Source organism: Lontra canadensis, unplaced genomic scaffold (assembly GCF_010015895.1).
Source record: "Lontra canadensis isolate GAN:19392208 unplaced genomic scaffold, GSC_riverotter_1.0 scaffold73, whole genome shotgun sequence".
NCBI classification, from domain to species: domain Eukaryota; kingdom Metazoa; phylum Chordata; class Mammalia; order Carnivora; family Mustelidae; genus Lontra; species Lontra canadensis.
Genome location: NW_022631067.1, coordinates 5,445,176 through 5,589,354, shown reverse-complemented (window position 1 = coordinate 5,589,354; position 144,179 = coordinate 5,445,176). Strand labels below are relative to the sequence as shown.

General features: G+C 43.8%; 2 protein-coding genes across 3 annotated transcripts; both read right to left on the bottom strand.

Annotated features, from left to right (window-relative positions):
• Positions 1-40,440: 40,440 nt before the first annotated feature.
• Positions 40,441-81,657, bottom strand: EFNB2 (ephrin B2). Its single transcript, XM_032881063.1, has 5 exons — positions 81,170-81,657; positions 58,943-59,226; positions 43,808-43,900; positions 42,960-43,073; positions 40,441-41,557 (listed from the first exon to the last, which is right to left on the bottom strand). The coding sequence occupies exons 1-5, from the start codon at positions 81,289-81,291 to the stop codon at positions 41,169-41,171; spliced, it is 1,002 nt and encodes a 333-aa protein (XP_032736954.1). The 5' UTR covers positions 81,292-81,657; the 3' UTR covers positions 40,441-41,168.
• A 7,167-nt stretch (positions 81,658-88,824) lies between these two features.
• ARGLU1 (arginine and glutamate rich 1) lies at positions 88,825-114,601 on the bottom strand. 2 transcript variants are annotated; one of them, XM_032881062.1, is made up of 4 exons: positions 113,999-114,598; positions 105,765-105,990; positions 103,396-103,479; positions 88,825-89,702 (listed from the first exon to the last, which is right to left on the bottom strand). In XM_032881062.1, the coding sequence occupies exons 1-4, from the start codon at positions 114,343-114,345 to the stop codon at positions 89,538-89,540; spliced, it is 822 nt and encodes a 273-aa protein (XP_032736953.1). In that variant the 5' UTR covers positions 114,346-114,598; the 3' UTR covers positions 88,825-89,537. The 2 variants fall into 2 exon arrangements, 1 of the variants encoding a protein (XP_032736953.1); XR_004385386.1 differs by having other exon boundaries at positions 89,637-89,702; positions 103,396-103,963; positions 113,999-114,601.
• Positions 114,602-144,179: the final 29,578 nt, after the last annotated feature.

Here is a 144,179-nt window from a genome sequence, read left to right as displayed (position 1 = left end):
ATTTAATTGAGGTCCAGACTGTCCTAAGTCTGTCTAGGTCTCTAACGCACCTGTCCAACCATTGTCCACACAGCCCCAGTACCTGTCTGCTCTGGGCTTGTGCTCCCCGCAGCACTGCAGAACACGGTCCATCGTTCATGACGCTCCACAGAAGAAATCAAAATGTCACAGAGAAACAAGTCAAACAAGACCTTACGACAGTGGTTCCCTGCCCTCAAGATGAGGTTGGACAGCGCTGATGGTTTTATCATGGCTGAAGAGTACACAAAGTTGTCCATGTTTGAGCCAAACCTCAGACTCACAGTACTGAGCCCATCACATGTGATCCCTTCCGGAGGGAGGGACCATCCTACCCCCTTCCCCTGGTCCAGGCAGTGCCACGAAGCCTGCAGAACGCGCCCCTTGGAAAAACCAGTCGTGTGTGTATCACTGCCAACTTTCTGGAAAGAAGACGGACAATGAATACACAGAAATTTCATTCAAGACACCACACAAAAATCCAAGTGACAGCCACACTGAACATACACGGGAATATGTAGAGTCTCCTGAAAAAACATCGCTGGGAATGAGCTATAAAAAGCGGTTTTTAAAAAATAAGGTTAAGTAGCGAAGAAGGCACTTAGCAAAGAAGCAGAGAGACACCGCCTCCGTCTGATTGCATGGTTCAAAGAGGAAACATGTTTAAATATGTTCTATAATAACAGCTTTTATTTATATTTATTCCAAAGAACACAAAGTACCTTGTGAAATGATTCCATGCCCAAGAGGGAGTAGGAGCTGGGTGTTATTATCCTGGTGTTACATGAGGGAGCTAACCCTTCCCAGTGTCCCGGCCAGGCGCTCTGTCACCAGGCAGATGGGGCGGGGCACCCGGGATAGTGCTGTCTTTGAGGCCCCTGCCATCTGCTAGAGGAGACAAAGCTGTCACATGGAAGAAAAGGTGTTGTCCCAAAGTGCGGCAGGAACACAGACATGATAGTGGTCATTCTTCCTGGGCTCTCAGAAAAGGTGGACAAAAGGAGACGAAATCTACACTAGACCCTGAAGGGTGGGCAGGTGGAAAGGAAGTCAGGGAGAGGGAACAGTATATGCTAAAGCACAGAGGAGGGGAGCCAGGGGCCCCTGGGGGGCACTCACGAGGGACAAGATCCGACACCGGCTTCTCTCCGCTCAGCTCACCACAGCTCACTTCTACTTGTCTCAGGGCAACGTACAAATTGCTGGATTTGCCTTTCATTTGATTATTTACTGTTGTGTCTTTTCGTTTAGTTTTTATGTTTAAAAAACTCTTGCTAGTAGACCTACACATTGAGGTCCCCCAGAATGGCTATCGCATGCAGTCTCTAGGGCATAGAACTTTAATTGTCCTCAGAAAAGACACTTTCCGGGACTGGAATATGTTCCCGTAATGAGACGCGCTCTCTGGCCTTCCCTCCACTACCTTCTTGTAATCCTATCACAATTCCTCCCACAAGGACACGAGAAGAGGGCTCATCAGAGACCATCCCAGGACAGCAAACTCGTTTGTTTTTTTTTAAAGGAGATTATCTAAGGAAAAAGAACAGATCCATCAAATATAAAAATCTAAAAAGAAAAAAAAGATTTAAATATAAAAATCATTTCTCAGCAAAAAGTATCTTTTCCGGGGCGCCTGGGTGGCTCAGTGGGTTAAGCCTCTGCCTTTGGCTCAGGTCATGATCCCAGAGTCCTGGGATCGAGCCCCGCATCGGGCTCTCTGCTCCGCAGGGAGCCTGCTTCCTCCTCTCTCTCTGCCTGCCTCTCTGCCCACTTGTGATCTCTGTCAAATAAATAAATAAAATCTTAAAAAAAAAGTGTCTTTTCCCTGAAAAATAAATACAGGCTGGTTTATCTCCAGACACCCTTCTATTTGGGGTCATTCTGCAATGTAGAACATTGTAAATGATTTCTCCTTTTAAGAAGGATATAATGTAATATAATATTGATTTAATGTAAAAAAAAATCTGAAGGATAAAATTAGATTTAGTGGTGTCCCCAGTTACTGATTCACTACATTACAAAAAAATCAAATAAAGGTCAAAGAACTTAGACAAGATTAAAGATGTTTCTAAAAGAACGTAACGTGACTTATGTACTAACCTGGATAGGTGTGTCTGAATGATTTCCTTAAGAAGGTAAAAATAAATAAATAAATAAATAAATGATTAAAAAAACCCAAAACCCAGTTGAAGGATTCCCTTTTGGTTAAAAAAAAAAAAAATTGTTATAACTTGTATATGTTTAAATTTTTTTTTAATTTATTATTATTTTTTTTAATCTGAGGAAAATTAATCATAGCAGTGGTCATCTCTGGGGAGGAGGTTCTGAAAAAAATCACTTTTTTATATTGCAAATTTCTCTACTTTTTTATTTGTTTTAATAATGAGAATGCATTTTTTAACCGTGAAAAAAATCAGTAGAGAAGACACCATTTACACTGTCTGCCAAACTCCTATGTGGTGTGCGTCCCTTCTAGTCCTTTGGGAACAGGTGAGATCACTCAAGCATCATTTCAAGTTGCGTCTCTGCTGGAAAGGGGCCCTTTGAGGCACGATGTTCCCGAATGTTTCCCTCCTGCTCAGGCGAGAGATTACCCCGGGGCTGACTTTCATGCTGTGAGGGGAGGTGGCTAAGTTCCACCCATCCCGGTGAGCTTTGAAAGGAACAATGCAAAGGGAAACCCAAGCCAGAGGGTCCTTCTAGAGGACGGCCTGGCAGAGACTTTGCGTCCTGAGATCAGCTTGGGAGCATCTCTGCCTGAGCAGAACCTCTCACTCCGGCAGGGAAGGAATCTGGGGCCCCAGGGCCAGATCCCCAGGTTTGGCTGTTGAAATCCAAAACTCTGATGGTCTTTCCCCACCTGGGGAAAAAAAAAATGTGTTTTAAGCTTTTCTCTCACAACAGTTCTTAAACCTCTGGGACCTGCTACCACTTGCCCTTCCTCGGATTTTTTATAAAAATGGTATCTGCTTGAAGACTAAATTATATGTTTGTTTTAAGCTTCATGCATGAATATCTTATGTTGTTTTACAAAATGCAGCAGGATCTCCTGGGGCTTTGCCCCCAGACTGCACTTGGGAATGTCCAAGCCCAAGCCCCCAGCAAGGTGCGGGGTCCCTCCCTCCCTGGCTGCCGTGCTCTGGACACCAGGAATGCAGGAGTTTTGCGTCTGTGCCCCATGTGGTTCCCTCCACCTGGACGGCCCCTTCCCACTTCCCTCCTTTCAGACCCAGATCAACCTTCACCTTCTCTGGGACGCTTTCTCTGTTCTTACCCCCAAAACGCTAAGCCCTTTCCCCACTGAAGTCCCACAACTCCTGGCACATGCCTCTCTTTTGTGGCCTTTCCACACTGCAAACATTTTTCCTCAAGTTTCTTCTCTCTCTGACTAAAGGACAGGTCCCTCACTGATAGACACAGTGTCCAGTCACCTAGCACACCATGCCACAAAGAGTTAAATGTGCTGATCAAAATGCCAATCCGTGAAGTCGTTGCTTAAGAAAATGGGAAAACGTTTAACCCACGGTGTCTCTAACCCTCACTAACCCAAACCCCACTCAACCCTAGTAGTACCTTGCTGGGAACTCAGGAAAAGGGAGACGGGGATGGAAGGAAAATGGGAAAAAATTGTTTCCAATGCATCTTTCTGTGCCTTTTTAAGCCTAGCTATGTGAAATGACCGTAGAGTTTACTTAGTACCTTCTATGATAATGTTCCCCTGCCCCCGTGTATTAGGGTCTCACTTTGCGAATATGTCTGGAACACGCATACCGTGCCAGTCACAGTGCTGAGAGCAAAGACGAAGGGAGGGAGGTGGGTCCTGAGAAGAAAGCAGGGGCCGGTGACTCGGGGCCTGCTGGGCCATTACAAGGGGGTGGGGAAGCCAGAGGGGTTTGGGCACAGGGATGTCACCATCAGATGGCTATTTTGACCATCTCCCACCACTGTGTGAAGAAGCAAAGAAGACAAGATGGGTGCAGGGAGACGGTTTCAGGTGTCCAGCAACAGAGGGTGACAGCTTGGGCCATGGCTGTGGTGACGGGGAGGAAAGAAGGAAACAGGCAAGTGACATTCCTTGAAGCCCAAACCTACAGGGCGTGGGGCTGAGCTGGGTTTGGGGAAGGAGGCGGCGGACAGGCTGACACTTCAGGCTCCCTCCTGAGACAAAGGACCTGGGAGACCCCGAGGTGTTGTAGACATGTGGAATCTGAGGGGTCTTCCAGACACCCGCGTGAGGCTGACGTGTCCCCCACGCTGGCTGAAGGAACACAGAGGAGCCAAATCCCCCGTTCAGGTCTCAGCAAACAGAATCTCAACCCGGGAAGGATTTGGAGGAGATTCGAGGAGAGCAATGTCTTCCTTCACGCCTCCCACCTCAGCTAAAGCCTGCGTTCGCCTTCTTTGTCTTTGGAAAACGTGTCTTTATGGGATGCAGGGCAAAGGGGACCCGCAGCGCCTGCCGAAGCAGGTCACCGTGAAGGTCTGTGATGGTGCGAGCTGCCCAGGTGGGCAAGGCCCTGTGCCGGCTCCCTCAGCCGGCGCGTCACCTGCCTGCGTGCGCCCGCTTCGTCTGGTCTCCACGCTATGTCTCACTGTATTACGCGATTCTGCTTCGTGTGGTTTTTATGCATGTCCTCTTTTCCTTACTTGAATATAAATTTTTAAGAGTCGATTCCTTCTTTTTAACACATCCCTTGCAAGACCTAGAAAAACGCTCTACTTCATAGTCTTTCCGTAAAAATCTGTCAAGGGAGTTGGGATGGGGGCCTGCGTGGTTCAGTCAGTCAAGCGTCTGACTCTTGATTTTGGCTCAGGCCATGGCTGGGATCGAGCCCCGGGTCTGGCTCCCTGCTCATCGCTGAGTCTCCCTCTCCCTCTGCTCCCCCTGCCCCCCACCCCCGCTCACGCTGTCTCTCAAATAAATAAATAAATAGAACGAGAGCTGGAATCCTGATAGCTAAGCGAGTGAAACGTCCAGAAAGAGGCTTTAACGCAGTTTCTTGTGAGTTGTTGGTAGCCGCTCATCAGCAGGTTTGAACGTGGCCTTCACAATTCTGCGGAGGGAAGTGTTCGCACACAGAGCTACTCATCTATTCCCACAGCAAGCATCACACGTCGGCCGTGCATGGCCCAGGGAAGGGGAAGGCAGATGCTTTCTCCCAGGAGCCGTCTGTGACATGGCCAGCAGCCACCTGCCCGGGGTGCCGGCTTGGCCTGGGGAGGCTCTCCCAACTAGACAAAAGCCACCACCTCTGCTCCGCTAGAAGGCTGGGGCGAGGCATTTTCCCCCTTTCAAACTCTAAGTGGCGTTCTGCTTTCCAAAGCCGGAACGGAAGACGGGGCTCACCTGCATTGCTGAATGTTCCTGTGACGGATACTCCAGCTATGCAGAGAGATGGTTCTGGAAGAGAGTCAGCACAACGGCTGACATGGACAGGAAGGTTCTTGTCCAAAACTGCCAGTGAAACCAAGGAGAGGCACGAGCCCCTCCCTATTTCCTGAGGAATTCTGAGATTCTCTCTATGGCCATTCCGTCACCCTTCTGTGACTAACCCTCCATCTGGCAGCACCACGCCCTCACTGCCATCAGGTGTGGTGGGAAGATTCAGAAGAACCCGCCCCCTGTGGGGCAGGAGTGGGGTGGAGGAGTGGGGGCCTCCCACAGCAGCTGCAGAGGGAATGCCTCCCCTGGATAGCTTGGTGGCCTCCTCCGTGTCCACAAGACACCGATCTGCCGTGTACCCCCTCACCACGGACCTCGAGCCCGGGATTGAATTCCCTCCTGCTCCGTCTTCTCAATGGTGCCACAAAAATGGAAGTTTCACCCAATGCCAGAGGGCTGCGAGGAGACAGGATATGAGGCTATAAAACCCTTCCAAGTGCAAGAGTGTTTTGTAGCATCTAATAATTTCCATGGTCATTAGCAGTATTTCAAAGTCGCGTAGGAAGTAGTGGTCTACCCAAATTTCTGAACTTGGGATAATTAAAGAAGAATGAAAGAGTCTTGCCCTGGGCACCGGGGCACCCGTGTTGGATGCACACTGAGCAGGGTTCACCTGATGTGCCGGTTCACTTTGGAAAAAGACCGACTTGTTTTTCAAGGTGTAATGGTTTGTTGCGACAGACTCCGGCCGTGAACTCTACGGTGCTGCCTCCCGCATCAGCTCAATGCTCTGTCTTTTGTGCTGGATGTTTGCTGAGAGGAGAGTCGATGCTGGCCTAGGAATGCTGAATTCTTCTCCTCTGTGTATTGTTATTTTTATACTTTTGATTATTTTCTTAATCTACTTTCCAGGCTTACTTATTTTATCAGCTGAAAAGCTGGAAAATATCCTTATGACTAAATACTTTGCTGTTTATTATTTTACTTATTTTTTTTAGCCAAACCCTATGATAACATTTTAATTTGATAATGTTCCATTAAACACATTAATCGGAGAGGGAAAAACAGAACAATTAAGGAATGCTTTAGCAATTTTTGGTAAAATGCATCCTCTGGCCTAAAAAAATCATATTTAAATGCATTTAAAAATGTATTCTCTAACATAAAAACATAACCATTTTGGGGCTTTAGTAAATCCGTGATAAATGATTTATAGCAACAAGCTGTGAGTACAACTATGCACAGGTTTTGAAAAGTGTAAGTTTCTGTCCAAACTTAACAACTTGTGAGTTCTGGGATGGTATTATGAAATTTGAAAACTTAAATGCCTGCTCTAACACTCTTTGTTATACTCAGCAAATCGTTGATCTTGCCTTCACTTCTTCATAAAATGCATAGTGGAAATAATGTTACCATGTTACAGTGAGGTCATCATGAGGAGCTAAGGAGAGCAAAAGGTACCCCAAAAAAGCTTCCAAATAAGTGCTTGGTTAGATTTTGGGTTTTAAACACATTTTTATGTGCAAATCAAACTAATGGCACATGCCATTTCAGATATAATTTTTAGGATATAGCTAATAATCAGACTGGCTCTCATTAAGTATAAGATATAATAGTTGTTCTTCCAAGAAAGGGAATAATAATGTTAGAATTTAGACTAGCATCTTTTTTGATGGCAAAGATTTCAATAAAGAAAAAAGAGAAATTCAAAATAATTCTTTGCGAGTGATCTTTCCCCGGGTAAGGAGATCTTACTATGAAGATAATCACACTAAGTCCTCTTTAACAAGAATGTTTCTATTTGGACTTTACTAAAGTCAGTGGGATTTCTTTTGTAAATTTGTATTTCCTTCTACACATTCTTCTAGTAGGTAAAACTACTGTGGTACTCAAGTTTTATGTTTAATTTTTACAAAGTAGCTACGGAAGCAATCAACATCTGTGCTAGTATCTGAAAATCAATATTGAGCAGAAACCCGGAAAACAATAAGATTAAGTAATATTTACATAATGGGTCTAAATTAATTGCAAGTACAAATGTCTCGAATTAAAGTGGCAAAAATTTGAGACTAGGTATTTGGATGCCTTAAGAAAGCTTTGCATTTCTTTATCCCAGACATTTTCTTTCTAAATGAGTTTATTTAAAATAATTAGAAAAGGAAACGGATCTTCATTAGCCATACACATAAATACACACACACACATTTTTTAAAATTTAGCCACAATCTCTTTCTCATGTGGTATTGTGAAATCATTATCCTGCGCTATGAAAATTTTTGTGAGCAGAGCTTAAATAAATATTGTTTCATATAATACCAACTGTTACATAAAAGTTTCGCTTTGCTTTGGGGATCGGCATTGCTGGCTTGCTACCTTGTTCAAACTATTAAAACATCTAATACTGACAAAGGCAAAACAATGGAGACAGTAAACAGATTAGGTGGTTGCAGGGGTCAGGGGAGAAGGAGGAATGAATAAGTAGAACACAGGTTTTTAGGAAAATGAAACTATTCTGTCTGACTCCATAGTATTAGAAACCTGTCCCTATACATCTCTCAAACCATGGAGCGCACAACACCGGGGAGCCAATGGTTCAGTCCGTTGAGCGTCTGACTCTTGATTTCGGATCAGATCCTGATCGCAGGGTCATGGAATCCAGCCCCACGGTGGGCCCTTTGCTCAGCGGGGCGTCTGCTGGAAGAGTCTCTTTCTCCCTCTCCCTCGGCCCCTCCCCCTATGCTGTCTCTCTCTCTCTCTCTCTCTCTCTGTCTCTCTAATAAATAAACCATTAAAAAAAAAAAAAAAAAGAGTGCCTGACACCAAAAGTGACCACTCCTGTGAAGTATGGACTCTGGGCAATGACGACCGTCCAAGTCGGTTCATGGACTGTAACAAATGCACCCTTGGAGGGTCAGTCTCCCAGGGCTGCAAAGCACCACACAGGGCTCAGCTTAAAACAGCAGAAATCTATCGTCTCACAGTTCTGGGGGCCAAAGCCAAACATCAAGGTGTCTGCATGGCCACGGTCCTCTAGACGCTGGATTGAATTCCAACCTTCTTTGCCTCTTCCAGCGTCTGAGGTTGCTGCCTGTCCTTGGTGCTCCCAGATGGGCAGCCACCGTGTCCCTTCTCGGCCTGTCCTGTCACGTGGCACTCTCCCCGTGTGACCTTGCTTCACAGGACATTCTGTCTTCTTGTCAGGACACCTGTCGTCTTGGAGGAAGGCCCATCTGACAACCTCTTCTTGATGTGTTTGTACCTACAAACATCCTATTTTTAAATAAGGCCACATGTGCACCAGGGCCAGGGTTAGGACTCTGGGAATATCTTACTGGAGGACACGATTCAAACCGTCACATGGGCCTTCCCCTCCTGGAAGCACCCCGTGCTTCCAACGCTTCCTGAGCAGCTCTGACGGTCATCACTAGGACGGCGGCAGCCACGACCACCAGCAAAATGAGACCAACAGCAGCTCCCGAGGATGACCTCGAGCAGCCTGATGTCGCTTTATTCCAGAGGTGCCCACGCTGAACAAGTTTGTCTCCAAGAGTGGAACCGGGAACAGATCTCCGCATCTTCATTTTATTAAGGTTATTAAAGTTAACAAATATGTCTTATGTAATGCAGCTACTTGCCGCAGAGGAAATAATCTAATATTCATTCAGACAGAAATTTCAGGGAATTGGTGTTTTCATCCAATGATGGGAAACCTTGCGGTAAAAAGCTAGGTTAGGCAGCAGGGGGCTAGACGGGGGTTTCCAGCACCCACCTGGTACTCTTTTTTTTTTTTTTTTATTTTTTTAATAAACATATAATGTATTTTTATCCCCAGGGGTACAGGTCTGTGAATCGCCAGGTTTACACACTTCACAGCAACCCACCTGGTATTCTGCACGTGATGCCAGGAGGGGGTCCACTGTCCAATCTGCCGTGGCTGGTGTCCGCTTTTGCAGTTCTTCCCTCCCAGCGGCTAGCGTCGGAGCAGAGCCAAACTCTGATTCCCCTCTCGCGACACTCACCAGTTCCAGGTTCCCCAGCAAGTTCAGGTGGGGAGGTAAGATGGCTTTAGGTAGGCTCATTCTATGGGCCTGGGGTCCATAGGCTCTCGTGAAGACAGAGGTATTCATTGTTTATGTGTTCGATGGCATTGTTTTTAGAAGTTGAGAACCCAGAAGGAATACGTAAGTGGGTGCTTTGGACCCCACCTCCCTCTCGGCTTCATCTGACAATCACGTAGAACTCTTCCATCCCAGACATATACGACCTTGTCCTGGCTCTCCTGGAGGGTCCTGGACATGGGAACTTTCCACGTTAGCTGGCTTTTCACCCATAATTAACAGGAAAATTCAGGAAGAAAACATTTTCTGTCCCGTTACAAAAATTCTAAACAGAAGTTAGCACTTTTTAAAAAGAGAGAAGAGTCTAAAATACTGAGAGCATTACAGTGATCTGTAAAGACGCAGCCTAGACCTCCTTCTAGGGGGAAAGCAGGGCCTAAGCCAGCCCAGTGAGGGTCAGGAGCAGGAATCCCCTGGCGGTCGCCGCACTGTAACTAACGAGCCAAGTGGGGGATCGTGGCCAGGCTGGCGCTGAGGCTCTGGGGTGGTGAGCTCCTGGGGGGTGCTGAGGTGACAATGAAGCCCGAGAATCATGCGATCTGATGCTGAAGATGCATGCATACGGGATCCATGTATGGCACTGGGGTGCGGGGCGGAGACAGAATATCACCATTTCTAAGTTGAAACAGCTTACTGCTTTTGAAGGTGCGACCACAAGCACCAGTAGGTTTTTAAATTGGGGGGTTATCTTGTTTGGCTTTTACCTGTTTTCTCTGTGCAGGGAGAGTGCAAGCCAATTAATATATGAGAGAATAACGTTTTGTCACCAATTCAATTCATTCATTCACGCGGTTGATGCCCATTTCAGGATGGACTGACAGATGACAGGCTGCCAAGGCTCCAGGCAGAGGAAGGCCACAGGAACAGTGCTGGTGGTGTCTGCCTTCCAGGGGACCTCTCCAAGCCTTCCTCACGTCTCATGACCATGGCCGCATCATGGGACCATCCCCAGATGCATCAGGGCCCGGAGAGAGCCGTGGCTTCTGCTCCTACAGCTGAGGCAGGAAGCAGGCGGCGGGTATCAGTGAATGGGGCACTTCTAAGGGGGAGGTGCCTGAAACGCCCCAGAAGGCAAGAAGAAAGCACCCACGGAAGATGGAGATGAAGAGAGCTCTAGGCAGAGGTCAAAGCAAGGACACAGCCCTGGCCTGGGACTGAGCTTGGCTGGATGGAGAAACACAGGGTGGCCAGACTTAGTGCCGCAGGGAGAGCGGCAGGAGCCGAGGTCCAACAGGTGGTCAGATGACGATCAGGAAGGGCTTTCGGGGTAAGGATTCTTGATTTTGTTTTTCTGAATATAATGGGAGACAGCTGGAAGATTTTAAGGAGGGGGTAAGCTTATCCGCTCTGAGTCTGTGGAGGTCATCTTGGCAAGCTGCTGAGTGGATCGGATTGTCCGGGAGCAAGACAGAGGAAGGGAAAGCAATTAGGAGCCTCTCTTAGGAGCCTGGTGGGAGATGATAATTCCACAGACTAAAGTAGAGAGAAGGTGAGGAGAGGTAGATGGATTTGGGACTTAATTTAGGGGCAAATCACAGAACTTGCTGGTGGAGTAGAGAATGTAATTTATTGTCCAAACAGTAACAATTTTGAGGGTGGAGGACGAGCACACCTAAGTGACTGTCCCAGGCAAACTGGGACAGGGCAGAGGTGGGGGGAGGGTAGATAAAGAACAGCTCCTGCTGGGGGAGGGGCAATGGCACTGGACACAGGGCAGGGGGTGAGCCAGGCTGTGAGGGTCTGAGCTAGGCCGACTCTGAGGTAGCCTTTTGTCGGTCAGGATTCTCCACAGAACAGAATAGAAGGAGCTAGATGGCTACATGAATGAATGGAGAGATACATAGACAGGTACATTTCTTTCAAGGATTTCAATCCATAGGGCAGGTTGGCGGGCTAAAAATTCAGGTAGAATTTCTATGATACTATCTTGAGCAGAATTCCTGCTCTCCTGGAATCCTTAGTGTCTTTTCTTCTGGACCTCAACTGAATAGACAAGGCCCACCCACAATATCGGCTTTACTTAAAGTCAACTGATTTTAACACGACATCGACAAAATCCTTTACAGTGATGCCTATATAAATATTTGGTTAAATAACTAGATACTATAGTCCAGCCACATTCACGTGCAAGACTGTCCCTTGAGTAGAGAGGTCAGATAGAGGGCTGGATGTGCCAGGAGCTAGCTCACAGGCAGAGCTTCAGTGAAGATATCTAACCTCTCTTAAAGCAAAAGAAGAGCATTAGACCTTCTAGAGACAGGGAGTGCAAATAGGGAAAAGGATGTAAGATGAGCCCTCCCACATTCGATGTTGGAGGCAAGAATTGTGAACCAGGGGATGGGATCAAACTAAAATGGAAACAGAAAGAAAAGCAAGAAAATGGGATTTTGTGAAAATTGAAGTAGAAAGTGTTTTGAGAAGAAGGGGGTTGGGCCACCTTGTTAAATGGTGCTAAGAATGTCACCTAAAATGGGAAATGGCACTAACCATTGGATTAGCGCTATGGAGGACTCAGAATGGGGATTTGTTTGGAAGGAAACAAGGAAGGAGCAGATTATGGGAAGGAGAAGCCCAGAGAGATTTTCATGACACATTCATGATCACACACCTTAACGCTTGGACAGTGGGGACCTGGGGAAGAATGCTGACTGTGGACAGGTTGGGGTTTTCACTGACTTGCTAGGGTGACCAGGGAAGTGGGGACCATGGGCGGCGGGCTGGGGGTGAGGCAGCCGAGCCTGCTTCCAAAGCAGGCAGAGATGCGCCGCATTGGCCTGAAGGACACAGGGATGGAAACCCTATTTTGGAGCTAAAACGATCGCGTGTGGTTAGACGAAGATGGTTTTACAGCTGGATATCGAACCCTGAGATTCTGGGGGGACATCTCAGCTCAAGTCACGTGCCTGAACAGGACCCATGGTACCACGGGGTCGATGATGCAATCCTGAGTGGTAAGGACACAGCCCTGGCTACTTCGAGAGCCCCGGACGCTCGTGGGGAGTTTCTGATTCTCCTACGCAGACAGGGCTGCGTGAGATCTGGCTGATGCAAGCAGCTTTGCCGGTTGATGGGAAAGGAACCCATAGAGGAAAATTATTCCGCATCAGCCAACAGCTCGCATTTCTAACTCTTTGTCCCCCAGAGCTAACCAATATGTGAAGGAAGCATCTTTATTAGGCTCCTCTTTATTTCTGGCCTCCTTGCTGCTAGTCTTAAGTGACTAGTAACCTGCCGCAGTTTCGATAGTGACCTCGAAGCCAAGAGGGTTAGCGGCCAACTTTAATGGGTGGGGCGTTCCTAAAATTCACCTACTAGCTAGGGAAAGTGGGTCATCCGTTGACATGCTCATTTTGTGTTGCCAAACTAAGAGCAGCCAAGAGTTGAAAGAAAAACCCAGAGATTTATCAGACGGCGTGATGTTCCCTAACCTCAACCAAGGGGAAAAAAAGAAGATTTTGATTAAAGTGGCGAGTTGCTCTTAAGCCTTTGTTCTTAGCCTGCTGCATCCCTGTGGCTGCCTGGGAAAGCTTACTGAGAATGCGCCAGTGTCTAAAGCAAGGGGGTGCTCTCGTGGCATGTATCCCAGAATCTTCCTGCACAGTGTGCTTGGTGGGGAGGTTGGGAATGTGGCTTAATTTACACGGTTGGAAGAGTGATGGGTAGAACAGGAATGAAATCATTTCTTCACTTGGGCCCTGGATAAATATAGCTAACAACTCTTGACGTCTTTCACTCCAGTCTCTAAAAAGTGGCTGTGGATTTGGGGGTAAACACCGTGTAATTTAGGAATAAAGTATGGGTAACTCTGAGGGTCAAGGTGAGGGAATGTTGAGCATTGGCCGGCCCTGACCGTGGGCTGGCCCTGACCATGGGCTGAAGTCCTAAGGTTTCCAGCAATGGGAAAAAGGCAAGCCATAGGTTCCAGTGAACCGATATGAGCAAACTCTCTGATGACAGCAGGATGAAAGCTGAAATTTGGGAAGAAAACCTAACTGTCTACTTTGAAAGAACTTCAGGTGGAAGAGACAACACAAAGGAAAGACACTATTACAAAAACGTGGAATTTCTGCAACTATACTAACTTGTCTTTTACATTAAAAAAAAAAAAAAAAACCTCAGGAAGGTACACAAAAGAACAAAGCAAACACCGGTACCATCACTACCGAAATTCAATAAAAGCCAACATTTGCTGGTTTTAGTTTTTTTTAGAGAACATAATAAAACATTTGGATAATGAGAACTGTCCCTTCCCTTCTGCATCCCGAGTGCCATTCACAACGCCCTCAAAGGTGGTCGCTATGGGGATCTGATGTGTGTACTTCCCACAAATGTTATACACACTCACATGCACACACAAGCACCTGCACACACACATGCAAGCACAAATTAGACGGTGTTGCTTTCCAAGTGTACATATATATAATATCGCACTGTGCTGTAGAATTCTACACCTTGCTGACCGGGGTTCAGAGGTAGGTGTTTGAGATCCATGCACGGAAATACACAGCCATCTTATTCATTTCAACAACTGTTTACCCATTTCAATCTCATTGCACGAATGGACCAAATCGAGTTCTGTCATTTCAACCATCGCACGTGGCTCTTAATTCCGTGAGACAAATACGTGACAGGTGTGCCGTCCATCCACAGTGCTGTGGGGAGCCCCCTTCTTCCGGTCTCGTTCTGAGCATCAGCCTGAATGAGTCTGGGACAGACTCTTCACAGTCGAATATCAGTACCTGAAACTTAACAGCAGTCACCAATTTCTCTCTGAAAATACTGAGTCATCTAGCTGCCCAACCAAACACATCTGTGGTTTTCGGAACTCTGTACACTCTGGAAATTCAAACACGTATCCGCTAAGCAATAGGTGCTTGCTACACTCCAACTCCGTATTAGTTCCAGTGAGGGCGAAAGGAGACGCAAAGGAAGGTAAACCATGGTGCCTGTCTTCCCGGACCTCAAATACACACGGGCAAAGTGGGTACAAACCGGTACAAAAGCATCTAGTGGCTCTGATAAAAATCAGGGGACAAGTACAAATGGAGAGGATTTCCGGGTGGCCGTGGGAGCCCATCCTTGCACAAGCTCAGAGGGCAAGTGGCAGAGACCAGGGTGGGACCTGTGTTCTGATAGCTCTCCAACACAGCTTGGAATTTCCAGATGCAAACAGGCGGCCTGGGGGCCATCTGCAACCCACAGACACATTTTCAGTGTTTTTCTTCCTTTTTTTATTTCATAAATTTGAGGCAACATGCTATAATAACTCAGAGGGTTTCTATGAAAATTCTTCTATCTGGCGACTCTGAGCATGGCATTCCTGGGGTCCCAGGGCTGGGGGCGGGGGGAGCCAACAGCTGCAGGAGACAGAGTCTGTCCCGCTGCATTCACCAGCCAGACTCACAGATGTGAGGACAGACAGGCAGTCGCTGCATGTCCTCGCTGATGTTCCCTTCAGTGCTGGGGTCCCTTTCTGACTGGCCAGGGCAGGGATCCCACACAGATGCCATCTGCTCCCCGTCTGCATGAAAGAAACACCCAATTGGATGCCTAATGCTATTTAGTTCCCAAACCATCCAGTGTCCCTCTGCCAGCACCTCGATGCTCAGTCCATTTCTCCGACCCTCTCTGCTACTGCTCTCCCTCCTCTCCCTCAGCCTCTAATCTCTGTTTATCCTTCCCTTGTCATTCCCATTTGATTCATGATCCGCCTTCTCCTCTGTGGTGACCTCAGCTCTTCTGTGTCTCTGGCTTTCATCTCTCTCCTCCAACTCTTTGATAAAACAAACAACCTTCCCGTCAACACCCATCCCAGCCTGGCCCCTGGGACCCAGCTCCCATCAACAGGGTCTCACGGGCAGGAGGTCGCACCCACTCTGCTGCCAAAGTTCAATTTGTATTACTTTATGACTACTTCACTGATTTACTTAATGTATTATTTTGGCTCACCGATTTTCAATTATTTTCTGAAACAAATATTCAGAAGAAATGCAGACATGGTAAAACAATCAAAACAAGAAAAATAGAATAAAAATTAACAAATGAAGAGGCTCGGGGATTATTGTATCCAAAAAACTAAGGCTGACCTGTAGTTGTCCGGAAGACACTTTAAATAGTTCTGAGCTTTGTGGAATCCTTGGCAACAACAAAGAACAACCAAAAAAATAGCTACAAATTAATGCAAGTTATATGCCTTAATCATCAAATGAAAGAAACCTATTCGTCCATTTGGAGAAGAGTTTTTCTGCAACTGCTAATAAGTAATGAAAGAAGAAATGAAGAAATTATTTTTTGAAACAATGAACCACTTCTCTGAGCATTAAACAAAGCAGACCCTTCCCTCTAAGGAAAATTTCAACCCACGAGAACAGAGCATTTGGATGAACTAAAAAAGTGAATTCCCCCTTTCAACCTAAAAGTGTTCTCTAGTGTTGTAAATATCAACTACGCTGAAATGTTCTATCCCTGGGAATAGACACTCATCCTGACCCCTTCTGTGGGCTTTGACATGATCTAATTTCACTGAATGCTACTATAACTTGCTAACTTTAATTACCACTTAGCACCTGAAAATTGATACTTTGAAGGCCACTAAGGAGAGCTTCCAAGTCTTCCTCTGAAGCGACACTATTTTTCTTGACAGGTCCATTGTGCGAAATAGACTCATCATTTCATTACTTCTGGACCTCAGATTGCTGGGAGCTTGCGCTCATCCCCCTCTCAGCGTGTCCAGGCCTGACAGCTCCTTCACAATGGTTTTGAAATTCCATTATCACCAGTGACCCCTCTGACCTGCCCTTTGCCGGGCTGGCATCTCCCCTCTGCGGGTGTGGGGGCTACCTTAAACCTTTCCTTTTCGGAGCCTTTCAAATCTGTTCTTTTAGAAGCCAAACAAGCGTTGGGAGCCAACGAGGGATGTACAGAGAACATCTTCTTTTAACTTTCCCTAAATTGTCCAAGTAGACAAACCAGCTTCCTCCGGGAAGGAGTCCGCAGAAAGAGCCAGGTTACCATCCAAGCCTTCCTCCACCCGGGAACCCGTCAAAACTGGAGTACGGGAGAAAAGGCGGATTTTCAGTGGCCTCAGGCACATGCCAACCTCAGATGTGAGCCCCCCTTGCCAACGTGAAGCTGGGGGTTCACATAGCCCCAATTCTCCGATCAGGCCGATATCCTCAGAAGTATCAGCCAACCAGAGAAGGCACCTCCGAGTCCTGGGTGATGCTGTGGGCTTTCAGTTATCACTCTGCTCTGGCCAGCCTGTCAGTTGGCGCCGAGGCCACCCGTCAGCCACCTCCAAGGGGCGACACAGCCAGATCTGTGAAAAGACACAGCAGTTAATATGAGAACGTAGCATACACGAATGAGAGCAGGGGACTGGGGAGCAGGGGCAGAGGGGCTCCGACGAGGCCAGCCATCCCCCAAACTCCTGCCTCCGGGACAGATGGGTTGTGGCAAGAATGGAAGAAGCAAGTTCAGAGCTGACTTTTCTAGGAAAGTTGCAAACCCTTCCTCCTGTGTCCCGATCTTGACCTTAAATGTGGTCTGGCTGTGCTTGCCCTGGCTGTCTGTGGACACCGTGATAGTTTGGGATCCAAGGCCAAATATATTTTAGACTAAAAAACACATATGCATTATCAAAAAGAATAATGATCCTAACAATGCCGACATGATTCTCCTCAATTTTCTTTTTCCATGTTGCCTTGGAGACCTGACGAGATCCACTTAAAGCTCCCCTTCCTTTAGGAAACCGGGAAGGACTTTTGTCACTTTTTATCAATGCACAGCAGAGGTTGAAAGTAATCCTCACTCATCCCATAGAGAAAACACCTTTTCCTTGCAGGTGTGTGGGCAGAATTCACAGGTGCTTCTGGAAATCCAATCTGGGCCCAGGGCGTTCTCGGGGCCCGCACATGAAAGGCACAGGGCCCTTCAGTTAAAGCCACCTGCTGGCAACAGTCCAGCCCTTGGCACCGGCCATGGTTAGGGAAGAGCCAAAACACGAGGCGATTAACCTGAGGAGAGACCACGCTGATGGGGATCATGGATCGGGCAGCAGCACAGAAGCCGGTCCCAGCACAGTATGCGGCGAGACTCGTGTTTCTGACTCGGCACAAACGGGGCTTTTGAAACCCAGCCTTCACCTCTCAAGGAGACCCCTTTTGCGGGCTGCCCCTCAGAGACAGCCCTGAGGGGATCGGAGGGGCTCCCCCCGTGGCGGGGGTGAAGGAGAGGCTGGGATGGACGAGGGCTGCCCTGATCCAAGCTACGCACGAGAACTCAGCTCTTCTTTTGCAGACAGACTGAAGAACGGAAAGGAAAAAGCCGGAAGTTCAAGACTCGTCGTGTTTCTGAAGTTCGCAGCGAGCACTCCACACGTGTGGCTTCAGGTTTTCCCTCCAGATTCTACATCCAAATACGTCCTTTCTTTCTTTTTCTTTTTCTTTTTTTTGGGGTCCTTCTTTTTTTCTTTCAGAAACCCTCAACATGCAGAAAATAAGCCCGGATTGGCTGGCTTTTAGGTTTGTTTTTATTCTTTTGAAGAGGAGAGTGGCCAGAGCGGGGCCGGGGCTCGCTGGGCGGTCAAGCAGAGAAGCGGGACAGGTGCGCGGCAGGGGAGCCCAGACAGAACTGAATGCGGACCAGTGAGGACTGTTGGCCAAGTTTTAGGGCATCAGAGTTCATAGGACATGGGAAATATTGGAACAAAAGGAAAAATCAAAGAAAAATCTTTAAAATTTGTGTTATATAACTTTTCAAACACATTCACAAATAGAACTGTGCCATGAACCCCCCCAACTCATCACAGAAATTTAATAATGATCAAGGTTCTGGCCTTTTCGCCTTCTCTGTACCTTTTTTTCATTTTCTTCTTTGCTCAAGTATTTTATAGGAAACCCAGAAGCACACATCACTGCACTTTGAGTCTGACAAGCACAGTGATGCCTTTACGGGACGACAATGTCGTGAGGACCCCCAGAGTGCACATGCCTCTTGCCCCATCTACCGCCACCTCATCCACAAACAACTTTCGCCAGCTGTCCCAAAAATGTCCTTTTACAGTTGGGGTGTTCAAATCAAGCTCCAAACAAGGTCAAGGCCTTATATTTGGTTGCGGTGACTAGTAAATCACGGGCCATCTGGGGCATCTGCCCTGTTTCTTCATTTGCTTGCTTTCTTCAAATTCTTGACTTATGCGGAATTCCCATTCTTTTGCCTTTAAAAGTCCCATATCTTGGATCTGTGATTGCTTCCCTGTGCTGTTTTTTGGTTACAGTTTTGAGCCTGGATGATTTTGAGAATTTTAAATACACTGCCAGAAATAAACGACATTTCAAGGAGAATATTGTAGGACAAACCGTAACTTCTATTGTATTGTTTGTTCTTTATATAACTGTACTTAGTTTTAAAGATTTTATTTATTTATTTGAGAGAGAGAGAGAGTGCAAGAGTGAGCATGAGCAGGGTAGTGTGGAGAAGGGCAGAGGGAGTGGCAGGGTCTCTGCTGAGCAGGGAGCCTGATGCGGGGCTCGATCACAGGGCTCTGGGATCACAACCTGAGCCAAAGGCAGACGTTTAACTGACTGAGCCACCCATGTGCCCCTAAACTTTATTTTTTATAAAAGTAGTTGTGGCTTCAGAGCAAATTTGAGGGGAAGGTGCAGGGATTCCCCATGTAGTGGATAATGGGCCGGTATGAGATATGCCTTTTGCAAATGTGTTCCCCCAGCCTGTGCCTTGTCTTTTCGTGCTCTTGCCAGTGTCTTGCACAAACCAGAACTTTTTTTTTTAAATGATGTCCAGCTTGTCAATTACTTCTTTTATGAATCATGCCTTTGGTTTTGTATCTAAAACGGCCCCAACAAACCCAAAGCCACCACCTGTTATGTCCGAGCAGTTTATTCTTTTGCCTTTTCCATGATGTCTCTGATCCATTCCAAGTTAATGTTTTAAGAGGCATAAGGCGTGTGTCTAGTTTCCTGTTCTAGTATGAGGATGTCCTGTGCTTCCCACTCTTTAAGGGAAGCCGGTCTTCCCTCTACTGTACTGTCTTTGTGCCATAGAAGTGTGGGTTTGAAAAGAGCTTTTTAGACCCAACCTCCAGAGTTACTAGATGGTGCCTGCAGATCCAAAGAAAATCTTCCTGATTTCAACAGCAAAGACAGCACATGACCGGCTAAGAACCCCACCCTCTGTCCACGCCGCTGGTGAGCTCAGACAACTCAGCCGTGCGGATATCAGAAAGCAAAAAGCTCTGTGGGGCAGGGAGCCTCTCTCTGATTCATTCTCTCTGTTTGTGCCCAACTTTTTAACATTTTATGAATTGTTTTGAGGAAAGTCGAATGGAAACACTTTCGCTTTGAATATGTTAAAGGAAATTGAAGAAGAAATGGTCAGTGCGTTTTCTTTGCAAGCATCCCTTTCCCTATTTCCGGAGGAAATAGGTTCCTTGAAAAATCCAATTCCTCTTCCTTCCAGTTGTGCCAGTGACCCCCGCAGTTTCTCCTCTGCCCTGCTCTGTGGTGCTCTGTCCCCAAATATTTCAGTGCCCTCCCAGGATTTGGGGTCTTGCCGGCCCCTACACCTCTCCGGTAGTTACTGGGGGTCCTTCCCCAGTTTTGGGGCCCAGTCCCTTCCTCAAACGCTCTCTCTCTACTTCCTAAAGGCCACCGACCCTCGCTGACGTCCGCACCGTGAACACTCTAACACAGTTCCGCTAAGGCTACTTCTGCAGAGAAGCCACCTAGGAGTTCCTAAGCGAATTCTAACTCCCTTACCTTCTTGCTCCCTGGAGCCAGGGGCTCAGTTCCCTGAACTGCAGACAAGAAAGGGGTAAGACAGAGGGGGTCCAGAGCAAGTGCTCAGCCACATGCCAGGCACCTCACAGGAGGTCTCGGGCTCTCCTCGGGCTCTCCTCGGAAGCCCCTCGGGGGTCTCTTATGACAGCAGCAGGAATGGAGGCCAGTGCAGGTGGGAGAGTTTCCCTCTCCGGGCACCGAGTGGGTGACTGAGCCGGGATTCCAGCAGCGGGTCCGACGGCAAAGCCCCTCCTTGTACCCAAAACCATCAGTTCAAGCCATTTTTAATATTGCCACGTGGTAACTTCCCTCCTCAAAGTTTTTCATTTGGGAGCTGGGATGTTTGACTCTACGTCAGGGAAGTCTCGCGGGGAGCATCACGCGGCTCTCGGGAAACAGGGAAACTCCCCATCCTCTCTCCACAAGAACGCTCGGCGTAAGTGCTGCTAACGGGAAGGCACTCCTGCTTCTACCTCGACGCTGGTTCTAATATTTTCAGAACCGGATTTCAGGATATTTGGTTTCCTCTGATAACTTAATTTCACTATAATTGGTTTCTTGGGTGTCCTATGTATTTTATTTTATTTTCAAATGCAAGATATTTACTCCCTGTGAATTTTTACAGCATCTGTCATTTGCAGGTGTGCATCCCCTTGACTTGATATTTTGGGGTTCTCTGTATTTTGTCATATAGGCTTTAAAATTCCACTCCTTGTCAGGGCCCTTGGGCGTCACCAGATTGCTAAAGGAGTTCTCGGCTCAAAAATTGGTCAAGAACCCCTCTTTCAGGACGCCTGGGTGGCCCAGTCCGTTCAGCGTCTGCCTTCGGCTGGGGTCCTGATCCTGGGGTCCTGGGATCAAGTGCTTTTTGGGGTTCCCCTGCTCAGTGGGGAGTCTGCTTCTCCCTCCCCCTCTACCCTTCCCTCCAGCTCGTGTTCTCTGTCTCTCTCTCAATCTCTCTCTCTCATATACATAAATAAAATTTTTTTAAAAATAAATAAATTAAAAAAAAAAAAACAACCCCTCTTTCACTGCCTCTCCGGGGCACAGAACTCGTGCCCCCGGCTGTGAGGCAGCCTTCTTGAGAACACGCACCTGGCTTCTCCCTCACAAAGCTGAGTGCCTATCACAGAGGTGAGGTTTGGCTTTGGGCCGTAGGGGTGAGGCCAGCAGTCTGCAATCAGGCGGGTGTCCCCTGGGAGGGCGGCCCCGCCTGGGCTGAGTCACTGAGCCCAGAGCCCTGGGAACTGACCAGGTGGAAACACTTGCTTCTCCTTACAGGTTCCTTGTGCTCTGCTTCAGGTCTCATCCTGACGTCTGGTTTCCCAGACTCCAATGGATTCCTGCCCCTTGTCCCCACTTCTTATCCTCGAGTTTCCTTCTCTGCTTTGACTCATCTTCTGGGGCCTGACTCCTGGCCACCACAGCTCCTGTTCCCTGCTCCCTGACTTAGCCATCTCTCTAGAAATCACCTGCTGACCAAGCTGAGCCAACTTGGTGGTGGATTAGGGTCATCCTGGGAAGCGAGATGTGCAGTCGATGATGAAAATGCTTCTGTTTGGGGGCACCTGGGTGGCTCAGTGGGTTAAGCTTCTGCCTTCGGCTCGGGTCATGATCTCAGGGTCTAGGGATTGAGCCCCGCATTGGGCTCCCTGCTCAGGGGGGAGCCTGCTTCTCCCTCTCCCTCTGCCTGCTGCTCTGCCTACTTGAGCTCTCTCTCACTCTCTCTCTCTCTGACAAATAAACGAAAATCCTTAAAAAAGAAAAAAAAAAAGGAAAGAAAGGAAAAGAAAATGCTTCTGTTCGCACTGGGAGTTATTTTTTGTTTTGTTTTTTGTTTTTTATTGATCCCTTTTCCCCATTTCTCCTGCCCCATCCCTGGCCTCTGGCAACCACCAAGCTATCCTCTATGAGCTTGTTTTGTGTTTATTTTATTTCACATGGAAGAGAGATTAGATGGCATAAAGGTATAGTTTTTGTTTGGTTTTGTTTTCTGTTTAAGTTCACAGATCCCTAAATAATATCTATAAAACCAGCCTGGGTGTCAAACTCCAGCCGTAGGTGACTGGAAAGAGGACTCGTGTTGCTGGGATCGCTCATGGAGGGTGAAAGGGCTCCCAGGTATGCTCGCGACTCAGGGTTTCTCTAACAAGGCTACCTTCCTTTCAAGCTTCTTTAAATACCCCTTAGTGAGTGTAGGAGTTCTCCAGGAGGGTCTGATGTTCACTGAACAAATTCCTCTGGATGACCAGGACACCATCACCATTTTCCTTCTTCTGCTCTGACCAACTGTAAGACACGTTCTCCTGTTGCTAAGTGACCCAGTATCCACCAAGGTCCCCGCCTTGTGACAGCCTTGCCCACATGGGACCACTGTGGCCGCTGCCTGAGAGGGTCCCCAGCATGGAAGGCTCTGCTACTGGTGTCTGGTGGCTGGCCCAGCATTGCCAAAGCTGGGCCTTTGGAGGCAAGCCAGACATGGTACCTGGCTGGTGGTTGGCCTACTTTGATCTTTTCTGAACCGGAGTGAGATCTTGTGCTCTCACCAGACAGCAGAGATGTTGGTAAAATTCTTCTATTTTGTACATTGCTTTGATTGTAGTGTCTTGGCCAGGAAGGACTCTGATGAGATCATGGGAGAGATGGGCCAGGGGGTTCTGGGGCAGTGTTATGTTCTGAATCATGCCTCCCTTGGCATCTTGGCAAGCGGAGCTTGAATCAAACTGGGGAGCCCAGTCTCCTTCTGGTTCTCCAGAGATCCCTTCCCAAGGAACTCCTCAGCTCCTCATAGACACAAGCATTGGGCAGGCCAGTGTCTGGGTCCCTCTGTTTCCCCATCTTCCCATGTTGCCAGCAGATGGTACTGTCTGCTGTCTATCGTGCAGAGGGCCCCTCCTCTCACGAGCTGGTTCCCCTCTCCTCTCCCCCTGTCATGGTCACTCATGAGCAAGACCAACAAAAGACCTTCAGTTGGGGAAAAAAAAATGCACCTAGGATGTAAGCCTGTCTTGGAAGGAGTTCAGGCACTGGCCTAGATCCCACCCCATGTGTGAGCGACAAAGTACAATCTCAGAATTGAGCCTCTAACTGTCCCAACAAAAGTGTTGATTGAGACTTTGGGGGAGATATTCATAACAGACATGGTGGTTTCTCTAAAATAAAGAAAGGCTTGTCAATATTCTTTCCCTGGGCATGTTGTGCTAATAATAGATTATTTGGAAATTGTGTCAATGGTAAGTAATCGGCAAAGATTATTAAGACAAACCCTGTGGGGGCTGCTCATTTTCTCTTATGCCTTATAATTGCTGTTTTTCATGCCTGCCCTAAAACAAGAAGTCAAAGGAAGCAAAAACTTTCATTCTCAGCTATGGTTTTTAAGAAATTAAATAATTATTTTGAATACTGTAGGTTTTGCCATATATGCAAATATAGAGTCATTACCTTACATAGCCAAGACTAATATAATGTTACCTGTCAGTTATGTCCCAATAAAAGTAAATAAATAGAAACTGTTATCTTTCCCTGGTCACTACATCTGCTTTACGTAAACACAACAGCAGCAACAGCAATAGAAGCTAACTGTCTTACTGTAGATGGTATTGTTTGATGTGCGTTATTAGTCCATCTAGCCATCACAGTGACCCTGCAAGACAGGCCCCTTACTTCCCTCATTTACAGATAAGAACACTGAGGCACAGACTGTTAGAAAGCCGCAGTCATCCCGAGGCAAGATTTAAAGAAGGGTAGCCATGCAGATGTAAGAATAGTGCTCACTTCATTAATTCCTTCAAGACCTTAACTTAATGCCCATATTACCCTCAGCTCCCCTGGGGAGTCCTACAACTCCTCTATCAGTGATTTTCAAATTGTGGGCTTTGACCCACAGGAAGTTGGAGGAAATTGTGAAATAATGAAATGAGTTAGATTTTTTTCTTAAGCATACAATAATGATAATTGTTGTTTCATGAAACTTTCGATTCGGTTGTACGGTGTGGGAGTGCCGTGGGGGCGTGCTAGGTGATGGCATAGTGTGGAACTGGGCTACCGTCAAAAGACCTTGACAGCGTCTCCAGGGCCGGCACTCTTGCTGAGTTAACTGGAGCCTGTCTGGAAATGCCCAGCTGCTTCCCGATCCCGGTCTGGGCTAAGGCATCATGTCCCCCTGCCTCTGGAGCACAGCAACAGCCCTCTGTCTGCTTCTTTCATGGTGAGAGCAAAAGGAGCACATTATCTTCATGGCATGAGTTAGACACCGCCCCCAAGAGACGAAGCTGCACACACACTGTGAGTCGCTTCCTATGGCAATCGCGAGGCAGCCGTGGCAACAGGGCATCCTCTCGCCCTCCTCCCTCAGATGGCTGGCTCCTCCTGATCGCACTGTGTCCACCATCACCTTCGATAACCTGGGCGGGGGGAGCGGATGGCAGCAGTGTGGAAGCCTCTGCAGGGGTAACTTCCGGGGGGATGTCACAGGAACAGCAGCCCTCATGGAGGCCTGACTGCACCCTCCCTTGCACACCCAAGGACACCAACCCAGAGGTCTGAAGTCGTGGGATGGGCTGAGCCATCTTCATCCTGTATCCCTCAGGCTTCTGGCTTAGATGTCTGCAGACTTGCGGGTCATTGTGCAATTTGTGGAGCTTGCTTTTGGTGTGCGCAGACATTTTGAGACAGAATTTGAGCAGAACATTTTAAAGATAAAATTAGGAGCATCTGGGTGCCTCAGGTCATGATCGTGGAGACCCAGGATCGAGCCCCATGTGGGACTCCCTGCTCAGCGGAGAGTCTGCTTCTCCCTCTGCCTCATCTCCTCCCCCCTGCCGGCGCTCTCTCTCTCACTCACTCTTTCAAATAAATGAATACAGTCTTTAAAAAATAAAAAATAAAAAAACAAAATTAATAATCGCTGCAAAGACGGGCATACAAAGTGCCTAAGACCTAACTAGCGTGCTTTTAGACTGGGTGCATTCAAAATCAGCAGAGATCTGAGCTAAGAAATCCAAAGCAACCCTGAAGAAGACAAAATTTCTGACTTCGTAAGCCCTATCGTTTCAGGCCGCTGTCGCAATCTGACCCTCACATGCCTTCTGGACTCAGCAGTTCCTCCTGGTGTGCTGGGTGCGGCAGAAGCATGGCCTGTCCCCATCCCCAGCCCTTGGTGGGAACGGCTTTGTGACTGTGTGTTTTTCTTTCCAAGTTATCATAAAAATTGCAAGTATGAATCGTTGGCAGAAAATTTGCAAGGAAATTCCCGGCTCTTATCAGGTTGGGAGATATGGAAATGTGAGGCTTTTGGCCTGGACACCACTTTCCTGCTCACTGTCCTCTCCAGGGATGAGATGCTGCCACCCAGAGAAATTCAGAGTAGGGCAAAGCTTTTTCTGGCTTTGTCGCATACCCCCTCAAACTCTCTGTGTCTTCATTCTTGTCTTTATAATAATACCAGTCTGGATTTACTTAGCCAGCATGTGGTTTCTCCTGCTCTTAGAAAGTGCTGCATCTGTATCGAATCTTTCATGTGAATGGCTCGTTTGATTCCTGGAACGCTTCCCGAGGTAGGAACTACCATCACACCCACCTTACGGTGAGAAAACTCAGGACAGCAGAGATTGCGGGAACAGCCAAGGTCACCAAAAATGAAGGTTTCATCTGCAATGCAGGCCAAGATCATTGAGTTCCAGTCTCTTGTCACTTTGTTTGACTGCCCGTGTCCCCCTGGCACCCATCAACCCAGGACGAAGAAACAGCCCGCTACATCAAAACTTGATTATTGGGGCGCTTGGGTGGCTCTGTCACTTAAGCTTCTGACTCTTGATTTCAGCTCAGGTGGTGATCTCAGGTTCCTGAGATCCTGAGCCCAGTCGGGCTCTGTGCTGAGTGTAGAACCTGCTTAAGATCCTCTCTCTCCCTCTCCCTCTGCCTCTCCTTCCTCCCTCTCTCCCCCCCTCTCTAAAACAAACAATAGGAAAAAAAAAAAGAAACTTTCTTACTCACTGCTTCATACACTTGGACTTCCCTGCATTTTTGTAAGACAATAGAGCCAAAGTTTTCATCTGCCTGGATGACATAATCCCTTCACCAGGGTTAAAGCGTCGTTGTCTAAAAATAGGTCGAATCCTCACTCTGAAACCAATATGAAAATGGGCACATGTTAAAGATCACACTTAACGCGTTAATAAGGGAACTGGTAAGAGGCAACAAACGGCTTACAAGAGAAAACAAAGGACAGACACAATCTTACATCAGGAATATGGAATGAATGAATGTGCCAAGGAAGGCAAAACCAGCCTCTTCCACAGCTGAGGAGGAGAGTCCACAGAACTCCTGCCAGAGTGAACTGATCGTCTCGTCTTTAGACGACGCTGCATTGCCATCAGTTATCTAAGGCTTATAGATTCGGAAACCAGTCAAAGACACAGAAAGGCGTGAATGCGTTAAGCTGGCGGGTGTGCTCTATTCCAGGAGGCTGCAAATGCAGGCTCCCACCTGCTTCTGGAAAGTTTATTGGGACCCGGCCTCTCCCTCTTTGTTCCCTGACTGGTCCACAGCTACCTTCCCACGACGACAGCAGGATCGCGTGGCACAGCGGAAAGCTCACGGCCAGCAAGCCGGAAGGTTTACTATCTGGCTCTTTACAGAAAACATGGGCCAGCCCCTGCCTGAGACCTTGTCTGGTTTTCTACTGAAGCATCTTTCTTCCTCATACCGGTGAAAGTTCACAGCTTTGTATGTTGTAGAAAGCAAGTGACGAGGCGTCCAGGAATTTCTTTCAGACCAACAACTAATTACAGCAGATTTTTGGTGTACTCGCTGGCTGGAGCTGACGTAACGAAATACCAGACACAGGGTGGCTAAGCAAGAGATCCATATTTTCTCACAGCTCCGGAGGCTCAAGTCTGAGGTCAAGGTGTTGGCAGGGTTGGTTCGTTTTCGAGCGCTAGGAGGGAAGGTTCTGTTCCTGGCCTCTGTCCCTGACCTGCAGATGCCCGTCTTCTCCCTGCGTCTTCACATCGTCTTCCCTTTGTGCATGTCTGTGTCCAAATTCCCTCTTGTTAGGAGGACCAGTCCTATCAGCTCAGGCACCCCCCACCCAGTGGCTTCCCTTTAACTCGATCGCCTCTGTAAGGACCCTGTTTCCAAGTACGGTGCACCTGGAGGTGCTGGGGATTAGGACTCAAAATAGGAATTTGGAACAGGACACAGGCCAGCTGACAGCATTTAGTTCCAGCAGAATTTGCACCTCACTACATATGCTGTGAAGATGGCCGGAGCCTCTGGAACCGGGGAGGATTCCACTCCTATGGTTGTGTCCGGAAGCAAACCTACGACAAAGCCACTGATGCCGGAACTCAGTGGCTGTTTGTCAACACTTCCCTCCCCCTTGTGTGCAGAAACGTTCTGTGCTCCGGCCGCAGCCCCCAGTGTGGAATGCTGGTGGAGGAGCTGGAACGTTAGCACTGAGACGCTCGATGCTCGATGTGCACCTTTTTATCGTGATAGTTCGACTCAGGGTACAAACCAAGGAAGACAAGGTCTCACTTCGGGTCTGAATCAGTAGCACTTTAATATAAAGCATATGTTGGCTTAAATAATAGAGGCATAACCATGAGGGGCAAACAGAATTTGTTCTTTTATTATTCTGGAAAAAAAAATGCTAATAGTTTTCTCTTTCGTTGAGACACATCTAAAGATGTTGTATGTGTGCATATGCTGTATAACGTCCATTAAGAGGTATGGGCCGAAAAAAAATCAGCAACAAGGATCACGTGTGGTCAAAGCAAAATCTATCACAAAGCCAAGACTTCAGATCAGCCACGTGAAATACGGAAGCGCTGTGCACAGATCATTACCGAGTGCCTATTATCTTCCAGGACTATTTACGCGTGCTATTTCCACTAATCTTCACAACAGCTCTTCAAGGTGGGTGTTAATAGACCTCTTTTCATTGGTGAAGAAACCGAGGCCTCAGGAGGTTAAGTGGTCTTCTCAAAAACCTTCAGGAAGAAGCGGCAGGAGCGGATTCCCACTGCCGTCCCTTTCCAATGCAAACTCGTGGGGTTCAGCTCTTTTAAAAAAGCCGTGGTGTACAATGAATTTTGGAGCACTGAAAAAAAAAAAAAGATAAATAAAGTTATATTTAAAAAGAAAGAAAGAAAGAAAAGAAAAAAAGCCAGCCATGGTGGGATGGCATGGCATTTTTTTGCAAGACCTTCTTCACATTTCAAACCCTGCACGGTTTGGATCGAGCAGGAGGGCCGCGGCTGGCGGATTTTGCCCAGGAAGTAGCAAAGATGTGATGAGCGACGTTGCTTGGAGCTGCATTCCACCGGATTCTCAGCTCAGGGGGGGACGGCCCCGACCGGGCCAAGCCTGCTCTTCCTTGCAATTTGATCTTTTTCTAATGTGTTTTGATAATGCTCAGTGTAAGCCTCCCGTGGCTCACGTCCTCAGAACACGAGCCCTGGGAGCTATTTCCCTGCCTGTGGAAATTGGCAAAAGAGAAAGGGGAGGAGCCTGAGAGAGAAGAGACAGACTCCATTTTCTCTCTTCTTGGTTCTCACCGTTGGCTACGGATGGTGTGTGTGCTGAACTAATTAACAGCCTCGCCCAGTTCTCAATGCGTATAAGAAAAAAATGGAAGTGTGCAGGGTGTGAAAAAGAGGAACAAAGAATAGAAAAACAGATCCTGCTTGTCTTGTGCTCACTGGTCTGGGGAGCTGAGGCCCAAGCCAGCCTCATCTGGACAGGGAAGGCACAGGTTGAATGTTACAGAGAAGCTGTTATTGCCAAAAAAATAGTTCTCTATTCACTTGCTCCAAGCCGACATTTTATTGGGAAAAACAAGAAAAATGAGCATAGTCTTCAGAAGGCACGAGTTTAAATAAACCATGTGTTTCCTGAGCAAAGCCTTCCAGCCTCTAGAATCTGTTCATCAGAGCGGACAGTTGAAATGTGGCAGAGGGAAGCTGAGATACTAACCAGGTAGACCCCGGTGGGTGTGGTTCAAGCCAAAGCCGATCTGCAGTGTGGTGCTGGAAGAAAGGGGTTCAGCCGGCAGGAATGCAAGCCCAGTTCCTGGGGGAGACCCCAGGGCTCGAGGTCTGGATGGTGGGGAGGGAGGACGAAGCCAAGGGGCATGAAATCCAACCAAAACAACCAAACCCTTCTCCTAAGGGCTCATCCATTTGCTAGCCCCTCTGCATAAAGTCCCTGGTGTGTTGGCTGCGCCTCTGTTTCTGAACCATTCTTCATATGCGCAGACAAGTGAGGCCCGGACGGGCATTGAGGAAGCTGAGAAGCAGGTGTCTAACCGGGGATGCAGACCTTTGAGCCTCACGCAAGAACAGTGGACAACCACACACACAGCCTGATCTAGGGTTCCAGCTCTAAATTGAGTTCTAGCTCTAAAGAGTTTTTAATTATCGTCCAAGAAAAAAATATGCTGCGTGTATATCTCCTCATATCCATTGCTCCTCCGTATCTGGCGGCTGGAATTATGGTAGAGCGTTTACGCCTTCTCACTGAACACATGGAGCCCGCGACAGAGCAAACATCAAGCTGTTATCAGCCGTGTATTCGTCAGCAATCCTGCATGCTTGTTGGGAATAAAAGGATTCTTGGGCTCACTCAACAGTCGTCATGGAATCTGGACCTCTGGCTTGGGGTACAGGAAATGCTGTTTTAAAATGGAAAATCATTGTTTCTGGAACTGCTTTAGTTGAGAGTCGTAATGCTTAGAACAATTCTTTGTTTTCCCCAAATTTTATTTCTCTTAATAAACAAAATTTTTCTAAAAAAGAAGATGCTCCTCTTGAAAACCAAAGTTAAAGTACTAGGCTGCGAATGCTCCTTCAACAGAAGCTTTATCTTTGGTGCTTTCCATTTCTCCTTCGAAGCTTCCAGCATATTTTAGGCAAATGAGGAGTCATTTGAGGGAGTCGCTCAGTATATAACGCCCATATCTTGCAATGTTTCCATAGAACCATTAACACAACCTCTGACTGGTTCTGGATCCCTGTCCACATGCACATAGCAAAAACAAAGAAGTAACAAAGCAATTCATGAGGGAATGACTTGCCTAAATCTTACTAGTTGAAAATTACGTTATGTCCTGGATACTTAGTAATACAAGTTTGCTTTAGAGCAAGGCATCTGCTCTACAGGAAGCGAAATAGAAGCCTGCATCATGATCTCAGCTCAAGACCACAGATCTGTATGCACCGGCACACACTGGGTCCCGCACACAATGGCCCCGTGTTAATTTCAAATACACTAACGAACATTGATGTGTAGACAACACACCCTTCTGCTCTCCATCTTCCTCATCCCAGTTCCCTCGTGCAGGTTTTAAAGGACATCACAGAGTAAAAACGCAAACAAACTGGAGAAAAGAGGCAGTGGAATGGAGTGGAAGTTATAATTTAAACTAGAAAAAAAAAGTTAAGAGAAAATCAAAGGTAATCCAGCAGTATCTATCAGAACTCCAGATGTGCATTCCCTTTTATACGGCGACGCCACTGCTAGGAATTCAGCTTATGGAAGGATACACTTGGGAAAATACCATAAGATGTTAAGCACGTATAAATCACGGTGGGTAGGCACATGCTGTGATAGCAGATCATCCTCCCCAACTTCTGTCTCAACACGGAAATTCGAGCTCTCCCGCAAAGAGCATGGAAAGCAGCGCAGATCAGCAGGGGGCTCTGCTCCACTTCCACTTGGGACCCGGGCGACCAAGCTCCCACCGTCTTTGAGCTGCACCCTCTGGACCCAATTGCAAATGAGGCTGAGATAAATAGGAGAGTATGCAAATTATCTGATGAGTTCTGCTGTCTTTGCCTCGAGATGTATTGTGTGTAGGAGCTTAAAAACCAAATTTTGCTAGCAGGCGATGATTTAAAAGAACTGTGGCATATTATATAGTTGTTAAGAAAAAGAGGGGATCTGAATGTACCAATGAAGGAAGATCTCCAAGACGCATTATTTATTTAAAAAGCGTCATGTAGAATAATGTGTACCTTGTAATCTCTATAGATATTTTTTAAATGTATATTTATTTTTGTATAAATGTATAAATTTTATAAATGTATAAATTTTTTAAAATTTATATGCAAGAATTATCTTTCTGAACGGATAAACTAGAACCTGTTTATGATGGTTATTTTGAGGGATGGAGGAGGGGCTGGGAAAGGAAACATATATATATGTTAAAATATGGAATTATATTTATATATTGATATATTTATGGAAACATATAGAAATATATATATGGAAATATATATGTATATATGCACACACACACATATATATTTTTAAATTTTTACTTTGTTATTTTAAGGAAACATCATTTTTATCAGATGTAGGTACAGTACTATTTTTGTCCAAAATAAGAAAGCTAAAGAGATAAATTTAACAGACTGATTATATCATGAAATTCTTGTTATTTTTTCATCAAACTTGATCATGGTATTATGGTTATAGGAGGGGATTCTTTTTTCTTAGATGCTAAGATGTGACTTAGCATCTAAGTCTGTGACTTAGTGACTTAGTCTGTGACTACTTTCCAATGCTTAGCTAAAGAATTGTGTGTGTGAGGGAGTGTGTATGTGTGTGCCGTGTGTACACAGAGCACGGACATAGGTACAAAAGGCTAACCGTCGCGTTTACATGGTAGACGGATGCCAGCTTGTTGTTCTGGTCTTTGACCTTGCACTCTATCTCTAAATTCCCAGAGTCAAAAGCTAAGGAAAATAAAGCGAAACAAAGTGACAAAAAGCATACCACTTAAGAGCAGAGAGGCTCACAGATCTCCGGTCTTTCCACCCTAGGGTTGCTGTAGATGGAGTCCAGAAGTAGCCGTATTAAAATGTCCGAAATCAGACATCAAAATCTGAAATCAAGACACATCACAGAAAACAGTGGTGACGACGGTCTGCTGTGGAACGAGTTCTCCAAAAGGATTTCTATGCAGGCCCATAAAAAGCCGGGCGACCTTATTAAGCAGAACCAGACTCTTTAAACTGCTTAATGACCGTCATAATCACAGTACCTGCTTGGCTGGTGATGTTGCTTAAAAAATTCTGTTGCCTTATTTGAAGCACTTTTCCAAAATCTGCTGTTAAAGTCAGCAACAACGAGACTCTTAAAAAACAATGCACAGGGGGATGAAAGCCCTCTGACTCGAAGCCCTTCTCTCTTGAGTCCTGGAGGTGGCGGTGACTCAGGGAGGAGGTATGTCCCTGCACGTCGTTCTTCGGGAGGTGAGGTCCGCTGCCGTTCTGGTGAGTGCCCACCACACACAAAGCTTTATGAGCCCTGCTCGCTGCTTTTTGCACAGTCTATGATTGGTTTCCCACACTCAGAATTCCCTGCAACCAAAACCCAGAGCCCTCGGTGCGGCGAGGGAGCGGTAGAGAAGGAACCACCAAGGTGTGCTTGCCACTGTCATTGTCTGCCACAGGGAATCATCGCTTCCTCTTTGGCAATGGGGACCAGTGTTTCGACCTCGTCTGGGAGACATTCCGAACAGACCTACCCATGACTGCAATATACAGGTATGAGCCGCAGACACACATGCTCCTGGAAAATGGTGTGTTCTAGTCTTTTCTTGACCCTTGGCCAGAAGGAGGGGAGGAATAAATTCGGTGACGTTGGAGTGAGATTAACACAGTCATTATTTTTATCTAAAATATTTAAGGGGGTGGGTAGGAGGAGCTTCTTATCTTTCCTCTCCCCTTCATGAGCAGGATACTTGAAAGGCAGACACCCGGGTTTCTGCAGGAGCAACCCCGCGTCTGGTCGTCTGAAGCTCTTACGTTGCACCTAACTTGTGGGTCACTCTGGCAACCAGCCCAGATGGTCAGACTGCATTTTTTTTTCTTTCTGGCTGTTTTTGAGCTCAGTGCTAACTGCTGTTAGCAGACATAAAGCTCTCTGCAATTCTCTCCTCAGAACTGGCTACAAGAAACCTACCAATTATAGCCAAGAAACGGCCTTTCAAATACACATACGCATTGTAATGTGGGCTAGAAACCAATGGGAAATGTTTTGATTTGCCCTTTAAGGCCAGAGGCAGGCACTTAAGGCAAACTCCTAAGATGTTTGGAAGAGCAGTTATACTAAATTTAGCTTCCTAAGCAGCCCGTTGGCATATATGCAAGGAGAGATTTAAAAGGAAAGAAATTTAACCCACAGGAACAGAAGAGGCAGGTGGATGGAAAGAAGTCTACTAACAGACTCCTCTTTTTTAGACAGAATAAAACTTACAGTTTTATTTATACGGAATAAAACATACAGTCGCTAAAATCATTCTTCCTTCCTCTCCTACGCACATGGGAGATGTGTCACTGTTCTCCGTGCAGGAGCAGCACTGCTGACCCGACTCGGAGCCTCCCCATAGGGAGGGATTTTGTCTTCCATGTCACCAAGCCCCATTCTCCGCGCACAGCCCGTCACACACGCGGTGCTAACTACATGCACGTGGGATACATCCGTGTGTGTACTCCCTGGGCAGAAGCTTCGAGGCTTGGAGATAGGCCCGAGTCTGCCCACGTGGGCTCCTGGTTGGAATCATTGGCCCAGTGTGAACGAAGGTCCCCCACTGAGGCTGCTGGACGCCATGGTTTTCCGGCCCCTCTGCTGTCCTCATCCTCTGCTAACCCGTGCGCGCTTCCCGATGAAGAGCCAGATAGTACTTTCCGACTTGTGTTTTTATAAGCTGCACTTCGAAACCAGGCACGTGTCATTGAGTCAAAGCCTAGGAAGTCCCCACATTCCGACGGTTGGCCTTGGTGGAGGGGCAGCGGTGTGGTTGACCTGGGGACCTGCCAGGAGCCAGGAGTCCAGACAGAGGTGTCCCTGCTGCCTTGGGCTGTAGGCTTTCTCCACATCATCAAAGGATACAGAGGAATCCGAACTGCACTACATTACACATGTACAACATAGACCCTAGGAGTAATGGTTAGGGAGACTCTCACGTCACACTCAGCATCTCAAGTGACACGCGGAGTCGCCAGGTGATAAAGAACCAGGTACTTAGGGACCCAACTGACAGATGTAAGAAGCCAGGACCTCCTCCTGTAGCATTTTGTTTTGTTTCACTTCGTTTTAAGTTCTCCACTTGCTGGAGCTTAGAAGTAGACATGAATGCCTACCACTTTTTTGGGTCTTGTTGTAGCTTGTGTTAACGAAGCCACCAAACACAATGCTACACCTGAAGGATGATCTTGCTGGGTCTGGCTTAAGATCTCAGTTGATTTTAAGCAATTTTCTTTGATGACATTTATCTCCCCTACTGTTCTTGGACTTTTTAAGACAGAATCACCATGGCTTTAAAAACAAAACACACACACACACACACACACACACACACATTTCTAGTTATTTTCTTAGGTATGAATGGCACTTGGGGAATAATAGCTCTATTATCAGCTAAAGGACATTTCTCCAGTCATACAATTCCTTGCCCCCGACAACAGAAGCAGAAGTATAAACAATACAGGAGGTACACATAATAAGGATGTGTTCCAGGTACCAGCGTGAAAAGAATCAAATACCAAGCAAGTGAGTCTCAAGCCTGGGAGGAAGATGAAGGGAAGGTGGGCTTCCCTAGCTGGTGCAAGAGACCACCACCCACGCCTTACCCACTGCCTGGTCCGTGGTGGCTTCCCCCAAAGTATTTCAATAGAAGCTAGGCGCCCCTTGCAGTGACCCGAAACTATCTGTAAAGGAAGAAAAAGATCTGCTCGGCGATTATGAATAAAAGGCTGAAACCACAAGAGCACAGATCCCTGTTCCACCAGTATGCATACACTGCTAGTTATTGGAGACGTTTTTGAATTTTCTTTCCATGCTAGGAAGGGGTGGGAGGCAGCAGGGCCCGGAGACCCACGTGTGATCTTGTTGCAGGCCATGAGGAGATGGTCAATTGCAGCCCAAAGGCAGCGGGGTGTGAGTGTGCACCCCCGTAACCCTTCAGAGCTCAGCCCCCAGGGGAATCCGGGATAAAGAGCTTACATCAAGGCACTTCCGTACAGCCTTTCAGCTGGCATCTTCGCTTCAAATCCAGCTGAAGTTAAAAGTGACCTTCAGTGTGTCAGAGTCCCGCCCTCTCCCTCTACAGGTGAGGCTGCACAGAACGTGATGGGATGTGCACAAAGACCACGGAGCCATGGGCAGCACAAAGAGAGCTGTGAGCGAGGTCTCACCTTCCCTGCAATGAACACATTCAGCGGCGTCCGCGACTGGTCATAAGCTGGGTTGGCATGATTTCTCTTGTGCTGTGTCCTTATATATGGGGGAATTTTTTTTTTTTTTTTAATGAGGATGTTGGTTGTTTTTAAAAACATAGTTAACTTCATGTGGAGAACTGGTTGGAAGAGAGTTCGTTAATCATCGTATCACAGCATAAACATCTTGAGATGAATGCCTCTCTAGCTTCTGGGGCAGAGTTTAATAACTAAAAAATTGATTCAACCTGGTATGCTACGTTTTATTACAGATAAATGCATTATTTTAACCTCTCCCCTGTCGCTGATAAATGAAACCAAGAACAGGCAAGACTCTACCTAGAAAACCGAGAATAGGCAAGACTCTTCCATAACAACATGGAAAAGTTGCCTTCAAGCACATTTAGAGTGTAAAGACCGCAAATGTCATACCAGATCGACTGGAAACACAAAAGCAGCAGAACACGCAGGTTGGAGTCTCTTGGACAGTACCCACTGTGTGTCCTTTGAGTCTCCTAAGACCCATTTACTACCCAAGCCAATCACCCTTTTGTACACCCATTAGGGAAGTGACTTTTCCTCCTCTGGGTGGTTTTTGCCTTTGATCCATCCTTCTCTGGGTCGGGTCTCGAGACCGACAGCAAGGTGCATGACAGCCGGTACTGATACGTGTATGTATTTTTTTCTCCTTTCTACTGGGACTCTTTCTCCCAGTGTTTGAAAGGGCAACTCTTTTACCAACAAGGAAAGTGACATTACAGGGGAGTGGACAGCACATGGTGGGGAGAGCACATGACCCAGGCAGCGACTCTCCCTGCAGGAGCAGGCTGACCCTTCAGACAGAGGAAAAAGAAGCATTTGCGTGTGACCTCCTCTGTGAGAAGTTTCTGTGTTTCCTCCTCACCCATTAGAAAAGGGTAATGACTGGGGTGCATTTTATTTCTTCATGGAGTTTAGCCGGCCCAGTTTGGAGAACTTGGTTTCAAACACTAGGTGGGAACAATGACATGGTGTCTTCGGTCATCATTTTGCAATAAAGGCCACAGTGTCAGCTGAAAATGCAACACTTGGCTGTTCTTTTGTTTCAGTCCAGACCGCCCATTAGCGACCTGGGTCTGGAGGGTGGAGCGTCCCGCTTAGTCACTCAGCTGTAAACTGGGCGCAGGAGCTTGGATTTGCAGCGACAGGGAGGTTAGGTGCCGTGGAATGAAAAGATGGAGTAGATAGCATCACCTGAAACTGTGGGCTTTTGGAGACTTTCTTTCTTTTTTTTTTTTTTTGAAGAAAAGCATTTATTCCACCAAGCTTTCTTTAGGACAAGTCTGCCAGGAAGGTGCCGCCCAGATCGATGCTTCCAAAACCAGCCTTTCATGGGAGCCTCCTGGGACTTGGGCGGGGGGGCTTTTGAAACCTACAAATTCTTCACTTGGCTGGGGCTGCGATCTGCAGCAAGTCAGTCTGGCCTGGAGTATCTGGCTCCAGGGATGGGGGCCTTTCTCATCCCCTCCCCCCAAATACCTTTAGTACCCCCCTCCTAAGGTAAGGACTAGCCCAAGGTAATGCAGCCAGAGATCTGAGCACCTTTTAGTAACCAACAGCTGTTTCCACCTGGACTGTGGTTCTACCCTGCAGGCACCTTCGGGTGAGGAAGATCTCCCTTGGGTGGGGAGTCTGAAGATGGTCTCAGCCAGAGCAGGAGGAAGTCCTCACCTGCCCAGGGCACCTTCCCCGAGCAGATAGACCAGCATTGAAAATGTGGTTCCAGTCACCACTCTCTCGCTTGCTTGCACCGAGTTATCACAAAACATTATTTCACCGGTGTTAAAGTTTGACCGAGAACATCTGACTTTCTTTCCTTCCTCCTGGGACTTTTCCAGAAAGAACGAGGCTGTCTATGGCAAACTGCTCTGCTTGAATGGGAACTAGATCAATCTGGAATTAGGCACTGAGATAACAAAGTGCATCTCCATCCCTCCGCTCTCGCCTGAATGAGATCACGGCTCAGTTGCTGTGATCCAGGTGAAACTAGGGACAGTTTCTCATGGGGATGCTTCGGACTTGATGAAAACTTACGATAAAATATTATTTGTGAAATGCGAGTACGAGTTTTATGGGGAAACCAATGGGCTCGTGGCCCTTTGTGAGATTAATAATCGCACTACGTGCATGTTCTGATTTGAAAAATGGGCACACAAATGCCCATGGGCAGAAGGCCAGGGGTAACTGTAATCATAAAGAAAACGGAGTAGAAAAGCAAATTAAAATAACAAGTGAAAAAGAAAGAAAAAAAGAAAAAAGAGGGAAAGGAAAAGACTTTGAAGGCACTTTTTCCATAGGAAAAAAATATTTTATTTTTTTAAGAACAAATTCAGTTTGAAACAGACGTGGAATGTGACCTCACGGGTTTCATTTCTGGGGGCTGACTGCAATGTGGAAGTAAAGCAGACTGAAAACCTAGGACAGGCTAGTAAAATAAAACGAAGAAAGAAAAAAATATTTATAACTCAAGCATAATACTGTGTTACTTACAAATTGGACAACGAAATTTTAAATAAATATCCATGGTACATAATTACGGCACAAATATGCAGCAATTTGGCAACCTTTTATACCATTTTTTCCTCATTACAGTGCAAAGGGGAGAATGACACTGCCGTTTAACAAGCTGTAGCTAAATACATTGCAAAATTCAAATTTTATACAAAACATCTTGCTTAGACTTTATAAAAAACCAACATTGCTCTATGTACACAATCTGGGTAAGAAAAGCCATTTCTGTTTTGTTTTCATGTGTATTTTTATTAAAAAGGTGAATAAGGCTACTGTAACACCCCAAATCCATATACAGCAAAATCTGAACCTATTTACAGCATCTTCACTTAAACATTATGGTGCAAATTCCAAAGTCAGGTGACTAGGGATGATAATACAAGCAAGGCATTTACAGTAACTTTTCCAAAGCTGAACCAACTTCAAATAAAGGGACAGTTGGTAGATTGTCATATTCTGCACCAGACACAAAACAGACGCACAGAACACTTTTCAACTGGTTGCAGGTAACTCTTCATCAATTCTCTGATTTCACAGTTTAGCATATAACCAAAATGTAGCCAACTGATGAGACACACATTTGATTTCATTAAAATCAGACTATTTCCCATTTTTCCCCTTCTTGCCCCTCTCCCCCATCCTCAAGGTTAATTTTTGATGGCTTACAAGAAACTCTTGTATGGATGCACGTAAAGGAGAGGGTAGGGTGATGGAAAGAATCACATATGGACTGTGGCTGGTCGCCATGGCAACCCTGCACAGAACTCTGATAGAGATATATATAATATATATTGTAGATATATATTATACATATATGTACACACGTAAACCACCCACCCACTCAAACATACACACACGCACTTTGGACCAACATCATTTTTAGGTTCAGGAAATAGAGAAGGAATAATTTCTGTGACAACTCGTTTTTGCGGTATTCACTGAAGGTTTGAGAACCTTAAAATGCTGTTGCTACATTTTTTTTTTCTCCCAATTCAGAAAGCAAAGTGTTACCATGGTAACGGGGGACTATGTTAAAGATGTCTATTTTGCATAGCACATAAAAAGTAGGTTTCCTGTTTACTCGTTTTGTTTCCCAGAAGGGAGGGGACCAGGGGACTGGGGAGGAGGGAGGGAGCGGGGGCTGGAGCTGAACTTGCGGCCATAGCCCCTCCACGTGACCCAGTGGGTTTCAGAGAACACTCGAGCTTGAGCCCCAAGGCAAGGGGAAACACAACACAGGGAAGAAATGCCCGGACATCTTGCCACTGTTCAAAATATGGTTCGGTCACGTCCATTTCCTGGTGTTTGGGGCCTGCATTTCCTAGTCTAGGTTCCGTGAGATGCCTTCAGAGGACTGGGTTATTTTTGTATTTACTCTTGTTATTGTTGTTTGGGGAGTGATGCCGTTTCTTCCCAGAAGTAGCTGTCCGATTTTTCTTTTTTAAGCACTGGGCGTTGGGACCACGCAATTGCCACGAGTGAATTTCACATCCTCTGGCGTGATTTGTGTGCAATCTTAAATATATATTAGTAAAAATCTTTCATTTTCTACCCCTTGTGTTCTATATACCTATTATAAATACGTGCTATCTTCCTTCTCCCCCTCGACGTCATCACCGATTTCCCGCTTAAGGACCCCACGGGGTTCCCCCTGTGCTTTGCCCAGACACAGAGCAGCCTGGCTGTGGCCTCGCTCGGTACCCTCCCTTGGCCCACGCTGCAGACAGGACAGCACCGCCAAAAACCAACGTGTGGGGAAGCTCCGCGGCGGAGGGGGTGGGGGAGGGGCACTGGGGGGGAGGGGGCGGGGAATCTGACCTACCTTTTACATAACAGAACTCCTCAATAACATCAATGATGATGGAATTACAGCCTGTTTGACCTTTGGCTTTTCAACGTCTAGGTCAGATTTGGCTCTCTGCTATTCTCCTAAATGCTTTCCCTGTGTTTCATAAAATGTGATCAGGATAGCAGCTGAGTCCGCTCTAGACCTCATCCAAAGCAGACCGACTCTCCTACAGCTTCCAAGCTGTACATCCTACTGCCGGCACCACAACAGTCCTGCGCGAATCCGTCATCAGCGCCCACGGCTCCCTTCCCTCCCGGCCTGTTCCTCCCCCAACAATGCCCCTTTGTTGTCCCCAGCGAAGAGGACTCTGGTTTTCCTGCACGTTGCCATGCGATCAGGGCGGATTCCTTCAAAGACACCCTCCTCCACTGTGAGTGGTGTTGTGTCTCCTACTTGCCTCTTAAAATCTCAGCCAAACCGAAGTGCTGTGCTACTCACGGGGCTCTCCCCCACCGGACTCCGCTTCGGAGGCGGCGGCCTGGAACTGCACCTGCAGAGAGCCCTTTTCCCCGGCCCGCCCCTTCCGCGAACGCCGCGGCCCACAGCCCCGCCTGGGGCGCCTTATTAGCAAACACAATTTCTAGAAGTGTATTACCCATTCCGTGGTAGCCGTGGCTGCAGGTGCGCTGAGCAGGAGACCCCCCAGACGTGAGTGTTCCAGCAGGGATGCAGAGTGCAGAGGGAGAGGGGCTCTCCCGGGAAGCACGGCAGGGCCCCGGAGATCGGGCAGGGGCGCTGGGGGGAAGGGGTGCCGTGGTGAGGACTGGAAGCTGGACCTCTCGGAAGCCTCCCCCAGCCCGAGGTCTGTGTGTCAAGTCCGGACGCTCCGCAGCAGGAGCGCCCGAGGCAGAGGACTGCATGTCCTGGTGCGGCGGCCTGGGACTCCTGCCCTGCCCGGGAGGCTCGGTCTCCCCCGGGTCCCCGCAGGCCTGAGTGCCGGCAGCGCATGGCTTGGAGGTGGAGGGGTGGGAGGCGAGCACCGCAGTCCCAGCGGGGCCCCCTCTGCGCCCCAGGCTCCCCGCGGCCGGCGAGCATCTGTCTCCACCGCGGCCGGGGCGCTCACACTAGAGAAGCTGTCCAACTCAACAGGGCTCTTCCGAGAAACGGCGTTCCCTCTCCCCCGCTGCGCTCCAGTCCAGGCGACGCGCAGGGGGTCATCAAACCCTCCCCGGGCGGCCACGGGCCAGGACGTTTCCTCCGGGAAAGCCAAGGCACCGCCGAGTCTCAGACCTTGTAGTAAATGTTCGCAGGGCTCTGGGGGGGCATCTCCTGGACTATGTACACGGGGTGCCCGTAGTCCCCGCTGACCTTCTCGTAGTGGGGGCAGAACACACTGTCCGCAGTCCGCAGCGGGATGATAATGTCACTGGGCTCCGAGCCGTTGTTGCCACCGCCGCGCTTCGGGGTGGCCAGCGTGCTGAGCGACAGCGTGGCCGTGTGCTGCGGCGAGTGTTTCCGGTGTCTCCGCCGGTACTTGAGCAGGAGGACCACCAGCGTGATGATGATGACGATGAAGATGATGCATCCTGAAGCAATCCCCGCGAATAAGGCCACTTCGGAACCGAGGATATTGTTCCCGGAATGTCCGGCGCTGCTGCCGTCTGTGCTAGAACCTGACCGGCAGGGAGAGAGGGACACGGAGCAGAAGGGTTACTGCCGGGTCGAGCGCGGCCGGCAGGTTGCGAAGCCACACCGGCCGTGCGGGGGACCGCCAGCCCCCCGCCACCTCGACCCCCCAGACCGCGCCCCTCACCGTCGCAGAGCCCCGCCCCAGCGGCCACAGCCACGCGGCTCTGGCATCGGCACGGGCGACCCAGGTCTGGCCTGGCGACCCAGGTCTGGCCTTGCCGGCTGCTCCCAGCCACCGGCGCCAGGGGCGAGCCACGGCGGGGACACGCGCAGGAGGCGGCCCCTTGTCCCGGCAAGTGATTCCTGCCCCCGCGCGCCCTGCTTTTCGCCTTGCTCCCGGGCACCAGCTTCGTGGGAACCTCACGCTGCCCGCATTCTGGAAAGGAGCCCTGCCCACTGGCACCGCGGCCCGGGAGCGCCCAGGGACTGCTGGGGCCTGGGAAGACGTTCAACTCCTAACTCGTTTGTATTATTTGATTTACACCTAAAATATATTTGGAAGGCGGCAGAAACTCTCACAGGGAACAGGCTGCCAACCCAAATGTTAAGCATGAAAAAAATCGCCTGGCATCATTATATGATCCATTTATCAGTTTGTCACAAGAATTTGACACATCTTGTCATTGAAAGTTAGAAATAACAACTTCCCTCCTTGAGGCTTAGAAAGAGGGGGGGACATGGCCGCAGATGCCGGATTCACACAACTACCAACCAGGCACATGCATCCCGGATGCGGGATGGCTGACGTCTGTCCAGCCACCGCTACATACAACTGTCATCAGCGTGCAGACAAACACGTAGCCAGCTGTCCAAGGACTTCGAAGAAAATGAAGTTCAATGACAGCCAACTTTCCCTGGTATTCTAAACTGTGGCCAGGGATCCGTTTGGTATTTTATTTTACACCGAAAACGCGAAAAAAAATTCCAGCCGTATAACTACCTGAAAAACATGGCATTATTCAATATTTTAAGATGCTGCCACCTAAAATGTAGAAGCAGATCAATCGGGCTCTTTGTGGATTGGATATAATTAGATGAGGGATTAGTACATTAATCACATATACATTAACATCGGCTCTAAGCTAGTGTTGCAACCGGCACAATTAAGTGTGACCAATAAAAATAACTTTGGTCGAATGAGTGGCGCTCATAATTGGTCCCTACATCTGATGAATTCTGCTCTTCTGAATGTGAACCTTTCGTGGGAATGAGTTCTTTTGTTCTGACTGCGTAATTAATAACAACTAACCGAGAGCAAAGATTACCGACTCTGGGAACTCCAAGTTCACCCCACTGGTGTCCAAGTGCTCAGACTCTATTCTACCTCTTGGGCCTGGAGGCACCCGGGACACACAGACCTATCCACACCCCCTCATGCTGCTATACCTGGATTTGGTTTGACAAAGGGACTTGTCGTTGAACTTCTTCCATTTGTACCGGCTTCTAGTTCTGGGCGTCGTGTTGGATCATTATGCCTGGTGGACCCAGCGGAACTTGCATCTATATGAGAAAGAACAGATTACTTACAGCCCAGGCGTCTAATGCGATCTAGCTCTAGGAGCTTCTGGATATATATCTCAAGAGGCATAAATAGCAACGAACGTAAGATTCTTTATGCAAAGTGCTGTGACATACAAGAATATAATTTTCCTTTTAAAACAAAACGGTTATACTAGTTATTTCAGAGGTTTTGATTCTGAGGCCATCTGTGCAAACTATAGGGATTCTTGCATTTGGCAGGCAGAGCATTGCAGATGACATTTCAATTTAAACGAGCAAGTTGATTGACTACTATACAAATTTCTAATTAGAAGAATAATTCTGCACCATAGGTTATCTGTATGTGAAAAGGCTCAGGAGCTAAAGTCTTCTGTAGTCAAGAGGCAGAAATGGGCAAAATGGCAGAAACTTAGTTTTCACTCTGGGTATCTTAATTTTTGGATCAAAGAGGTGTCTCACTTTTAAGAAGAAAAAAGAGTGTATATATAAGTATATACATTAGATGGCAATAGACATCATAGCTGGCCGACCTTAACTTTTAGAGGAATCTCCAATAAAAGAAGTGTGTGACATTGACTTGAGGCAATCTGTCAGTGGCTCAAGGTACAGAGAAAGGTTTGCTTTCAAAACTAAGCTACGAGGGAGTGAAGGCGGGCAGTAACGGCACTGGCGCCACACTCGCTGGGGGCCCAAGCAGATTACAGTGGCTTCATGAAGCAGCAGATGGTCTTTACCTTGTCCAACTTTCATGAGGATCTTCATGGCTCTTGTCTGGCACACCCCTCCCTCCTGGTTATCCAGGCCCTCCAAAGACCCATTTGATGTAGCTGATTAAAAATAAAATGGACAAAACAAAAAAATAAAGAAAAAATCAGGAAATCAATAAGCCAAGTTTACATGAACATGAAATGTCTGAAAACAATTTGAAAAATAAGAATTCACTCTTAGTCACAAGTTTTCTGAAAGTATGGAATGCTGAAAGCCAAACATAAAAAAAAAAAAGAAAAGAAAAGAAAGAAAAATGGAGACTGTCAACACTGGGGCACACATGCTATCTGATTTCAAGTTTACTTAAGCGCTTCTTCCTTCCTTCAGAACCAACTGATTTAGTAGTAGTCCATACATAAAAGGGATAGCATCATCCAAAAAGCTACTATTTCAGGGTCAAAATCAAAAGAGCACGAGAGTTAATACAGTCACTTTAAAATGTGGTAATCAGCCCACAACACCTGCTTCCTCGACTACAGATTTCCTGCTTCAAGAACAATTAGCTTGATGCTCCCCGTTTGCCAAGCATCCAAGTTCGGTAAACACTAAAAGAGGAGACTCCCACACCCGCTTTCCTTCTTTCCCAGCCTTATTCGAGATGAAGAAGGAGGCTAAGATTCAGGTCTTTCAAATTCTGAAGTTTCTCTCTATCATTCTGTACTGGATCAGTAATAGCAAGTGTGTTCTTATTACCGAGATGGACCTTGGGGAAACCCTTCAACCCAGCTACTTGCTAGAGGACAACTTGACCGACAGAGGGGACCACACATGTCCTCTGCTCAGTCAGGGCCCTGGGGCAACAACCCTCGGGTGTGTGGGAAGGACGTCCTGCAGCCACTGGCCTCCTGCTGACCAGCTTGATTTGCTTCCTACTTCAAGAGGGAGGAGGAGGAGAAAGGATGGAGCATTTGACCATTTTCAGTACTTTTAAAAAAACAGCCTATGGCCTACTGAAAAACACTGCTGTTCTGTCTTCTTAGGATGGTGGGTCCTCTGATGAGCATTTTAACTAAAGCTGCGAAAAGACAGCCTGCCAGGGACTTTGCTGAGGAAGAGGATTTAAGTCACAGGTCAAGTTCCAGAAGAGAAAAGAAGGTGGAGAGTGCTAGACATTTTCATTCCTCCAAAGTTCAAGGGACAAGGAACAGAAGTGTTTCATATACATTTCTGCACTGTAAGTCATTCTCTACTTGGATTATCAAAGGCTTGTCTACTAACACTGTACTTTTCAAGGCATGGAAACAGGGACGGCATTTCTGGTAAAAATAAATCCAAAGACATTCTTTTAATGGGTTGTTTTCCAAATGGCAAACAAGGGCTACATGCACGCACAGAAATATGCACGCTACAGATAATTGTATTAGCTGCAAAATGAGACCTACTTATTTGTCCTTGTGTTCTTGAGTTACCGACTTTTACTTTCACTGTTTCCCTTAAAAACAATGGCTGCTTCTTGTGTGTATAAATATCTCTTTGCTTATCTGAGTGTTTCCTTAAAGTTTACAGTCTTACAATCATACCTCCCTCGTCTGCTGATGCTGGCACTGAGTTTCTCCTGGGTAAAATGGGCAACACTGCCATCATAATTTGGGGGGTAAAAATAGACAATATCTTCTTGTAGATTGTGAGAAAATACCTGGCAGAAGAGTTAAAACAAGTACCTATAAAGAAACTTTATATGCCTCTGTGAATCTAATAAAATCTTTTTTTCTCCCCATTTCTCCATGGGCTTTCCCTTTCCCCTCCTCTAGGCAGGTTCCTAAATTTTGAAGTGTCTTTGCCTCCTAAAGGCATGAAACAGTGTGGCTATCCATGACCAAGCACCCTTTTGAGGAGTGCTAGAATCTTCACTTAGTTCAAGTTCTCAGTTGATCTTTCTCAAAAATGAGGAAATGTTCTCATGTAGAAAAATGCAGAAAGCTGAGGTCTTTATTTGGCCGATGGCTTCAAAAGTTTAGTTTACTTAATTCAAATGGAATCTCCATGTTTTCTAAGTCATATGCGCATAAATGCGCCCACATGCAAAAGTGCACCCAAATGCAGTGAAATGACTAACTTTTTCCAGCTAACGGCTTAACAAATATGTTAAAAATAAGATCTGAAGGGTCATGCACAGAAAAGGGGGAGGCTACGGAGGTTTGTTTATTTTAACCTTGAAGTAATAAGGTCAGAGATTCAGATATAAAAGGAAAAAATAAATAAATAAAGGAATGAATACCAGAACCAGAAAGGATAAGACAAGGTAAGGAAGCTTCACCTGGGAACAGAATTCAAAAGTGCTGACTGCTTCTCCTTTTGTTAGTTTGGAAGCAAGCACAGAGGAGCGCATCATTGGGTGATTTTTTTTTTCTTTTGATTTTAATTTGTAGTCAACGCCCTTTCTGAATATCAGTTCTTTCATGCGGAGCTCCTTTTGGTTTACCCTAAATGTTGTCCAAATAACCCCCCACATAAAGAACTCAAGTATTCAAATTAAATTGCAATCTATAATTTAGCATCTACAGACTCTAAGACGGGAGGAGAGAAATTGTGCAGCAGGAGAATGAACCTGCTTTGCATCTTTTACAGTTGAAACTTTTTTTATTCTTTGGGGGCAGGGGTGGGGAGGGGGCTGGGAAGAAAGCCTTCTAGCCTGAGTTGCATAGAGGGAAATGGAAGTTTGTGCCTTTGCATGGTTCTTGGGGTTTCAGGACACCAGAGGCCGCTGCTGTTTTGGAGGGGTGGGGCTGAAGGGGGAGGGTGGGCCAGGAGGCAAAACGCTGTGATGTGCATTCCAGACTCTGCTTCATTCCCCTTTGAGTCAACTTGGGAGCAGCAAAGTTTACTGGAAGATACTGAAAAATTCATTACTAACGTTAACATACCATCCCCAATACCTGGTTGTTTAAGAAGGGGATAAACTCTATAATAGAGTGAGATGTTCTGCCATGGAAAGATTTTTGCCCTGCCCTCTGTTAGGAATGACCCGAGTGGTCACGGAAAGCCCGGTGTTCAGATGTCAGCCCCCAACTGAAACTTCAGAAAGCAAACTTCTGAGCATATTTAAAATAACTTAGAGGAACTTGAACTTATTTTATTTTTGATACCATAATGAAAATTAACCTCACTCTTCCTACCATACCACCTCATCAGGGAGTGCAGGGAGTGTGGTTCTCAGTGTTGAGGTCCCCCTGTCGCTGCCTTGACCAAGGACCCTGACAGGTGTCCCATCCTGACTGCACCTCTTTTGGGCAATGAGCTCTGAAATAAAGCCACAATTGATTTCTGATTTCTGCCATAACATCCAGTCACCAGAAGCTTTACAAACAGGCATAGCGGCAGCCTGCTTGAAAAACAAGAAATTGCTCATGCTTGGGGAGAAAAATCTACTTGCATTTCAGGAGACAATGTTGTAATATTTTTACTATTGATTTTAATGTATTAGGAATTTTTAACTTAGAGAAAGAGTAAAAATAAATTGTTACCTCATTATACTTAGTTTTTCTTTGGGTCTCTCTGCCAGTATTAGCTAATGCCACCACAATTACAGTATTACTAAATGGATGAAATTGCATTTAATCATTTAGAGACAGAAAAAAAAAAAAAACCCCACACTGATATACCTAAGCTTTTAGTGCCCAGACAGTTTTTTCCCATGGCCTAGAGAAAAAAAAAAAAAAGAGAGACTTTATAAAATTAAAAATTACTAGAAATTTTCTCCATCCAGTTAGAAAATAGGTTTAATAAAGATACATGGGCATTTTATGGCCTGCTTTTAAAAGCCTTAGCTTTGGGAATCTAATTGCATGCTGTAAGTATACTGAAATCACTAGATTGCTCCCCTGAGGCCTGATTTTCAGTGGGTGGAGATCATTGCTCAGCAAAAAAGTACCCCGAGTTCACACTGCCTGAGACGTTCTTCACATCTGAAAACTGCACCGGCCACCATCTGTGGTTTCCCGTGAATGTGCACATGGACTTCCACTTTGCTGCAGTTCTGACTCACGGGCAATCCTACGCTGGTTATCAGAGTACGGAAAAGAGAACCGGTGAATAAAACGGACTAAAGGGGCAAGAATCTTCCTGGCTGTGTTTTCTAGACTGTGCCCACGGAGAGGAAGTAATAGTGCATTTGAACATGGCTTAGTCTGATTGTTACTGCCCTGCACCCTGGGGGGCTGTTTTCGGTCTATCACATCAGGAACGCTGTGCTAATCAGATGGAGAATTCGCTGCTGGGTTTGTGCGGGTACATGGGCCTCATTCGCAAAGAGGTCAGGAATGAGGGCAGCACAAAAAAATTCTCCAGGATAATATACAGCTTCACTCCGAAGCTATGAAGGAAAATTCTTGGTTATGCTGGAGAGGATGAAAAACACACTCCTACACTCCTACTCTGGAAGGTATTTCAAACTATTTTAAAATGTAGCTTGTTGGGATGGAGCACAGCCGGGGGTGGGGAGGGGCGGGGGCATGGCACAGGTGATGGACAGACACTCAAAGGCAAATATTTTTATCCACTTCATCAAAGCCCTCAACCCAAGAAAGACAGGTAATAAGCATATCGGGTCAGTAAAGCCAGAGTTCAGTTGACTGTTAAGAATAAAAGCCAAAATTATCTAAAGCTACATGGGACATATTTACTCTTTTTTGATTATGAAATAAACGGCATTTTCTGACAACTCTCTATTAGTGTCATTTTCCCTACACTACTCTCTTCTACCACGTCATAATACGCCGGCCCTCCTAATTTTGATTTCTTCGGGCCGGTCTTCCCATGCACATCGGTCTCTCCATCAGCTCAACCCCGACTCAGAAGAACCAGAAGCCTATCACCTGACAAACTGAGAACTGAAAGAAGCAGAATCAAGAGACATGCAAAGGGAAGTCATGAGATTCAAATAAACACAGCACACAAACTAGGTTCCTGCCTTGCACCAGGGCTAGGAACCCAGAATGTCTAAAGGAAGAAAAAAAAGAAAAAAGATGGAATGAGACCTGCAAGTTGGAAAACAGGGAGCCTGATAAAAATGCAATCAGTTACCGTGAACGTATAACCCAGGAAACTTAAGACCTAGGTCCTTAACCCCTGGACACCAACTCATATTCCCAGGGGGACTATGAAAACAGGGACTCGATCTCTAGATCTCAGGGCAGATTTTCATGCCTCGAGTATGAGTATCCTTTCAGATACTGACTGAGGAGAAAGATTCCAAACATGGAGATCATAATGTTCACTGAATGCCAAAAATAAACACCTTTTTCTGTAATTAATAAAAACTTCTGAGACAGAAACTGCTGTATCATGTGCCAAAAGGAGGAAAAATTCACTTCTTCTAACTCCTTTTTTGTGTTTTTCTTTGTGGATTTATAGTGTAAGAGATGAGGAATGTGTCATCATGAGTTTCCAAGGGCTCCGTTATTTTTGTTTGGGAGGATGTTAAAAAAAAAAAATCAGCATTATTTCAAAGCACATGGCATTTCATTCCATAATATCAAATTTGCCTTATCTTTGCTGTAGAAATGCTTTTTAAAATGGCCTCAATTTGGAAAAGAAAAATACAAAGGAAGGTATTTTCAAAGTGAAATACAGATCCACAGAAAGGTTTTTTGTTTTGTTTTAATCTCTCCTCGACAAGATAGCCCTTGCTGGCACTGGATTAACTGATTTTAGTGTGTGGGGAACAGGTCACAGTTTAAACACTGTATAAGGGACTAGTGAGGTAGGATGTGTGGGTTTCTCAGCCAAGGAAACATTGTTCCAGTATGATAAGAAGAATCACTTGAATTAAAACCACATCACTATGGTTGTGTTTTGAAATTTTAAAGTAGTAAATCATGCATTAAGAATTAATAACTGGCTTAGCCCCAGTGACTTCTACACAACACAATTAATTAGTTTCTCTGCTAGACAGAATGATTTGGAAAAATGAATTTAAAAATGGAGTCACAGTTCAGCCCTTCCCTGTTGCATTCTAGCATTAAAACGTGAGTAAAGATACCAGGTATCAAATATAAATGGACGCTCTAGAGGGAGATAGTGTAATTTCATTTCCTCATTTTCAAAGTTTTATCGTGAACAATGATAGGATATTCTGCTGACAGCTTGGAAATAAGAGGAGGAGTAACAACCTGGAAACAGTTTAGTCAATTGTCTTTGTGCGTTTACTAAAAGATTTAATGACATATATTACTTTGCCGCTTTGTATTAATTTTGGGGGAAGGAGGAGAAGACAACGGGCTGCTCTGTGGAACGCCCAGTATATTCACTGTATCTCCTATTTCGTAGATCACGTAAGACTTGGGACATTGAGGGAGGCCAACCTATTGAGAGAATAGTAACAATATAAAGTGACAGTCACCACATCTAGAGCATAAAAAATTCTATCACTCTTTACTCATAAAATCTTTGAACCATCAAGAACTGTATACAAAGATGCAGGTCATGACCATCATTAAAGATGCTCAGAGCCACAGTTACCTTTGATAACATAGTCCTGAAGAGTCACTGATTACGTACAACCAGACTGCAAAGGATGGGGTGAGAAGCAGTGAGTGTGCGCGTGGGTGTGAGTGCGTGAGCACGCGCATGGACACACAGGGGATATGGGTCAACAAAAGACCAAGCTCCAGCAGTGCAGTGACATTTTTCAGAGAAAGATCAAACAGGCCTAGCAATAAGTGACCCGTCCGTCTTTTCTTTCACTAGAGGCATGTGAACCACATGACACTGATTACGGAGTGGTTTACTCTATTTCCCCTGAAAATATTGCTTACAATGCCTTAGAGTCTCAATTTTTAAGGAATTCTGCTGAGGGAAAACATCCCTTTCTAGGATTTTATGGTTAAAAGTGAGGATGATTTATGCAGGTGGAATCTTTCATTAGGTAAAAAAAAAAATTCAATAAGATCTCATTTAAAAAAAAGTTGTCATCTAGTATGCCATAAGGGAATTCATCTTATTGTTACAGCGATTCAGACAAAATTAACATCCTGACTATGTGATGGTCAACAGTGCATGAGAGTAGACCTTAATATGGGCCAAAATCTACTGAAAAGAATTACATTTAAAAAAAAAAAAACAAACAGGTGGCCAGATGACCACTTTGATGGAATGACCAAACTCATGCCAAAAAGAAAGAAAAGAAATTTGGCAAGAACTATGTAAGAGTCCTAAAGATAAACCGTCATCCCCTATTGTCTACATTAGCCTTACTTAAGCATTCCGATTTGTAAAACAGAGACTTCCCGGTCAACAGGCTGTGACAATATGTCACGGAGACATCCTGAATCATGAAGAAGCAAGTGTTTGCATGAATGGTTTTTAGCCCACAATCCACTGCCCACTCCCAGCTTTTTAACCATCTTAATCATGAAAATATCTGTGTGGAGATATGGAAATGTCTAGATAGCAAAGGGGGTCAGAGTAAAAAGTGCCTGGCGGGGAGGGCACCCGACCCGCAACTTCTTGCTCATTCTACTGTCACTAATCGCCTGCAATGATATTAATGGCCCAGTAATTGGGCGTCTGCAGCACTGATGTGGAAAACACCCATCTGAGGCCGGGTTCATCTCTGGGTGGTAAGACTTCACTAGTGACTGAATTAATGTTTGCTGACAGTTCCGAATGTAACACTGCAGAGGAGCAAACGCGCCACTCTCCATGGCATGAGAGTTTAGATGGACGTGACGTTATTGGCTTTGACCATCCAGAGACCAGGGGTAACCCCAATAAATGCCTGGTCTGAACGTGCCCTACACATGAACCCGATCCCATTCAGGGGACACGTTCTCTGCTCTAGGAATCCAGAGCAATTTCCCACATGTTCGCTTCAATAAAGGAATACCTTCATCTCCCGGTTGAACACCAGGAACAATGGAACTGGGCTACTGCACTCGTGCAAAAAGCCCTTCTCGAAGCAGAACGCTCGCTACTAACACACCGCCTGGTTCCCCTGTGACATCATCAAATACGCTCGTGCCCGCCGTGCTGCCCGTCCGTGCATCCGTCCGTCCGTCCACCCACCCATCCCAAACGTCGCACTTGTATTTGACTAAGAAAATCGGAAGTCTCATCACCTGTTTCTGTATGTGAGAAATTGACAATTCTTGCAATTTTGCTATTTAGCAGCGTTCCACTGAGGCGCCTGAAGGACTTGGTAACTTTAAGAACACACAGTAGCAGAGTCTCGTGAAGACGGGCCCCGGCGAAAAGATCTAAAAGCAAAGAGGAAATGTGGAGGACCCGACGCGCTGCCGTTGCAACCCCCTTGCCCCGCGGACGCCCTCTCCCTTCCTCCGGCTCCCGCAGGATCTCCTGCGTTCAGCTCCGGGGACTGCGCCCTAAGTCAGCTCCGGGCCACACGCTACGAAACCGCGCGCAGGCCCGACGCGCCCGCACAAGCACAGCGATCGCGAGGTCTCCGAACCATGGGAGCGTCTTCCTGCTGCTCCGTATGTGGGCGTGTACCCGTGAGCGTCCTGACGTCACTACGCATGTGCGCAAGCGTTACGCGCACTCCCTCTACTGAACCACGCACGGGACGGAACACGTACTACGTGAGCGTTCATGGCACGAGGTACGCATGTGCACACTCCTGCCCCAGGGGCACCGTCACAGGCTGAAGATGCTGGTCTTAGGGTTCCCCCGGCCCTGGCTGCAGCCTTGACCTTTGCATTTCATGGCAGGGTGACCCGTACGCGCCATTTAGGAACTACTCAGACTTTCCACGTTCTTGTTTTCTCAGTGATAAAAATTTCTCTGCCACCTGTTTCTGAGACTGCCAGGGGACACAGAGCATGTGAGGCCATAACACTTCCCTTTTGAAGTCATCAAACACCTAGCCTGGGACCTCAGAATTTTAGGTACAAATGTGTGACTCTTAAGAACTACACAAATAAGTTTTCTCAGAGTGATCTTCTTATGTCTGTCTGTGCCTCTTGGCTGTTTTTTTAAGTGATTCATTTTGCTTTTAGTTTTCATCTTCAAGGTGAATATTAAAGGCTATTAAGAAAGAAACTCTCTCTCGCTCATTCTCTAGTATTATTCCATTATTTATAAGGCTAAGTGAACTGTAAAAAAGCTATAAATACAGGCACCGGAGATATTAGCACGAATCTTATGAAACTGTAGAGGCAGTTTTACTCTGGGCAATTCATAAAGCATTCCTTTTTTCCCAAGTAATCCTCATTTCTCATCTGGTCTTGCTTTGCTCTTGTTTTGCACATAGGGTTTTCAGTCTTTCCCCTCCCGTCTTCTCATGGCTTTACGAAATCAGTCTTCTTTCCTTAGTGACTTTTGGGAATAAGGAAGAGTGTCCGCAAGCCTCTCACTACTGTCCAGGTGACAACATTAGGTGTGAACAGAGTGAGAAGCTTCTCAGTCCAATGTCCAGTTAGGCAGAAACTGAGACTGTAACTTCCGTGGAAAGAATGTAAGCTTTATTCATAGGAAAATCAACCAGGAGACTTACTGTTACACTCGGAAAGAGCCCACAGTACCGTCAGAGGAGGATTTCACATTATGTTAAAAAAAATAATAGAAACAACACTTCTAATTATCAGACCAATGAAATGTTCTTTCCCAGCTAGCCTCAGTGACAAGGCGACCCTGACATACTTTTTTTTTCTCTGGGAAAATACACTACATTAGGAGGCTGCCGAAATTATCAATAAAAATACAGTGTTTCCTTTGTGTGCTGGGAAACTATGAAAAAGCTCTGGCAAGGCTGGTGAAAGGACAAGCGGGGAAATGATTATATGTACAGAACACTCCTCCCGGTCTGTCTCTTTCGGGTCTTACAGAGGATCTGCTAACAAGCTCGGGCAATTCCACCAACAAAAAGATATATAAATGCATGTTTCTTGGTCGAGGAAGCCCAGGGACAAAAGAACTTTTATAACACTCTAAGACAAAGAGCAGAGATCTTATAATTAAGTTATGCAGGCTTACTGAAACTTGTAAACTCTCTGGAGTTTCATTTTATGGATGGTTTGCAAATAAATTACACTTTGTGGGTACATCTTCCCTGCCCGCTAGCTTGCAGGAAGGCATGGCTTTGCCCTTGGTCTTCTGACCTCACACGCTCTGCTCCAAGGGGACCCCGTGGTTGTACTCATTAGGAGCCAACCTTGGAAATGAGCACTTGACATGTAACACCCACTTAATCTTATGTCGATCTGTTGAGGCAGGTCCCCACAGCTTGTCCAGTTTACAGATGAAGAGCTCGAGGCTGAGGCTGGGGAAGTTACTTGTTGAAGGGCACTCAAGAACCGGTCTGTCGGACTCCGGACTCCCACCCACCATGCTTGTCTGTCACCCAAAGTGGTGTGTGTAGACAATGGTCCAGACAGCCAAGAGTCTGATGGACATTCCATTACAAAGAGGACAGTTGTAGGTTAGAAATAGAAAGGTGTTTAAATGCTGGAATTTGGCAATTCTATACAAGGTCTAAAACATAAATCCTCACCCCAAAGTCAGGGACATAAGTAACAGGCTGATACTGTCCTATCATTAAACTTAATGGAAATGAAGCTTTTGCTACATTTATCATATAAATTAACTCATGACAGAAAACCCATAATCATTACACAGGCCACACATTCTTATATATCTGAAGAGAAATCTACATGTGAAAGGTTATTTGAAAGCTCCTACAACTGTCTTGCTGGGGAGAGGTTACAGTACATCCCATATGTTTTCTGTCAGTTGTCAGACCTACTTCCTGAAATAAGCAAATCGGAAACATGAAAGGAAAACAAACCCAAGCAAATGAATATAAATTTAAAAAAATATACATATACACATATATAGTTAACAAAAATCAGGAAATGAAATCTGCTGTTCCTCTGTTTTGATTCTTGAAGAATAGCGTTTTGTTATATTTGTATGCAAGCATTTTAATTTATTTTGCAATTTTGCTCAGAAGTGAACTTTATGCCTAAGAAACAGCAAAGCGAAGCTGACTGTGGAGGCTCCCAATTTCATATGCTCTGATTTTTAGAAAATTGCTTTGGGGAACTAAACCAATGACCTAGGAAATCATAACTCAGTCAAGCTCGTTCAGCCTTCCCAAGGCAAAGAAAGGGGGGGGCAGCTTGGGAAGGCCCACTGTCGGTACGGCAGGGCATACATTAAAGAACAATCTTTAATCCAACAACTGTTAGAAATAGCGTTCAGACTTATTCCACAAGTCCAAGTCTCAACTATGGGTTTGAGGTAAAATACCATAGAACTTACAGATGTCTAAATTGGGAGGGGCCTGGTGCCCGTGGCCGCCTCTGTCACAGAGCTCAGCTGTGGCCACTGTTCATTTAAAAAGTCCTGACACAACGGCACTCATTTTTCATCCATCTCTGACTCACACAATCTCGGTAGAGTGAAGACAACGTCTTTGTTGGTATTTTGCAAGGTTCCATGCTGAGGTCGCACAAGCGACCTACAGAACCTTCATAAGGTTGGATGTCACAAAGGGCGGACAGACCAAAACTGCCGACTCATTTGGCCCAGTGTTATCATCTCTAAAAGAAACTGTAAGCCACGCACAGGAAGTGTCTACCAGAAAAGTCACTGACACAAACACGGACGAAGGCTTAGAACACAGTTAGGAGTGCTCCCCTCCGTGAACTGGAGTGTTTACCGAGCTTCCCTTGAAAACGGGCACTTAAGAACAGATAGTTATTTCATAAACTTTTTGAAATTTTAAAGACAAACATAACTGTAGGTTATATAAATGCTTACTATGCTTTTAAGGCAATTAAGAATGTGAATGTCATAAAGAACGGGGGAGGGGTGCTTTTTCAGACCATATGGCACTAACATCCCTATTTCTGGATCATTTAAGATTAGGAGTTTGATGATGCAAATCAGGCCTAAGGCTAATTACTGAAATAGGTCACTTGAAAAAGTCAATTCTAAATATTAAGAAAACCCACATATATCATTTTGCCACATGTCAAAGCAAATAATCATCTATGAGAAGAGCTAATGAGGAAGCGTATCATTTTGTCATGTCATTTCCTAAGGGAATTTAGTGGATACTTGGTAGGTTTAAAAATATACTTGCAATTAAAAAATTAATATTTACTTCTAAAACTCCAAAGCCTGGTGACTATATTCTAAAAATCTGGTAACACTGTAAATCAAATTAAAGGTCTTTGAATTCACAGCAGATTCCATCCATTTCTACTGGAGAAGAGACACATTAACAAGAGATCCTACACGGGATATATATATATCCAACCATAGAATGGTTTGGAACTACAGGCCTCCATCACTGGCCATAAGAAAAACGACAAAAGAACTTTCTAGAAAAGAAATCAAAATTCAAGAGATAAGGTGACTTTCTCCTTAAGTGCAGGCAAGGGACTCGACCCCAGGTCCCTGGGCTGCTGGCCCATTGCTCCTGGGATCAGTTTCCCTGGGGTGTTATCCAGCACCCGGGCTGACTACTGGCAAAATGGACTGTTCCCCTTGGGGGCTAGCGTGACCCCACACCGTCACTTCTCTGGTTCCTGCCCGCGACAAGGAGCCAGCTCACAGGGCTGGTGATGTTAATACGCATACTTTTAGTCATGAAGGTGCTTAGACAACGAAGATTTGGAGTTGGGATACCAGGTGTATAGCCGCATCTCCCAAACCCACATTATTAATGGTCTCCAAGTGAACTGAGGGCCTGAGCTGTTCGAGATACATTTGTGAGTCTGAGTGCTCTCCATTTGCCGTCTTGAATAGTCCTCTTTTAAGTCGAGCGTGACTCCGGGGTGTATGGTGAGTGATTGTGCGATGTGGAAATCAGAGACTTCTAAAATCTTGGAATTCTCGCAGAAGCAATGGAAAGTCAGACTTAACTTTTTAAGCAATTGTAAAACGTGTTCTGCTCGTCTGCCATCTCCTTTCCAGGGAAAGCTGTCTATCAGTGAGTGAGCTCTGCTGGCCGGGGCCGGGCATGAGAAATGAGCTTCCGGCTTTTCCCCGGTACCTGCAGTGTCCTCCTATGTCTGTGGTGCGGTGGGATCGCTCAAGGGTCTGGGAAGTGTCTCCCCCGGTGGTTGGCCAGTCTTCAGCCCCGGACACTCACCTGGCTGGCAGCCTTCCAACAGCCTCTCACTGTTTCACACTGTATTTTAAGAAAGATTCTCTTATCCCAGGCTACCATGAGGTTTTACCTGGTAAATCGTCCCTCTGAGGCAAGTTCTGGTGGCCAGGGGAGCTCGGCTACGTGCCACTTAAACTCATGATGAGTTTTTACAGAAAGACAAGGAAGAGATGCTGCTACTGTATAGATTAATATTGGAACTGTAAATTAAGTCGTGCCTCTAAGTACACACCTGTCACGTAACGATGCCTCGTAGTTACGCAGTGCTCGCTCTGTCACACACAAAGGTGATGCACCCCACCTCAGAAGCGTCCCAACACCCTGCCTGCACTCAGGGGGATGCATATTGTACGAAGCCATCTTCATGAAGCCATAAATGAAAATAAGAGGACGGAATCTGGGTCTGGGGCTTCTCTGCAGGGAAGAGCTGGCTCGCGCACCTGGGCGGGACACATGGTTCTTGGGATAGATGCTGGGAACCGCAGGCCTCGGGGGTTCTAGAGCACCACCCGCCCCAAGGCACCATGTGAGCTCTCTCCCACCTGCCCAGGGGGGGCACAGCCTTCCTTGGGGATTCATCAGGTCCCTGCACTACACATCAGTGTCCTTGGCAGAGAGTCTTGCTTAAAAGGCCTTTAAAATAAATAAATAAGCAAGCCACTAGGCTTCCGGTATCTTCATGGGTTTTACCCAATAACTATCTTCAATTTTCAAAGATTTCTCTACTATTTTGTACACTTTACCATCCCGCCTCCTTGTTTCATCCCTCAGAATGCTTTTATTTTCATTTTATGATAATTATTCCTTTAAATCTATAATTTCCCACTTTCCCTTTCTCTGTGGCACTGACTCTTGCTAAGCCACTCTCTCTGTGTCAAGTTGGCTCCCATCAGGTTTTCAGGTCCTGGTATTTCAGGTTTGCCACAAGGATGAGATAATTAGACAGCTATGACCATCTTTGTCTTAATAACTCACGTAGTAAAAAACAGGGTATTATTGAGTACAAGTAAGTATCCAGTGAATTCCTGACTTTGCATTCTCAAGAGCGACCAGAAGGCTGAGAAAGCCACTTCCACCGGATCACCAAGAGATGGGATGGGATCCCAGAACACAGCTCTGCACCCCTGATGAACCGAAACCGGGGTTCATCACATGCGCACTCCCGCCCGGTTATGGGCATAGTTTTTTACACCAAAGAAAAAGAAAACCTATTTCATGGCTTGAGTGATAATAATCACGCAGACTGCACTCTCACAAAATCCCGGGCCTGGAACAACCCTCTCTTTGTGCCCACACATCACGTGCTCCTAGCAGGCATGTGCTTGGATGCCTGTACCCTTTGCCCTCAGTGTCATGAAGGGAGCAACAGCTCAGATGGGACCCGAAGGATATCTAGTACCTGTTTCCTGCAACAATGTGTCATATTATTACGAAGATGGAAGGAAAAGGTAATTCACTGAACAAACCCAAGTCTTATACTTCTAAATCTGGTTCTAACATGTCAGTGTGTAATTCTGTTTTGCCTCTAACCCCCATCCTTAGAATCTATGGGCTCCACAAGGAAAGGGCACCATTCCACCACCTTGTTCACTGTTCAATCCCTAGCACTTACACACAGCTTCTGTCATAGAGTAAAAACTAAATTACTAGATGCGTGAGTGAACAGATGGACGGATGGACGGATGGATGGGTGAAGAGAAAAGTCATCGCATAAGATTTACCTATGAGATCTCACCAGTAGTCCTTAAAAATGTTTTGTCAGTAGAGATGCTGAGTATATTCATAAATATCCACTTATTTCAATACTATAAAAAGTCTAGGAGGTTTTCTCCTCTTTGGGTATTTATATTATCGAATAATATTGGTACAGGGTCCTCATTCAATTAAGGTTTCTTAAAAAAAAATGGACAATTTTCAGCAAAGATTCTCACCAAATTATTTGCCACAGAAATAATTTAAAAAACTGACACAGATGTATTTAGCTTATTTTAATTTCTATAAGATAAATGAATACAATTATACTTACATATGATGTAATAATCTCTGTTCTTCTGAAATTCTAGACCCCAGAGGTTAGGGCTGAACTCTTGAAACTTGATCGTGAATTTTACATCTTGGTCAGGTCTCGCACAGTTGAGAAGAGGAGTATTTTCCTTCTTAATAGTGCATCGGTCTGCCTGGTCTTTATCAACCATATAAACTTTATAATATTCATACTGGCCAACAGTTTTAGAGTCCACTTTGGGGCAAATAATATCCAATTTGTCTCCTATCTGTGGATATAGTACCAGTCCTTGTCCAGGTAGAAATCTAAAAAAGCATAAAAAAAGAAAAAGCCATTGAGTTGATAAAATTAACAATTTTAACGATAATTGTAATTTAGCCAATGTCAATAATTCCAAAGTACAATGTTATAAATCCACATTTGTATTTGCCAAAAGTATCTTAGTTCAGATCAGCAGGGGATGAATGTATTTAGGAATTAGGCTCTAAGAAAGAAAGAAAGAAAAAGAAAGAAGGAAAGAAAGAAAGAAAAAAGGAAAGAAAGGGAAGGGAAGGGAAGGGAAGGGAAGAGAAGAGAAGAGAAGAGAAGAAAGAAAAGAAAGGAAAGGAAGAGAAGAGAAGAGAAGAGAAGAGAAGAGAAGAGAAGAGAATAAAGAAAAAAACCCACTCTCTCCTTACTCTATGCAACAGGATCAGTCAACCTCCTGACACTCCTTTCTACCACCCCCTCGCTTGTAATATTTCAGTACTCCTTTGTATAACTTCACAATAACTTTTCCTAGGTGGTGAGTCACACCTTCACACCTGTTTGTTATTTTTCTAGCCCTTGGCAGCTTTGGTTTATTGGACGCGCCATAGAAAGATGGCGTCAATTCCAAAGAAGAGTGGGTGCGCTAACACTTTGTTGTCCTGTTAGTTTCCATTTGCTGTTGATGTTAATTAACAGACAAGTTTCATCAAGAATGTTCAAATTACTTATCGTAATTAGTCAGTCACTGATCAGACAATGGGTTTTTTATTACACCGAACAAAAGAAATGTCTTACAAACCCATAAAAGATAACCAGAAATAACTCCCTGTCCTATTGATTCAGCTGCAAGATGAGAAGTCCTCCCAGGGCAAGGACAGCAACCACTGTCCCTGCTCCACAAACCTTTTTTTCTGCCTTGAGATGTATTTGCTCCAATTAATTCTTAGAAGCAAATCTTTAGAACTAAGATGACGGATACAATATCCCCTTAATGCTTTCAGCTAAAAGCTTCCCTCCTCTCCTTTCTCCTTCTTGCTTGCCATGCTGCTGAAAGATCTTTCCTAATGGGGAGTTTCTCTGTGTAACTGGAACAAGAGCTTTCTAATGAACATCCATCCACAAGTGCGAACACTAACAACACACTCAGAAACCCCATCTAGTCCCTCCCTGGGTAAGCAGCCAAGCCTGCAGGCTCATTAAAATATTAAAGCCCAAGAACAAAGCATCACATCTGAATCCTTCCAATCCAGCCCTTTATTTTACCGGGGAAGCCCACCAGCCATGACAATTAATGGGTCATCATTCACGGAGAATGAGAGAGCAAGGGAGCTCCTGGATGATAGGGCACCTCCAATTTCAAGCCCAGACGGAGGAAACGGGTAATGATTTATGCTAATGAATGGTATTAATTTTCTGAAAAGTGCAGGAGGTTGTTATGAACCATCACAGAACATAACAAATTATAGTATAGATTTATATTAAAAACCAATACTCTTTATGGCAGGAAAAATTCATGCCGCATGGTGGTTTGTCACCTTCTTTGGGAATGTGTCATTTATAATCCCAAAGAAAGTGTGGTCCCCCCCACCTTTTCCCCCAAGCTCCTTTAGCAAGGACATAAGACATTTCATTGACAGAAAGAAGGGAAGGAAAGAAAAGTGAACAAGACATATTTAACAAAGTCTTTCTCAAAATGAACATTTTTAAAATAAGAATGACACATTCCAAACAACCAAGTGTGCACCCTTGAAGTCTATTTCTAAAACTTTTGACAAATGAGGACCACCACTAATGAAAGCCTCTCTGTGACTTTCTTGGCCATTCATACAGTTTTCGGGGGAGATGCTTTGAAAAGTCAACTCCCACCCCCCACCTCCTGAGTGCCCATGTCATCTCCGTAGGCCATTCTGTCTTTCTTGCAGGGAAAACACAACTCTGGGTTCTGGGAGAGGGACTGAAGGGCTGAACCATCATGTTCGTGGATGAAGTTCTGTTGTCTTTACTTCTGCCCCTCACAGTGATTCTACGTGTCCTTTGGGTTAAGAAGTGGGGGCAGGTTGCCCGGAGGAGGGTATGAAGGAAGCGTAGTGACCATTACACGGCTCACCTTCCGAACACAACGTTTTCCTCATGTCTTATTCCTTGACATTGTCAGGAAATCTTTACTGCGTCCAAGAACCAGAGGCCAATCCCTGCCGGAGACCCTCCCCACACCGCACATTTTTGATTCTCAATCTGCTCCTTTGGGAGCCGGCACAGAGCGAGCAACACGCAGTAGACTGTGTTAGAAGTGTCCCCAAACCCCAGCCGAGGTCTGCGGGCCTGTGTCTGCCTCCTCTCAAAGCTCTAGCCTTCACACCCATCCACTTTTACCCTGGGGCCACTTCTCCAGGGGCTTGCCCAGGCTTTAGAGATCAGAATCCTTGGCAGCCAGAAGGACCCATTTTCATGTGCATCCAGTCAGTTTCCTTAAGGAAATGCATCAGACCTCCCAGCCGCTTGCGATGGCTACGCATCTCAGAACTCTCCCACATCACATCCCATGTGTCTGACGTCTGGCTCACCAAGCTCTTTCTTCATTCAGAATGCTCCCTCGAACCTGTTCCCTTCATGAGAGCGTTTTTTTTTTTTCTTTTTTTTCATGCTTAACCAAAGGATCACGGGAGATTTCCAGCCAGCCATGTAAGTAACTGCTTATGGCTGTCTCTTCACTCACCAAATCTGAGTTACAGCTTCTGCTGACGGGGCTGAGGTCCAGAACCTCCGACCCCTGGGCCAGTCTGGCTAGGAGGACCACCATGTTTTAGACTGTATTTTCAGAAGGCACAAATCATGTAAAGAGTGGTAGCTGTCAGTGATGGGGGAATGATGGATGGGGAGGGTAAGTCATCCGAAGGCTTGGCAAAATGAAAGGGGAGAGGAGAAATCTCGAATTTCAATAATAATAATAATAATAATAATAATTTGATATGCTCATAAGAAGTAAATCTCGATGAAACCCACTATTCCAAATGCTCCACAAAGTGTCTGTTTACTTTTCAGAATACATTTTGGCAAAAGAGCAAGGCAAGGGTTTGATCCTTTTCCCTGAAAAAATAATTGTTTCAAGAATTCCTTAAAAAAAGACCCAGCATTTGAGTGCCTTAAAGGTTTACTTAAGCTTATGTATACACAGATACACAAGATACATATATAGAAATGTAGATATGTATATCTACATATAACCTGGTTTACATATGATTTACATAGAACATAATGTATATAAAAATATGCAAACACATATTTAAACTGTTTAGTGCACCAGTCATTCGATTGATGAAATTACAGTTTTCAGTGAAGAGTGTGGCTGAGTTGAGAGTCTGAATCAAGAATTTCTTGCCTACATTACTACTGTGCACAGTCAAGCCCCCAAAACCCCTTTGCTCCCCAGGAACCCTGTTTCTAAGGCAACATGAGAGCAAAAAGAAAGTCAAGCAAGTGTAACGATGAAAGCAATCTGTTTTGTGCTCGACACTCCAAGTGACAGAAGCATAAGGTGCTCGTGGTCAGGAGCATGTAGTCCAGCTCCCTGAGGGCAGGCAGAGCCCATGTGTCTGGTTCAATGTTGAATGTCTAAGGGCTGACATATAGTAAATGCTCATAAATAATGCATTCATTGAAAAAATATGAAATAACAAATGGAAGAGAAGATATACACAAACTTAAGTCAAATTATGCGCCATAGACTTTGCAGATTTAGGCATGGAAGAATTCTGCAGATAGGCCCAGCTAATGTTGGGAGGACAGGGGTGTGCTGAGGGCAGAGATGGAATTTCTAGGATGTCATTCCAGGCATGATGGTTATTTCTGAAGAGCAAGGAGCAGTGCAGACAGAGCCTCTGACCCATTCTCTCTGGAAGGATCTGGGAGTGTGGCAGTCTTCTACAGTCCCTTCCCATCTAAAATGCAGTGCACTTAGCCCCTCCAGAACCACTAATAATGAATACACAGCTGCTTTTGAGAACTTATTCTCAGCTAAGCACCGACAGAGGCCCCTTCCACCATATTATCTTGATTTAATCACTGCACACGTACGTAACATGCAAAACAGATGAAGCCCTGCTGTGCCAAACAGGAGACATGACAGGAAAAGCCCCCTTTCTTTGCACACTTTTCAGTTCTCACTGCATCACATTAGAGCATAAATCTGGTTTTGTGAAATGCAATTTTTTTTCTAAATTGAGCTTTGCATAGATAAGCCATGAAGTTAAGGAAAACGAAGAGAAAGTGAATGGCCATGCAGGCTTGCAATCATTCCATGGAGTCTAACTCCATGCCAAGCATGTGCCTGCTGTGGAGGCTGCTCCAGAAGTAGTCACTTGAGACCACGGCTCACAAAGGCAGCCATCTGGTAACCCAACCTTGCCCCAGGAGGCTGAGAACCCATAGGTGGGGAAGAAACCAGCCAACTATGTAAGATCTGTTTTAATTACAGTGCTACGGATGGTCTTCTCACAACTTAGGAGAATCCAAAATGTAAGTGAAAATGAAACGGGGTGAATTTCTTAATAACACCACTTTCAAGTGGAAAATGATTGTGTCCCATATGTTAAAAGCAAGTCAGTAACCATAGGCTTAAAACATAGACAAAACCCTGTTTCTGAAGCTAGGTCCTTTTTATTGGGATTTTATTACCTCAAGATTGCTGAGAGATCTTAGTAAGTCAGACTACACAGTGTAACTATGCCCTGAATATTTTGTAATCGTTAGTAATTCACTTAATCCTGTTTCGACCTAGGAAGTATTCAAAACAAGATGACACAAAACAACACAGAGGGAGAATTACGGTGGTGAACACTGGCTAATTTCAGATTTCTAACCTGGCTCTCCACGGTGGAGGTCAAATACAGATTTCTTTCTGTGTGATGAAATAACATTTGTCTTCTAACCAAAAGGAGCATAGAATTACAAGCCATGCCACACAGGTGAGGTTGTTTTTGTGAAACTCTACACAAACAAAGAGTAGTGACGGGCATCAGTTCATAAAGTCTGCTGGTGTGGAATCCCAAACAAAGCCCGAAGAAGGCCTGCAGTGCTTCATGTCCTATAGAGGACAGAAAACAGAGCCAGGCCACTTTCCTTTCTGAGCCGGGCTACCAGAGGGCAGAGCAGTCACCCTGCTGCCGTCCTGGGAGAGAAACCATACCCTCCTCTCCATCAGGAGACCTTGGCTGAGGGCTGCTTCCTGGAAGCCGGTGCTGGGTCCGTGCTGCTCGCTGCAGGGCCCCCCAGAATGGCAGTAGAGGGGGCCTGCTGAGTACAAACAGGCAACTCCTATGTTTTCCCCAATGAGTCACTTTCAGGCAGGACAATGGGTGTGAGCACTCTGAATCAGATATAGAGACAATATGGAATAAAACAGTCAACCTGCCTGAAATGAAATGATCTGATACCAGAATGTTTTTATCTTCTGATTACCTATCAAATGTAATCCAAGTTTTTGTTTTTGTTTTTTTTTTTAAGTTATTCACCACACCAGACTCTAACCCTTCCCATGGGGAATGCTCTGAATCAATCTAATAACCTAAATTAGACATTAATATTTAGTAATCTAAATTAGATCTCTAAGAATCTAAATTAGACATTTCAGCTTCATATTCATTATTGTAGAAACTATTTATAATACAGTCCTTATGCGACATGATACTCTGTAATGTTTTAATCCACACTAGGAATCCACACTTTAAAAAACAAAAAAAAAATAAAAATAAAAATAAAAACCCTTACATGACGCATTTAAAGTACAAACCAGCTACTTGGGAGCTCAGGTCACAGCACGCAATTTTCTACGACAGACCAGAGCGTCACGCGTGCGGCCGGAGGTCTGGATTCCTTTGTTGACCAGCACTGTGTTACTGGGTCTTGCGGGTGCTTGTGAGATCAGATGGGGGCAGTGGGTGTCCCGTCTACTTCTCACCTGGGCCAAATGGAGGACGAGGGTCCACGGGAAGCCAGTGGCTGAGATTAGCCTAGGGATCACTGTGCAGGGGGAACTCACAGCTGCACTCCCAACCCCTCCACAAATGGCCCATCTTCTCCCCTACCCGCTCTTGCCTTTGTCCCTGATTGGGACACCTATCCCTCAGGACAAACATTCAATGACTTCTTATGCTTTCCTTCAAAGTTGTCCAAAATGAACCTAGAAGAAAGGTCAACTTGCTGAGGGGCTCCCTTGATGCTGACAGTCTGTAAAAATACATATGAGAAACAGGAGGCCTGGTTCCCCTGAGGGAAGGACTATATGGAGGTAAATGATGGAAAGATATGCCAGACCACCAGCTATACCAGAGCAACTCGGTAAGCAGCACCGAGCGCAAAGTACCAAGCTGACAGAGAATAAAAGAGATGAGAAGAAGACACAGACAGGAATGACCCATGTTTTTGTCTAAACAAACAACCGGAGCAGGTAAACCACCTTTAACCAGACACGATGACACAGTCCCATGTTAAAAAGTGTCAGTTGAGATCCAGAGCCATTTCCATTTACTAGTTCCATAAAATCTCTTTCAGTATCTGGTATTTCTGCCTGCTGATGGCAGGCATCATCTGCCTGAGAACAGGGCCCTGGGGCTCAGTAACAGGACCACCGAAAATCCAGCCGCTATGTAACCTTGGGGGACAGGGGACCCACACAGGATATCTCACTTGTGGAGAACCCTGCCGAGCAAAATAAGATTTGTAAACAACACAGATGCTACTTTTTTCATGGGGATTTTAATTTTTTCCTTTCTTCTCAAAGTTCCATCGGAGTAAATAATTATTGTAAGTACGTGGCTAATTTCAATTGAAAACAAGCACAGAGACACAACGTGTGGTATGATTCTACTTGTTTGGCTGACAACACAGAAAACATACACAGATGATCAAACTTGGGGCCATTACCTGGGACTGCTTTCAGATACTGGATGGTGATAGACCCAGGGCGATTTCTAGCTTTCTGTGTTTTTCAGAATTTGGTACCATAAACATTAAATGCTTTTATGATCACATGGAACATTATTTTCAGTGTACAGTTTCAAACAACGAACGATATCATGTTCTTGAGCCATCTTTCCTAATTCTGATTTTAAAAATCAGCATTTAAAACTTGTAGATATTTTAACTTTTTTGATGCATTTCCTTAGAAAGTAACTAAATAAAGTTATTATGGTTGGAACTGTGGCCTATGTAACAAATCAGCTCTGGAGTCCACCAAACCCTAGTAATTAACGTACGACCAGTTGATCCAAATAAATGAAAACTACGAGATGGATATAGTTTAGGCTTAATCACTGCACTGGAAAATTCTGGAAGGTGGCTAACGTTTCAGGGGATCTGAATGCCAACTTTAGGAGGAGGTTCACCCTAGCAGTTGGTACCAAAAATCATTGTCCTTTCATAGGATAGGTTTCTTTGCAAGCCAGAGCTCTATACTAAGTACACTTGGAATTTACTATATTTTGAAAAACCTGGACTCTTCCCACAAAACGCTTCTATTTCATTTTAATTAGATCTCAAGGGCTGCAGAGAAAAGGAGCAGTCCATTTGTAAATTAGTCCAAAATCCTGAAGGAGGAGCACGTGGCAGCTGATTGGGCTTTCTGGTCACCTCTTGACAAAAGACGCAGGTTGCTCTGGGTAAGCCCAGACCCATGAACCAGAACCACACCGTGCACTGGGGGCCTTCCACGTCTCTACGGGACAAAAAGAGCATTAACACAGAAGCCCCAAGATTCCTTTCAGAAACACCCTGTGCCCCCAAGGAATAGAAATAAGTCCAGAAGCTGGACTTAAGCAGGACTTACGTGAATTTCATAACTAGGCAGGAATCTCCGCTCGTATCGCGTCTGTGGAATGCTACAATGCTGCCACAGCTTAATAAGATCGCCCCTCTCTCAGCAGCCCAAGCAGAAGTCTGTTCCAAAGGGAATAAATAAAAAGCAGGGCCCACAATAGACATACGGCAATATCAACCCTGAGAAATATTTGGAGAAAGTTTCCTTCTTGTGGATAGCACTTTACTGCCCCCTTTTGCACTTTCCCATCAGAACAAGATTCTGCACAAACCTTCTCTGAAACCAGAGAGAGACAATGGGGCAAAGCTACGGGGTGTCAGCTTCATATAGAATTAGGTCACCAGATATCACTGCTTGGAGTAGCAAGGAATTACCTTAGAACTTGAAGCCAGTGTACCACCACCTTCTCAGTGGCTTTAAACCTCCAAGAAATAAGGTAGTAATTGGAGGCTTTAACTGACATTTTCTGCCTTAATTCAAAGGTGTATGTGTGCTGGAACAATCGCTGATTTTCACAGGTGCCCCTTTTTTGCACACTTTCCTCAAATAAATATCATCAGCAACATGAACCTGATTTATTCAAGGAAAAGAAAAGGGGCATAAAAGCAGGCTATACAATCTGGGACCATTAACGTGTTATAAATCTGAGAGCTAGGGGGTGGGTGGGGGCGGTGCATTTCAAGCTTCACGCCAATGACAAGCAAAATCTTTTCCAGAAAGATGAGAAGCACAGAAATGCGAAATGCACTGTAAGCCGATGGGTGCGCAAACCAGTTCAGCAACTTTTCAAGGTGAGGCGCGACCATGTGTGTGACTCTTCGTCTGTGCACACACTTGGAAAACGTCGTAAACTTCAGTCTAGAGGATAGTTTTATTAGTAGAATCCTAATCTGCAGAGCCAGAAGCCTCACTCCGGCCGATGACCTCGCCTTGCATCTGACAGTCTGTGTGTAGCTGGGGAGCACACTCGTATTTAAACTTAATCCATTTCCGTGTTATTCTGCAATTACTGTCCGAGTCAAAATAATATTAAGTTTCACAGCCTATGGTGCTGCACAACAATTGAATGAAGACGGACTCCTTTTGATGTTAATCTTGTGTTTTGTTTGTGACATAATCCTCAAACAGTGGTGGCTAAAGAAAGTTTCATTTTAAAACACTCCGAGGTAATATCCTGTAGTTTAAATTTTCATTGAGGAAAACAACACAAGTTATTTAAGTCTTATCTGTTCCACTGAAATAAAAACTTCCAGTTCACAGGAGAGCCTAGAGCCAAGCTGAGGTTGCAACAAGTGTCTCCATACCCGGGTCCCGATGAGCACAGAGCCTGGTACAGAACCGCTGAGCCGCTACGTTGTACACCCGAAACCAATGACGACACTAAGTTAACTACACTAGAATTAAAATAAAAAAACTTAATTAAAAAAGAGAAGAGATCTGCACATTCCTAAGTCAGAGACTTACGGTGTGCGACACAGACACAGCACCATTTTCTTTGCGTGGGTTCCAAAAGTCTAGTCCATCTCGGCTGTGGAATTAAAAACGAAAAGCAGCCACCTACCTCAAAACAAAACACGGAAGTTTTATTTATGAAACTGATCTAAGCACCCCCTTTCCCCCTCAAAACTTTCCCAAAAAGGGAAGTTTGTAGCCAGATAAGGCTGACCTGGGGAGCTGAAAGCGTAAGGCAGGGGTGCCGGGAGGCCCAGTGGGAAACAAGAGGGAAGTGAGTCACTCCGGCCAGCTCCGTCTGCGGCGCTGGCTCATCCACGCCAGCCCCATTATCGAAACAGGGATTTCATAACCCGCGGAGGCAAGAGACGCTGCAAGCTTCTTTCCCAACTGTGATTTGTTTGCACCTGTACGGTCTTGTCCGAACCGTGCTTTTAGCAAGAGTCTGTAAAGGAAGGTGGAACTCTTGTTATTTACAGGTGAGGCACTGAGAGAAAAGTGGCTTTCATATAGGAAGAAACTGAAGGGGCACTTCCAGCAGGCTGTGCCCTCCCTGTTTCAGGTAGACGCCTGCCGATCCATTTGCTCACGTGCCTGAGTGGGACATCACAGAGCTGAAAGGCGCATGTAACTCACCAAGGGAGGGGGCTGGCTGGAAAGGAATGGAGCGGAGATCTCCACGCACAGCAATGTCACAATTTAGTTTGGGCGTCTCTTCTTCTAGTGACTTCCCATTCCTTTTGTTCCTATCATCACCTTTTTTTTTTTTAATGCTAAAGAATCTCGCCCATTTAGAAAAACAATCCACCCGCATTTTATGGGTGAACAAAACCTCTCCCCTTTGGCGAGGAAAGCAACACCGAGAGAAAGAGGCACACTAAAGGGGTTCAGTTCCCGCTCCTCAAGTGGGACTGGGACCCTGGGACCGAGCCTGCTGTATTCCCTGCTGGACTCCAAGCCCTCCATCCTGTGCCTTGCACAGAACGGGTGCTCCATGGGTGTCGGTGTCATTACAGAATGAACACTTTGATAAGGACGGTTGAAGAAGAGACAGAACTTTTAGTTCTCGTCTTGATGTAAGAACAGACTCTCCCTGCCAACTGAGAACAAGCCTGCCAACCTAAGTTACAAGGCTGTGCAATCATTTTACAACAACCACCTAAATGCCTTCCTCCCGCACACTTCCTTCTTCCCAGGCTTGGGAGCAGGGTCAGGGACAAGTCTGCTCTGGGCCTATAACAAGAAACATTTTCCTGCACCTCTTGTGACTTTGGGACACAGCCCAGGGAGTAGGAGAAAGGTGAGGGAAAGAAAGAAAGTGGGCATGACAACAGTCAGGTCTGCCCTGCTGACATCACAAAGACTCAAGCCTGACTTGCTGGAGACTTCCACACAGATCCCCCAAAGTGTCTAAGAAAAGTGCGTGGGGCGCCCTGTACCTGAGGACAGTTACATATAGTTCCCGCTCGGTCACCACAAGCAGTCTGGATAGAGCCCCACCAGGACACAAACATGCGCAGAAATGAAATACTCCTTAGTTATTCAAACAGGCAGCTACTAAATTAAATGGAAGGAAGACCTGGCTGAGACCTCCAGCTCGCTGCTTGGTCAACAGGGAAGTGGACACTCGGTCCCAGGAAGAGGCAAGCGGAGAGGTGCATTCTGGAGGCCAGAGGACCTCAGGCCTCCCGGCTTCCTCAAACAAACTGCTCCAAACTTGCAGAACATCAAAAGCCAGATGGGATATACTGAATGAATCCACAGGCAAGAAGCCAGAAGCCCAGTTTGCTGTAGAAATAGGCCTGGACTTGATTTGAGTCTTCTCAGCTCTGACAAGCTGGAAGCTGGCACAGATCCCAAAATCCAAAATAAAATGGCATTTAATTGTGACTAGACTCTAAAAAAGATGTCATACTATCTCCTTAGCTTGACACACGCTCAGCACCTAACCAAATGCAACTCTCTTCTAAAATCTGACCTCTCTTTCTCCCAGAGAAACCATCAAATATTTAAACTCTTAAAAGGAAAATGTGAATGGTCAAAGGAATAATACTCACTTAAATGCATGAATATTGTATACTTTTATAACTATCTAGTTCCCATTGGGTAGAACCTTGTTATCAAAGATTCAAAGAACCCATCGAGAATTGCATATCCATCATTGGAAATGTTATAAATAATGACTGACAAGGGACAAATTATACTTCAAAGTTTTTTCTTTTTAACCTACCTTGTATGCATGGTTTTCCGTGAATGTATGTATGCTTAATTTAGTTATTCGACTTCCAGTTACTCTGTGCCATGAGAGAGGCAGAGCATTAAGAGGACGCGTTCCAGAACCACAGTAATCAGGTTCAAATGCAGACCGTACCACTTATTAACTATAGAACTTTGGGCAAGTTAATTAATGTGCCTTGATTTCCCCATTGATATTATAGGAATCATAAAAGCACCTCTCTCAGATGGTTACTATGAAGACCGAATGAGTCAGTATTTCTTGAACTGTTAGAGTAGCATCTGGCATTCAGTAAATGCTCCCTAAGTGTTGTTAAATAAACTGTGTCCAGCAGGTTAGTTTCTAAATAAGAAGTAACATGTAACATTAACACAAGTGATTCTACTCTGCCCATCCCCCACACACTGCGGTCATGTTTCTGTTCAATAACACAATCTCCTCCTGTATCCAGTACTAGGCCACACGAAGTGGATTCAGCCCAGGCTCTCCTCAGTCCATGGGGGATAAGCTGTTTTCTCTGATGTTATAAATGTTACATCACGGGTAGCATCAGGGTAGGGAGCAGAGGGGAGAGCACGGAATTTGCAGTAGAGGGGAAAATAAAAGCAGAGGAGTCTTAAAGAGGAGTAGAAGCGTGGCAGGTGGACAAAGTATAATGCGACAAACTCTAAAAGGTGAACTTGCTATGTTGTAATCTTGATTAACATGTCATTTTTATTTATTCTGCCTTTGTACATGGTAGACAAAATGAACCATAGCCAGGCACACAAATACTCAATTAATTTTATTAACAATAGGTGACATTTATTGCTTCATTGTGTCAAGCACAGAGCCAAGCTCTTTCAATCCTCACCACAATTTTATTACTCTTTTATTCAGCACTATTAGACTACTGCCTCCATTTTAGAGATGGGATAACTGAGACATAGAGGGTACTCCCCCTGGTTACACAGTGAAAAAAAAAAAAAAAACCAGCTACACTGGGATCAGGCTCAAACAGCCAGATTCCAAAGCAGGTACTCTTTGCTAAACTTGGTCGTCTTTGCTAAACCGATTTCTCTGACCTTTCCATTATCATCGTGTGCATCTTAAAAACCCCTTGGTACTGCTAATTCTCATAATCAGAAAAGTAGCTGAGATCACTGGGTTAGCTATCCCACAGGGTCTATCTGCCTCATCTGCGGGTCTTTGTGCTATGCTCAGATGTATGAAACAATGCAGATGCCTACAGATGTACACTCCGTACACACATATTGCTCTTGGCTGAAATGTTACTACTGGCTTATTACTGTGTTTTTCAGGTGACCACACTTCCACCAGGCCTGGGACTTCCCTGTCCCCCCACCCTAGGACTTAAGTCACTTGAGGGTGGAGGCTCATCTTTCTATTATCTGAGCCTAGTAATGGGCCTCACAGTTAACAAATGCTGGATGAACAAATCAATGCTTTATCAGCTCTCAGTGACCCAGACGATCTATTGTGGCCTCCGACAAGGCAAGAACGGGGCAGAACGCAGCAAGCCAAGGACCACAGATTCCTTCATAGATTCCAAAACAGCCTTAGTGGGTGATGAGCTAATGATGAGCTGTTTCCAAGGGGGGGGGAGTTAATTTAGAGCAATGGTTCTCAAGGTGTGGTCTCTGTGTGGCAGAGCATCAGCTGAGAGCTCCTTAGCAATGTCAATTTCAAGTCCCACCCAGACCTCAGGAATCTGGAACTCGGGGGTGGGGCCCAGCAAAACCCTGTTTTAACAAGCCCTCCAGGTGATTCTGTGCCCTCAAATTCTAGAGCCATTGCTCTGGCAAGGGGTGGGGGATCTCTAGTAAGAGGTGACATGTTAATACACCATAGGCAGCCATAAATCCACATCTAGACTGTGTTCACTGCACTGATTCTTACTGTAGGTCATCACTAGCTAGTAGGCAGAGGTTGCCAAAATGCAACAGCTCTTGTCCCTGCCTCTTTGGGACAGGGAGGGCAATGACGCGGATTAAGGCTTGCATATGAATCACGATGGTGCAGCATATAATGTTCTTTCTATACCCTAGGTATTTAACTAAAGTGCTGTGGGATTACAGAGAAAAGATCCAAAGAAATTATGTTTGATCTATGTCATCAAGAAGGCACTCATCTAAGGTAATTTGTAAACTTTATTAGACAGCCCATTATAATGAAGATCCATTTTCCCATAGACAATGGGGGACTCAGGGCTTCCAGGAGCTTATTTGCATCTAAAATGTACCCCGAATTGAGTTCTAGTAGTTACGTGAAAATTGGCCTTTTCTAACTTCTTTGGCAGGCCCATTCTGAGCCAGGCCCTGAACATGACTGGCCTGGCCCCACTCACACGACAGTTGTGGTGCAGGGCACATGTTTTCAGGCCACAGTGAGCCAGGAAGAGCAAGGACCGAGACTCGTGAACATTTTGTCATGCTGGGCCTCCGGTCCTCGGTGGGAACCTGGGAGGCTGAAAAGTTGCTGCAAAGGGAAAGGTGCATTTGAGACCCTCTCATAGGGCAGAGGTTAGGGACCCTTAGAGCGGACAGTAGGTGTTGGACCCGAGACACACACACACGCACCCCCTTCACATGCCCCAAACTAGCCAAAGCCTTAGGAACAACCACAATCCCGTTCCTCCAATGCAAACACATTGACTCTATTGGTTCCAAAGCTGAGAGCAGCACTCATCATTGTCCTGGTGTGATTTGGGAGGAATCAGTACATGAAAAGTACAGGGAATGCCTTGGGGGCCAGAGGGACTTGCCCAGCAAGTACTGGGAGACCCATATACAAGGACTGTAATTAAAGGAGACAGCTGAACTTAAACTGAGAAAACACACTGGATCATGTAATTGTTTTATACAGGAAACATGAAGAATCTATAGGACTGAGGGAAAAAAAGTTTTCAAAGCAACGTTGATCACCAGTCCTTCATTCTGAGCATCTCGCATGTCTGCCCGCCACTGCGTGGTTAGAACCTTCACCTATCCATGCTTTCAGAGGAACAAAACAGCGGACTCTAAATACTTCACTACAGCCCTTTTTTTCTTCTTCATAGTCTGCGAAGGGAATTACTAAAGGCAGAAACAACTTATTTTTCTTTAATGGAGCGTTCTCCTACTATGTTTTGTTTTCAGGTTTTTTGTTTGTTTGTTTTGTTTTGTTTTGAATCAGCAAATATGCTCCCACCAGTCACAAAATGCTTTCAACTAGAATTACACGTTTGAATTTATACAGGAAAAGGGACATTAAGAGCCACTGCTGATTCTCTGCAGGAGCAAGAGAAACAGGTTCACCTGGCATCCAGTGTGCGTGGAAAACACTTCCTCTCCGATCCCCTCCTGTTTCCCCTGGTGCACCCGATCCAACCATCCTTATCTCCCGCACCTCCGCACTCTTTTTCTGCAGGTAGACCGGGAAGCTGAAGGCCGAGGGATGGTCAGTAAACTGGAGGCTGGGCTCCCCTGCGTCTTTCTCTAATCACTTTAACCCTGTTCCTAGGAGAAAGCTGGAGGCCAGGGCAATTCAGCTGCTTCTTTTGTCATTTGCCTGCCATAAATATGCACCAGTCTGCATTTGAAAAGCTGAAGGAGGCCGCAAGCTTGCTGGACATTTATCATGCTCTGTTCCCTGTTAACAAGCAAATACTTTAGCTGAATGGGCCATTAGCAATCATTGTCAAATGTAGAATGCAAGGTGCTTGGATGTGACCAGCTTGTCAATTAAGGGGGTGTCCCTTCTCCTTGGTGAACCTAGACAAGTGCAACGGGTCTTTCCATAGAGATTACTGAATTAGGGGTACAGTCGCAGGCACGGGGTATGGCACGTGTATGGGCAATCATTTTTAAATATTTTGGATCTACGAAAGCTACATAGCAATGACCAGAAAAGTAGGCGACGAAGGTGATAAAGGCCCACCCCAAACAGAGGGTCAAATGATCTGCAAATGAGGAACCAAACCAAAGCAAGGGGTCTGGAAGCGAATACTGGGGATTTGATGAAGATCTCAGACACAGAACTAGTCAGTCAAGAGAGGCCCCATGTTGCCGTTCAGAGAGCAGCCTGGGGAACTCCCGGATCCACTCCATCAAGAAAGACACTGGGGGTGTTTGTAGCTTTCAGTATTGTCTGCGTCTTAAGAGTTTTCAATCTCCCAAAGAAATGCTGAGACTTTTCTAAAACGCCAAATAGGAGGCAGTAAAGCAAATATTTCCTTTCTGCCTTGACCCAATTGCGGATGTCACTCTGCATGGAACCCAATCATGGTTTGAATGGCTCGTTTTGTGTCATGACTAAAAGGGAGAGTGTGGAAGGCAAAAACAAAAGTCCAGTTGATTCACAAGCTTGTTCAAGACAGAAGGCAGTAAGATTCCAAGGCATGGCAATGCTTTTTTTTTGTTTTTTACTTGGAAGCGAGCAGTGCTAACATTTTCTAATCCTGTCTTTACTCGAAGGGCGCCCATCCCATTCAACTCCAAGGTTAAGACTCACATTAAAGAGTAAAATATCATCTCGATAGAGCCCATTGGTTTGGTCATTTTGGATTACTGTTGATGGTAATGAAAACAAAATACCCCTCCCTTTTATTTATTTTATTATATATTCTTTTCCAGGGCAGGAAGGACAAAACTCGGAGAAGGGCTCTCTGGCAGAGGGGGACGGACAATGGATACTGTTTACCTTTGCTTCTCTCCCACCCGGTGTGAGATGGCGCTGGGTCTGAAACAGGGCTGAAGTCCAAAGTTCTCTCTTTCTTTGCGGGGAGCTCCAGCCCTACCTTCCCCTCTGGTCTCTGTTCCTGCCCAGCATGGCCCTGCCTGAAGCCCAAACAGATTAAGGCCAGGAACGCCAAGTGCAGCTAATCCTACAGAATGGTTACCCCTGTCAGGCCAGGAGTTAAAAAGGAAAATCTTGCGGGCCTTAACAACTGCAGTGATCTAAAGTTTTAATCAGCCCCATATCTCAACCTCTAAAAAAGGCAGCCAATGAAATCTACCTTCGCCATATTATCCGCCACCAATGAGCAAGAACTGAGCAGCTTTTCTTTCCTGCTTTCACCATCCCGGGCCACAAGTAGGGCTTTCATACTTTCTAATCCGAGTTTCCAAGTCTGTGTGGTTCTCACATAATAGCCAACAGCCTAGAGCAAGGGCCTTCGCTTCTACACCCTTTTCAGAGACGTGTCATTTCCAACATCAAGCTAATCTATATGTTGCCATGGCTTCCCCCTTTATCTGCCTTTCCATCTTATGAACTGCATGGATTTACCACATTATTTTTATCTGAAAGACAGAAAATGGTGGTTTTATTGCCATACAATCAGATTACTGCTGCTAGTTTCTCTATGCCTTTTTACCGTACTTCAATCAAAAGGGATCAGTTTCTTTATACTCTGCCCTTGATTTACATTACATCTGTAAAGACCTAGTCTGGGTTGTAATCCCCTTATTAACTATGACCAGGGTTGATTTGCCTAAAAATAAAAGCAAATTGTGTCAGACCCTTTCACTTTGTTTTTGATTCGGAACTACAAAATGGATTACTAAAGAAATCTTCAGAGTTCACACGGCTAGCGTAGCACTGAATTTAAAACAAGAATTAAACAAGTTAAACAGGGGGCCATGTCAACGGTTTACATTTTCCATCATAGGAGAAGGGCTGAGTTGCTTATGTCTTTGTATTCTTTGGCTTTACAGAGACAATGAAGCCACAGGAGTTTTTCCAAGCTGTTCGAACACTGTCCCATTTGCCATCCTTCCTTCTTTGCTTTTCTTACATCCCTCTCCCAGCCCCACTCTAATCCCACCCCTTATAAAAAAAAAAAAAAAAAAAGGTGGTGGGGGGGGGAGAGCTCTTCCCTGAAAGACCTAATTCCTGACTAGAAGCTTATAGTTCTATGGGTTCTGCATATTTTAATCAAAATATTTTAAACAGTTGAACACTCCTATTTAAAGCTCTACTCCGCTACACAAAGGCTGAGCTCATAAGCAAATCTATGTAGATGAATGATAAGTGACCTGAAAAACAGGCTCTTTATGTCAGCAGCTAAGGAAAGCAGAGGCTGGGCAGACTGGAGTACCATTTTCATCATTATTTTCCTTACAAGAGTGCTGCTTTTTGTCTACTTTGGGATGGAACAGTTTAAGAATAAAGTTTTCGTAAAATCACCTTTCTAAAAAAAAAAAGAAAGAAAGAAAGAAAAAAATGTCCTTTTTGCTGAGGGTCTAGTGCATATTTCCTTTCCCTGCCACTCCCATTCCTATGACGCATCACTGCAGTCATGCTGGGATCTCAGACCGTCTCCCATTAGGCAAGCGCTCTGGGAAACATCACACTAAGGTAGATGTCACTCTCAACCTCTTGGGAGCTACCCAGAGCACTTCAGAGGAAGGCAAGGTACCACGGGTTTAGTTGCTCCAACTGCAAAGTCCCTCCGAGGATAATTACCACACTGATCCACCAACCAAAGGATTTCCCTTAGGAAATTTACAGACAAGAGGTTTTACAATAAGTAATCCAAATATACTGACTGTGCCGCGGCTCACTCCATCTGGAGAGGCCATTCCAGTCTGCAGTTTTTAGCTGGTCCGGGGTTGATGGTTAATTCACCTGTCCTTCTACTTTGGCCTGGGAGAGTCAGAAACTGTTCAGGAAATTTGCAGTCATTTGCATTTCTTTACATCCGTAGGACAAGTGTCAACAGCTACGCTTTGTGAAAGATTTAGAACCAAGTGCTTAACAAATCATCTTAACCTCCAGCTCCCGTTTCTGAGGCTTGAAGCTATAATTGCCGAGGTTAAAAAGTGCAGTCCCTAGACGCACGATTCCCAAATAAATTCTCTTCTCGCCTGAAAAGAAGGCGACCAAGCATGTTGTGAGCTATCACTTCGGCTCCGTCTTTGTGTTCTCCCTGGCTCGGTTGTCCTGTGGAACGACAGTCCATTACCTCTAGTTTATCATCCTGACAAAATGTGAGGAATGTGGATGGGAAAGGACTAACAATTCCACCCCCCGTGCTTTGTGCTTTTTTCTCTCTATATTAAAACCGACAAGATTAACCCAAACGCAAACTGTGGAGCATAGTTCAAGGGGCTATTCAATCAGTGTTGAATGTGCATTTGTTTACCTACAAAAATAAGAATTTCAGACACAATGGAAGGCAGGCTGGCTTATATATGGTATTGAATGGACTGTTCAAACAGCACTATCCATTGTAGTTTATTTTATCAATCTCTGACAGGTCCATATTTATTCAGAGCCTGACTGTGGTGGGGCCCACGTATTATAGGTTATCTGGATTTTATCCAGCCATTCTTTTGTATCAAGTCAATCAATATCAGGAATTCAGTATTAGGCAGGGAAAAAATGATCTGGGAAAAGAAAAATGCTTTGTTAACTAACTAGTTTATGGTGCAAAGGGAACAGTACCCCAGACAGAAGGAATTACTGCTCGGCTGAAATTTCTGACAAAGTCAGTGTAATTCATTACAGAGTACCATATCAACACAGCCTTGCTCACTCGAAAGTGGGTATTTTTTTAGAAGAGGCAACTATTCATTGTGCCTGGAAAAATCGTTCTACGTCAGTTAATTGGAAATGAAAGCCAGGCTTTGCTATTCTCTGCCGAGTTGAAAGGGGAGAGGGGAAAAAAAGGGGGGGGGGTTCAACAACCTAACGGACCACAACTGAGGACCACAACTGAGGCCACACTGCCGGAGCCCGTGGCTGCAGGGGAGTAATCCACCTGGCAGGGTAGTTGATAACGTTTCAGACACAGAACTTCTTTTGATGGCTGCATAGACTCTCAGGGATGGGAGCATCAGACAGTGTGATTAAAGTAGTTATGGAGACGGAGAATTTACAAAGGATTTTCTGGACCCTGCGTCCAAACAGCTGCTCCTGCTCCCTACCGTCGACCACCTGCTAAAAAAGCTGACCTCGGAATGAAACAAACCTAATTACTCATGGCGGCTTCATCACAGATGAATTGTTCCACAGTTCGGATGAACTGGTGTGAAACCTCAGTTGCTCTGATCACCTTCCTGCCACATCATATTCGTGGATTGAAACTTTTCCCTGGAAATAAATATGCAACTTCCCCCAAGAAAACAAGCCCTTGGCACTAGGGGTTTTTATTCATTCTCCAACTTAGAAAAGGCTCTTTCATATCACTCCTCCAGGAAGAAATCTTCCTGATGTCTCAAGCTAGCCTAGCCTTCAGCTGCATACTTTTTTTAAGTAGACCTTTTCCAGGGGCAAATTATCCCCTCCTCCAGGCACGCCATTATCATGAGAATTTTAAAAGAAATTCTACTCTTGAGGACGGGAGCAATCATGACAACAGAAACCTCATCTGTGCAGGCAGGCTTCTCCAAAATGCAGGCCTCCAGCAGGTCTGTGAGTCTGCGGCGGCAGCAGAGAAAAACCGAGGAACCCTCCTCATCAGGACCGTGAGTAAAACAGCAGTCACCTCCCCCCACCGCAAATACATTAGGAAAAGAGGATATTAATGTCTGTGGCGGGAACAGTTACTGCTGTACCTCTTCTTCCGAGTAGGTGTTTCTAACCTTTCTCCTGATCACACACCAAGTCATAAGCGGTTAGCACTGAGTTGCACATGCTGAGTTGGCCAATGGATGAATTAATGGGAATGTCTTCAAACAAAATGCAAACGTAAATATTAAACCGGGGCGGGGGGGGCGAGGGGGAGGCGGGAATCAGCCTCCCCAAACAATCCGTCGGCGAAAGTGTGAAGTGGAGCGGAGCCGACAGCCCAGGGGGAGAGGTGAGGACTGGCGCCGCGAGCATTGCGCGTGGAAGAGTGACCTCTGTAGGCGCAAAGCGAGCACTGGCTGGCCTTTTCCCGGCCCGCCCAGCCTGGGCTCCCGGCCCGCCTAGCCGGTCCGCCCGCGGCCGCACGCAGGTCCAAGCCCGGCGTTTTCCCGCACCGCCTGGTGCCCCACCATTCCCCACCCACCGTGTAAGGCTGTCACTGCAACTACTTTCTCGGCAAACACAAATCTTACATCGAGGAAAAAGAGTGGTCCATACAAGACCGGGCTGCACGGAAGAAGGCTGCATTAAGTAACTTTTAAAAATGCGAGCCGTGTTGGAAAGTGCCATCCGGCATCATGCAAGAATGTGTTTAATCCGATTTACGGCTGTGATGTTTCTCGCCCTTATCATGAGAAATTCTTGGTAAAACATGTTGGTGAATTTGAAATTTGCCACTTTTAAAAGAATGGATATAATTCTTTAATTAAAATGTGATCTGTAAATCAATTCCCCGCCTCTGTATTCCTAAATCCATGGCCAACTTGCTTGTCTTCAGTTAGGCCACTGGTTTTCCTTCTGATCTCAAACGCTTACTCCTGGAGCCAGCCAAGGTCTCCACACTTTTTCCAAGTTTCTCAAGGCTAAAATTCCATGATTCTGTAAAATATTTTTGGATATGACTAGAAATGTGTTACAAGAAGGAGCTAAGATGCAAAACTGAATGCATAGGTAAGTAATGAGGCGTCATGGCCATACATGCTCAGGGATGAGTCGCCTTTTCTAAATTCTCAGTGCATTCTATTTTGGTAGCTCACGCTGAAAGTTAATCTCCACAAGGCCTGGCTTTCTCCTGGCTACACTGTTTGGTAAAAACAAGTCAGATTCAAGGATCCCATTCCTGCCCAGGCTCCAGGAGCTGTATTGACTGGGCAGGGACTTAATCTTTTGAAGAAAGCGTCCTTAAAATCAAGTCAGCTATCAGGACCGCAGAGTTCGGGGCCACAGGTTTAGAAACGAAAGGGGGAGACGACGTGCAAAGGTCTCTCCGGGAGAAACCTAAGGCCGGTCACCCCGGCTGGGAGGAGAGGGCTCGCCGCCCGAGTTCTCTGGCGAAGCTGGCGAGCTCCCCGCGCACACTCGGGCAGGCGGCGCGGAGGCGCGCGGGCTCTGGGGCGCTGCGAGCGGCCGGAGACCGCAGGCTCCCTTCCCCGGGTGCGCTCCTCTGCCCCGGGCTCACAGCCCCGGCCGGCCCGCAGGGATCGGACCGCGCTCCGGCGCTCCTCGAGAGCGCAGCATCCCTGCCTCCCTCCGCGGCCCGCCAGCGCCTGCGCGCCGGCCAGCCTTGTTTGTGGCCATGTTCTCCGTCCTCGAAAAGAAGTAGGGGTCAGGTATCGCCATCGGACACTTTCCCGAACGTGACACCCGAGCCGCTAGGTTTTTTTTTTGTTTTGTTTTGTTTTTGTTTTTTTAGCGCCCGGGAGCTCATGGGGAAAGGAAAGCGGGGAGAGCGCCCCTTAGAACCGGCGCTCCGGCTGGAAAGCCGAGGGAAGAGTTCCATCAAGTAAAATGTGGCGAGGGTTGGGGACAGGGAACTTGGGGTGAGGGGAACGGGGGTTCCAGAAACAGAATCCGAGGCGCCGCGGCCCAGCCCTTCCTCCCGCCCGGACGGCGCGACGCGGCGGACCCCAGGCGGGGACCGAGAGGGATCGCGGACGCCACTTACTTGGAGTTCGAGGAATTCCAATAGATGGGCTCTAAAACTATCGACCTGGAAATCGCAGTTCTGCATAAAACCATCAAAACTCCCCAGCAGTACTTCCACACGGAGTCCCTCCTGGCGGCCATGGCCAAGCCGCTCCCAGCTCCGCACGCTCCGGACGACGGAGGGACTGGGCGCGGGCCGGAGCCCCAATCCTCCGGGCAGACAAGGGGGAGACCGCAGGCAGCTCCGGGGCGCGCCGAGCGGCTCCAGCCGGCGTCGAAGTCGGGGGCGCTCCACTCGGAGCCCTCAGGGCGCGGGGCGGGAGCGCACGCGCAGGGCGCGGCGGCGCGGCGGGCTCGGGGCTCCGGGGCGCCGCGCCGGACGCAGCTCTGACGGCAGGCTCCCGTGCGGCTCCAGGGTGCCGGGCGCGGGCTGCAGGGAGGGCGCGCGGCCGGGACACAAAGGCAGAAAGACGACTCGCGCGGGCGGCGGACGCTGCGCTCCGAGCGGACCGCCTCGCACTATAGATCCAGGGGGGCGGGCAGCGGCCCGAGCGCGCGGGCGCAGCGTCGGCGCGGTTCCATGTCCCGGGGCGCGGGGAGCGGAGCGGCGAGGGGCGCCTCCAGGCGCGCGGGACCCTCCTCTATCTTCGCAGCTCCCGGCCCGCGGAGCAGGCAGGAGGGGCTCGGTCCCCGCCACGGGCGCCGGACGCGCACGGGCCTTTGTGTGCGGGGAGGGCGCCGGGACCCTCTCTGCGCGCAGCTCCCAGCTCCGGCCGGCGTCGCCGTCCCCGCCGAGGAGAGTCAGCGCGACCGGCCCGCTGTCAGAGCACTATAAACGCGGGGCCCCGCCCCGCACCGCGCAGCCTATTGGCCCGCCGCCCAGCAGCCGCGCTCCGGTTGGGCGGCCGGCCCGTCCGTCATCCGCCCCCGCCCGACATTGGGCGCCGCGAGGCGGGGCGCCGGCTGACAGGTGAGCCCCGCCCCCGGCCCCGGGCGGTGGCGCAAAGGGAGCTCAGCCTGGACAGCCAAAGAGGGGAGGGGGTGGCCAGCGCGTGCACCGGCGCCCCTCCAGCGGCGGGGCGGGGGCACAGGGACGTCCGGGAGGGGAGCGGGAGCAGCGGGGGCCACCTGTCCCCGCGCCCAGCACGCGCCGGCATTGCCCGGCTAGTGTTCTAACTTCGGAGGGACGTCGAGGGCGAAACTTTCCCTGCGGAGCGGAAGGCCGTGGGTTTCCCGCGGGTCTTCCTCCTCTCGGCGGAGCGTCTCCGTTGCAAGCCGGGCTCACACCCCCGCACGCGCATCCCTTCGCTGCCCCTCGTAGGCCTCGGGGCGATGAGTTCCACACCTGATTTCGGTTCCTAACCTCAGCTGGGGCCCGACCAAAGTCAATGGGGCCTTAAGATGCGAGACGACTCCCGGCGACGTGGCTGCCGACAATGGGGCGCAGCCGTCCCGGCCCCGCACCCTCCGCTCCTCGCTCCCCGGGAAGGCGGCACTTCCAGGCATCCCCCGCGAGTGTCGCTGGCACACCCGCGCCCGCCGCGGGACTTTCTCTGGGACACACTCACGCCATCCCAAGGTGACCGGGAGTTGAGGGGTGACGGTGACAAATAGCGCCCAAGTGGAGAGGTGGCAGGAATTCCTCACTCTGGTTCTCGGCAAGTGCTTGCCCAAAAGAACGCCTTGGACGAGCGCCACCGCTTCGACGGCTTCCACGGACCCACAGCGCCCACTAGCGGCCGGCCTGACCTCCCTGCGCGCGAGCGCGCCGAGGCCCGCCCACCCGCAACCAGAAACCCAGGAACACAACCGCACAGAAAGTCCAGAGCAGAAGCTCCCAAACTCACCAGCAGCACGGAGAATTCGGCGGCAGTAAGGCAGAGTACTAATGTACAATTCAGTTTTGCGGGGGGAAAAAAAATAGCGTATACCCACAACATGCTTAAAAAATCCGGTCTACTCCAGGATTTAATGTTTCGAACGCAACGAAGCAGACGGCATTCCTACAAATTGTATTTCTTTAGCTAAATTATCTACTAAGCTAAATTAAAGAATATACATTGTAAAACATCTCATTTAGATACCAGTGTTTCTCTCACTCTTCTTTATAACGTTTCCAGATTTTTACATCTTATTAAGTATTCCTTTTTGGAAATATTAAACATAAGCTAATGTACATTTCAACGGGAGTGTTGACATTTTGTTAGGACTAGTTTGCTAGCACGCTGGAAAATACTAAGGCACGGGAGTACTGAATACATTATTCATATTATTCCAGGTAAACCTTTGAGAAGAAAACAACTTAATTTTCCCGAATTGCTATTTTAAAAAGCCTCCAACGTGAGAAAATTTTTAAGAAAGGCTCAAAGATTGCAAACCGATTTGAAGTCATGGCCAGATTCCCTTGAGGACTAAAACACCAGGAAGGGGCAGGTACTATTATTTATAACTTTCTCACAAGGGTAAAAAAGGAGTGGTTTTTAGTAAGCCTAAACATTTAAGGAATTCGTTTGAAATGTAAGGGTAGCTTAATAATGTCCTACAAGAACTAAAACTGAGTATCTCAGTACTAGGTTTCATAGTTGGTAAACTTATTTTGTGAAGTTTAAGTTGTGACCTCTTAGCTCCTACATCCTCTCTCCAAGTAAACTAGAGGAAATAAAGGAAATTTGCATTGTCTGAAAATAACCCCGGCTTCCATTTTTAGTAAATCAGATATTCACACACCCAAAAAGAATTTTGCCTTGGGGAAAATGTAAATGTACATGTAAAAACGGCCTCTCTTTTAAACAAACTGTGTATCTGATCAAAAAAATAAAACCCCACACCAAGATTCCTACTGTATAACTTGAGCGTGAATATTCACGAATTTACTTTCAGCAAATAAAGATTCATTTATCTATAAAGACTAGGTAAAAAATCAACAGTAACAACTTCAAGATGATAAATGTTCCACTACTGTTGAGATGGTCAAGTTCAGTTCTGTTAACCCATGAATGAGCTAGGGAAAGAGTAAGAACTCCCACCACCCCAGTCAAAATTCCCTGTTTAACTTTGGAATCCCCCAAAACTTAACTAGCCTGTTACAGAACTCTTACCAATAATGCAAAATCAATCAACACATATTTTGTTGTTATATGTATATTCTGTATTCTTAAAGCTCAAGAAAATGTTAAGAAAATCTAAAGCAAATACACTTGCAGCACTGTATTATATTTATTGAAAAAGTAATCTGTGTGTAAATGGAACCACACAGTTCAAACCCAAGTTGTTCAAGGAGCAACTGTAATTAAAAGCATCTCCTCAAGCCATCTGTGTCTACTACTGTACAGAGCCAGGCAAAAACTGTTACATCAGCATGTACAAAACAAAATTGAAATTTTAATGCATGCCAAACCAGAAAGAACCCATTACATTGGCTTAATACATATTTGTATTTGGACTTCATTTTATGACTGAATAGTCAGGAGAAACGTGCTAATTTCTGAAAATCCATAATTTTACCAGCACAGCTTCACGCACACATTAAAAAAAAAAATGAAGTTTTATCTCAGCTACTTAGTTACTTCAACTGTTTCTAAAGTTAAGGAAATTTCTGAAAGCTAGTAAAAATTGGGGGAATTTCATATAGTCAATAAAAGTTGATAAAAATGTTTGAATATATAGTGAAGTAGCAAATGTAAAGCTAGGTAATTTCAGTTGAAAAAATTAAGATGGCAACCAATTTTGCCCTACTAAGTGCACCTTACTAAAGTCATTCCTGTCACCCTTTGAATTCCTACACATGCTTTGGTCTTCATGGTTGTTTCTTGTACAGTAATCCATTAATTCTTAGACGTACTTCAAAAGACATCTTTAACATAATTTCTGTAAAAACGAAGAACAAAAGCCTTATCTAAATGTAACATTACAGAAAAATTACTGAAATTAGATTTCATGTTGAGCAAATGTTGTCCAAGCCATGAACTTTTTATGTAGCTAATGTTTCCTGGCATTGCATGCACTTTATTTCATAAGTCACTGAAATTTTTAGAACTCTTATGCAAACGTACTGCTCGAATTCCTCAAAGGGAAGACCTTTTAACATAAAAGTAAAGTAAATCTTTTCTCAGTAAACTTTGCGGTACACTCTGGCACCACCTACTTCTACAATTTAGCTTACACAAGGACACATCTTAAATTAGCATCTACTTATATTTGTAAGTTTGGTAGGGACAGTGTTAATTACTACATTGAACTCTCGGTCAAAAGAACATTTTTCCCTTTGGGAAGTTCGGTGATAACTGACCTTATCGACTGTAACAATATATTCCTTATGGAACTAAAATACCACCATTTTCCACTACAGTAGTCATTTAAATCTCTACGTCATAATCAATCCTTGCTTTTATATTACTCATGCAAAAACAGCATATGTGTAAAGAGTACAGTTATGGCTCCAACTAACTTGAGCACTTGGCATGAAATCTCATTTCCTTATTTGCAAACTAACAGGTTTTAGAGAACGGGCCAAACTCCTCTCACCCTTCCAAATTGGTCTAGGTAGTTTAGAGATAAACAGGTTAACAGCTGTGCAGTTTTGGTTTTACCATTCATTACTACTAGTACTCTATAACCTCATTCTGTATAAAATTCCCACTTTCTGGACTGACAATATAGACACAGTATTATAAGACGTTAAATTCTCCTTCAAACATATAAGGGATACCGCTGACATAAAAGGGATATCATATAAGGGTATCACTGACAACAATCATAAGATACATACAGTAAGATATTCAACAGCACTTAGAAGAGGCTGCAACTATGTATTCCTCTGTTTAAATTCCTTGCTACTTGTTTTTCACCCCATACGTTTCCATAAGCCTGGAATATGAGGAAGAAAACAATCACCCAAACGTATACAAAATAATAAGCCTATTTTATTCTAATGCCCGTAAGCCAGGCTTAGAAATCACCAGCTGTACGGACACTCTTCAAAACACCACACACACCGTGCGCCCCCCCATTAGGAATTTCCTGAGTGAGAGTGAAACTGCTGGACCATGGAAAAGTTTACTCTTTAACCTACTGGCTTCATAGTAATAGGTCCAAAGATATATGTAAAACACAACTATTCAAACATCCTCTGATCCAACCACTGCATGCTTTAGAAAAGAACAATCTTCTGCTTATCAGTTACTCTAACAACTACAGATAGACAATGTATCATAGATCAGACAATGTGATCCCACCATCTGAAAACCATGGACAAATCTGCTTCCAAATGTACTGTGCAGTGCATTAGCACATGCAAGTCTCCCAGATTACTGAACCAGTAGCAGCTCTGTAATTACAGACAACCTAATGTGTCACAACAAAACAAAACAAACAGAACCAGGAGTAAACAAAAAAGCAGGAATAACAATGACGATAAAGGCATCTAGGCTAAGTGGCCAGTTCAACCAATGAGAAGGCAGACCTCCTGCTTAGGCTTCAACACCATCCGAGACTCTCTGATTGAGGCCCTTCTCCCTTTAGGGCTCCTTTCACCAATTAATAACATTTGAGTGTTCCTAAGACTCCTGGAGAGAATGGTTAAGTCTCAAACATTAAGAGATCCTGTCTTCAGAAATTCTCATGGCTAGTAATCCGAAACAGATGGGATGGTTCTGGGTGTAAAAGAGCAGAAAATTAAGATACCTGAAATCAGAAGCTCTAGTTAACAGTGCCAGCTTTGGAGAAATTTTAGTTAAGTGACAAATGGAGAGTGCTTGATAGAAGATGAGGTATTTGAAATGAAACATGGAGTTCAACAAGCCAGCACTCTATGCTTATTTTACTCTGGAAAATTATAAAGAGGTACAACATCACTGAAAAATTTTTAAAATACTGGTGGCCATACAAAATAGCTGTAGACATATCCTACGCACAACTACAAGACTGGGTAGTTAACTGAAGACAGAGCCTACTTTGCTACATCTTCATAAGGGAAACTGGAGAGTCAATCTTTACCCCTTCCCCTCTTTGCAAGCATTAAAGAGTCCTCACACCAAGCTAATTTAAAGGTTTTGTTTATACAATTGATAATTCTGCAAACTCCACAATAAAAATCCAGTAACTACATATTTTAAATACTGTAATAAAAATAAACAAAAGCCATTAGTTAATTCTATAATGCATTAAGAATAACCTAAAAAGCAATTTGTGAATAAAGCATATTTAATAAATTAGGGAACATCTGAACTGCTAATAAACTGGGAGAGAATTTGAACTTTTATAATATGTACACAAAGGCAGTGGAAACAAATGAAGAAAACAAATTACTACACATTGTTGCAGCACAGAAAAGATTGGGTGTATTTTATTAACAATTACATCCTCTTTCCTGTAGCCTGGCACAGGAACAATTTCATTATCTGATGCGAGTCTCCAACAGCAAAAGCAGATACTGCGATGTCACTACGCAACTTACTGCGATTTCACACCGTATGTGGCAGTAAAGAGATTCTTTAAAAATTAAAAGGCACGCATAAGCTGATTTCAGATATTAAGTCCAGGCTACTCTCTTAGATACAATGTTTATAACACTTGTAGAGCAAAACAATTTTTAAATAAACATTTCCCAAAACTTGAATACACAGCCTAAGAACAATGGATCTGCACCAAAAGAAAAGTTACATTAGAAAAAAAAAAAAATCATGAAATAGAGTTAACCTATATTTAAAGGTTAAAAAAAAGATTCATTAGCAACCTATATTCTTTAGGTAAATAAAGTGATTGTTTTAGAGTAATAGGTATTGTGTTTATAAGGCAGTTCTCACTACAGTTCATGCCTACTTAAAATTCTACCTTTAAAGATATTTAAACTGATAGTATTGTTCCTTACCACAATTAGACTCGCTGAAGAGCTCAAACTAAAGCAATAGCATTTTTCTTAGCATGCACACACAAAATAATCTACCATTAGTCATCTCATTAACTTTTGTTTCACTTGGAAAGAGGGATCAAGTGGTCTTAAAAATACTGGAGAACATTCTACTTTGATGACATGTTTATGCATCTCAGGTATCTCTCTCTCTTCAATAAATGTTTTAATACCAGTAGACTTAAAACAAACATACGTAAAGATAAATGAGGCAGAGTCTAGTGTATAAGAGTCATCCATAAGGTATCACATGCAGAAACAAAACAAAAACTTGTAAGAAGTTTAAATGTGTTTGTCCTGAAAATAAACGTCCAGGCACCCTACAATGAAGAGGATTTGACTACCTTAGCCTTTTGTGAGAGTACAAAGCTAAGTTCTTTCTGATGGCCCACTTGGAAAATAATCTAAGATTCTATAAATTTTTAGAAGCATTTTTCTAGTCTTTTATTAAGTATAATTTGTGGTAGTAATATACTTATATCCTAAAACAGAGGCACAGGATTGAGAATTTAAATCTTCTGGGTGTTTAGTCTTTCTTACAGGTAATACTGATGTCTTAATTGCCATAGCAGCATAAATTAGGTATTTGTAAAAATAGCCATTAAATACTAGTCCAGGAGTATATTTAATGTACATATAAATCCTACGTTAAAAGTATAAATGAGGAAATAGAGCATAGTTCTAGGATTTCTAAACTGTTGACCATCAAAAAGTAAACCACCCTCTTTAAGACTTAACAGAACTTTAAAAAAAATTGCTTCAACATATGAATTTAAGACTTTACTTTATTCAGCAAAATCATTTATTTACACAATGGGGAATGCTGGTTTGATTTTGTCAATGAAATAAAAACAAACTGAACAGAGACAATACTGAACTGTATATATATTTTGTACCAGAGCTGACCAACTGTTTCCTTACCTGTATCAGGAACATCAAGAGCAACAGTATCACAAGGACACTGGTTTAACAATACACCACAGAGGTCCAGTAACACCCTGGGAGCGTCCAATGCAATTTCCAACTTTTTCTTTTTTTATAAATATATAAAAAAACAAAAAGTCAGCAAAACCAGCATTATGATGTAATAGACAGAGTATAACTCTGAAGTCAATGGGTCAGTAAAAACCTTATCAGACCATCCAGTTTACAAAGTGATCTGCTCTTCTTCAGACCACTAATACAGAATCCAAACAGATGAAAAATAGATCACTTTCTAGAAGATAACAATGATCTGATAAGGATCTGACTTAATGGAAGTTAAGGGGGGATAAAAAGGAATGCAGAGCATAGCCCCTATTAGAACAAGCTAACTTTTCCAGATTTTCCAAATTAAAAAAAAAAACAAAAAAAAAACAAAAAACAAAAAACAAAACAAAAAAAACCCAAAAAAACAAAAACAAAACAAAAAAACCACTTCAACATGAAGCTACCATACAAAGTTTTTCCATTTTTCTTTGTAAAAAGTTCAGTTTGCAATTTAATCCTGGGTTTTTAGTGAGAAGGACAGTTTGGGCCTGGACTTCCCCTTGCCCAGGATAATTTTTTGTTCTTCTTTTTGTTGACGTTGTCGTTCTTGTTCTAGTTTCATCCTTTCCTCATGAATCTTTCTTTGTTCTTCAACAATTCTCAACTGCTCTTCAGCCTGAAAGTAAAAAGTAAACATTAGAACCTTCTGTGAATTTGTCTTCTAATAGTAATATTGGGAGACCATGTGACCACTTACAAACAACAGTATATTGAATAAAACCCTACTAAGGTCACACAAAAAGTGATCAAGGAAAAAACAACGAGGAATTAGAAAAGAACTCCTTATTAATTCTGCCAACATTTCCCGATTTTGTTATGAAAAATGGTTTTAAAAATCGGGAAAAAAAGCACTTACCTATACTGAAAATGGCAATTTCAAAATCATGTTTTAAGATCAGCATAGATTTTGTCCTACTAACACTTTCAGTGCATCAGATGAAGAGATTTTCAATTACGAACAAAGGCTCTGATTTACCCAAAGAGCAGGTAGGTTTATCTATCAATTACTACAGACTTATCATTAGCAAGACATAAAAAAGTTTTAAGAGAAAAATCTCTACTGGAGCTACATTACATTATCAATATACAACCAAGAAATACTAAAGATCCCTTTCTCTGGAGAGAAAAAACTTCAAGACCCTTTTCACCTAGGTGACTACAAAATGCTCTTCCCTTTCAAGTGGACACTGGCGTAATTAACTTCTGCAGTCTTCCACAACCAACTCTCTTCCTGTGCTGTATCGTACACATATTTCCCGTCTTCACCAAAAAAAAAAAAAAAAAAAAGTTCAGGCAATCCTCCTTCTCCCTCCTCATCAAGTCCCTCCCTGTTGCCCCCACCAAACCCACACCCACAGCCTTATTTCTCACCCCTTCCATGTCTCAAGGAACATTAGGCAACATGTGCTGGTGATTCTGGCTGTCACAGTGTGGGGGTGTGTGTGAGGGGGGTGGCGGGGCTCCTGGCATCTACTGGGCAGAGGACAGGCATGCTGTTAAATATGTGACAATGCACAAGTCAGCCTCCCCAAGAAGGAATTATCTAACCCTAAATGTTAATAGGCCTAAGGTTGAGAAAATCTGCTCTAATTTGGGGGTTAAAACCTCAGGAAAATCACTCTCTGACCTTCAATTTAAAAACATTCACTGCGTCCTCTGAATGCTTTCCTATTCCCAAAGTCAGATTTGGAAGTCACTGCTTCCATCTCCACTATTCTACTAAAATTATTTTCTAGACGGTCAGAACTACAATGCTTAATGACCTCTTTATTCATTCTTCTGTTCATCTGAACTTAGGTCTTTCAAAAAGGTTCTCCCTCCCACGTTAATACGAAACATTGGTGATTTAAAACATTAAGGCTCTCCACCTGTTCACTCATGTTTGTCTCCACTGATAGGCTTTTTGTTCAGAAATAGCAACATTCAATGTGACTGCATTACAGGCTTTATGGCAGACGACAGGAAAGGTGACGGACTCTGGTATGCAACATAAAATGTTTAAAAAACAAATCAAAAACCTGACTTTTATATACCAACGTAACACAAAGAGGTTTGTTTTACTTTAAGATGGTGGGGATGTAGACAAAAAGGTTGAGAGGCAGTAAGGCAAATTCACTGTAATCAAGTAAAGGTCAAAGATAAAGATCCAAGTTTTAAAAAACTAGGAATGTGGTCAGCAGGCAAGATGGAAAACCCAACAGACAGATGAAATAGATCTTCCATCTCTCAGATCTTGTTCCTAAGCTACAGCTGGCTAAGAGGTGTAGCTACTGGACACACACCACGGAGACCTCTGGGAACCTTCAAAGTTCAACATATCCAAGATTCAGATTCCCCAAACCTAACCATAGAATAAATTAGCCCTTTCTATGACCTTCCCTACCGCCACCCATATTGTGTAGCTTTCTTCTGTCTCCTCCCTCCTCCCTGACACGAGCAAACAGCCAACCAGTGGGTTATTACTTCCTTCATGCTCTCTTTTCCGCTGCGACGTCTCACCTGGAGCTCCAAACGCACGGCCACCGCACCAGCGCGGGGCCCCACCTCCTTCAGAGACTTCACGGGATTTCTTTGTTCCCAGTCTCCTCATCCACCCTACAGAATATGCTACGGGTCTCACCGTTTGGGAACATCTTTTTGTTCCTACATGCCCTCAAGCTTCCAGCGACTTGCACCATGCACAGAATATGGCCTAACTTCCCAAACGAGCCAACTGTTTAAGACTTTCTATAACCTGGCTCTCACTGTATATACACTGTTCTTTCCCAAATTATGCTTGGTTTCTATCTTGCCTCCCCCTCTCCTCTGCTCATGCCGTTCCTCCCACCTACTGAAGCCTTCCCTGTACACCCACTTCAAACCACCCCTCTGGTGCTTAGACTTCCACTGATAATTACAAGAGAAAAGAATCAACTGCCTTTGATCATCTTTAGGAATTCATATGCCAATTCCTTTATCCACTTGTAACAAATCATCAAACATTTGGGTAAGAGTTTGGCAAGTGCAATTAAATCAAGGTAAAGAATTTTAACTGTGTGTCCATGTGCCTGAGAAACCCTTATGAATATTAACACTGAGACTCACTCTTCCCTACTCTTCTAACTCAGCCTTAGAAAAGCAGGTTAGAACCTTGAGAAGGATTTGAACATCACAACCTAACCCTTAAGAGAAATCTAAAATTACACAGTATATTTCACCCTATCATACTGACAAATTCCAAAGATACACAATGCTATCTCATGAAGAGTACTTCGGCACTACTTACCAAAGCTCTATCTTCATAATGCTTTTACCCAGCAAATGAATTTCCCAGAATAGATCCTATAAATAACACTTGCATACATGCAAAATTGAACAACGTTTTTTAAAGCAACGTAGCTTGCAAAAGACTGGAAACACCCAAATACTCCCCAACATGGGACTTTTAAACTATGGAAAAATCTATACAATAGAATACTGTGTAGTTAAACACATAAAAAAATAGGAATCACTACATACTGAAATGGAAAAATCCCCAAGTTACACTGTTAAGAAAAACAAAGTCCCAAACAGTCTATATGTAGTATACTATTTCTCTGCAAAAAAGGGGAGAATAAAAATACATGTATTTATATCTGCTAAAATATGCATTTTAAACTCAAAAAAAAAAGACAAAAAACATAACTGAATATACCCTTTAGACATGATAATGAAAAGTAGGTGGATGTGGGAAAAGGACATAACCACTTATTTTTCTGAAAAATAAATTTGAATGATGTGATCCCATTACCTAAATTAAAAACAAGCAAGATTTTTAAAGCAAAGTCATTTCCTTCATAGGCAGGAAATACTAATTCTACACTGAAATTAACTTTAGGTTGGGTAAAAAAAAAGCAAGTTTCAATTTCATTGAGGTCTACAAATATAGGAGATAAAAGTGTGTGTATGTGTGTGTGTGTGTAAGGGGTGCCACAATTTCTCTGTTTCTCCCTTAGTGTTACACATATAGTGCCTATTCTAAGTACCTAATAATGAAATGATTTTTAAAAATGAAGAGAGCAAGTGAATATCCTGTCTTTATGTATAAAGATTTGTATTTTGTTCCATTATAGCTTTAAACGAAACATAAATGCTATTCAATTACACCACAGCAAAGACAGACTAGCTAAGCAAAACCCAAAGCCTATTTTAATATAGTGCTTCTCAAATGAAGAAAATCCATCTGTGAGGTCTGAACCTACACCTTCTCTGCTAAGTATTCTTCTAAACCCTAGCCTCCCTCTGCAATCGGACATGACATTTCTTTCCTGATGACCCCACCTGTCGAAATATCCACTACTCCTCCTCTAGCCTTCTGTTGTTACAAAAGAAAGCATATTCCAATGGGGTGGGGGGGAGAGTAATGTGTATGTGTATTCATACAGATGAACAATACTAAGCTCTGCTACACGGATTCCATGATGGACATCACGGAGGCCCAAGAAAAAGCTAACATCCACCATACTAGAGCCACGAAATTAGGGTAGGCCTTCCTACGCCATTAAGTCCAGAACCCTCACAAAGGTGGCTTTCAACCTTGCACCTCATTCCGAAGAGTGACTGGTGAGATGAAATACATGAGAGCAAAATATACCATTCTAGTAGAAGGACCTATTTACTCTCCCAGTACCTTTTGCCCCACTCCCCCTTTACCCAGAGGGCCCAGTGCCTTTATTAAAATTACTCATTTCTGGGGCACCTGGGTGTCTCAGTTGGTTAAGTGTCTGTTTGCCTTTGACTCGGGGGTCATGATTCCAGGGTCCTGGCATTAAGCCCTGCATTAGGGTCCCCACTCAGAGAAGAGCCTGCTTCTCCCTTTCCTCCCCACTTGTGCTCTCTCACCATCTGTCTCTCTCAAAAAAATAAATTAAATCTTTAAAAAAATTACTCTTTCCTAAGCCTTCTCCTTCTCACACGTTCTAGAATACTGTGCATCAAGGTGATCCTTAGCAGCAGTTTCTCTCAGTAAATAAGGATGCGGAAATCTACCCTCTATTCAAAATACATATGAAATTTTATAAAGTTTTAAAAATACAAAGAGAGAAGTATTTGTTATCAGAAGTGATTACAAAAACGATAGGAAAGAATGAAAAGTATTACAATTAGAAAATCCTGCCACTACACAGAAACGGTAGTGGATTTCTACATTTTAACCTTCCCAGACACATATCCTATTCCACTCTGCCATTTATAATTCTTTGATTCATCCTCTCCTCTATAACAAGTGTAATGTATACCCCACTTCAGGTAAGCAATCAAAAAATATTAAAAAGAAATTTGATATAATTAATTCTGACCCTTAGCAAACTATGGATCAGTAAAATGTTCTAAAAAGTTATTAATATACAAGGTTAAAAAGATAACACACAAAAGGATTAAAAAAAGCAATCCCTACCCATGGCAACTTGGTTATCCTGACAGTTAACTCTTACAGTGTATACTGTCATTATAAGATATTAGCTACCATCTAAAGAGAATTCCTACCACCAGCCACTCTTCCCAGCCCCTTTCCTTCTCAATTTAGTCGCCCAGTCATTAAATAAATTCACAATCTTAAATATATTTTTGGAACTTCAACCCAGTATAACATCTCCTGAGATTCAGTATCACCTGAAGTGGAGACAACGGCTTCAAGAAGGAACGGACAAGGAAAGGACAATTGAGATTGACATGGGATCCTCGGTACAAGAATCCCTGTCCTCCAGAGGCCTGGAGAGACTGCTCTAGAAAACTGCCAAAAGAGCAATCTCAAACCTTCAGGATTTTATCATTTATGTTCCTAAGATTTCACAAAAAATGATCTCATCCAGATGTGGCTCTTTTAATCTTCTATACCCCCAATTTTCTTTCAAGTTAGTTCTTCCGTTTATCTTGGTCATTCTTTCCCTTTTGTGGAAGTTTCTAAAGTGCCTGCTGACACGTGGCTATCAGCAAGATGACATCTTCTCTGGTTCCTATACCAGATTTTCTCCCCTTCCTTTTTCTTCCACTTCCTCCTTCCTCCTCCTCTCTCTGTATCACTCACCAAGTTCATTCTCTCTTTAGTTCCTACAGCCACCTTACCAATCCAAGCCCCATCTTCTGATGGGTTTTTCAGTGGGTTTCTGGTTGACACTGTCCTTCAAGCCGCCCTATACGATGCCAATACACTAACGTCCAGAAGTTTTAAAAAAATTGCTGCCCAAAATACATTAAGGTAACCTTAAATGAGCTTTTTATCTTATCAACTGGAAACATGCCTCTCACTGACTACACATCCTTCCATAACTTCATTTCATTTCAAATTAAAATATTTTTTAAAAGATTTTATTTATTTGAGGAGAGAAAGAGAGCGAGCGAGCACAGGCACACAAGCAGGGGGAGCAGCCGTGGTAGAGGGAGAAGCAGACTCCCCACTGAGCAGGAAGCCTGACACAGGGTTCCGTTCCATGAACCCAGAATCATGATCTGAGTTAGAGGCAGAAGCTTGACTGACTGAGCCACCACCCTCAAATTAAAATATTTTTCTTTTTTTAAAAAGATTTCATTTATTTATTTGACAGTCAGAGATCACAAGTAGGCAGAGAGGCAGGCAGAGAGAAAGGGGGAAGCAGGCTCCCTGCGGAGTAGAGAGTCCGATGCGGGGCTGGATCCCAGGACCCTGAGATCATGACATGAGTGGAAGGCAGAGGCTTAACCCACTGAGCCACCCAGGCGCCCAAATTATAATATTTGGTTGACATTTACATTTGATGCCATGCCATATTTGCCTGTTTCTTACAATGTGTAAATACATCAATATTAACTATCCTAAATACCGTGCTTTTAACTTCTATATGCTCACTGTAGCAAAGAAGGCCCTTTTCTTTCCGATTATATTAGTTTCCTATAGCCGCTGTAACAAAGCTGCACAAACTGGATACCTTAAGAGAACAGAAATTTATTCCAGAGGCAAATAAGTCCCAACTATTACTGGAACAAATAAGTCCCATTATTACTGGAACAAAATCAGGGTGTTGACAGGGCCACCTTCCTTCTGCAGGTTCTTGGAGGGAATGTGCTCCTTGCCTCTTTGAACTTCCTGATGGCTGCCAGGACTTCCTAGCTTACACATGTTATTGCTCCAATCTTCAAGACCAGCATCTTCACATCTCTCTGTTCTGTGCTCATGTCACTTTTCCTATATGGAAGTCTACTGGGAGTCTTAAGAGTCTTTTCATCATTGTGTCCTCCTCTGTCCTTTTCAGTCCATGTTGGCAGGGTTTCTGCTGATACAGCAACCTTGAAAACACTGTGGGTCTCCCACATCTGGCAGGCCATTAGACAAGAGGCTCCTCAACGGATCTTTCCTGGATAATCTCATTTACTCCTGGCATTTCCTAAAGTGGCTGAGGGAACCTATGAGTCACATGCATAATCTCTTCAGCCCTTGCAAATGGGTGTCCAGTCATAACCTTGGTCTTCTTTCCAGTTTTTCTAACAGTAATAACCAACTTTAGCAGCTTTTGTAATCTAGATAGGCTGAAATTTCCTCCAAACATCAAGTGCTCATTCCTTTTTAGTTATCAGTTTATTTATCTATTTATATTTATCTATTTATCTCCTTGAATTTTACTATAAACTACCAGAGGAAAGCAGGCTGTATGCAACACTTCAGAGTATACTTAGAGTATATATGTAAGTATATATATATTTACTTAGAAATACCTTCAGTTCAATATCCAAGTTCAACCCTTACAAGCTTCACCTTCCACACAGCTGTAGGGCACAGTTCACCTGGGTTTTCTACCACTAGACAATGAGGACCTCCTTTTCCTTCTAGCTTCCAGTAACATCTTCATTTGCTGTCTAAGCCCTTACCAGAAGCGCCTTGCAAGTCCGTATTTCCACCAAGTCTTTTTTTAAAGCAGTCCAGGTATTTTCTATCATATGCCTCAGAACTCTTCCAACCTGTCTAACTTCGAAAACACTTCCAGATTTTTAGGCAACGAATTTCCACAAACTATGTAGCTCAAAACAATATAAAATTATTCTGGAGGCCAGAAATTCAAAATCTGTATCACTGGTCCAAAAACTGAAGTGTCAACAGGGCTATGCTCCCTCAGGGGTGTGAGGGGAAAGTCTATTGCTTGCTTTGCTTCTTCCAGCTCCTGGTTGCTGCCTGGATTCCTTGTCTTCTGACCACATCATTCCAATCCTCAAGGCCAGAATCTTCAAATCTCTCTCTGCTCTGTCTTTAGCCTTCTCCTTTGAATGCACTGTGTGGTAAAAAAATCTCCTCCTGCCTTCTTCTTGTAACGATACATACAATGGCATTGAGAGCATGGTGGATAATGTGGGATTAACTCAAGATCTTTAACTTAATCATAACTGCAAAGACTCTTTTTTGGGGCCACATTAGGTAACATTCACAGATTTCAGGGATCAGGACATATAACACATAGGGTTTTTTTGTTGGTGGGGGGATATTTTCCAGAGAAATTTCTATATTGCAAAGTGAGATCTACCTTAAGTTTGTGGAACACATGTCACATATAATCGACTTCCACACATGGTCCTATTTTTTTCATTTCTCAAAGGAATGAAGAACATGGTAAATCCCCTATTTGGCAAGTGGGTAAGGAGAAAACTATTTTCATTATTAAGGAGCAAAAATACACTGTAGACTTATGATTTGCATATATTTTAAAACTTCGAGGGCATGTGGATGGCTCAGTCAGTTAAGTGTCCAACTCTTGGTTTCAGATCAAGTCATGCTCTCAGGGTCACCAAATCGAGCCCCCATTAGGCTCTGTGCTCAGCATGGAGTCTGCATGGAGTCTCTCCCTCTGTCCCTCCAGCCTGTGCACTCATGCTCTCTCTCTCCCTCAAATAAATAAATCTTAAAAAAAAAAAAAATCAAAAGTTTCCCAGTTAAAATTAATTTTACCGTATCATCATAATGTAATAATTTTTGTAATTGTATTAGAAATTGTCAGTCTCTTATTATAGTTCAAGTATTTACATGCAAATTAACCAGGTTCCATTTTACTACCATCTTCCTTCACCAGTGAATAATCTGAAGGCCATTTTTCTACTGATATAGCCTCCTGAAATGCGTTTAATTCCAAGCAACTCCTATCACTTTTCTTAGTCTGTTTCCCTCTCTGGATAAGAAAGATTCTTACACATTTCAGAATACCTGGGCTTTTCCCAGACACATCACAAAAAATCTGTACAGAAAAGAGAAGCAAAAAAATTTTTAGGTATCATTTTTAACATTTCCTTAAAAAGTTAAAATTCTCCATTGTATTAACAAGAGCCTTTCAAATATATGAAGATAGTTGTGTACTGCCAATACTAAGCCAGAACTAGAAACCAATCTGCCAAAAGGCCAAATCCAGTCAAGCCAAACCACATGTGAATTAATTCTTGTTTGATGTTATGAATAAAACGTGTCTGTTGAGTAATATTCTTTTGCCTCCTACTGAACCAATAAAATCAAGCATCCTGACAAACAATTTGGAATGTACACAAAAACTACCCTTGGTCTGGAGCACCTCATAAAAATTTTACATACGGGGGACACCTGGGTGGCTCAGTAAACGTCAGCCTTCGGCTCAGGTCATGATCCCAGGGTCCTGGGATTCAGTCCTACACTGGGCTCCCTGCTCACAAGGATCCTGCTTCTCTATCTCCTCCCCGCTCATGCTCTTTCTTAAATAAATAAAATTAAAAAAAAAAAAAGAAAAAGAATTTCACATACAAGAGAGCCCACATGGCTAAGCTAATGCAGTCTTCTTTAGAGTCATTACTGCAATCAATGTGAACATTTGTCACAAGGACCTACTTATAAGTCCATCAAAGAGTGGTTTATAATTACTTTCTTTCATAATTATTTTTATGTGGTCATGAAAGCGATGTATGTTAGTTGTATAAAATATAGGAATTGGAGAAAAGTATACAGTTACATATAAGTCTCCCAATTAGAGATAACTATACTTAGCATTTTGGCGTATTTTTCCATCTACTAAACTGTGCAAGTATACTTTTCAAATTAGCAAGATAATGTATACATAAGTTTTGTTTTTAGCTATTTGCCCTGTATTACCAAATACTTTTAGACTACAGAAAAACCACTGTAAGCACAGGTTATACTTCATCTAAAAACCTGCAAAACTTTCACTATTCTAAATAACATGGTGAGAATTTTTTTCTGTATTACCTTATTTGTATCTGATGCAGTTTTCACAAGATAAATTCTCAGAAACAGATTTAAGGTTACTGATATTTACTGATTCAGTGCTATTTTCTAAAATGGTTATGGGCCATTACACACTCCCTCCATCACCATAGAAAAGGTCTCTTTATACCTTATTCTTGCCAACACTTGGTGCTAATGAGGAAAAAAAAAGTCTTTTCTATTGGTATTTACTACTACAGAAAAAGAAAAGGGTGTGTGTGTGTGGTGGGGGGAGTCATGTCTTAGTTTTCCTACAGAAGCTGGGATACGGGGATATATTTTCAAGAATTGATTATAGCACTCTTCATTCTACTTGTATAAATTCTCATGTATATCTTTCACTTTTTCTATTAGGGAGTCAGTCTTCTTTACTGACTTGTAAGAAATTGTTGCATTATTCTTTCATGGTTATGATGTTTAAGAAATCTCCCCCAGGGTACTATCTTTTCCAACCTGTCTCTAATCTGCTTTCAGACAGCATCTACCATTACTTATCCCACCAACTTCTTACTACATAGAAAGCTGGTTTACCACCATAGCTATCACTGCGCCTCGCCCACCATCCTCAGAGAGCCCACACACTCTTGCCTTTAATTCTACAAAATCCCGAAAAGGCCTCTGCCAGGCTTAATTTCTTCACACTCCTGCTCCCACTGTAAATTCAATTCCTCACTGGCCACTGAGGTTGGGCTCATGGGTGTTTTTTCCAGGAAGGTTCCCAGGCCACCCCGGGGCAATTACACCAATTACCACACATCCCACAACTAAATACTTTCCTATTACTTTCAACTTTTCTTGGGATTGTCCCTGTCTCCACCACTAATACATTAAATACTTCAAGAGAACTTAAGTTCTTGTCCATTTTTATTTCCAAATTGCTTTTTAGACATAATAACTTCTCAATATAGATTATGTGAACAGTTAAGCTTGGCTACTGCCTCTTCCTCCCTTGCCCTCTAGAAGTAAGAATGCATCACTTTCTTCTCATCATACAATGAAGCAGTCCCCATTTCTAGCATATTTATGATGTCATAAAGCAAACAGAACTGCTGGTGCAACAAGATAAACGACTACTACTGACATAACCAGGACAAGTCCCATACTATCTACAACACTAGCATACTCTCCTTCCTTTCTTAAATATCTATTCTTCTAATGGGACATTCAATATAGTCCATGTAATATTTCCTAATAAATAGGTAAAAAGATAAAAACGAACTCGCTCGAAATCGAGAGGATAGGGAATGAACAAAAATTAGAGAAATCTCCATATGTGCCCGGCATCTTTATGCAGCAACATTTCCTTGTCTTTTCTAACACAAAGGATGCTCCACTTTCCCTGCAAGCCTATGACTCACTGCCAACAGAACGAAGTAAAAATTAATTTTCTCCAACGTGGACAATAATTTCTTAAACTTCAACTTTACTATATATAGGAAATAAATGAGTTCTGTCTAAATCCTTACCAAATATTCTCAAATTCAAACTTCGTTTCTCCAAGATATCTTTTCACTAAAGTCTACTGATAACATGCAGTCAAAACAATGTCACTATATAACCTATTCTATCAAGCTCAAATGTTCTAAAACACCACTAGTCAGTATGGCTCATGAATCAGCAACAGTCTGCAAACTGTAATGGATCTATAACAAGATATGTAGAAACCAGAAGTAAGTGTTTTAGAAGCTTTTATAGCCACTTGACCTCATTTTTCTAGTAACTCATCTTAATTATATTTTGCAAAGTAGAGGTCTGAGACAAATTAGGATTAAAAGACAAGAACAAAAATTGGCCAATTACTAGCACTTGCAAAGAAGCACTGCTCTAGAGTAAGCTTGCTAATCTTTTCCCAGTAATGACACAAAGAAGTCAGATTTCTAATTTTAAGGTCCATGTCGGTAAACAAAGGAAGCTGTCAAAACGAATATAAAGAGCCCGACCAAGCTCCCCTAGGCACCAGACAGCTAGCCCAGGATCAGAAGGAATCTTGGCAGGCCCTAACAAGTTGAGGAGCTCTGCTCTGTAGGTCACTGGCATTCCAGGAGACCCAAAAACTGAACTCACCTTGCTAACGAAGTTTTTGTCACATCCTAAGAGGAATTCTATTCCACCTGCTTGGCAATTCTGATTCACCATGTTAAATACCAACTATACTGTTCCTCCTTTCTGGAAATATCCGTGCCTTAAAAACCACTCTGTATTTACCTTTCAAAGTTCAACCTTCCAAACTCAAATTAAGGTTCCTACTTTCCATCTCCCTTCCTTCCTACCTACACTGAGATTTTCTTCTCATACAGCATTTAAAAAAGGTATTATCACATACTAACGGATGATCATGTAGTGATAGGTCTTATAATTACTCCTCATCCATTCACAGTGCATCATCATTCACAGGGCTTTTTCTACCCTAAGAGGTTTTAAGGTATTTTCATGCCAGCCTTTCTAACAGCCAGGACAGCAGTATTAGCGAAGAATCCGTAGTGTCATCATGCTAAGTTGCTTTGGGTATTTCCAGGACTGGCTTTTCTCTGGGGTACGCTATCTTTAAAACCTCATGCTTTAGAATTAATTGCCCCGTAGTTTTAAGTTTATGTAAAAAGTTACCGTATCAACTATAGGACACGTTACTTATGGTCCTCCTCCTCCACCCCTACTCTCCTTGGGATTCAGTGTCAATTAATTACTTAGCCCAACTCAGATCTTTTTCTGTGTCTTTATGAACAGTCAATAGAATTTCTTTTTTCTAAATCATTCACCTGGTGCTTACAACTTGCTTCCCCCGCCCGAAGTCAACAGTATGACTTGGCAGCAAATGTCTTCTTACAACTGTATTAGTCTCAACACATTTCTAACTAGACAGAACTTCTGAAGATGCCTAGAACCAAGACTACCTCCTGGGCCATGTCTCTAGTCCTGGGCACTCAACAGCACTCATCCCCTATTCACCCTAAGTAAATTCCTTCCATCTCTGACTTATATTCTTATTGTGAAACAGAATTCCTATATGCTACCGTCAAGGGAAAAAGAAAGTTTTTCCTTCCAAAGCCTATTTTCCTTTTGTTTTTTGGCTTCCTTATAGCCACAGTCCTTTAATTCTAGCTTACTTTATCATACAGAGACTGCTTCAAAGCACATACTCTCAAATGGAAAAACTATGACATCAAAATTCTTGTTCTACTTTTCCATTCCACTTTAAGTGCTAGTCTGTGCTAAAAACAAAGAAACAAACCCAAAACTCAGAAAGCACTAAAAAACAGAACTGAGAGGAAAAAACAGAGTAGTTCTCTTTCTATTTTTTAAAAAACTACCACAATATTCTTGTATTGGCTTCTTTATTAAAATGTTTAAATTGCTCTGAATCACCTTTTATATTCCCAGGTTATAATTACTTCAGTCTCCATATTCCTTGCTAGATTATAACTTGGAATAGGAAGAGAGCTTATGGGGTGCCTGGGTGGCTCAGTGGGTTAAAGCCTCTGCCTTCGGCTCAGGTCATGATCCCAGGGTCCTGGGATCGAGCCTCATGTCGGGCTCTCTGCTCAGCGGGGAGCCTGCTTCCCCCTCTCTCTCGGCCTGTCTCTCTGCCTACTTGTGATCTCTGTCAAATAAATAAAATCTTAAAAAAAAAAAAAAAAAGAAAAAAGAAAAGGAAAAGAGCTTATTAGTCTGGTACGCTTACTACCAAACATATGCTACCTACTTTACCTAGTAAGCAGGGTAACTAATGTGAAGTGAAATGCTGCATTTTAGTTTAAATACTTCCAAAACCTTTGTTGTTATTGTTTAGGCATAAATGTAAAAGAAAAACTTCGGAGTGGGGTTAGTCCAAATCTCCCAGAAAACCGGTCTTGAACCACTGCAAATTTTAGAATTTTCTCCATATATATAGGATTTCTGGATAGCCCCAGTAAGATTCCTCTGGAAGACACCTACTAAAATCTAGTCAACCATTCCTGCTCTTGCCTCAAATCCCTGAAAAGGGCCCTGAAAACTCCAAGAAATATGTCGGTCATAGAGCACAAAATCATCCCATAAAATCTGAAAAAACAAAGCAAATATAAAATACTTTTCACGTATGCTTCATACATACCAGTTTGGCTTGTGCTTCTGCAATTTTTCGATTATTCTCTTCCAGTATTCGCTCTAGTTCCTCACGTTTTGCACGTTCTTCCTCCTAAAGGGGAGGACATGTTAAGATGTTAGAAAAACAAAATGTTTATTTTTACTGGTAAATATTTACTAATCTTCCTCTGAACTTTTTTGATCTGACTTAGAGGGTAGCTACATAGCCACCTTCTGTCTGACAAATGATAAACTGTGCAGCCACTAAAATTTGTTGCCAGCACGAAATTTAAATCACCCTCCCAGTCCAAACAGCAACCGGCTAAACCCTCCCTAATGACAGTTTCCTGGCAATTATTACTAATACTTTAATATCACACAAATCAACAAGGACAACTACAAAACTGGATAGTATTTACCAAATTAAAAAAATAATATATAAAATATAAATAAAGTGAATATTTGTCTCACCAATTATGTATACCTACGTATTCTTTACCTATACTCCTTTAATCAGCATTAAAAGTTGAATATTTACTGTCTTGTCCAGTGTCCTGCAGAGTGTGCTCCTCGGCTGCCATACGCGCCAGCTTCCTCTTTAAAATGATTTGTACTGTTAGCTTGGCAATACCTGCATCAGCAGCTCAACCATTTATAAAGAAACAACATACAAGGAAGGCTGAGCTGAGGAATGCAGATGTTTATGGTAAGAAGGAACAAAAAATGTAATTCATCATTCCTAAGGCAAACAATTAATAAGAAAAATACATTTACTGTTAGTGAAAAATACAAATGGTAATCCATACTTCATGGAACTAAGGGCTCTTCCATGGGGAAAATGGACTTAACATTCAGATGTTGACAATTTCTAAAGGCAGCTTATCTTGTCATCTACAGTCTGAACTGAAATTCAGGAATCCAGGGGGTGCATGGTCCGGAAATAAAATTCTGTAATTTATTTTTTATTGGAGAATTTAATGAGATTTTATAATGCAAACTATATGAAGATTGCTTGATGGTTTGGGCAGTGTTCAGATCACAGCATACATATTCAAATGATTTTAATATTTGGAAAGACTGTCAGAGGGTTGTGTCCGTGTAAAAAAAAAATTGTTAATATGAAACAAAAAGCAAACGAAGAGAAAAAAATCTTCCTATGATTAATAACTCGCTACAAGACAGCACCATTACTCCAAAATTATCTTATCAAAAGCACTGATATAAATAAAATTTCATACATTCAATTGCACAGTCTGTGATAGCTACCAAATACAGACACATGTATCTACTTAGAGACAGCACAAGGGAAAATGCATTTGAAAAGCTAAGCTTACTGGAAAATAAGAGAGATTGAATACGATGCCAACTTGTCCACAATAAGGGCAAGATTAACAATGATATGAGACACATATTTTGAGTCAAACATTTAAGTTCAAGAAAATGTAACTACAGGATTCTCTATGGCATACACCAATGGAGTTCATATTCATTATGCAAACTACGTCAAGGGACACTCAGGGCCGTGAAGTAATTTGCCTTTAAGTGCTTCAGTGACTTTCAACAAGTTTAGGAACCTGGAGTAATCAGTGCAAATAAGCCATAAAGCTTCAGTAGCAAATTACTGTCTCACAGAAAGACATTTTCAACTTCTGCTCCAGCTGCTGATAAAACAAATCATGTGTTTAGCTTGACTCCAGACAAGGACAACCTGTTCCTTCATAACTCTCTAGAGAAAAAAAGGAGTTGTTAGTAGATACTAAAAAAGTGGATGAATAATCTGGACATTTTTCCTAAAAAGATTCTTTGAAACACATTAGGAAAATGGAGGGCCTTATGATCAGAGTGCTAGATTAGTCCACTGTGTTGAAGCAGGATTTGGGGTAGGGGTGAGGGATAAAAGGACAAAAAGAAGAGCAAGGAAACCTATGTGTCACAAGCAGGCGCTGTCACTCAACGTCAGGCCCTGCTCTCCGTAATCTGACTGAAGGCAAACGGCCTCTCACAGTCCAGGCAGTAAGAATGATACACAGAGAAGAAGAATACATATCCACAGGTGGATTTTAACCTTTTCCCTTTCCCACTCCCTGTCTCCCTCCACCCTCCCAAAAAAGAATGTAAGTCCTGCAGCCATGGCAAAAGTTTCAAACACTTCTCAAATATGTAAGCCAGTTTCATTAAATCAAAAAGTATCCTTGAATACGTTTTATGAAAATAACTTTTAAATATCAGTCAGCACTTCTGAATAAGGCTAAAAGATTAACTTTCGCAGCAATGTTAAGTTGAGATGAGAAAGGAATTAGTCTGTATTCCATCTCTTTCTGAACTGAGCAGGAGGCACACCCAACACTGAAAGTTTTGCCATGGACTGTCTCTACTTTCCAAACGACCGAGCGTTACCTCTCTGGCTTTTTGGGCTGCAAGCTCAGCTTGTCTCTGTCGCTCGAGTTCTTCGAGCAACTGCTTTTCCATGATGCGCTTGGCTTCCTCCACCCTTCGCAGAACTTCTCGCTCAATTTCATCCTTCCTTTTCTCTAATTCTTCCTCTACCCTTTTTGCCACTAATTCTTCCACTCTTCGTGCTGTTTCTTCCTCGATGAGTTTTTCTTCTATTTCCTGCTGCCGACTAGCAAACAAAGGAAAAAACAGTGACTTAGATAATGTAAGTAAACCTAACAAAACAAGATATAAATCTGTCAAACACACAGCCTAACTGTAAAATTTCATAATTCATTTTCATGCAACATTCAAGGAAATAGGAGATATCAAAATTAAGGGATACAGAAATTCAAGTAAGTGTGAAGTATTTCTGTTTTCTACCACTTTCTAAGTACAAAATGACTTGTATGTATATAAAAGGAGCTTAATTCATTAGTTTTAATTTAGGAACTTACAGTAAATCTGAAACAAGAAATCTACTTTTTTGGTATTAACTTCATAATGAAAAGGCAAGCTGTTGTTAAGTGTACAGACTTGCTCATTTTGCCACTGCACTCAGTCTAAGGGTTAAGCTAAAGAAATCAAAAGATGTAGCAAGCAATTCAGACAAAGTTCACCCCTTTCCCCCACTCCCACTAGGAAAATAAAAATAAATACAGACTGAAAAAGATTCAGATTGCTAAGGCAATGTAGTGTAACTTTTACTGAAAATACAGACCAACTTAATTCAGGTTCTGAACCTAACACCTTTTACTGTACCTTTTCTTTCTTTGGTTAATTGATTTTCAATTAAAAGCTCTTCAAGAGATGGGAAAGTGGATGAAAATATATTGTCAGTTCTAATAAAAAGTTCAATGAAGCTTGATACTGTTTTAATTATTTTAATCACACTTAGAGATTATAAAAACAACTTAATTACTCAAAACGAAATTCTGCACTGAAAATACTGACATTTACCAAGGCACTATATAGTGTAAACCACGCACATTTTATACCAGATACCCAATATGATAGCTTCTTGGTCACATGTGCCTAGTCTGAACTGAAGATCAGTATGAAGAAAATGTATAAGAAATCTAATAGCTATTTTTATTTGGCTACATGTTAAAATAACAACATCTTAAAAACTGAGAATATATTAAAATTAATTTCACTGGTTTCTTTTTAATGTGGCTACTGGAAATTTTTAAATTACAGAGGTAGCTCACATTGTATTTTCTATTAAACTGCACTAGTTGAGACAATAATGTGTGTTAAATTAATAAATTCAGAGGCTCTGGAAGTATATCTAAATCCCAAGAAGACAATTTGTTATTAGTAATGCTTTCAACTTTCTCACAACCCACAAAATTAAATACAACTGTAACCTTTGTATCTTTTGTTGACTCATAAATATGTATGAGCCCGTCATTCAATTTACGTGTTTAGTAAAGACTTTATAGCGTCTAAGTGACCTCTAAACACCCAAATCCACTTCAACTAAACTCTATTTTGGGGGGTTGATGCCAATTTGACTCAAGTGCTTTCATTCTTCTGTTAACTTATTCTCAGTGATACCGTACTAATACCAGTGTATCTCTAACATTCTGATTCATTTCAGTTCCTGCATTTATAATCTGTTTTTCTGTCAAGGAGATAGTAGCTACTTGAAAGAACACAATTTTAGGTTCTAGATATATGCAATACCCATTCTGAAGACTCTGTTGCTTGTTTCTTAAATATTTCCTCCGAACACTAAATTACTGATTTTATCTAAAAAGATATCTAAAAAGATACGAAAGCCTAATATGTAACTATGCTCCTTTTCCTTTTGAACTTCCAAAAAATTACAGTTTAAGGTAGTTTCAAGGAGCCTTTATCTATAGCAGTGCAATAAAAGAGAAAGCTAGCTACTCCCAACACTAAAATGAATCGCCAGAAATATCTAAAGGAAATTAGGCAGTGATTTCAGAAGAAATTAAACTATATTTCAAATATAAAGATTCTGCTTCTCTACTTCATCCAAAGAGATAAATATGAGCTGAAATAAGTAAACCTGGTAACTGCTGAACAGGAATGATGGGTACATTGGGGTTATAATATTCTCCCTACTTTTGCATGTATCTCTAAGTTTACATAATACAAAGTTTTAGATGTATATAGCACTCCCACAAACATACTTTCTTTTTTCTTTTTCGGTTCTTATGGTATTTGTAAATGTAAAGAAGCCTAAGAAGAAATTTTATTTAAAATGTCGAAAATGGTACAATTCAACTCTTAAGGACAACGTAAAACAGTTTCAACTAAAACTTTCAACATAAGGTAAAAGGAGAGCCAAGAACAGGAGAAGGCTTTAGGTTAGCTTATGATTAGGAAAATTGCCAAACAACTTAGGAATTTGGTAAAGATGGAAGACACTTGATACATATTCAGGGTTTTTTCAATCAGTCCCTAGGTAACAGCAGTAGCACAATGGCTAATGGGGCCACATTTCCAGAGTTGGTCAGTAAGGTAAAAAAAGCCTAAATAAATTAATTCAGTTTATTACTTACTGCAAAAGCCAGATCAGCATGGTGTGAGCTCTCTCTCTGGTCCCACTCATGGACACCAAACCCGAGGGGCCAGATGACCGCAAAAGAGGCACAGGCAGTGGGGAGCTCTGCTGCTAGGGAGTCAATGTAAGGACGGCGCAGTAGTTTTATAGCCTGAGGGGAGGGCAAGTGGAAAGTCCCAACCTCGAATGAAACTGGGAGGATGAGAAATGGCCTAGTGGAGTTTCTCACAAGGCTGCTTATCTCCCTTTGTTCCTAGAGGAACCACAGGACATACCACCATCACTGTAATTAAGCCTTTCTGCTGGGTTCCACGTGGAGACAGGCAAGGTCAGGGCGCCACAGCAGAACTGCCCCCCTGCAAGTTTATCCAGAATGGGGTTTTCTGTTGTTGCTGTTACTCTCAGTACAGTTAAAATTACTATTTCAGTAATCAGAAAAAAAAATTTTACAGGAATTTTTCAGTTTCTGCCCTGAAAAGTATTGCTTCAATTCCTCTCTCCCCTCACGCAAGTAAAAAAACAAAAACAAAAAAACATTGACAACTAAATTAAAAATGAGCCTGTCTTTACTGATGAAAAATTTATTATCATAATCAATGATAAAGTAGCTAGGAGACTAACTCTCGTAAGAGATACTGAAACTTTCTTGGAAAAAAACACTTGGTCATGAGCACTTCATAAAAGAGTATCATTTAATGTCACTGCCTATCCACTCCTGCAAACTTTCCCCACAGGAACTGTCACTTTCTTGATGGTCAGGGTCCCTAATCTTTTCCTCAGACTCCTCTGCTGAATATATTCCCTGACTAAGAATTTGGGCCACTGATGAAGCTTCCGTTTTCAATGGAACTAGTATATAAAACATTAGGCCCCCATTTTCTCCATGCTTTCAGAAATTTAAACACACCAGCCACAATCAATTTAAAATGTCAACTATTAAAACAGCAAGGGCCAGGCAATATAATACGGAGTATGACTTTGTATACAGCAACTGGCCATATTATTATTTTAAATATAATATACATAGAAATATTTTTCAACTCAAACTCAACCCTCAGAGCTTACTTCTAGGAAGTGCTTCAGAACATCAGCAAATGGCAATAATTCGGTATTGACATGGTACCAAATACTGTGCCCACGGCTTTATACACCATGTCATCGATTACATCTCTGATGGTTCCTCAGGCATAGAACAATTTCTTAGCTGGGCTCCAGCTCACAGCATTGTGCTGAGATGACTCCCAACCTAGGCGGACTCTAAAGCTCGTCATCTCAAGCACCACACTACCCTACACTGTTTCTCCAGGACAAAAGTGAAAGGCAAAAGCATACCGGAAGATGTAACTACCAAACTGGTTATTTAAAAAATTCATAAAAAATTTTTATCAACATCAACTAGATCTTACGCCCTAATACTTTGTCTTAAAGCCCTAACTTCCCAGAAACGCACAGTTCCACATACTGAATTTCCACATAAAAGCTGCTCTTTGCTCTCAAGATGAGCTCTTCAAGTATTCTGAGGATCACTCGTATAGATCCCAGTTCAGTTTAGATACTTTAATTTAGAAGGCTCTTAATCTGTCATGCAGTTGAACATTAAGCATAATCAAACATAGATTATCACAGGCTACAGTAAATTATTATACCATTAACATTTACTTATTTGCTTCCCAAGTCATTTACAGCTACCCATGTTTTTCAACATGCACAGTTAATACAACATTCATAAAGCACCTCAAAAGAATACATAAGAAATGGCTGGTACACAGAAGAGAGGTGGAACTTTTGAACTCAATTTTGAAACATGTGAATTAGCTATTCAAAAATGAGGGGAAAAAAAGGTTTAATGCTTAAGGTCTACCTTTCACAGTATTAATGTAACTCGTAAAATAACTTCCTAAATTCACCAGGCTCAATTTGGTTCCATGTACATAAATTATATGACCCAACATTATTTACTGATATCCACTGCACGCCAAGTACGTCTAGATACTGCAAATGCACTATTTTTCCGATCTTCATAATAAGCAAGACCTGTATCTCCGTTTCAGGAAAAAGAAATCAAGTTCACAGATGATTTATTCAAGGCCTCACGACTATAAAGGGCAAAGCAATTTGGTTTCCAGTATTACCACAAACTTTCTAATTGGTTAAGCCCAACAGAGTAATCTAATTTTGCTGTCTCATAGTCTCTCATCTCACACCGCATCGCTTCAAGCACATGGACACTATGCATTCTCCTGACATCCCTTCTCTGCTTCCAGGAAGCACTTGTCTTCCTCCAACAAACATTCCCTAAGGTTCTTTCAGTCCTGTGAACCAGCTGCTCTTTTGCCTCCATGCTCTTCCTGGGTCATTTTATCTCCTCCCCAACATTTCTCGCAGGCCTCAGTCTCCCATATCAACCTGAGATAACCTCACCATATCCAAATGTAAGTGCCCGCAGTGGAAGTGACAAATGGAAGCTCCCCTTGATTTTTCCTTGTCTTCCATCCACCGGGTTTCTGACATTTTAACCGTCTGCCACAGTTACTTAAACATTTGGTAGCTGAGGTGCAACAGCCACAATATAAACATGAGAGCCAAAATTCATGTTTTATTTCCCTTATGTTCCAATCCAGTTTTATTTGCAGTAAATGTTTCTTAAATCTGTCCCTCTTTTCCATTCCAGTAACCACCACCTCATTACACCTATGTGGCTTTACTGCAACTAGTTATCACTCCTACAGCATTTCATGCAGTTTTTGGGGGGAGAAAAAAAAGCCCACTCTTCACCTCCTGAAAACTTTTCAGGTTTCTAGGATGAAATCCAAGCTCCTTAATAAGGCACACAAGACACTCCTTGTAATTCCCAGCCACTACGTACCTCCCCAGTCACTCCATGATTTTAGTACTTACACACCTTGTTGCACTCAACGTTCACTGTCTAACCTCTCTTTAGGGCCATTCCCCTCTCTCCCTTCTTTTACTCTGCCACAAGTGGAGGGGACTCTGCTTTGGTCCATAGGAACCCTCCTGTGCCTCGCCTGACCGTCTCTTATTTTCTCTTTATCTACCACCCACATTGCTTAGAAGGTGCCTCTCTATCCACCATCTTTCTTTTTCTGATCACATGATGATCACTGAATTTACCACACTGTATTATAATGTAGCTACTTCTAAGTCTTGAAAGCTTGTTGGACAGGAATCAATTATCTTTATATTAACAACACCTAGGATAGTATCTGGCACTTATTAAATGCTCAATAAATTATTAGCTGAATTATGAGCTAATCTACAGAGACTTGTAGACCTACAACTACTTATGCCCATTTTCATGGCTCCAAAACCTAGGTCTTTCCATTGTTCCCTGTTATTTCCAAGACATTACACCAAATTAAGGAGTGCCTACTGCATGGCGCAGAGGAACTCAGTGTATAGATGTCTGCTAGCTCTGCCCCCTCCTCCCTTCATAAATGCTAATGGCAGTCCGTTGCTTCTGTCAACTTGGAACTATACAGCTGCCCAATTTTCTCATGTAATCCCTGTATTTTGTCTCTACTATTCATGTGTAGCTTGCTAAACACTTCTAATTATTCTTTGCATACCAGGTTTCTTTCATTTTTTCCCGCAAGTCTTAGCTTTCTAGTGAATGGCAAATCATTTCTCTTTGGACATCTGTTTTCAAATGGAAAAATTAGCTCAGAGATGTCTTCAGTAATCTTTCAAATGTTCATCTGCTGACATTTGAGAGCTGCATTTTTACAGCAAAGCATCTTGTTCCAGACCAAAAAACCTGGATTCTATATAATCAAGGTTGTGAAACAATTACTTGTATTTGGATTTCATATACAGATACATATATCAACAGTTCTACGTAAAGAGAATATAAAGGTATGCAGCAAAATAACTCTCCTGGTACTGCCTGCTCTGTAATACTGTTAGTGTTCCAGTCCTATGCCTCTTAACTTTGCTTCTCAGAAACACTCTGCTGGGGACACCTGGGTGGCTCAGTGGGTTAGGCCGCTGCCTTTGGCTTAGGTCATGATCCCAGGGTCCTGGGATTGAGTCCCGAATCGGGCTCCTTGCTCCGAGGGGAGCCTGCCTCTCTCTCCACCTCTGCCTGCCTCTCTGCCTGCCTGTGTGCTTTCTCTCTCTCCTTCTAACAAATAAATAAATAAAATCTTAAAAAAAAGAAAGAAAGAAAGAAACACTCTGCTGGAAAATTTACGTAATACAAACCCAAACACATAAAAATTTAAAATCCCTAGAGGCACCTGGGTGGCTCAGTGGGTTAAAGCCTCTGCCTTCCACTCAGGTCATGATCCCAGGGTCCTGGGATGGAGCCCCATGATCCCAGGGTCCTGGGATGGAGCCCCGCATCGATCTCTCTGCTAGGCGGGGAGCCTGCTTCTTCCTCTCTTTCTCTGCCTGCCTCTCTGCCTACTTGTGATTCTCTGTCTGTCAAATAAATAAAATCTTAAAAAAAAATTACAAAATTTAAAATGCCTAGACAATTCAGTACACATGTATCTGTCCCAGGAAGATCCTAAATTCAGTTAACTCCTGCTTCATGTGCACTTTCTTCACATGAATTCAAGAACTGAGAAAGAGGGTTGGTTAAAGAGGGAGAGTTTGCAAACTAACTTTGGGAAATGAATACCCAGAGAATCACAGGACCATGGTCTTAAGCCAAAACAAAACCCCACATTTTAAAACCAAAAGATCAGTTTGGAATCATTTGCACCTACTCTTGGATCTAAAAATACCTGAGAGATGACTCTTTCAAAAATGCTCTTACCCAAACAGTATTTCAAGCTGGGAACCTTACCGTGACGCTGATTTTCCCTAAATTAAGTTCTGTATGTGAGCAATGTGAAAGTAAAAGCAAATACTCAAGTGCCTTTTAAACAAAAGTATACTAAAAAGGAAAACGAACATCAGGATTGCACTTAAGTTTGCCACAAAGGATTATAAAGCAACATAAATAAGTATAAAGATGGGAGTGAGTTTTGATTGGGATGGTGGTTAAGCAGGTGCATTCAAGTGTCAAAACTCATCGTCCTCATGTTTCGAGTGTGTGCATTTTGTTTTTACAACTCAAAAAATAACAAAAACCGAGCAGATTCGGAGAAAAAAAAAAAAAAGAAAGAAAGAAACGCAACCGCGACCATCTTTAACAAAAGGAATGCACTACCAGAAAAGGCATCTGGGGGTGTCCTGCGGGACCACCTAGTGTCTTATTCCCGAGGAAGCCCTGTCCCAAACTAAAGCTTCGGCACAAGAATGCTCGGGCAGCGGCGATCTGCTTCCCGAGGGTTCACTCGGGTCGGCTCTCCACCCGCCGGCCCGCAAGCGCCCCGCACGCGCGTCTCAGGCTCGTGCACCCCTCGCCCTGACTGGCCCGAGCCGCCCTCCCACCTCACTCTCAGCTCCACCCCCTACTTCCGGCACTCGGCGCCTCTCGCGCCAAAATCGCGTTCCCCGCTCCAAGCCTTCCCTGCGCAAGCCCCAGTGTGTTCCTCCCCAGCCGACTCGTGGGTCTGAGCCGCCCGCGGCTTTCCACTCGGCCGGGCTGCACCCTCCCGGGCGGGCTCCTGCCACCCCTCCACCCCGCCGGCCCAGCCCGCGCCGCCAGCTCCCACCCCCCGGCCTCCCCGCCCCTCCCCCCGCGGGCGCTCACATTTTTCGCTGCCGCTCGAACTCCGCTTTCTTCTCCTCCTCCTCCCGCTTCTGCTTTTCGTCCAGGCTGCTGCGCTTGCTCACCGTGCGCCCAAAGATGTCGATGCGGTCGGGCGGGGACGAGGCGCGCTCCCGGTCCCGCTCGCGCCGGGACACGGCCGTGTTCGTGGAGCGCGAGCGGGACCGCGACTCCCGCCGCCGGTTTCGTTTGCTCTCCCGGGATTTGGAGCGCTTCCGCACGCGCTCCTTGTCCCGGGACCGCGACCGCGAGCGGCTCCGCTTCTTGTTGTGTTTGCTGCTCTTCGTGTGTTTGGAGCGGGACGAGCTCCGGCTCCGAGACCGGCCCATCCTTCCGGGCGACGCTGTGACTAACCGCTGGCCTCGGGCCCCGCACGCGTCCCACTGCCCTCGCTTCCGCCTCCGGACGCCGGCTGGCCGTGCTGTCGAGACCCGGGGAAGTAAAACTGTCAGCCGGCTCACTTTATATCGCTCGCTTAGGTCGACGGCCGCCACGAAGGCCGCCTCCAACGACAAGGCCGCAACGCCAGGAGTTGCAAAGATGGCAGCCGCGGCAGCACCGGCCGCCCTTCCCACAATGCCCCGCGCGGAACGCGCCGCTACGCGAGCTCCGCCCCCTGACGATGGTCGCCGAGGCCAAGCGAGCGCTTCCGAGCGCACTCGGCTCCTTCCGCCAGCCCTCGCCAGCCTGGCGGTCGGGAGCGGGAGTCCCGCACCTTAGCTTTAGAGCACGTCTGCTTTCCGGTGAGATGCCGACGTCGTGAGAATGAGCCCGTCACGTTTCGGTGGGAATGAAATCGTGCTTCAGCAGGAAATGGCTGACTGCATTATTTTCTAGGAGCCGGATTTGTCTCAGGCAGCCCCAGATTGTGTCACATTGACCCTGAGTGGCTGCCTGGCTTCGGTGCGCTCGGCTTCCTCATGGGCGCCGTGAAGACAAGCGCGCCCCAGGCCGCGGACGCGGGGCTCGCAGAGATGACGTCGGCGCCCATGAGGGGAAGCCGATGCTCGGTCCAGGGCCTGGACTTGCCCTAAAGGCTTGGCGGTTATTGACCGGTGCTTCATTCTCCTTTTAGGGGTGGGACGCTGAGGTCCCGCAGGGGAAGAAGTTAGTGGCCCGCGTCGCGCCATTAGCAGGTGGCCGCGGGGCTGCGTGTCTGTGGTGCAGCGCGGGGCACATCCCCGGGGAGACCGCCCAGTCCTCGCCGGGGACTCCCGGTTCCTGCGTGCTGCACCGGACTGCCAGGCCCTGGAGGAGGAGGAGACCTGGCTAGCCAGAGAGGACAGGAAGCCTAGAAAATCGGTGCCCCCGTTTTAAAGCGTGCAGTGAAAGGCCTAACTCAAGAGGGAAGAAGAAAATTGGAAATTCCCCTTTTGATCAAGTAACGGCCTATTAAAAATGAAATAATAAAAAAGACTTTATCCACGATGGCCACCAAAAATATGAAGTACTTGGAATAAACATTAACAAGTTACAAGCTCCTCGCGGTGAAATCCCTCAACCTTTGCTGAAAGGCAGAAGCAAGACCTGAGTAAATGAAAAATGCGTGCCACGTGTTTGGATGACAAGTCAGTATCAAAATTATGCCCGTTCTCTCCCAGTTAAATCACAGAATTGGCGCAGTTCCCATCAGAGCCCCAAGTTCTCTTAGGGATGGGTTGGAACTAACTAAATGATTTAAAATTCTGTAGAGAAGATCGCATGGTTGTGAGTTATCAGGAAATCCTTTAAAAAAGGGTAGTAAGCATTTGCCTTACAAAAACTGAGCACCAAGATACTGACACAGCAATAGGAAAATAATCAAAAGAATAGGAGGACAGATCTATTAGTTTTCTTCAGGTACATTCAAGTACAAAAAAAAAAAAAAACCTTAATTATGGAGATTGTATAGCACTATCCCCATGACAACGTAAATAATTTTTCTCAGTCTAATATTTATACACACACACACACACCCCCCTATGGGATGCCCATCTAATGTTAAAGATAGTTATTTCTGATTAGTTGATATATTGGTTTCCTAGAGCACCATGAACTGGTGGCATAAAACAAGAAAAACTCACTTATGGGGTCCAGAAGTCCTGAATCCAGATGTTGGCAAGCTTGGGTCTTTTAAGGTCTTTGGGGCTGTGTGGCAGGGGGCGGATCTGTTCATGCTTCTCAACTTATGGTGATTGCCTCCAATCTCTGTCACGTTCATCGCATAGCATCGACTGTATGTCTGTTCTCTTATAAGGACACTAGTTATTGAACTAGGACCCAACCTAATCCAATATGACCTCACCTTAACTTAATTATCTGCAAAGACCCTATTTCCAAATAAGACCACATGTCCATGGACATGAATTTGGGGGGACACTAGTCAACCTACTACAGGTTGGGTTTTTTAAAAAAAACTCTTTACTGTCTTTCTACATGTTATGAATTCTTTATAAATATACAATATTTTAGAAAAAAATGAGGCATGTTTCTTTTGGAAGCTACAGGAATATGAGAAACTCTAATAGAGAATATTCTCTAGTGGAAAAAATGGTTTATTAAATACTGTTGTTATAATTAAAGAGATTAAAAATAAAATGCAGTTAATTTAAAAATTTTGCATCCTGTCAGGAGCAAAAGTAAATTTAAGATGGATTGAAATCTAAATGTGTTCAAAAGCATATGCTTTTTTTTAATAAACATGAAAGACATAAAAATAAGGCAATGGAGCAATGGATATACAACTTGGAGATTTGATAAGACACACAAAATTCTGTGTATTATCCCAAAACTTCTTATACAGTGATTGGGCCCTCGAATCTCCATTTTAACAAGCACACCACATGATTCTCCCGTAGGTACTCTACCAGCAAGAGTGAGAAACACTGGTGTAAATGAATAGGTTAATATATTTGTCTATATAAATAAAATTTGAGACTTTAGGAGAACATATTTGTAATATTTAGCAAGCAAAGCATTAATATCTCTATAAAGAGTTTTTTAAAAAGAGTTTATAATAATAAGAGAAAGACAACTCAATAGAAAAATGACCAAAGAATGTACACCTGCAATTCACAAAGGAAATAGAACCAATTAAAAAAAAACTGATAAAAGAATCTAAACCTCACTAAAAACCAAGGAAATGCAAATTTAAATAATTATTTGTGTGTATGTATGTTTTCCTTTAAGACTGACAATTATTTTTAAAAATTACTAATAAAGTAGCGTGACAAAGGGTTGATTTAACCACGCCTATCAGCATTTTAAGCTTTTACATCCCATAAGCTGGCAGTCTAACTTCCAAGGATTTGTCTCACAGATACAATAACACAATATGTATGACATACTGTTGGGTAAGTATTTTCATTGGGGCATTGTTTGGATGTCAGACAATTGCAAAGAAACGTGGAAGGATGAGAAGTCTGCCGTACATCCACAAATGTAGTACAATGCAGATTTATATGGACTGATTTGCAAATATGTTCATAGTATAATTATAGCCAGTAGGTGAAAAAGGAAAGTTGTAGAAGGATGTGCAGGTTGCAATCTCATTTTTGTTTCTCAAAATATGTCTGTGTGGTTATATTTCTGTGTGTGAATGATACCTCCATATTACATAAAAGGATGTAGAATTGGAGGAGTAGTCTGGAGATTTAGTCTGATTGCTTGCAAAGCATGTTATCTATTTAGATGACATGTATTCTGGGGTTGGCTTAAAGATCATTTTTAGAACTTTTTTAAACTCAAATTTTGTTAGTTAACATACAGTGCAATGTTGGTTTCAGGAGTAGAATTCAGTGATTCATCACTTGCAGACAACACCCAGTGCTCATAATAGCAAGTGCCCTCCCTAATCCCCATCACCCATCCAGCCTATCCCCCTCCCACCTCCCTTAATCAACCCTCAGTTTATTCTCTATAATTCAGAGTCAGTTATAGCTTGTTTCTCTCTGTCCTTTTTTTCTTTTCCCTCTTGCCATATGTTCATATGTGTTCTTAAATTGCCCATGAGTGAGATCCTATGGTATTTGTCTTTCTCTGACTGACTTAATTCACTTAGCATAATACACTAGCTCCATCCATGTTGTTGCAAAGGGTCAGATTTCATACTTTTTCGTGGCTGAGTAATAGTTCATAGTATATGTAATTACCATATCTTCTTTATCCATTCATCAGTTGATGGTCTCTCTCAATAGTTTGGCTATTGTTGACAATGCTACTAATTTATGGAACTTTTAAAGAAGATGCTATATATCTCACTCAAACAATGTCTTTTTGTTGCCCCTGGGCCGGGGGGACCTACCAAAAAAAAAAAAAAAAAGTGCATCAAGCCCCCTGCCCCCCAGCCAAATTACTAGGGGTTTTCTCTGAGGGTGCAGGGAAGGCATGGGGGAGGGGCATACATATTTCATGCCCCGCTTTATAATATGATCATTAAAGTCTCAGCATTCACACTCCCTGAACTACCTTGTTTCCTTATATATTTACTTATTTATGGATTCCCTTCACCACTGGAATCCTTTGCTGCTTTGTGTTCACTGACACCCCTAGATTAGTATGCTAACCTTGGTAATATACACTGAAAACGTGTTGAGTAATGAGGATTTGAGTGCATTTTACTTTGACTGTGATTTTGGTTTTATTTGTTTAGATTGTGGCTTCTGTTTAAATTTCCCACCTCCTTCAATCCTTCCCTCTCTTCATTTTTGAGTAATCACGATAGCCGAATGTAAATAACAGATCCTTTAGAAGCAGATCATTCTGAAGCACAATCTCCTAATATAAAAAAAAAAAAATGCCAAAGAGCTGCCTAAATATATCTTTCACCCTAATTCTTAGATTAGTAATCCTCAACTCCTTTTGCCAGCTTTTCAAAATCTGAGGTGTGTCCTGTAACATGTTGATGAAGCCGCATTTATTCCGGTCGTGAATATTGAGTACCTAGTTCGTGCAAAATACTGTGTGAATTGCTTATAGAGTCATACCTACACTTCCAAGTATAGGCAGAGTCATGGGCATCAGGTGCGAATCTACCCATAGGTCACATAACAACCAATTAGTTTTCGTTGTTGTTTCTTAGAAGATCTTCTGCCTAACTTTGCCCTGAGCTGACACCCTCCCATACTCATCCCTCCCTGACCCCCTCAACTGTTTACCCCTTGGCAGGTTAGTTCTCCTTAACAGAACTATACATATTTGTAATTAAAAAAGAAGAAGAGTTGTTCAGCAAGCTTCTCAAGGTGGGAGGACCACGTATGATTTGTTTGCTGCTGTTTTCCCATCATGCCATGGGACTTTCACAGGGGAGGCATTTAACAAATCTATCTGATGAGTAAATAATCATGGGATGCATTGTCTGGTTTCTCCTAGCAACCCTAAAACAAGGCTTCTTTTTAAACTGCTTTTGACAATTGAAAATTACAGAATGTTACATACTTTGAATATAGAGTAAACTGATTTAATCACAGTTCTGTTAATAAAATCAGCAAAACTGTAGCTTCCAACAACTATCTTCTGATTCAATTAAAAATGTTCTGTTCTATACAAGACATACGACCTTTTTTTTTTTCCTTAGACAAACGTTACTCTAATTGTCCACCTAAAAGTCTTGTCAGAAGGCCCTATGCTAGGCAAGGTTAATTGTAAAATTGTAAGTGCACCTCTATGACAAACAAAAAAAAAAACAAAAAAACAACAAAAAAAACAATGCCTAAGAAATAGATAGGGAATTTTTTATTCAGAAAGAGAGAAAAAAAACCTTCAGACTAAGAGAACACATACAGACAGCAACAGATGCAGAGATTGCCTTTCTTCTCAAATGCCTGAAGAGGAATGCCATAAAAAGTCTTGGTGTTTTGAGCACAGAAGGGCCAAGAAAGCCCCTCCAGAAATTTGCCCAGACTGGATAGTGACTAGATCCCATTTCTGAGAGATGAGAGCGTGAGATTGACAAGCTCTAACATGGAGCCAATGCATAGCAGAGACCAAATTCCATGTCCTAAAAGAAACAAGTCTGAACTTAAAAAGGAGAGACTTTATTCAGGGGCGCCTGGGTGGCTCAGTGGGTTAAGGCCTCTGCTTTCAGCTCGGGTTGTGATCCCAGGGTTCTGGGATCGAGCCCCGCGTCGGGCTCTCTGCTCAGCAGGGAGCCTGCTTCCTCCTCTCTCTGCCTGCCTCTCTCTCTGCCTGCCTCTCTCTCTGCCTGCCTCTCTGCCTACTTGTGATTGCTCTGTCAAATAAATAAATAAATTCTTAAAAAAAAAAAAAAAGTCTTGGTGTTGTGACCACAGAAGGGCCAAGAAAGCCCCTCCAGAAATTTGCCCAGACTGGATAGTGACTAGATCCCATCTCTGAGAGATGAGAGCGTGAGACTGACAAGCTCTAACATGGAGCCAATGCAGAGCAGAGACCAAATTCCATGTCATAAAAGAAACAAGTCTGAACTTAAAAAGGAGAGACTTTATTCAAAATAATTATTGCAAGGGGTGGGGTGTGGCATGTGGGGGATGAAACCTATTGCAATAGGAGGATGTGGGGACCATGGAGATGGGGAGAATGTCATGACCATAACATCTGCAGGTGTCTCCAGAGTTAGGCAAATAGGGGTTTCTTTGATAAAGAGGGATAAACAAGGATAGAAGGATGTTTTTGTGGGGAGTGGGTCAAAGGGGAGCATGATTGGATTGTACATCAGAAAATATTTTAGTCTGAGGTTACCCTAGTTTCAGAAGGGATTGCCATCTGGCTCAGGCTGAGGGTGGACCAAAGGATGATGAACAAGCATTTTGCTCCCATTGATCAGTGAAGAAAAAATAGTTCAGATCATTTATGAGGCAAAGAATGGGAATTTGGAGGGTCTATGTCTAGTCTTGTCCTAGATAATTAAGGTGGGTTGCTACTCCTGTGAGTCTTATCTAAGTTATATGTGGAGGAGGTTATTTTTGTTGTTGTTGTTTTTGTTTATTTGTGTTTTTTTTGTTTTTTTGCAATATGCCATTTCCTAGAAGGCAAAATCTGGGTGGGATATCTCTTATTCTTTGCTGTTTTCCAGGAGCATGGGTTTCAGTTCAAATTCAATGGCTACTGGCAGTAAAAGCTTCCTCAGAGTCTTCCTTTATTCCTTCTCTGAGTCCTTCTTTCTTTACATAGATCTGAATTTCTGACTCTTTTATCTATTTCCTTCTCTTTGAAGAAACTTTAACATTTCTTGCAGTGCAGTTCTACCAATGACAAAAGCCTTCAGGTTTTATCTGGGAAAGTTTTTATTTCTCCTTTACCTTTGAAGGATAGTTTTGCTGGGTACAAATTCTGAGTTGGTGTTTTTGTTTCATTTTGTTTTGTACCTTTTAAAAATCTGAGTATTTCTTTCCACTCTCTTGCTTACATGGTATCTGTTGAGAGGTCTGATGTAATGCTTGTCCTTGTTTCTCTATATATGAGATGTCTTTTTCTCCAATGGGCTTCTTTCTAGATTTTGTCTTTGTCTTTGGTTTTCTGCAGTTTCAGTACAATATGCCTAGGTATAGATTTTTTGGTATTATACTTCTTTTTTTGTTTTTGTTTTTGTTTTTGTTTTGAGCTTCTAGAATCCATGGTTTAATTTCTGTCAATAATATTGGAAAATTGTCAGCCTATATTATTTCAAATATTTCTTCTGTTTCTTTATCTCACTTCTTTTTCTGGATTTCCCATTAGCTTATGTTATACCTTTTGTTATTGTCCCACAGTTCTTGGATATTTTGTTCAATTTTTTTTTTTTTAAAGATTTTATTTATCCACTTGACAGAGAGAGAGATCACAAGTAGGCAGAGAGGCAGACAGAGAGAAGGGGAAGCAGGCTCCCCGCTGAGCAGAGAGCCCGATGTGGGGCTCGATCCCAGGACCCTGGGATCATGACCCAAGCTGAAGGCAGAGGCCTTAACCCACTGAGCCACCCAGGCGCCCTTCAATTTTTTTTTTTCCGTTCTTTTTTCTCTTTGCATTTCAATGGGAAGTTTCTATTGACATGTCTTCAAGCTCACTGATTCTTTATTCATCTGTGTCCAGTCTACTAATGAGACTATTAAAAGCATTTTTCATTTGTTAGAATTTTGATTTCTATGATTACCTTTGAGTTTGAGTCTCCATCTCTCTGCTTACATTACCTGTCGGTTTTTGCATGTTATCTACTCTTCTTAGTGTGCTTAGCTTCTTCGTTTATGATTATTTTAAATCCTCAATCTGATCATCACCAGATCTCTGCCATATCTGGGTCTGGTTCTGAAGTTTTCTTTGTCTCTTCAGATTTTGGTTTTTTCTTGACTTTTGGCGGGACTTGTAACTTTTTGTTAAAAACTAGATGTGATGTATTGGGTAATAGGAATTGAGTAGATAGGCCTTTGATGTGAAGTTTATTTTTATCTGGCTAGGAATCAGGCAGTGTTTACTGTGGCTATAGGTTTTCAGAGACCAGTTTTCTCTAGTGTCCTGGTTTTTGTCTCTCCATTGTATTTGAGTTTCCCTAAGAACTCCTCCTTAGGTAGTCAGCCTTAGAGTTCATTTACCTGTAACCCCCTGTTATTATATGGGGAGCTTATTGATTTGGTGCTGGGGGGGGAGGGGAATCATTGTAGAATCCTATAATTAGGTCTCACTGTTTTGCTGAGTCTGTATCCCTAGCTGTGATCTTCATAAGAGTTTCTCAGTTAATTTTCCTTCCCCTGAAGTGAGATGGGGAGGCTAGAGGGGGCTGGCTGGAATTGACTAACATTCCTTTCTCCAAGAAGGCTCTAGGGAAGTCTTTTCTCTTGATAGGTAGGCATTTATTGTGGTGTATTTCAGAATGGCTACTCCCCTGCTCCACACACAACCAGGCATGAGGGGATTTTTCTCCTGTCTTCACCATTAGAACCCACTTGGGAGTGCAGAAGTAGAACTCTGTGAAAATGTGGGGTATCCTCGCTTAAACTGGCCCTCCAGGATCTTTTAACTCATAAGTTAGTCCACCCTCAGCTTCTAGCAATTTCTGAAGCATATATGTGTTCCTGCCTGTTCTGACTCCAGCAGCTTCTACTTTAGGTCATCTGGTCTGTGGTCTCTGCATTCACCTGTCTCTCCGGTTTTCAGGGTGCTGGTTTATGTCATGACCTCATTTCTCTGGTAAATATAAGAAAAGTCATTGATTTTCAGTTTGTTCAGCTTCTTTGTTGTTCTGAGGGAGAGAGACATGACTTCTAAGCTTTGGGGGGGCGGTTGTTTATACAGTTAAATAATTTTCAAAATTCTAACAAAAATTACACACCAGTAATCTCCAAATTAACTATTTCATTCAGATACACAGTGTTTGTTTGTTTGTTTTAAGATTCTATTTACAAGAGAGAGAGAGCATGTGCAAGCAGGGGGAGGAGTAGAGGGAAAGGAAGCAGACTCCCTACTGAGCAGGAAGACTGACACAGGGCTTGATCCCAGGACTCTAGGATCATGACTTGAGCTAAACACAGATGCTTAACTGACTGAGCCATCCAGGCACACCTCAAATAACACAGTCTGAAAAATGTATCTGAACCCTCTCCCTTTTCTGGATTTCATTTTCCCATTTAGTGTGACCAATATTTTCTTAAATTTAAAAAAAATATATATTTTTTTAAATTTTCAGAGTCCTAATAGCATATCACTACCAGCCTATTATTGCTAGTCAACCAATTTCTTTTTGGGCAATTTAAAAATGGTCTACCCTTGTTCTTTCTCTCTCTCTCTCTCTTAATATTTTAGTCCACAGTTACTTAATTAAATATTAATTCAATTAATTTTAATATTTTTATTATTTTAAATTTAAATTCAATTAATTAACATATATTATAGTATTAGTTTCAGAGGTAGAGTTCAGTGATGCATCAGTCTTACACAACACGCAGTGCCCATTATATCACATGCCCTCCCTAAGGTCCATCATCCAGTTACCCCATCCCCCCACACCTTTCCCCTCCAGTAGCCCTCAGTTTGTTTCCTATGACTAAGAGTCTCATAGTTTGTCTCCCTCTCTGATTTCATCTTGTTTCATTTTTCTCTCCCTTCCCCTATGCACCTCTTGTTTTTTAACTCAACTGTTTTATTGAAGTGCTTTTATAGTGTTTTGGGGTTGGGGTAATGTTTATTGGCAAACTATTATGTCCCAAGGACTGTGTTAAGTGCTCCTCAAACTTCACTGTGCTTCTGAGTCACCTAGAGATTTGGTTTAAATGCAAACTCCAGCTCAGTTGGTCTAGGCTGGGATCTGACCTTAGCATTTCTCACGAGGTGATGCCCAGGCTGCTGGTCTGGGACCACAGTTGTCTCAGTTAATCCCCACTTGCATATAAGTCCTCTGAGACTGTGGGGAGACATAGCTATCACACAGCTTCTTGGTTGGTCAGGATTTGAATCCAAGTTCTAGCCATGGAATGTCTTGCAGTTAATTATCCTGCCATCCCCACAGCCACAGCCCTCTATTTAGATCTTTGTTTAGGACACTGCTATGATTTGAATGGTGTTTCCCAAAAACATGTGTTCAAGTCCTGAGCTCTGGGAACCACCAATGTGACCTCATTTGGAAATAGGATCTTTATAGATACAATCAGGTTAAGATGGGGTCATCATGGAGTAGAGGCCCTAAATGCAATCTGATGGGTGTCCCAATAAGCAATGGGAAGGAAACGCAGACACACGCACAGAGAAAGATGCCATGTGAAGAGAGAGGCAGAGAGAGAAGTAAGGCTACCACGTCTCAAGGGATGCAGAGGATTGCCAGCCAGACACCACCAGAAGCTAGAAAGGCAGGGGAGGCTTCTCTGCTTGAGACTTCCGGGAGAATGTGGCTCTGCCTACACCTCCACTGGGGATGCTAGTCTCCAAAACCATGAGCAAATAACATTCTGTGATCTTAAGCTTCCAAGTTGAGGTAATTTGCCAGAGTGGTAGAAACATTTAATACAGTTCTTTGGTTTTCCCTGTTTCTGGATGGATTGTCATCAGGCAGGTTCAGGGGCTGCTGAGAAAACTTCAGACCCACTCAGGGCCTTGCCCCACTTCACTGTTTATTTTGCTTGTGAGAATCAGGAAAAAGTAAGCATGTTTACACAATGAAACTAAATCGGCCATATTGGACTTTAGAGCAGAGAAGCCCCTCGTTTGTTTTTCTTTTCAAATACGTTTCAAAGCAAAGCTGTATTTTCCAACAACAACAAAATTTTCTCCACAGGAAAAATCTTGTCTACCTGTGATTAATTGCCTGGGTATTTGCTTGGGAATTGGATTGCTAATCAAGTGTTTATCATCTGAAAACCTCCTGGCTTTTAAAAAAGACCAACCTCCTGGGATTGCCTTCTATTTGTTCCCTGAAGGCCCTGTGCTACCAAAAGTTAAAATTCAAAACCAGGTTTTATTTCATTATCTTCCCAAAGCAAAAACAGTATTTTGGCTTTCGTTGGCCTCAAGTGAAGATAAAGGAGACCAGGAATGAGTTTTTCTTCTTCACTTCCCATCTAATAGTTGTTAGCAGTAGGAAGAAAACATTAATGCTGGTGCTTGCTTGGAGGTGGTCAGCTGTCTTACCTACATGTGGCCTCCTGTGGTCTGGGATTCCTCACAACATGGCGGCCTTGTGGTAGCTCAGTGCTCCAAGGTGAGCAACCCAAGAATGAAGGTGGCAGAAGCAAGCCGGCCTTTTCTCACCTGCGTTGCTCACCTGTGAAGTCGTGTCGCTCACTTCTGCTCCATGTTATTGCTTACAAGGGAGTCACTAAGGTCGGCCCAGATGTAAGGTGAGGAGTCTAGACTCCACCTCTTGACGAGAGTCTGAGGAGTGTGCAGTCGTGTGTACAAACCATCCCAACACCTTTTACGAATAATAAATGTTTCACATGGCATGCAAGGACGATGGGGAAGCATTGAGCTAAGGACATTCAGCAGTTTCTGTCTGAGTTGAGCAAGACACCTACCCTGCCTGGCACTCACATTCCTTAATCCTTAACTGCAGAAGAAGAGGCCACAGGAGGTCCACCGCAGAGCTCCACGCAGAGCTCTGATTTTTTTTGTTTTGTCATCTTACCAGCCAAAACCTTAGAGGTTCTTGTTTGAATTGTGCAGCTGATGTTTATCTGAGAGGAAGCTATCATGAAGCAGAAACGTGTCTGATCTCAGTCCTTTGACTCTCCTTCCTGTGATGGTTACCAGCAGACATGGCCACCATGTATCGCAAGTGCCGGAGGCCACTTCTTGGTCTCACAGGCTGTCTGTACTCACAGCAGGCCCAGCCTCAGTGCTTCCTGAGGGGTGGGTTTGCTCAGGCTCATCCCTCACTGTGGGGACCTCCACTCCACCAGAGACCCTGAAGTACAGTTGGTGTGGTTATCAACCCCGAAAGCGGTCAGGGGTGGGAGAGCGGGCCTATCCTGACTAACCAAAGTACTGTGTCAAGTGCCTTGCCACAGACTTCTAACCAGGGGTACTGGGAGTATGTCACAAATACTGCAGGGGACCTCCTTATTGTAGGGGACGTCCGTATACTAAAATAATGCATTGTTTATCTGAGATTCAGATTTAATGGGATGACCTATATTTTTATTCGCTGAATTTCGTCACACTAACAGTGCTTCCTGGTTTTCTTTCTGTCAAGGCAGTTCCTGCTGCACCCGTGAACTGTGGGGGCCTTCTGATCACACTCCAGGGACATGACAGAAATCCCTCTGGATTTCCCAGCGTGGCTGCCTCCACCGGGAGCATTGTGATTGTCCCACCAGCTCTGTTAGAGAATCACTTTCCCACACAGTATATTTTGAAAGTTGAGAAGCTACTTCCTGTTTGGTGAGAAACTGCATCTCAGTGTAATTTATAGAACTAGTTTTCTTCTCATGGCTGAGGTTGGGCATTTCATATGCCTAAGGGTTATTGGCATTGGTGTTGCTGTGAGCAGTCCAGATCCTTCGCATGTTTTTTTCCCTCTTTTTAAAATTTTTTGTTTTGTCCCTCAATTTCTCAGAATTCTTTCATATCAGGAAGCTCAGTCCTTTGTCTCAGACATGACTGAAAATATTTCCCCCCAGTGTCTTGATATATTGGGTCTTGATTATTGGTGCCTATTGTTGTCCCGTGAATCTGACACACACTTATAGTTGAATTAAAATCTCTCCCTGCTGGCGGATTGTGTCTGTTTCCCCTTCGGTCTCTTACCTTTTCTCTGTGAATGTTGCTGCTAAGAATTTAGTTCATTACAAAGCACCCTTCTTGTCATTTCTGATGATTTGGGGGCAGAATTCCACCCTGTCTGACTTCCCATCAGGAGCACAGTTTTCTTTTTATTTGTATATACTTGGCTGTACTTTGCTCATCTCTTTAACTGAACCGAATCACCTTTATGGGGTGTGTCTCTCGTGCACAGTGTCGAGTTGGATTTTGCTTTGTGATAAAACCTGAAGATCTTTCGCTTTTAGTAAGCGATTTAATCCTATTTTCATTAACAATTAACACATACATTTGGTATTAGTGCTGTCCCATTATTTTATGTTATATTTCAGTTTCTAGGGCTTTTTTTTTTTAAGTCTCTATATGGTTTGTTTTCTTTGCTTTTGGTATAGAGTCTTTATATTTAAGTTATCTAGTCTCATTTTATTGGCTACTTGTACAAATATATTTTTTTGAAAGATTTATTATTTGAGAGAGAGAGAGAGTGGAGGGAAGGGGCAGAGAGAGAGAATCTTCAAGGGAACTCCCTGCTGAGCATGGACCCCCCCCCGCCCCCAGAGGTGGGGCTCTATGCAGGGCTCCATCCCAGGACCCTGAGATCATGACCCCAGCTGAAACCAAGAGTCAGATGCTTAACTCTTGTATAAATATAATATTACCCACACTTTTGGTCCTTCCATTTTTCAGACGGCATCGATGACATTTGAATCTTCCCCCTCCCTCTTTTCGTCTAAATAACCTGATTTTGTTAGTCATTATATATTTTTCAGTATTTACATTTGAGCAGTAGACTCTGCTCATGCAGGCCCCCAGGCACCACCAAGGGATTGCCTGTCCCTCCCATTCTCATCCCCCACCTGGCCCTTGGTCGAGTGACCTCCACATCAGCACGTGTGTCTTGCACGTTGCTCTCCTCGCCCTTTATCACCCCCTTCAGAACCAGTCCCGAAGCAGTGCTTCCGGTGAACTGAAATTCCTCCTCGGAGAGTTCCTCGGGAATGTCTCCTGGGAGTCACAGTCTCTGAATGTGGGCAACTTCAAAGGTGCCTGTCGCCTGTGTTTGAAGGACAGCTTAGTTGGAAATAAAATCCTTGTGTCCTGCGCTTTTTTGTTGTTGTTACTGTTTTTAATCTTCTCCTTCGTGCTCCATTGTCTTCAGAGTTACTGCCGCATTGTCCTCAGGTGTCGGTCATTGCCGTGAAATAACCAGAAGCCAGATGATCCTTTTGCCCACCCTCCCAAAGCTGTCTGTCTTTATCTTCACAGCTGAGTAACCTCACTAGGATGCACATGTTCCTTGAAGATTCTCATCAGTTTCTCAGACACAGTGTGTGCTTTTGGTATTTAAAATCATACATTCTTTTACATCGGAAAAATTTTTAAATTATGTATTTAAATATATGTCCCATTTTACTGTGACTGTGATTAGTGTCATTACAAATAGGGAGAGTCTAGCCACGCAGACGTTGTTTTCTGTTGTAGTCTTCGATCTCTTATCTTCTCTCTGATCTTTCTAAACTTCCAATGTCCATTGTTCACTTTCCTCATTTCTACCTCCTGTTTCTCTCCTTTTTTATTGAGTATCTCGTATCCTTTTTTCACCTTCTAATTGATGTCCATTTCTGTTTGATTTTCCCATTTATTTATTTGTTTGTTTATTTAATCGTGCCATTTCTTACTTATGGTCCTTTGTTTCTCTTAGGGAGTCTTTCTCCATTTACTCATAGAGACTTTTTCTTTAGAATTATTTTTTTAAGAATGAGAATGTTCCTTAGTTACTGGTATTAAATAATCTCTGGTCTATATTAAGTAAAGAAAGCAACAGGCAGACCTCTGTGTCACTGATTATATAATAAGGAAAAAGAAAGAAGAAATATAAGTGTGTGTACAGGCATAAAATATTTCTGATGTAATATTCAAGAGATGGTGACATTGTGGGCCTCCAGGTGGGGGGAAATGCATATTAGGGAGACACTGACAAAAGGGAGAGTTTTTTCATTTCTATGCCTCTTGTAACTTCAGAATTTTGGACCATATGAATGTATGATCACTTCAAGTGAAATGAACTTGATACAAGTAAAAATAAAAGAAAAAAACAGGTCAGTTGGAAATATATATGTTAATTTTTAAAATGAGGACTAAAAATAATGTTAACAAGATTTCTCCTGCTTTATCAGACATTAAAATGTTCCACAGATTTATGGAGCTAAGTGGGTTTAGGCCAGTGTTTGAGCCACAGATAAATGGGATGGAACAGAAAGGAAAGAAACGTCCTTGCCCTGAACACAGCTCAACCCCGTGATGGGTACAAACCCCATCCTCCCTTGTTCCTGCCTTTGCCCCTCTCATCTGCATGGTTAACTTCTTCTTTCTCCTGATTAGTTCATGAATGTACAAAAATGATGAGTTAGCTCCCATTAAAAAAGCAAAACAAAACAAAACAAAACTCCATGACTACACGCTTCTCTGTACACGCCTCCAGATGCCTGTTTCTATCTTCCCTATGTCTGTGGCTTCACGCCTGCTCTCTCCAGCTGGGAGCCCTGTTCCTCCACTGCAGCAACTCTGGCCATGCCAATGACCAAACCCAAGGGTCCTTTTGCAGCCCATTTCACTCCTCAGCAGCTTGAAGGAGCAGATCTCCCCTCCTTCATAAAGCACGTTCCTTTCTGGGCTTCGGGGAGCCATCCCCTGGCCTCCCGCACTGGCTGTTCCTCTGTGTTCTCCTTCCCTTCCCAACCCTCTGAGCCTCATGTTTACACTTTGTGTTCTGGAGACCCTGGGTCCCTGCAGACTCCAGAATGCTACTGACCCTCCCAAACTTGTATTTCTAGCTGGAATGTTCCTCCTGAGGGAGGTCCTACCACCTGCTCTATGCCACCACTTGACGGGGAGAAAGAATTCCAACCCTAGCATATGTAACACAAAGCTCTGGATGTTCCTGCCTGGAACTTTGATGTAGCTCAGTCTTCAGCACCTCAGTTACCGTATCCAAATGCCCTTCTTTTACATCTAGCAAATCACCCAGTCCCGTAAGCTTGAACGTAACTACATTTGAGTTTGATCACTCCCAACTGTTCTCGGAACTGCTGCCTCTGTCCCTCTTGGATGACCCCAGGTGCTTCCTAACTTGCCTCCCAGCCCTGCTCCTGCACGCCTGTCCTCCACGGAGTGCTCCACGAGGGTGCTCTTTTCAGCTATGGAAATCCACCCACACTCCGTAGCAATAGACTCTTCATCCCACGGCCTGCAAAGACCCCCATCTAAATCTCTGAACTTCTGCTCAGTGATTTCCATCTAGCTGTTTGAGCCTTTTTGCTCCTGCTCCCCCCCATACCAAACCTGATCCTGCCCCAGTGTCTTTGCACTTGCCATTCCTCTTGCCCCCAGACTTTCAGGTTTTTTTTCTGTACTACATGGGGGACTCCCTTGCATTTTTCATGTTCTTTTTGCTTCTTTCAGGCGTCTGCTCAGTTATCATTCTTCACAGAGGCCTGTTCTGACCACTTTTGCTAAAATAGCCATCTTCCTTTCCTGTCCACACCGTTGCTCTACTGCATTACTTGGCTTTGTTTCTCTTCTTCCTGTTTATCCCCATTAGTTCATTGCCTGTGATACTTGTTGAACAGAAATCAGAGAAGGCCAGGGTCTCATCCATTTCATTCAGTGCTGCTGAATCACGTGTGCCTAGAACATAATATTTCTTCAATAAAAATTGGTTGAGTGAATAAAGGAAGGAAGGAAGGAAGGAGCATTCAGAAATGAACTCAAGTTTATGTAAAAAAATTAGCATATACTGAAAATGGTATCACAAAACAATAGATGAGTAAATGATATTTATTTACTGGTATCAGGATAATTAACCACGTAGGAAAAAATAAATTTCATTTCCTACCGGTATGCATATAAATTAAGTAAGTAAGTAAGTAAGTGATTCCGGGAGATTTAAAGTTTTTAATTTGTTTTAAATTCATGTTTTTATGTTTTTTGCACCCTGGTGTATTTTTTTATTTATACTTTAAGTACTTAAAGTATAAATTTTGATTAAAAATCAAAACTATGCCAGTACTTTGAGAAATTATATTTTCCTACATGTGTATCCTGGGTGATTGTTTAAACATGATCCTAAGGAAAAACCAATAAGGGAACGTATTTCTTAATTTTAATAAATAAGAACTTAAAGCTTCTTATGACAAAAAAAATTGGAGATAATGTTTAAAGTTATATAACTTGGTAAAAAAGATTTCGGTATATGTTGCAAAGACCTAATAACCTTAGTATATAAAGAGAGCTTATAAATCAATAGGAAAAATGAAAATCCAGTAGGTAAAATGAATACCCATGAATGGGTACTTCTCTAAAGAATTAGACAAATATTAACATTTTTTTACTTATAGTTAAAGAATGATACATTAAAACAACATGATTCTATTTCCCTCTTACCATATAACAAAGATTTTTTTTTTTAAAATGCTAAACTAATTTCCTTGTATTGAAAGGGGAACATGAATTCCTGTATACTACAAATTTAAATTAGTTCAACTTTTCTGGATAGTAACTGGCACTACTATAGCTTTTTAAAAAACATAAACTAATCAAATCCAAACTTATATTTCTTAAAATTGTTATTTTTAAAATTAGAATACAATATAAATATCTAAAAATAGGGCACTGTAGGAATGTAATACATCTATGCTAAGGAATAGGATAAAGTCATTATGAATCCTGACATAAAACTATGATACTTACATGGAAAAATCTAGTATGTAATTAAAAAGTATGCAGATTGAAAATAGTATAGTTCAATTTTTGTTAAGTGTGTGTTTATTACATGAGATTAAAGCAAAAAATAGGCATGTTACTTGTTAAGTAAAAATATGTTATCAAGGGCAAATGGGAATTACTAAAAATTAATTTTTAAAACGTAGAGTAAGAAAAATGAAAGACAAAGAGGAAATTAAAAAGATGAATAAAAATGTGGAAACTTACCACAAATACTAAAACAAAAATATCAGTTGGTAACTGGAATCATTTGCTTTATTTTTTATCTACCCAAGTAATTTGTGAAGGCACTCTTTTTTTTTTTTTTAAGACTCTTTATTTACTTGACACACACAGAGAGAGGGAGAAGTAGGCAGAGAGGCAGGCAGAGAGAGAGGGTGAAGCAGGCTTCCCGCCGAGCAGAGAGCCCGATGCGGGTCTTGATCCCAGGACCCTGAGATCATGACCTGAGCCGAAGGCAGAGACTTAACCTACTGAGCCACCCAGGCGCCCCTGTGAAGGCACTCTTATTAAAAATATTCAAATAATATGGTTGAAACATGGTGTCCTTGGCCTTTCTGTTTCCAGAGATAACATCTATTATATCTGGCACACAAGCCTCTAGAATTTTTCTTATATTTATCAAATATATTTTTTTCTTCAACTTTTTGCCTTAACCATATGTCTTAGAGTTTCTGCCTGTCAGTGCATATAGATTTAAGTCATTTTTTAAATGTTACATAATATTTCAGAGTACATATACAGGCTTATTACTGAGCTATTTTCCCTTTACTGGTTCTATTTATTCACCCAACCAAAATGCATCCTGGGTTCTGCAGACGAAGCAATGACAGGAAGGACAAGGCTCCTGACCTCAGTCATTCTGCTCACAGAGTCCATGATGGGGCTAGAGTTGAAGAAGCCCAGAGTCCTTATTTAAGTCCATCATCTTTTATTTTTTTTAAGATTTTATTTATTTATTTGAGAGAGAGAGAGAGCACAAGCAGGGGGGAAGGACAGGGGGAAAGGCAGGGGGAGAGGGAGAGGAAGAAGCAGACTCCCCACTGAGCAGACCTGGGACTCAGGATCATGGGATCCCTGGGATCATGACCTGAGCTGAAGGCAGACACTTAACTGACTGAGCCACCCACGTACCCCTAAGTCCATCATCTTTAAAACAAAACAAAACAAAAAAACTGAAGTTTTGTTGTTGTTGTTGTTCTCTCCAACTTCCTGGAAACTCTCTACCCCTTCTCACACCAATTCTGCTTTTTTAAAAAGGCCTTTGCATTTCCTGTCAGCAGCACCACTAAAACCAATGACATGGGCTCACCAGCACCTTCTTTCTGGTATTGCTGAATGGGTGTGTGTTTGAGGAGGGAGCGGAGGGTAGTGGGTAAGGGAGGAAGGCGTGAAATAGCTGAGTAGGAGTGGTAGCCTCAGCAGCTTTGGAAAGCTGACAGTCACTTCACCCTTGGAAAGCCTGGCATATGGCAGAAAATGTCGCTTTCAAGATTCATCCGCAGGAAATACTGCTTTACAGATTCACCTGCGTGGTGTCCGAAGGCTGCAGCAAAACCAGATGCTATCAGAAATTTAAGTCTATGATTTTCTTATTTGTTTGGATGAGTAGGGACTCCAGCTCATTTTTAAATAACTGACTTTTCTTTCCACTGCTTAAGTTTGTCTAATAAAAGTTGGTTCCACCCGACAGTGATGGGATTAAAATGCAAAGTCATGCATGCTTAGAGTCAATTTATATCTGTGTGGAAAGTTATTATTATTTCTGCCTAAACAGACTGTATATCATGCTGGGCACTCCTACTGCCAAGAGTCTGAGATCATTTTATTTGAAATGTGGTTCTCTTTGGTTGGTCTCAGCAGCTCTGCAGTGCACGGGGGGTTGGGGTGGATATGCAAGTCAATGCTTTTGTGTGCATTTATTGGGAAAAACTTAGAGGTTGGAATAAAGGCAAAAGTTTATTCAGATGAGAAGGAATAGGTTTCATCATTACTGTTACCTGGACCCCTTTAACATTTCCACATTTAGACTTTATTTTAGAGACTGTTCAAGTACAGAGGAGTCAGCATAGGTAATTACCATCCCCCAGCCACCTAAACTCCAATAGAATGACAACGAAGTCATTTTAATGCAAAGGTATAAAGAATAAATACAATAACAAAAAGACTAGTAGAGGGGACAATATCAGGTGAGTGATAAGAGCATTTTTAGAAGTAAGAAAATCCATGCCAAATGGTAACTAGGCGAGTTAGGAGAAAGGCAGAATCTGGAATCTTCATATTTCAAGAAGGGGACCTCAGAAAAGCGAACCAGTGGAAGCGGCAGGTGTGACAGCAGATGAGACAGGTCTGGGCTGAGAGGGGAGGAAGGGCTGACAGTAAGCACAGTCACTCTGCTGGTTTCTTCCCTTGTCACAGACTCTGCAGGAGGCTCAGCCCAGCAGAGACTGGGGGGGGGGGCGTGACAGATGGAGACAAATATCTTATGACAGAAATATGAATAAATTAAGTTATATTCCAACCAAATGTAATTTGTCTGTAATATAACTTACTTTGGATCAGAGAATTAGGTGTTTACTTTTACTTTATGCCTATGATTTGTGTTATGTGTGATGTGTGTGTGTTTTGTATGTGTGGTATGGTGTGTGGTGTATGTGAGTGTATGTGTTGTGCATGTTATATGTGTTGTGTGTGTTGTGTGTATGCAGGTTGTATGCAGGTTGTATGTGTTGTGTCTATTGTGTATACTTAGGGTGTATCTTATGTTTGCTGTGTGTTGTATGTGGTATATGTGTTGTGGTGTGTTTGTGTGTGTATTGTGTGTGGGGTGAGTGGGTTGTGTGTGTTATGTTGTATATGGTATGTGTGGTGTACGTATTGTGTCTGTTGTGTGTTGTGTGTGTGGTGTGTATGTCGTGTAGTATGTGTTCTGTGTATGGTGTGTATGTTGTGTGCACCATGTCTGTTGTGAGTGGTGTGTGTATGGTGCCATTGTATCTGCTGTGTGTTGTGTGTATAGTGTGTGTAACGTGTCTGCTGTGAGTGGTGTATGTGTGTTGTTGTGCCTGCTGTGTGTGGTGTGTGTGTGGTGTGTATAGTGTGTATTGTGTCTGTTGTATGTGGTGTGTATAGTGTGTGTATTGTGTCTTTTGTGAGTAGTGTGTGTGTGCTGTTGTGTCTGTTGTATGGTGTGTGTGTGTGGTGTGTATAGTGTGTGTATTGTGTGTGTTGTGTCTGTTTTGTGTGGTGTGTGTGGTATGTATAGTGCATATGTTGTATGTGCATGTGTATGTTGTGTATGTTGTGCGAGGTCGTGTGTGTAGCATGTAAACCTTGCCACCCTTACTTCTCACAGCATTTCTACAAAAGCATTCTTTTCATTTCTTCTTAGTTTCCCCAAACAGAACATCCACACTTCCATTCGTTCTTCCTCCAACTTCCCCGTCATTTCAGTCCGGCTTGGGCTACCCTCCTGCCGCGTCTGCCTTGACCTTACCAGGGCTTTGCCCTCTGCACCTGTAGCCTGTCTTCCCTGGCCCTCAGTGTGTGTGTCCTTGGGCTGTCATTTTCCTTTAAGTTAACGTGTTTTCTGTTCAACTAGAACCGGTGTCCTACCATTAAAGTTTTATTTTATCTCACTTCCATGTTGAAGCCTATTTATTTGACCTGATTTTATAACAGCGTGGTTATAGGAGTGGGGGGGCAGTTACCTCTGTGTTTTCACGGGCAGAGCTGGACCCCAAATCTAGGGATTCCTATGTGACGCGTGTCCTCCCTTTGGTGGACTCAGAGTTTACCCCACATACTCACGTGCTGATCCAAGATTTAACTTTGCAGAGTTCATATGCTTTCTTTTAACAAAGAAGCCCTCAACAGATCAGGTTTTTTTTTTCCTTTAGCAGTTTTATTTTAAAATAATTTCAGACTTACCTAGGAGTTGCACAGATTGTACTAGGGTATCTTTTTTTCTGTTTAGATAATACATAAATATATTTTTTATACAAGGTTAATACATTTTTATTTAAAAGGAATTTTTCCTGTAATTCCTTCCACTGCCAACCGCCTTAGTTCCACCAAAGTCAGTCTCATAATCTTCAAAATAGCCCTTTAAAAAAGAATTTTTGTTCAATTCACAGTTTTCACTGTCAGCCCACAATTCTTTTGGTTGGACTTCTTTGAGTGAGTAAAGGAAACCATGTGTAGATGAGGCATTCCCAGAGATATAAGTCTACAGAAAAAGCCCTGTCGTGATAGACCTCAACAGTACATAAATATAATTATAACTAAAAATATAATAAGTGTATATTGTTTTGTGACTCTTCTTTATTCTAAAATATATATGAGTATTATTTGTGTCGATAAATACACACCTGTATGATTATTCTTAACAGCTGCAAAGAAATTACTGGTGGACCATAAGTCATTTAACAAATCTCTTAATTTGTTTAGGCATTGATGCTACTTATAATCTTTTACTATTTAAAAAAAATGTAGTGAAGGTAATGTTGTTAAATATTTATATATTTCCCAGTGTATTTTCTTGGTGACGATTTCTAGAAGTTACTGAGTTAAAGGGAAGCATTTTGAAGACTTCCGGCGCTCTTGCCAGATCGCCCCGCAAAGCTTTTGTCTTCCCACCAGCTGCACATGAAAGTGTTTGTTTCATTTGATTCCTAACCACATTGGTCATTATCTGTTTCATGTTTTCTAACTGGTTGCCAAACATTGTGTTTTCCCTTTTCCATTGATTTGTATGTTTTTGGTGACTAGTGAGAGTGAATGCTTTTTTTTTTTTTTTTTCCTAATGTTCAGTAACTTAGTATGAGATGTTAAGTGAAACCCTCATGCCTTGGTGAGTGACACAATGCTAGGTGTAGAAAGCATCCTAATGACCTTCAAGGGCACTGGGGAGATTGCGGCTCCCTGGTAGTTGGGCTCTCAAGGAACAATAACAGACAAATGCATGAGTGGACTTTGGGAAACATTACAAAATGAAGAGCCTGAGCTTGACCCTGCTTACGCCACAGACCCAGCCCTCCAGCTCTTCTGCAGCTCCACCTGCCACAAGTTACAAGCGATTTGGGAAAATTACACACCAGGGGGTTTCAGTGAACATTCATGACCCCAAACCCCTTGTGGGCACTCAACACTCCCTCATGCTTCTGCTACGCTCTCAAAAATGTTTCCCACTTTCTCAGCTCTTCTCGAAATCTTCTATCCCCTCCTCTCCGCTTGCTTCCCTTTTAGCCTCCAGTCTGGACTTCCAAGAAGTTAGATGGACAACCCCTCATCTTTCCTTCCTTTCTTTCCTTCCTTTCAAAGCCCCACACCAGTCTGGCCCTCCCACCTGTGGTAAGAGCCAGACAGCAGTGCCTTCTTCAAGGGCAAGCTCCTCCCCTTCCCGTCTACACTGCCTGTAGTGTAGACGCTCCACCTGCTGGAGGCTTGTACTTCCAAGCTCGTCTGCCTCTGCTACGCACTGTCCAGAGCTTCTGCTCTGCGGGCTCATTCCCACGGGCACCTGAGCAGGCTGTCTGCTTTCCACCTTCAGCACCAGCGTGGCTCAGTCGGTTAAGCCTCTGCCTTCAGCTCAGGTCATGATCCCAGGCACCCGGGATCGAGTCTCTCGCAGGGCTCCCTGCTCAGTGGGGAGTCTGCTTCTCCCTCTCCCTCTGACCCCTCCAGCCCCACTTCTGTGCACGTGCTCTGTCTCTCTCTTAAATAAATAAGTAAAATCTTTAAAATCTCAGATAATACAATAATAATACAAATATAAAAAAATAATACAAATACAATCTTCAAGGACCTATCGTACTTGTCTAGCCACAACACCATTTCTCTGTGTCTCATAGCAAAACTTTCTGAAAAAGTCTACATGTGCTTCTGTAGCTATTTAACTTAGCTGATCCCCCATATGGTGTTCCTGAGTCATATAATCCTTGCCCCCATGGAAAGAACCACTTTTTCGAGACTTTGTGATCATCATTTTCTTTACAGTTTTCCCCACGTTGTATGTCCCCCTACACTACATTTTCTACTTCGTCTGGTTTATAGGACATATTATTGTATATATCCTAAACTAGTTTTCTTTTTTTGTTTTTTTGGGGGGGGATTTTTTTTTTCTCAACATTATTGAATTTCTATTGTGTTGATGCGGGTAGCTGAATTATGTTCCAAGTCTAGTATGGCATTACATGAATATATTCAAGCGATTTATTTTTTGTGCAGTTGAAAAATATGTGTGTTGTTTCCAGTTTTTCCCTCTTTTATTGCTAATACAAAACATGATGCTGTGAATATTATTGTATGTAACTTACTATAAGAGATTCTCTAGGAATTTAAGTGGTGGGTAATAAACTTGTCCATTCCCGGGCTAACTAGATACTGCCAGTTTTTCCTGAAGGTAGTTCTGCATGTTAGGTCCCTTATTAAACGAAATGAGACTGAGACAAAGTGAAAGTTATTTAAAGCTTTATTTTATGATAAGTATTAGAAGTCAGACTGACCGGTCAGGGTCTCCTCCGAAGAGAACGACCCCTCCCCATCTTACAGATTACCTTTTATAGAGCAAAAGCCTGGCCACACACAGGTGGCCAATGAGATTGTAATACACAGAGAAAGCTGCATAGTCACGTTAGGTCATAAGCAGGTGGCCAGTTGAATTACAATTTACCCTATAGTAGCTGTTTGAACTAACCTAGTACTCTGGTCAGAATTGGCGCTTAAGTTTGGCACCCAAAAGGCGGAGTTTACATTCCTTGGTGGTTAGGGAGACAGTATGTGTACTTTTACTGATTGGATGTCTCCACCTGGCCTGACTTGTCCTTGTATTCTGGGCTCTGTTATCAGGAACTGGCCAACCAGGCCTTGTGTTCTGGGCTCTGTTATTAGGAACTGGCCGACCATATTTTACTGGTTTCCCAGACTTGCTTCTAAGTAAGTTTCTCGGGGTTGGGGGAGGAGGGTCAGTTTAATTTTTACTGCGCAAACAACAAAATGGCTTTTAACCAAGATGGAGTCGCTCTGGCTAAGTAGGTCCTTACGCTACAGAGTCCATTACCCAAAACACTCCAGGAGCGTTTCCCCTGTTCTGTACTTTTGACAACCTTAGTATCATCAGACTTCTTCCTTCTCGAGCTGTTGGATTTGGAATGCTGGTTCCTTACGGCCCTGATTGGCACTTCCCATATCGCTAATAAGGTTATTTGTCTTTTCAAATGTTTATTGACATTTCAAATGTCAATAAAATTTATAAACATTTCAAATGTTTATTGAGTTTGTTCTTTTGTAAAATTCCTTGTTTACATTTTTTTGGTTATCTTTTCTTATTGAATGGTGGGAGTCTTTTTATCCTGTAATATCCGTGATATTATATGTATTGTATATATACCTTCAGCCACTCTATGTTTTATATTTTTACCTTCTTTATGTCATCTTTTTAAAAAATGTCTTCAATTTTAATATGGTCCAATTTATCAATCTTGTATCAATCATGATAAATGGTCTTTGTGTCTTGTTTTAAAAAAAAATGCTTGCTTATTTCAAGGTCATAAATATCTTCCACAGTTCCTTTCGTGTTTCACAATTTTGCCTTTTCCAGCTAAGCTTTAATTTAGCAATCGAATGTAGGTGAGGCAGGTGGTCCAGCTGAAATACAAAGATTGGAATTTTAAAAGTCCAGTCACATGCCTATATTGTCAGAGTCTAACATTAATCAACGGCTTCCTCCTACAGCCCGACAGCAAGAAGACACAGAGGATTCCATCTCTTTCCAGCGGCGCCACTGCTGTCCCCCCATGTTGCCAGCTCTGTGCTACCGTTTTGCTCCTGATGTTTTCTTTCCTCTTGAACCTTCCATCCGGATCACCTTTTCTGCCTTTAGGCTGCCAGTGGCAGCTTCCGGGCCTCGAAAATGTTTTCACCGTCTCCCTTGTTCTTTAAAGATGCTTCCACTGGTCTACAATTTGTGTGTGTGTGGGGGGGTGGTTATTTCTTGATGGTGCCATTTTCTGTCCTCTGGCCTCCATTGTTGCTTTTGAGGAATCATCTGAAAACTCCAACTGCCACTTTATTAAAGATAATCTGTCTTTTTTCTTCCGGTTCCTTTTTTTTTTTTTTAACATACTTTTCTCTTTGTTATTGCTGTTCTTCGGTTTTTCTATAACGTGTCCAGGTATGGGTTTCTTTTTATTTATGGGGTTTGTATATATTGGGTATGTGTGTGTGTGTGTGTGTGTGTGTGTGTGTGTGTGTAGAGGCGGGGGAGGAGATGTCTTTATGGCAAGCTCTCAGTAAATATGTCTCCAAATATTCTTGTCCCTCACTCTTTCTCTCCCCATGACTTCTGGAGCCCCAATTAAACATACATTACTTGTCCCAATGTAACTTCCACTTCTCGTTACTTCTCTTTCATACTTTACAAGAAATGGAAGCAGGTGTCAACGGAGCGACATGGGCAGGTGTAAGGGTGTTTCAGAGGGAAGAGTATGTGGTTTCTTGAGCAAAGCCGAGAGGAAGCTCGCATGCTCACGGAGTGAAGGGACAGGTGTGACAGAATGAAGGGATAGGTGTGACATGAAGCAGACATGGCGGGGCAGGCTGTGGAGGGTCTGCCACCAAAGAGCAGTGGGGACCATTGCAGGGTTTCGAGTGATGGCAGCAGGATCAGATCTGTGTGTGGAGAAGCTCCCTCAGCTCTTGGAAGAGAGCACGGACTGGATGAAGGCCAGGCAGGACATCAGGAGACTAACCACGAGGCTGTTGGGGTGTCGAGGCGAGAAACACCTGCTTGTCCTAAGGTGCTGGGAGTGGAGATGATGAGAACCAGGTAGAATGAGATATTTAGGAGACAAAAACCAACGTGAGTCCGGGTCTTGGGAGAATGAGAACGTAGCAGAAATAAAGGTGGGGCTGTGGCACAAATATGAGAAGTCGTTACTTTCAGACCGTGTCCCCAGGGAATCTCACATCAACTAAAAACCCATCCGCGTGGAGGAAGTTATTTATGAACCGAGTTTTTCTCGTTCTCCACACTCTCTAGGTGCCTGTTGCCCCCTCTGTTCTCTCCTCAGACCTCCCCCACCGTTTCTCTTTTCGCCAGGCTCCCGCCAGCCTCACTCTCTGCTCAGGAGCGTGCTTTTGGTCCGGAGAAGAGCTTGTGGCAGCCTGGAGGGTATTTGCATGCGCCCCATGGCCATACCCGCCCGCTCGTAGTCGTAGGCCGTCCTCCCCGTTCCACCAGGCGCGCTGTCCTCGCCAGGGTCACGCCTGCCACCCGGGCACTGGCTTCTGTTCCCTTGGCCCCTCAACCCTCCCCTTTCTCTCGGCATCACCACTTTCCCCTCTATTAGATTCTCCCTACTAGTGGAGAGATACAATGTCACTGTTTTCATTTAGAGACCCTCTGAGCGCAGGTGCCTACCCAGCCACAGCCCCGCTGCCTGCAGGTTCTCACTTCTGTTGTCTCTTGAATGCACTCAGGAGGCTTGTGCTCCCGCCCCGCACTGGACCTGCTGTCATTAAGGTCCTAAGCGATAGCCTGGTTGCTAAATCCACTTGGCCAGTGACTGAGGGAACACCTCAGGGGTATAAATCACACCCTCTGCCTCCGGCTAGGGCAAACTCTGAGCGCAGGCTCCACTCCCAGGCCTCCCTGTGGTGCCAGACTGGAGCCTGTCTCCAGGAAACCACATCTCCTGCCCTGTCCCGCTGCCCGTGCTCACCTTCCCCCAAGATCACCAAGTAAACGTCCTGAACCAAGATCCTCTCTCGGGCTCTGCTTCTAGCAGCCCGAGGTAAGACCGTTCCTCTGCCCCATCATGGGATGTCTGGGGAAAACTTTCCACATCTGGGTCAAATATTAAATGTTCCTACTATCGTAATTAACCTTGACCAAGACGTCGGTCTATCGTGTGTCTGAAATTTTTAGTTACTTAAGAAGTTCTGCCTGGGTCCTTCTGTCTCCCTCACCTAGTTTCACACAAGTGAGCGTATCTTGCTGTTAAAATTTTAACTAGCCTCCAGCACAGATCTGGTACAGGGAAGGTATTCAATAAATATTTTGAATGAAGGAATTCTTTAACTCAGCCCTCTCATGGGCCGTACGCATTTGCCTCATATTCTCTTTGTTTTAGTTTGTGCCTCTGCTTCCTGGGATCTATAAGTGTGGAGAGATGCTGACTTCTGCCTCCACATAAGTGGGATGGGAGCGAAAAAGACAAAGCTTCTCCTGTTCTGAAAGACAAGCTCCTACAGAATGCAAAAAGCATTTAGTGCAGATGCCTTCTTACAAGGATCTCCTGTGGTTGGGAGGAGGCTTAATGGCCCTTTATGCCAACCACTTCTAGTTCCCATCTTCCCATCACCTGACGAGGCAGTGCAGGCGGGGCCCGGTGCAGACACGCAGGGAGGTGATCAATGTTATTCTAAGCCACGGAATTTGAGGTAATGAGTTCCCCGGCAGAGACACTAACCATCCACGATGAACTGGCAAGACGCTTGCCTGTGCGTCTAGGGAAGCATTTGCATGCAAGAAATGGGAGATCCGGTCAATCCGGACGGAAAGTTCAGGAGAAGGGAAGAGCAGAGATCCAAGCGGACACTGATTAAAAACCACTGTCAGAGTAGAAACTAGCTTTAGGAAAACCAGAGGTACTCCAAGGATACTTAAAAAAAAAAATAAGAAAAAGAAAAAAAATCAGTCCCTTGATGTGCCCGCAATCTTTATGCTCTGTACTCTAAGTTAAAGAACTAACAATGAGGGTACCTGGGTGGCGCAGTTTTGGTTAAGCAGCTGCCTTCTGCTCAGGTCATGATCCCTGAGTCCTGGAATCGAGTCCCACATCGGGCTCCTGGGTCCGCGGAGAGCCTGCTTCTCCTTCTGACCTTCTCCCCTCTCATGCTCTCTCTCACTGTCTCTCTCTCAAATAAATAAATAAAATCTTAAAAACAAAAAACTGACAATGAAATCCTGGGATTTCGCTTCCCTGGAAAACACGGTGATTTATTTTTAGAACCTAAATGTTTTCCTGAATAAATACTGTAATCTTCTGAAAATGCGTATTTCCGATACTCTTTTAAATGCCTTTCTTCCCCCTCAAATGTGTGCTAAGTTTTCACAGCAGCTGCGGCTTTTCCTCTCTGCTGAGCCATCAGGATGTCCCCTCTTCCCTGTGGACTGTGTGAGGCCCCTCCTTCTCTGATGACCACGGGGGGATTTCTTGCAGGGGCCTCAGAGTCTGTCGTCTGTCCCCCACAAGGGCATAAAATACAAGGATGGGGGAAATACCCTTAATTGGAGTGGGTCCGTTGATAACATGTCAGGACACATTACAGACGGTGACTCCCGAAGTGAAAAATGAGGAAGTATGGTAATCTTGTAAATGAGCTCAGCTTTATTATTTGTAAGTGTAGGGACAAAACAGTTTTCTTCGTTATGATACGGGTGGGGGTGGCGACAGCATCACGGAAAACAAATCTCTTTGCAACCCGTCTTGTTGTAGAGCCTATATTCGGGCTTAATTCTGGATGAGATGTATGGAAATTGTGCAGGTCGCCGGCCTATCTTCTCTTTGCAAGCTGCCCTGTATCAGGCAGGATATCCGGCGTCCCCCGCTCTGCCCACTAAATGCCAGTCTTTCCCCTTTAATAATCATAGCAATCAGAAATACTCCCACAGACTTTCGAAACTGCCTTCTGAGTGGCGGTGCCATCATTGGAAATCACCGCTCTATTCTTTAAAATTCATCATCAAGTCCTGAGGACTCTACTGTCAAAACAAATCCTGCCATTCCTAGTGGGTGATTAGTCCCTGAGCCAGACTCCCCCCTTAGCTCAGGAAAGGAGCACAAAACTTAGCCTCAGTCAATCTGTGTATTGTATCCTCTGGTGACAATGGTTGGTTTAGGGTACATGACTCATAAAAGAATTTTAGTCTACCATCTTGGGAAAGAGACTCTGGTCTGCCCTGGGCAACTTGAATGGCACACATTGTAGGGCGTGGGACTGCTATAGTCATGTTACCTCTTTTAGAGCCCGTAGGGAAAACCACCCAGTGGAATGCAGAGTTGGCTCTGGATGATCTCTAGATGGTTCTTTCTGTGCTATAACTCCTGCTGGCTTTGAGACGGAGGAGACTATATTTCTACTTTATTCTACCCCCGGGTTGGGGGCTGCCTACCAGCCCGGTCCAGGAAGAACTTGTATA

What these genes read in the sequence shown, in the direction of transcription:
- EFNB2 (XM_032881063.1), bottom strand. Translation starts at nt 81,291, where the DNA reads ATGGCCGCCAGGAGGGACTCCGTGTGGAAGTACTGCTGGGGAGTTTTG. An exon ending in TGGAATTCCTCGAACTCCAA is followed by an intron (nt 59,227 to 81,169) that starts GTAAGTGGCGTC and finishes ATGCTTTTTTAG; the next exon opens with ATTTCTACCTGGACAAGGAC. An exon ending in CCTCATGAAAGTTGGACAAG is followed by an intron (nt 43,074 to 43,807) that starts GTAAAGACCATC and finishes TTTCTCATATAG; the next exon opens with ATGCAAGTTCCGCTGGGTCC.
- ARGLU1 (XM_032881062.1), bottom strand. Translation starts at nt 114,345, where the DNA reads ATGGGCCGGTCTCGGAGCCGGAGCTCGTCCCGCTCCAAACACACGAAG. An exon ending in TTCGAGCGGCAGCGAAAAAT is followed by an intron (nt 105,991 to 113,998) that starts GTGAGCGCCCGC and finishes TTTGTTTGCTAG; the next exon opens with TCGGCAGCAGGAAATAGAAG. An exon ending in CAGAAGCACAAGCCAAACTG is followed by an intron (nt 89,703 to 103,395) that starts GTATGTATGAAG and finishes TTTTACTTTCAG; the next exon opens with GCTGAAGAGCAGTTGAGAAT.